The following is a 144,179-nucleotide window of genomic DNA, read 5'->3' on the forward strand; positions in this document are numbered from 1 at the left end:
AGGTCTATAATGGATACCACCCAGATCGCTGGGTTCAACTGTGTTGTTGCCTTTAACCCCTATGTTGGTGGAAGGAAAGTTGATGATGTTCTGGTTGGCTACTTCTGTGAAGAGTTTGGCAAGAAATATAAACTGAATATCAAATCAAATAGTAGGCCTTTACTGCGACTCGCTCAGGAGGGCGAAAAGTTTAAGAAGTTGATGAGTGCAAATGCTTCAGATCTGCCTATGAATATGAAATGTTTGGTGAATGATATTGATGTCTCTGGGAAAAGGAACAGGGGTCACTTTGAAGAAATGTGTGACAGCCTGTTGTCTCAATTGGAAAATCCTCTGCACAGCATCTTAGAGCAAGCAAAGCTCAAGAAGGAAGATCATTCCCTTTTACAACAAAAAGTCAATGATTGTGTACAGCTGTATGGAGAGGCAACTCAAGTCACAGAGGGATGTCAAGAGTCCCTACTTGGAACAAACCTTAGTGAAGCAAAGGTTCTCAAAGTTTTGTGGAAAACATTTATGGATTGCAGAGAGAGGCGTCTTAAGAATGTTGAAGACATTAAGACTAGCCCAATTGAGTTGCCTATGGATCACGGTCCTCCATGGTGGATTGGACAGACGGTTATGAGGGACAAGCTGTCTGACATTTATGAGAAAGCTGTCAATGAAGATGACAGAAATGAGAAGGAGCAAAATGATGCCAAAAATGCAGTTGAAGAATGTGTATATGAGATGAGAGACAAACTGTGTGGCATTTATGAGAAATCCGTCAATGAAGATGACAAAACAGTTTCATCCGGAAGCTTGAGGATAATAGGAGGCTTATCAGTGAGTCAGCAGTGCCTGACACATGCGTGCCTGGAAATATGTGTCCCAACCCGAGGGTTGAAACAAGAGGGGGGGGTATGTGACAGGAAGTCAGGTAAATCTGGGAATGTAGTCACTGAGAGGAGACACATTCCCACCTGCTTTGAAAAGTTCACTAATTATTATAGGGTGTCGGCTGCCAAAGGCAGCAGGAAGGTGTAAAGAAGTTGAAAGGCCTTCAGCTGTTCAGAATGAGGAGATCAAGGCCTCTATAATTTGTCCAGAGAAAATCTATTGAGTGCTGCCTCCTGTCGCCGTGTGGGCTGGGAGAGGAAGGCAGACATACGTGTACCTCCCGACGCCGTGTGGGCATGGGAGAAGGACTGTTGCCTCCTGTCGCCGTGTGGGCTGGGAGAGGGGGACAGTCGGATGTGTGCCTCCCGACAAGCTGGTGAGCATGGGAGAAGACCCCCTAAAGCGATGTGAAGCTAAGGAGGGTAACCAAGAGTGAAGACGTCTCAAAGGTGAGAAGACGAAGTGTTTCTGTGTGAAAGAAAACAAAGGGACATGTTCAATGGACAATGTTTGTGCTGTGTGAAAAGCAAACAAATGGACATTTGAGTGTCTGCTGTAGGATCAGCAGTGTCGGCCCAACAGTAGGTTGGGAAGACTTCTTAGGTAGGTTCCAGCGTGAGAAGGTAGCCGCCCACAGAGGCAAGGATTTATTTTGTCTTTTATTTTATTTTGATGTTTTTGCTGCATGCACTTGTTTGAAGAATAAACCAAAAACTATTGTTTTCAACCTCTGCTCGGCTATCTCTCTGTGAAAACGCACCCCCAAAGGGGTCATCCACGCCTACCACCGAGCTAATCCCTCACAATATATATAGAAAGAAAAATGCACTCACATGATGTACTGACCACAGAAAAAAAAAACCCTTTGCCAAAATAAACAAGGACAAGCTCGCAACTGAAAATGCAGATTATCTGCAGACAAAGGTGGGCATGGAAGGAAATCTATCAGAGACAAAAAGAACAAATTTCCTGGTAAGAAGTGTACTGCATTTCTCAATGAAACCTCACACCGACTAGCACAGCTCCGCTGTTATTAGGACGCTGCAACCTGCGAATAGAGAAGAAATTGGCAACAGTTGGATGTTTCAGGTATGAAATCACATTTTGACGAAAGCATTAAAGGTCAGTGGCCTCGGAAAAGCTGTCCGGGAATCCTCGCGCATTATGGAGCCATTTTACAAGTTTGATCGGCTTCTCTCCACAACTGAAGCCATTAAGCTGTCGGGGCGCATTATTATCCGGCTGATATGACGAGGTCAGCCCGGAGGTCGGGATGGAGATTCTCAAGACACTTGGCGATATTGCAAAACGAGGTGCGGGAAAGATATCAAGGGTGTTATTTTCCACTGGCGGGTTTATTGAGCTGCAAACTGACACAAATAGATCTGAAGAGCTTCCATTACGAGAAAAGTTTCCAGGAATATCTGCCTTCGAAGACAAACTGCGCATTTTAACAGAGAATCGTGGGAGCAAATTGACAAGAGAATAAGACGTTCATGAGGAGGATTTTTTTCCTATTAATAAAAAATTCTGCTCACCAAAATCAGAATATTTTCCAGCAGTTGCAATGGGGGCTGCTCTGCTGTCCTTTATTTTTCTGTGCACCCAATCCTTGCTTGAGGTGTTGGTGTTGGATCTAGATACTGAATAACCACCTACCGACCGCCGTACGACTATATACTGCGGCAGTCTGGCGCTCCTGGGCAAAGCGACGTACCGGTACGTCGCTCGCCCACAAAACCTCTAGGGGGCGAGCACGCACCACCGGAGGCGCGCTCCCACCCCCGCTCGTTCCCTAAAATCCCCACGCGAGTGACCGGCGGCTCCGATGTCCGCCGGCCACTCGCAATCTCCCGCTGGAGAGGGAGAAAGGCAGACGGCTGATGTAAACAAAGCCGCCTGTCATTCTCCCTGGTGTAACTGCAGAGATCATACGATCCTGCTATGTAGGATCATATGTCTCTGTGGTTACATCACAAACCACTCCCCTTGACAGTTTGAATCACGCCCCTAGGGACACACTTGACCCCTTGATCACTAATAAAGTTAACCCCTTCCCTGCCAGTCATTTTTACAGTAACAGTGCATATTTATAGCACTGATTACTGTTGTAATGTCACTGGTACCCCCAAAAGTGTCAAACATGTCAGTTAGGGGTCCGATCTGTCCGCCGCAATGTCACAGTCCCACAAAAAAATCGCAGATCGACGCCATTACTAGTGAAAAAAAAAAACAATAAAAATGACATAAATCTTTCCCGTAGTTAGTAAAAGCAATAACTTTTGCGCAAACCAATCAAAATCTGCTTATTGCGATTTTTTTTACTAAACATATGTAGCAGAAAACAAATTGGCCTAAAATGTTAAAAAATTTTGATTTTTACATTTTTTTTGAGAATTTCATATAAAAAAATGTGAAAATATTGTTATTTTTAAAAAATTGGCGCTATTTTTTGTTTATAGCGCAAAAAGTAAAAATCACACAGGTGATCAAATACCACCAAAAGAAAGCTCTGTTTGTGGGGAAAAAAGTACGTAAATTTAATTTGGGTACAGCGTCGCACGACCGCGCAATTGTCAGTTAAAATCACGCAGTGCCGAATCGCACAATAGGCCCTGGTCTTTGAGCAGCCAAATCCTCCGGGGCTTAAGTGGTTAAAGAAATGATGTGTCGTGGGACAGCCACATGCTGCATGGCTGCATTTCCTCATGACACATATAGCATAGATATCCACCAGCACTAACCCCAGCCTGCTAGACCATCCACTCCAACCCTACTTATACCATAAAAGACCCAACAAACTTTTGGAGTATGTACAACCATCTAACTGGTGGCAATACGCATAGAAAATAGATTTAGATCACCTGAATGGCATCTGTCCCAAAATGTTATTGCACAACATACCACAAGGGTCAAAAGGGGAAAGAGGCGGGACTCTCAGTGAAGCCAGGGAAATCAAACAATTAACACAAAAAGTGTTTAAATTTTACAAATTTATTGACATAGCAAGTTAAAAGAATTCCAACAAAGGGAGTATACAAACATAACCAAACCCATATAGTACAGGATAGCATGAACTTTAGATTGCTGACTCTCATAGAAAAAGACAATTCCAAAGCTTATCGTCCAAAACCTCAGACTCGTTTTGACTGGTTCAGACTTATTCAGGGGATTAGTGGACTTACAATGCAAGTTGGGTTTTAAAGCAGGCTGCAAACTTATGTTGGGGTCCATTCACCGGATGAAACCAGATGTAATTAACCTTTGCCCATAGTGCTGAGTAGGGATCGACCGATTATCGGTTTGGCTGATAATCGGAGGCTGATATTCACTTATTCAGTATTGGCCACAAACTTGGCCAATATGAGCGATATTTTCTTAAGGTAGGGCCTATTGGGCTGCCTCTGGAGGGGAAGGGGGGGGGGATGGGGATTAGAGCACCGCCTGATTACACAGAGCAGGATTCTTCTGCTTAAATGGCACGGGCGCTGTCATACGAAGTCCCGCCTCCTGGAATAGGAGCCGGTCTAGGAGTCGGGACTTCGTATGACAGCGCCCACCCCGGGAAAGCAGAAGAACCCTGCTCTATGTAATCAGGCGGTGCACTAATCCCCATGCACTGGTCACTCTGCATTGGATAGGGGCACTGGTCACTCTGCATTAGATGGGGGCACTGGTCACTCTGCATTGTTGGGGGCACTGGTCACTCTGCATTGTTGGGGGCACTGGTCACTCTGCATTGGATGGGGCACTGGTCACTCTGCATTGGATGGGGGCACTGGTCACTCTACATTGTTGGGGGCACTGGTCACTCTGCATTGGATGGGGGCACTGATCACTCTGCATTGGATGGGGGCACTGGCCACTCTGCATTGTTGGGGGCACTGGTCACTCTGCATTGATGGGGGCACTGGTCACTCTGCATTGATGGGGGCACTGGTCACTCTGCATTGTTGGGGACACTGGTCACTCTGCATTGGATGGGGACACTGGTCACTCTGCATTGGATGGGGACACTGGTCATTCTGCATTGGATGGGGGCACTGGTCACTCTGCATTGTTGGGGGCACTGGTCACTCTGCATTGTTTGGGGCACTGGTCACTCTGCATTGATGGGGGCACTGGTCACTCTGCATTGGATGGGGGCAGTGGTCACTCTGCATTGGATGGGGGCACTGGCCACTCTGCATTGTTGGGGGCACTGGTCACTCTGCATTGATGGGGGCACTGGTCACTCTGCATTGATGGGGGCACTGGTCACTCTGCATTGTTGGGGACACTGGTCACTCTGCATTGGATGGGGACACTGGTCACTCTGCATTGGATGGGGACACTGGTCATTCTGCATTGGATGGGGGCACTGGTCACTCTGCATTGTTGGGGGCACTGGTCACTCTGCATTGTTTGGGGCACTGGTCACTCTGCATTGATGGGGGCACTGGTCACTCTGCATTGGATGGGGGCAGTGGTCACTCTGCATTGGATGGGGGCACTGGTCACTCTGCATTGGATGGGGGCACTGGTCACTCTGCATTGGATAGGGGCACTGGTCACTCTGCATTGGATGGGGGCACTGGTCACTCTGCATTGGATGGGGGCACTGGTCACTCTGCATTGGATGGGGGCACTGGTCACTCTGCATTGGATGGGGGCACTGGTCACTCTGCATTGGATGGGGGCACTGGTCACTTTGCAATGTTGGGGGCACTAGTCACTCTGCATTGGATAGGGGCACTGGTCACTTTGCATTGGATGGGGGAACTGGTCACTCTGCATTGGATGTGTGATTGAATGTGCAGACTATTAGCCCATATCAGCCTATGCCGATACTTTGGGCTATACAAGAGTCTGCAAAGCAGGCTAGATAGAAAAGAAGCCTCTCTAGAGGCATTGAAAAAGCGACATCAAGTGGCCAATTTCGGGAACTACACCAGGCACTCCTGTGTCCCTTCCCTACACTAATACTTTAAGTCTAAGGCAAATTCTTGAACGAAAAGCTTGGTCCAAGCCTAAAATTTGTGCTGCTGGGGTGTAGTCAGCCTGAGCATTTATTGACAGGTTCTGCTTTCCTCAGATATCCCCCAAGTTCAGGTTATTGTTTACTTCTGCCTTCTGCTGCGGAGTACCCCTGGCATTAGAGTAAGCCGATCTATTAGTCTGAAATATGAGTATTTATATTCCCCTGTCCAACCATTAAGAGCTTTATTGCCAGTGTTGCATGCTGGGAAGGCATATAAACATTTATCTCCTAGGTTTTGCCCGGGAAGGACATGCTTGTAGCTGTTCTCATACTTCCCAGGCTTTCTGCCTAAGGAGAACACATGTGCTTGAATAAGAACCACTCTTGTTTTTACGTGAACTGTTAAACAGGGTCAATTCAGTTTGTTGCAGGCTGGCTGGAGAATGAACTGGGAACTTTTCTTTTTTTTTTACATGTGTCACTCTTCCATGTACTCCTTGCTGCAAAGGCCAGTTATAGGTTGGGGTGGTTGCCATTTGTTTGTACTGTTGGTGAATTGGTTAGGGGACACACTGGATACCTTCACTGCCATTGTGCTATGGCTGGGTGTCCAGTGCGCCCTTGTGCCTTTAAGGAGGGGTGAGCTCCCTCCAGGCATAGCTGCCCTAATCTATCAATTATTATATATGTGCTCCAACTTTGGAGACTCTCAAAACTCTAGAGATAGGAATGCAGTATATTGGGGTGCCATGACATGGCTTCTGCCGCTTATGCATATATTTGCAAATGTGTGCAAACTAAACCTCTTATTTTTAATGTCAACTATTAGACAGGACAATTAGGCTTGTTGCAGACTGACTGGTAAGTGAACTGGGAATTTGTGTTTTTTGTTTTTTGGCTTGAAGAAGGAAGCCTTGAGTTTGGGGCATGTAAGCTTGCACTGCCTGGCAGAAGGATTTACCCAGGAGGAAAGAAGCTGGAACTTGGATAGGAGCAATAGAATTGAGCTTCAACTGTAGAGGGAGTGTCCAGAGAAGCTAGGTACAAGCTTAGACCTTGCAGGAACTCTGCTGGCTCATTCAGAAAGTTTGTGAGATGATACAGAATTAGGCTTGGAGCTTTAGTAAAAGCATAATTGAAAGGCCGACATGACTGAACTTGCAGGAGAGGCTGGGTCATTGCAGGGTTGCAACCTTGCAATGATCCAGCTTCTCCTGCAAGTTCAGTCACGTGGGCCTTCCAATTATGCTTCTCCAAAGTGTTGTTATGAGAAAAAATAAAAAGCTCTTTCTTAATTTGGGAGGTCGGGGTGGGGTCTTGGTAGGCTGATAAGAGGGAGATCCTTGGCTCCAGGGTCATTCAGAGCAGTGCCCATGTTGGACAAGCTTCTCCCACCTTCCTTTGCCTAAACCCTTACTGTGTTCTTACTGTGTGTGTGTGAAACACGCATCCAATTGGCAATAGTATGAACCAAGCCTTAAACTGTTAAATTGATGGGTTTACTTCCACTTTAAGCTCACACCGCGATATTGCAAACTCAGGGTTGTGGCCATATTCTAGCCTTACTGCACACCCGTGGACTCGCGTTGGTCCTGCCTTACATTGGATAGAGCTGCACCTCTTAGTGCTTGCAGGGAACAAGACTATCTCTAGCGCACCAACAGTCATTTAAGGGCCCCATCGTTAGCCAGCAGAAGACTCACCTTACAGACTTCCCATTTCACTGATCTTACCAGTCCCCTTCCTTCTATTCTTCTACACCAGGGATCCTCAAACTACGGCCCTCCAGCTGTTGCTGAACTACACAATCCATGAGGCATTGTAAAACTCTTGATATTCACAGACATGACTAGGATATGATGGGAATTGTAGTTCCTGAACAACTGGAGGGCCATAGTTCGAAGACCCCTGTTCTACACTGTTTATGCTGTGTAATGCTGTCTGTTTTTACCCAGCCAGTCTTGGCCTTGCACAGCCACTATTAGAGTTCCTGTATTGTTCAATCAAATTCTGTTCACTGCCTGTTTTGTATTCTGAGAGGCACTTCTACTGTTTATGCTGACCTGGGAATATTATGCTGTAGGGTCATCCCCGAAGGAGCCGCTTGAATATGTTTGGTTCTGTACTCTGCCTCTAAACCCCAAGAACAGCCCCAGCCCCTCTGGCACATCTAGCAAACAGTGTAAATGCAAGTTAGAGCTGCACGATTCTGGATAAAATGAGAATCACAATTTTTTTTGCTTAGAATAAAGATCACGATTCTCTCACAATTCTCTCACAATTCTCGGTGTAACATCATCTTTTACATTATACAAAAAAATTGGGCTAACTTTATTGTTTATTTTTATTTTTGATTCATTAAATTGTATTTTTTCCCCAAAAAACTGTGTTTGAAAGACTTCTGTGCAAGTACAGTGTGACATAAAAGATTGCAACGATCACCATTTTTATTCTTTATGGTCTCTGCTAAAAAAAAAAAAAAAAAATATATATATATATATATATATATATATATATATATATTGTGGGGATTAGCTCGGTGGTGGGTATGGATGACCCCTTGGGGGGGGTGCGTTTACACAGGGAGATAGCCGAGAAGTGTTTGCAAACAACAGTTTGGTTTATTCTTGCAATTTACTTCACACAAGTGCAAGCCTCAAAAACATCAAAATAAAAATAAAACACAAAATAAATCCTTGCCACTGTGGGTGGCTACCTTCTCACATACAGGAACCTACCTACGGAGTCTGTCTCCAACCTACTGTTGGGCAAACTTTGCTGATCCTACAGCAGTCACTCCATAGTCCATGTTTTTTCTTCACACAACAAATGCCCATTGAACATGTCCCTTTTCCTCTTCACATTGAACATGTCCCTTTGCTTCTTCACATTGAACATGTCCCTTTGTTTGTCTCTTCACATAGCAACCATTCCTTTGCTTGTCTCTTCACATAGCAAACAGTTCATTTATTTCTTTCCACATAGAAATAGTCCAAGACCTCACCTTGAGTAGTCTTCACACTTTTTACCCTCCTCAGCGCACATCGCTCCAGGAGGTCTTCTCCCATGCTCACACAGCGTCGGGAGGCACACATCTGACTGTCCCCAGCTTCACACAGCCTCAGGAGGCAGCAATCCTTCTCCTAGGCTTCACACAGCGTCGGGAGGCACACATCTGACTGTCCTCCTCTCCACAGCTCACACAGCGTCAGGAGGCAGCAATCCTTAGACTTCCTTTGGACAAATTATAGAGGCCTTAACTTCCTCATTCCGAACAGCTGAAGGCCTTTCAACTTCCTTAAGCCGTCCTGGCTACCTTTTCAGCCGACACCCTATAGTAATTGGTGAATTGTCTAACCCAAGCAGAAGTGTATCTCCTGTCTGTGACAACATCCACAGATTTACCTGACTTCCTGTCACAATATAAATATATATATATATATATAATGTTTGGGGGTTCTAAGTAATTTTCTAGCAAACAATACTAATTTTAACTTGTTAGCAACAAGTGTCTGAAAAAGGCTTACCCGTCTTTATGAGGTTAACCAGTTCTGGACTGGCAGGTTTTCCCCCTTAATGACCAGGCCATTTTTTCCGTTAATTTAATGGACAATTGCGCAGTCGTGCGACGCTGTAGCCAAAAAAAAGAAAAATGGATGTTCTTTTTTTCCCAAAAATGTAGCTTTCTTTTGGTGCTATTTGATCACCTGTGCGATTATTATTTTTTGCGCTATAAACAAAAAAAAAGAAGCTGAAAAAAAAAAAAAACAATATTTTTCACTTTCTGCTATATAACATCACCCCCCCCCCCCCCCAAAAAAAAAATAAAAAATCTATTTTTTTCATCATTTTAGGCCAATTTGTTTTCCGCTACATATTTTTAGTAAAAAAAAAAATCCCAATAAGCGTATTTTGATTGATTTGCGCAAAAGTTATCACGTCTACAAACTACGGGAAAGATTTATATATTTTTTTTTTTTACTAGTAATGGCGGTGATCAGCAATTCTTAGCAGGAATGCGAAAATGCGGCAGACAGATCGGACCCCTAACTGACATTTTTGACACTTTTGGGGGGACCAGTGACATTACTACAGTAATCAGTGCTAAAAAAAAATGCACTGTTACTGTATTAATGACACTGGCAGGGGTTAACCCAGGAGCGATCAAAGGCTTAAATGTGAGCCTAGGGGGTGTTTCCTAACTGTATTGGGAATGGGCTTGTTAAATCAATACAGAGACCTGTGTTCCTCAATAGGAGGAACACAGGAGCACTGCATTGATACCAGAGAGAAAAACGGTCTGCTGTGTTTACAACAATCATGGCCGCTGGCTCATGGATCGGCTATCCCGCTGGCAAATGGGCACGCCCCCAGGTTTGCTCCCACCGACTGCCATATAACTGTAGCAGCTGGTCGGCAAGTGGTTAAACAGCTCTCACTTACAGACAGAAGTTCATTCCTTTGATCTATAAGAAGGAAATGATACATTGTAAAACATTGTGTTTATAGTGATCTCACAGCCTTAGCAATGTTGATAAACATTTGCCGGAGGCTCTTTTTTTTATTTCTTATTTTTTGACAGTAGTGAGTGAGCAGAGAACAGCTCTGTATATCGAGGACATGCCGTTTTTAAGATCGTGAGGGGGGTAAATCGAGATCGCGATTTTACAACGATTATTCATGCAGCTCTAATACAAGTACAGTAATAACAAACACAAACTGTGGTGACGTTTGCTTACTGGGAAACTTTCCACAATCAGCAAACAATAATTGGATAAACTCAGTAGTCAAGAATGGTAAAACTCTGATTTAGGACAATATAGCACAGGGCTACGAGCAAATCTCAAATAGAACAGTTAGACAACGCAAAAAGTAACGATGGACTTTCTATTGATACCACGTCCCTAAATTAGATGCAAATTGCTGATCATAATGAGTGGGACTTTAACCAGTTCCGGACCGCCCACCGCCAATTTACTGCGGCAGGCAGCCCCTCCTACGCAAACCAACGTAGACCTACGTCGGTCGTGTGCCAGCAGCTATATATTTAATATAATATATAATATATATACAATATAATAATACCATAGCTACATAAAAATACCACTAAACGCCCTTTTGTAAACCCGTGCTGATAACTGCTGATGATGTTGTTGAATTTACTTAATGTAGGGGGGGATGTCACAATGTAGATAGGGATGTCACAATGTAGGGGGGCGAATTTACAATGTAGCAGGTAATGTCACAATGTAGGGGGGGCGGGATTCACAATGTAGGGGAGATGTCACAATGTAGGGGGGATGTCACAATGTAGGGGAGATGTCACAATGTAGGGGGGATGTCACAATATAGGGGGGAAGTCACAATATAGGGGGGATGTCACAATGTAGGGGAGATGTCAAAATGTAGGGGGGGGGAAAGTCACAATGTAGGGAAGATGTCACAAATGTAGAAGGGAATGTCACAATGTAGGGGGGATGTCACAATGTAGGGGTGGATGTCACAATGTAGGGGGGATATCATAATGTAGGGGGGAATTCACAATGTGGCGGGGGATGTCACAATGTAAGGGGGATATCACAATGTAGTGGGGGATGTCACAATGTAGGGGGATGTCACAATGTAGCGGGGGATGTCACAATGTAGGGGAGATGTCACAATGTAGGGGGGGGGGTGTTACAATGTAGAAGGGAGATGTCACAATGTAGGGAAGATGTCACAAATGTAGAAGGGGATGTCACAATGTAGGGGAGATGTCACAATATAGGGGGGATGTCACAATGTAGGGGAGATGTCACAATTAAGGGAGGGATGTCACAATGTAGGGGGGATGTCACAATGTAGGGGGGGGATTTCACAATGTAGGGGGGGATGTCACAATGTAAGGGGGATGTCATAATGTAGTGGGGATGTCACATTGTAGTGGGGGATGTCACAATATAGGGGGGTATGTAACAATATAGGGCGATGTCACAATGTAACGGGGGATGTCACAATGTAGGGGAGATGTCACAATGTAGGGAAGATGTCACAAATGTAGAAGGGGATGTCTAAGTGTAGGGGGGGTGTCACAATATAGGGGGATGTCACAATGTAGCGGGGGATGTCACAATATAGAGGGGAGATGTCACAATGTAGGGGGGAGATATCACAATGTAGGAGGGATTTTACAATGTAGGGGAGACGTCACAATGTAGGGGGATGTCGCAATGTAGCAGAGGATGTCACAATGCAGAGAAGGATGTCACAATGTAGGGATTGATGTCACAATATAGGGCGGGGATGTCACAATGTAGGGGGAATGTCACAATGTAGGGGGGGATGTCACAATGTTGAGGTGGATCTCACAATGTAGCGGGGGATGTCACAATGTAGAGGGATATGTCACAATGTAGGGGGGGATGTCACAATGTAGGGGGATATGTCACAATGTAGGGAGGGATGTCACAATGTAGAGGGGGGTGTCACAATGTAGGAGGATGTCACAATGTAGGGGTGGATGTCACAATGTAGGGGTGGATCTCACAAAGTAGGGGGGGGTGTCACAATGTAGGGGGGGATGTCACAATGTAGGGGGGTATGTCACAATGTAGGCAGGGATGTCACAATGTAGGGGGATGTCACAATGTAGAGGGGGATGTCACAATGTAGGGGTGGATGTCACAATGTAGGGGTGGATCTCACAATGTAGGGGGGGTGTCACAATGTAGGGGGGATGTCACAATGTAGGGGGGGTGTCACAATGTAGGGGGTATGTCACAATGTAGGGAGGGATGTCACAATGTAGGGGGATGTCACAATGTAGGGGGGGATGTCACAATGTAGGGGGGGATGTCACAATGTAGGGGGATATGTCACAATGTAGAGGGGGATGTCACAATGTAGGAGGATGTCACAATGTAGGGGTGGATCTCACAATGTAGGGGTGGATCTCACAATGTAGGGGGGGTGTCACAATGTAGGGGGGGATGTCACAATATAGGGGGGTATGTCACAATATAGGGGGGGGGTGTCACAATGTAGGGGGGGGGTGTCACAATGTAGGGAGGGATGTCACAATGTAGGGGGGGTGTCACAATGTAGGGGGGGGGTCACAATGTAGGGGGGATGTCACAATGTAGGGAGGGATGTCACAATGTAGGGGAGGGTGTCACAATGTAATGGGGGAAGTCAAAATGTAGGGAGGGATGTCACAATGTAGAGGGGATGTCACAATGTAGCGGGGATTTCACAATGTGGGAGAGATGTCAAAATGTAGGGGGGGGTGTCACAATGTAGGGGGATGTCAAAATGTAGCGGGGGATGTCACAATGTAGGGGTAGATGTCGCAATGTAGCGGGGGATATCACAATGTAAGGGGTGGATGTCACAATGTAGGGGTAGATGTCACAATGTAGCGCAGCGCCCGTGTTTTATTTTTATCCTCGCTGTAGGCTCAGCAGACGTGTACGCAGAGCAGGTGTGCGGAGCGTTCAGGGAGAAGAATAGAAGTGCAGACAGAGCGTATATCACACATGTCAGCACATCGCTGGCCCAGCTGCTCACGTGCCGCCTCCTCGCCATCGCTGTGCAGAGAGAGAATCAGGCCAGAGTGATGAGAAGAGTCATTTGCTCCTCTATTTTTTCATCAAAGCTCAGACAGCCGCATGCAGAGACCACCGGAATGTACTAAACAGGATGAAAGTGCCGCTACAATCAGGACATAAGCTGGATACACACTATACAATTTTACTTAGAATTTTTTCCTTTAGATTTGCCAAAACCATATAATATGAGGTCAAACCTAAACACTTTCAATTTGTATGCAATCTGGCCGGCCCTTCACTACATAGTTGGAGGTAAACCTAAAGGAATTCTACCTACAAAAGTTGTATAGTGTGTATCCAGCTTTAGGCGAGGGTTAGATGTGCGCCTGAACCCGCCGCTCCTCTGAAAAGCTGTCTGAGTTGAGATCACTTTTCAGAGGCATTTGACAGGACGTGAGGATGGGATGCCCTGGCTCCTTATTGCCTGTTTTACCCCATTTTTGGCAAACACACCACAACCACATGCACTGCACTGGACACGGTTGTGGGGCATTTTCGGCACTCCCCTATTCTCTTTAGTGATGAGCCGAACACCCCCCGGTTTGGTTCGCACCAGAACACCGCAAACAGAGGAAAAGTTTGTTCGAACAAACGAACCCCATTGAAGTCTATGGGACTCGAACCTCAAAAATCAAACGGCCTCATTTTGAAGGCTTAAATGCAAGTTATTGCCCCAAAAAAGTGTATGGGGGGGTCCGGGGTCCTGACCTGGGGAACATGTAGCAATGAAAAAAAAGTTTTTAAAAATGATCGTTTTTAAAGGAGCAGTGATTTACTGATTTTAATGAGGCTTAAAGTGAAACTATAAAAATGAAAAATTCCTTCAAATATTGTGCCTGGGGGGTCCCCTGAATGTGCCTGTAAAGTAGCGCATCTCTACGATGTATGTAGCCTGCTGCAGCTATACTGACATTTCTAAAGCAAAAAATGTCATATACAAATAAACATACACATTTCGAATTGCATGTACTTGTCAGAAAAATTGCGCCTTGCTTGTTGATGGTGCCTGAACACCGTAACCCCTCGGAGTTACTCTTGCTGGGTGCAGGAACGGGCCCTGCTGCTAAAAAATCCATACAAATATGAAATTGCATGTACAGGTGCCAAAAATTGGGCCTTTGGTGTCGGTGGTGCCTGAACACCGTAACCAACCCCTCACAGTTACTCTTGCTGGGTGCAGGAATGGGACCTGCTGGTAAGAATTCCATGCAAATTTGAAATCGCATGTGCTATACAAGTGCCAAAAATTGGGCCTTTGCTGTATGTGGTGGCTAAACACCATAACCAAGACCTCGTAGTTACTCTTGCTGGGTGCAGGAACGGGATCTGCTGGTAAGAATTCCATGCAAATTTGAAATGTCCATGCAAATTTGAAACCTCTATAGAAAAAACCACAACTGAGCGCAAAGGTTACTGTGGCTGATATTTGCAGTGATCTCTATTCCCCCAGCTATGTGACCCCTATAGAAAAAAACCACAACTGAGCGCAAAGGTTACTGTGGCGGATATTTGCAGTGATGTCTATAAAGATTTTAGAACGTTGCAGAAACTGACCAATGAACAATACTGGTACTGGTATCTGATGTAAAGAAATTAATCTGTCCCTCACACAGGAACCTTGGCCCTCCCTGCACTGTTTGATACGATGTAAAGAAATGAATCCATCCCTACCTCACACAGGAACCTCGCCCTCCCTGCACTGTCTGATACGATGTAAAGAAATTAATCCATCCCTACCTCACACAGGAACCTCGCCCTCCCTGCACTGTCTGATATGACGTAAAGAAATTAATCCATCCCTACCTCACACAGGAACCTCGCCCTCCCGACACTGCTACAAATGTGTCTCTGCACTGTCTGACTCCAAAAAAACGACTCTGTCCTTGCCTGAATCGCGTGCCTGTCCCTGCCTGATCGCCGCACAATGACACTACACGCTGCAGCTGCGCGAGCAGCCCTTTATGTAGTGTGGGGCGTGTACTTGGCCCCTGAGCCATGATTGGATAAAGGCAGCCTGCCTTTAGTCCAATCATGGCAGAAATCATTTGATTGGCCAAAGCATGAGGTCAGGGTGCATGCTTTGGCCAATCACATAATGCGCTGTACCTGACCTGTGAAAATTTTTACCTACCTGTACCTGATCTGTGGAACAACATACCCGCCCTGTACCTGACCTTTAACACTAAATTCCTAGCTTTTACCTGATCTGTGATATTTTGTACCTGTGGCACTATGTAACCAACCTGTATCTGACTTGTAACTAACCTGTTATACTATCTACCTGACCTGCACCTAACCTGCGGTACTACATACATGACTTGGACATGGCTTGTGGTACTATGTACCTGGCCAGTTTCTGACCTGTTACCCTACGTATTTTAGTAACGCAGTCCACTTTTCATTTCCCTTTCTGAGGTGACAGAGGACTCGGGGTCAGTCAGGTCACGCAGTGAGAGGGTGACAGAGGACTAGGGGTCGGGTCACACAGTGAGGGAAGGAGGAGGACTCAGGATCGGGTCATACAGTGAGGGAAGGAGGAGGACTCAGGATCGGGTCATACAGTGAGGGGGTGACAGAGGACTCAGGGTCGGGTCGCACAGTGAGGGGGGGGAGGACTCAGGATCGGGTCATACAGTGAGGGGGGGGAGGACTTAGGATCGGGTCATACAGTGAGGGGGGGGAGGACTCAGGATCGGGTCATACAGTAAGGGGGTGACAGAGGACTCGGGTCGGGTCACACAGTGAGGGGGTGACAGAGAACTCGGGTCGGGTCGCACAGTGAGGGGTGACAGAGGACTCGGGGTCGGGTCACACAGTGAGAGGGTGACAGAGGACTAGGGGTCGGGTCACACAGTGAGGGAAGGAGGAGGACTCAGGATAGGGTCATACAGTGAGGGGGGGAAGAGGACTCAGGATCGGGTCATACAGTGAGGGGGTGACAGAGGACTCAGGGTCGGGTCGCACAGTGAGGGGGGGAGGACTCAGGATCGGGTCATACAGTGAGGGGGTGACAGAGGACTCGGGGTTGGGTCACACAGTGAGGGGGTGACAGAGGACTCGGGTCGGGTCACACAGTGAGGGGGTGACAGAGGACTCGGGGTCGGGTCACACAATGAGGGGTTGACAGAGGACTCGGGGTCGGGTCACACAGTGATGGGTTGACAGAGGACTCGGGGTTGGGTCAAACAGTGAGGGGGGACCGGGAACTCGGGGTCGGGTCAAAAAGTGAGGGGGTGACAGAGGACTCGGGGTCGGGTCACACAGTAAGGGAGTTACAGAGGACTCGGGGTCGGGTCACACAGTGAGGGGGTGACCGAAGACTAGGGTCGGATCACGCAGTGAGGGGGTGACAGAGGACTCGGGGTCGGGTCACACAGTGAGGGGGTGACCGAGGACTCGGGTCGGGTCGCAGAGTGAGGGGGTGACAGAGGACTCGAGGCCGGGTCACACAGTGAGGGGGTGACCGAGGACTCGGGTCGGGTCGCAGAGTGAGGGGGTGACAGAGGACTCGAGGCCGGGTCACACAGTGAGGGGGTGACGGAGGATTCGGGGTAGGGTCACACAGGGAGGGAGTGACAGAGGACCTGTTATACTATCTACCTGACCTGCACCTAACCTGCGGTACTACATACATGACTTGGACATGGCTTGTGGTACTATGTACCTGGCCAGTTTCTGACCTGTGACCCTATGTATTTTAGTAACGCAGTCCACTTTTCATTTCCCTTTCTGAGTGGCTAAAATTCTGAGATAGAATATCTCAATGTTATGTCTTTGCTTAAGAAATGAACATCCTGGAGGTGACAGAGGACTCGGGGTCGGGTCACACAGTGAGGGGGTGACAGAGGACTCTGGGTCGGGTCAGTGAGGGGGGAAAGACTCAGGATCGGGTCATACAGTGAGGGGGTGACAGAGGACTCGGGTCAGGTCACACAGTGAGGGGGTGACAGAGGACTCGGGTCGGGTCACACAGTGAGGGGGTGACAGAGGACTCTATATGCTTTGATTGCTCAGCCTACCTTAAAGAAGCTCTATACATCCCAAATGCCCACCCCAGCTCCATCCACTCCCCCAGCTCTATACACCCCAAATGCCCATCCCAGCTCCATCCACCCCCCCAGCTACATCCACCCCAAATGCCTACCCCAGCTCCATCCACCCCCACCAGCTCTATCCACCCTAAATGCCCACCCCAGCTCCATCCACCTCCCAGCTCTATACACCCCAAATGCCCACCCCAGCTCCATCCACCCCCTCACCGGCTCTATACACCCAAAATGCCCACCCCAGCTCCATAACCCCCCCAGCTCCATACACCCCAAATGCCCACCCTAGCTCCATACACCCCCCTAGCTCCATCCCTCCCCCAGCTCCACCCCCCCCCCTCAGCTACATTCACCCCCTTCCCAGCCTCCCATCCCAACTCTATCCATCCTAAACACCCACCCCAGCTCCATATGCCCCAAATGCCCAACAAAGCTCCATCTACCCCCCAGCTCCATACACACCAAATGCCCCCCCAGCTCCCTACACCCCCCCCAGCTCCATCCACCCTAAATGCCCACCCCAGCTCCATACACCCCTCCCCCAGCTCCATCCACCCCCCAGCTCCATCCACCCCAAATGCCCACCCCAATTCCATCCATCCCTCCCCAAGCTCCATCCATCCCCCCTCAGCTACATTCACCCCCTTACCAACCTCCTGTCCCAGCTCTATCCATCCCAAACACCCTGCCCAGCTTCATATACCGCAAATGCCTAACAAAGCTCCATCTGCCCCTAGCTCCATACACCACAAATGCCCACCCCAGTTCCATCCACCCCCCTAGCTCCATCCCTCCCCCAGCTCCATCCACCCCCCCCAGCTTCATACACCCCAAATGCCCACCCCAGCTCCATACACCCCTCCCTAGCTATATCCCTCCCTCAGCTCCATCCAACCCCCAGCTACATTCACCCCCTTCCCAACCTCCCATCCCAGCTCTATCCATCCCAAACACCCACCCCAGCTCCATATACCCCAAATACCCAACAAAGCTCCATCTACCCCCCAGCTCCATACACCCCCCCAAGCTCCATCCACCCCAAATGCCCACCCCAGCTCCATACACCCCCCTCTGGCTAAATACCTCCCCCAGGTCCATCCACCCCCCCAGCTACATCCCTCCCCCAGCTCTATCCACCCCAAATGCCCACCCCAGCTTCATACACCCCCCCGGTCCATCCACCCCCCCAGCTACATCCCTCCCCAGCTCAATCCACCCCAAATGCCCACCCCAGCTCCATACACCCCCCCGGCTAAATCCCTCCCCCAGGTCCATCAGCCACCCCCCAGCTCCATACACCCCCCCAGCTACATCCCTCCCCCAGCTACATCCCTCCCCCAGCTCCATCCACCCCAAATGCACACCCCAGCTCCATACACCCCCCGCTAAATCCCTCCCTCAGCTCCATCCACCCCCACAGCTCTATACACCCCAAATGCCCATCCCAGCTCCATCCACCCCCCCACCAGCTCTATCCATCCCAAATGCCCACCCCAGCTCCATCCACCCCCCAGCTCTATACACCCCAAATGCCCACCCCAGCTCCATAACCCCCCCAGCTCCATAACCCCCCAACTCCATACACCCCAAATGCCCACCCTAGCTCCATACACCCCCCTAGCTCCATCCCTCCCCCAGCTCCACCCCCCCCCCCCTCAGCTACATTCACCCCCTTCCCAGCCTCCCATCCCAACTCTATCCATCCTAAACATCCACCCCAGCTCCATATACCCCAAATGCCCAACAAAGCTCCATCTACCCCCCAGCTCCATACACACCAAATGCCCACCCCAGCTCCCTACACCCCCCCAGCTCCATCCACCCTAAATGCCCACCCCAGCTCCATACACCCCTCCCCCAGCTCCATCCACCCCAAATGCCCGCCCCAATTCCATCCATCCCTCCCCAAGCTCCATCCATCCCCCCTCAGCTACATTCACCCCCTTACCAACCTCCTGTCCCAGCTCTATCCATCCCAAACACCCTGCCCAGCTCCATATACCGCAAATGCCTAACAAAGCTCCATCTGCCCCTAGCTCCATACACCACAAATGCCCACCCCAGCTCCATCCACCCCCCTAGCTCCATCCCTCCCCCAGCTCCATCCACCCCCCCAGCTTCATACACCCCAAATGCCCACCCCAGCTCCATACATCCCTCCCTAGCTATATCCCTCCCTCAGCTCCATCCAACCCCCAGCTACATTCACCCCCTTCCCAACCTCCCATCCCAGCTCTATCCATCCCAAACACCCACCCCAGCTCCATATACCCCAAATACCCAACAAAGCTCCATCTACCCCCCAGCTCCATACACCCCCCCCCCAAGCTCCATCCACCCCAAATGCCCACCTCAGCTCCATACACCCCCCTCTGGCTAAATACCTCCCCCAGGTCCATCCACCCCCCCAGCTACATCCCTCCCCCAGCTCTATCCACCCCAAATGCCCACCCCAGCTTCATACACCCCCCTGGTCCATCCACCCCCCCATCTACATCCCTCCCCCAGCTCAATCCACCCCAAATGCCCACCCCAGCTCCATACACCCCCCCCCCGGCTAAATCCCTCCCCCAGGTCCATCAGCCACCCCCCAGCTCCATACACCCCCCAGCTACATCCCTCCCCCAGCTACATCCCTCCCCCAGCTCCATACACCCCAAATGCACACCCCAGCTCCATACACCCCCCCCGCTAAATCCCTCCCCCAGCTCCATCCACCCTCACAGCTCTATACACCCCAAATGCCCATCCCAGCTCCATCCACCCCCCACCAGCTCTATCCATCCCAAATGCCCACCCCAGTTCCATCCACCCCCCCAGCTCTATACACCCCAAATGCCCACCCCAGCTCCATCCACCCCCTCACCGGCTCTATACACCCCAAATGCCCACCCCAGCTCCATAACCCCCCAGCTCCATAACCCCCCCAGCTCCATACACCCCAAATGCCCACCCTAGCTCCATACACCCCCCTAGCTCCATCCCTCCCCCAGCCCCACCCCCCCCCTCAGCTACTTTCACCCCCTTCCCAGCCTCACCATCCCAACTCTATCCATCCTAAACACCCACCCCAGCTCCATATACCCCAAATGCCCAACAGAGCTCCATCTACCCCCCAGCTCCATACACACAAAATGCCCTCCCCAGCTCCCTACACCCCCCTCAGCTACATCCACCCCCTTACCAACCTCCTGTCCCAGCTCTATCCATCCCAAACACCCTGCCCAACTCCATATACCCCAAATGCCTAACAAAGCTCCATCTGCCCCCCAGCTCCATACACCACAAATGCCCCCCCCCCAGCTACATTCACCCCTTCCCAGCCTCCCATCCCAGCTCTATCCATCCCAAACACCCACCCCAGCTCCATATACCCAAAATACCCAACAAAGCTCCATCTACCCCCCAGCTCCATACACCCCCCAAGCTCCATCCCCCCCAAATGCCCACCCCAGCTCCATACACCCACCCCCTGGCTAAATACCTCCCTCAGGTCCATCCATCCCCCCAGCTACATCCCTCCCCCAGCTCTATCCCCCCCAGCTACATCCACCCCAGCCCCATACAACCCCCCCGGCTAAATCCCTCCCCCAGCTAAATCCCTCCCCCAGGTCCATCCCCCAGGTCCATCCATCCCCCCAGGTCCATCCATCCCCCCCAGCTCCATACAACCCCCCCGGCTAAATCTCTCCCCCAGGTCCATCAATCCCCCCAGGTCCATCCACCAGGTCCATCCATCCCTCCCAGGTCCATCCACCCCAGCTCCATACAACCCCCCTCTGGCTAAATCCCTCCCCCAGGTCCATCCATCCCCCCAGGTCCATCCATCCCCCCAGCTACATCCACCCCAGCTCCATACAACCCCCCCTCCCCACTGGGCTAAATCCCTCCCCCAGGTCCATCCATCCCCCCAGCTACATCCACCCCAGCTCCATACAACCCCCCGGCTAAATCCCTCCCCCAGGTCCATCCACCCCCCCTAGCTACATTCACCCTCTTCCCATGCTTGAAATGTCAGACCTCAGATCAGAGGACCGTTGTGGCAGCTCGCTCCCCGGCTCCTCCTCTGTGTACAGGAAAACACAGGAAGGAGGAGGGGCGGGCTCAGTGCGCTCCGCTCTCTCTCTCTGCATGTTACAGGCAGCTGAGAAGAGAGAGCGGCTGCTATATTGCTCACGGCGGTGTGGGAACTAAGCCGCACCGTACCGCCATTCCGGGACTCAGCCCTGATTCGCTGTGACCCCGGGACACGGACCATTTTCCGGGACAATCCCGGCGAATCAGGGACAGTTGGGGGGTATGATTTCCTGTTACCCCGGTTATCCTGGGTTCTATATGTGTGGTTTGTGTTGAAAGAGTGAAGGGGCCTCTTTCACTTGGGGCAATAATATTTCTGAACAATATCACTTTGGAAATATATAAAGATAAACAATTTGACTTTTCAGATTTCTAGAATATTCCAGGAAAGTCTCATAGACCCTTGCTAGATAGTAAGGTGGGGTGGGGTTTGTTATCGTTAAGTACCTGTATCCCATTGTTCTATTGTTTCTGTTTGCCTAAGATCAACCTATTATGGGATGTATATGTGCATGTGGATTGGCTGCTAAGGGGGAGGGGGGGGGTTGTCCCATAGTGTATATCTCTTTGTGCCTGTGTTTGAATAAACAGTTTATTTTCTGGTTCACTCCAAAACTGGTACTGCTTAGTTCTTGGGGTAACTATAGCCAGATTCACGGGTCTCGTGTTCCAGAGCTTAGGAAGCAGCTTCTTGGCGGAGATACCCAGTCAGGGTGTCCGGAGTCCGTCACATTTGTTCATTGTGCAGTTGATCATTGTACTTGTCATCTCTCTGTGTTGTATAGTAAACATTCTTCTTTATACATGTGAAGTGATAACGTCTGAAGGAGAATATTACAATATGTAGGACGACAGTGTGTTGGGTCAGCAGCTCTGCACAAGATAATTTGGACTTTACAAAGTGAAAGCATTTAAACCCTCGAAGGGTAAATATACAAAACACAATGACCGTACACGCAATATACAGTACAATACAGGCTTTTTGTTGTTAAGCTGTCCTTCATTCTACTCTATATGTCATCTACATAGCTGAAGACTTAATAAGGTTAAAAGAAGGCTGAAATGCCAATGTTGTCATAGCAAAAATAATAATTTATGAATCCCAGGATCAGTCAATTCCCAGGTTATCCTTTGTTATAGAAAAGAACCCCGATGTGAGTGTATGGCGAAATCTTCTTCCTGCCACAGTTGATGTCCAGAGTGTCACCATTGGTGTGCTGGTGTGCGCTGGTGCACACACTGTCATATACTGCAATGCATTTTTAACCACTTAAGCCCCAGAAGATTTTACCCCCTTCCTGACCAGGGCCTATTTTGCGATTCGGCACTGTGTGACTTTAACGGACAATTGCGTGGTCGTGCAATGCTGTACCCAAATGAAATTGATGTCCTTTTTTTCCCACAAACAGAGCTTTCTTTTGGTGGTATTTAATCACCTGTGTGATTTTTTGATCATGCGCTATAAACAAAAAAAAGCGTCAATTTTGCAAAAATAACAATATTTTTCACATTTTTTTATATGAAATTCCCCCCCAAAAAAATGTAAAAATCTAATTTTTTTAACATTTTCGGCCAATTTGTTTTATGCTACATATGTTTGGTAAAAGCAATCGCAATAAGCGTATTTTGATTGGTTTGCGCAAAAGTTATTGCGTTTACTAACAAAGGGAAAGATTTTTGTCATTTTTGTTGTTTTTTTTTTAACGCATAATGGCGGCGATCTGCGATTTTTTTTGCGGTACTGCGACATTGCGGCGGACAGATCAGACCCTTGACTGACATTTTTGACACTTTTGGGGTTACCAGTGACATTACTACAGTAATCAGTGCTAAACATGTGCACTGTTACTGTAAAATTACACTGGCAATGAAGGGGTTAACTTTTTTTGAGAGGGAGGGGTTATGTGTGTCCCTAGGGGCGTGATTCTAACTGTGATTGGCTGTGGCTTAAAGTGTATGAACAGTGATCAACGGTCCTACATAGTAGAACCGTATGATCACTATGCCTACACAGGGGAGAATGACAGGCGGCTTGTTTACATTAGCCGCCTGCCTTTCTCCCTCTGCACCGACGATCGCCGAGTGACCGGCGGACATCGGGTCCGCCGGTCACACGCGCGGGGAGGGGGGGGGGGCCGTGACCACGCGGGAGCGCGCCTCCGGGGCGCGCGCTCGCTCCCTAGACCCTCACAGGCTAGCGACGTAGTACTACGTCGCTCTGCCTGTGAGGGGCTGACTGCTGACGTAAATAGTCGCGCGGCGGTCGGCAAGTGGTTTTTAAAAAGAATTGCGATTTTTTATTCATTACTTCTTATTTTAAAACATCTAATGTCTTGCATTGCAATGTATTTTTGTGCTCTGCTCTGTAGTATGTCTCCATTTTCCCTAACACACATCTGCACGATGCTTCGGTGTGAACCGGCCACATAGACAACGATAGCATTTGCTGCGTCCTTGCGCTGAGCCTGCGTTTATCATCTCCAATCAGCACGCCATTTGTGAACGAGTTTGATGTGCTGAAAGCCGGACTAACCAGCAGCAGGCTGGACCCCCCTCTGAGAGATATCCGTTACATGAAGATCTCTGTAATCCCCCAGAATTACACCCTTCAGAGACAATGAAAGCCAACCCTTCATTATCTGTCATTTGGAGAGTGTGGCCAGGCGTAGGGGTCACGTACCTCCTCTGGGGGTCATGTGCTGGAAATTAACTGGGAATGTCACTCCAATCATATGAGTCCCACAAATAGAAAGTGTTTTACAACCCCGATGATGGAAGCTGTCCAAACTCGGCACATGGGAGCCGGCGGTGAGCATACACCGGGCAGGAGGGACATTCCCGGAATACAATGGACATAACCCAGGAGACTCCGACAGAGGTGAGAATTAGGAGACAAGAATCCAAATTATACAATTAGGAGGAAGTCATAATAGGAGCGACCCGGGATTATATCTAATATACGGCAATGGTAATCTGCTGAACATCAGCAACTCAACACTGGAGAAGGAAAAACACTTCCTTTTATTCTATAGAGAGAAATAATAACTAACTCTCCTCTCCTGAAATACTCTGCTCTGCTGCAGGACTCTGCTCCTTCCTCTATAACTCTCCTCTCCTGAAATACTCTGCTCTGCTGCAGGACTCTGCTCCTTCCTCTATAACTCTCCTCTCCTGAAATACTCTGCACTGCTGGAGGACTCTGCTCCTTCCTCTATAACTCTCCTCTACTGAAATACTCTGCTCTGCTGGAAGACTCTGCTCCTTCCTCTATAACTCTCCTCTCCTGAAATACTCTGCACTGCTGGAGGACTCTGCTCCTTCCTCTATAACTCTCCTCTCCTGAAATACTCTGCACTGCTGGAGGACTCTGCTCCTTCCTCTATAACTCTCCTCTCCTGAAATACTCTCCACTGCTGGAGGACTCTGCTCCTTCCTCTATAACTCTCCTCTCCCGAAATACTCTGCACTGCTGGAGGACTCTGCTCCTTCCTCTATAACTCTCCTCTCCTAAAATACTCTTCACTGCTGGAGGACTCTGCTCCTTCCTCTATAACTCTCCTCTCCTGAAATTCTCTGCTCTGCTGGAGGACTCTGCCCCTTCCTCTATAACTCTCCTCTCCTAAAGTACTCTGCTCTGCTGGAGGACTCTGATCCTTCCTCTATAACTCTCCTCTCCTAAAATACTCTGCTCTGCTGGAGGACTCTGCTCCTTCCTCTATAACTCTCCTCTCCTAAAGTACTCTGCTCTGCTGCAGGACTCTGATCCTTCCTCTATAACTCTCCTCTCCTAAAATACTCTGCTCTGCTGGAGGACTCTGCTCCCTCCTCTAGAACTCTCCTCTCCTAAAGTACTCTGCTCTGCTGGAGGACTCTGCTCCTTCCTCTATAACTCTCCTCTCCTAAAGTACTCTGCTCTGCTGGAGGACTCTGCTCCTTCCTCTAAATAACTCTCCTCTCCTGAAATACTCTGCTCTGCTGGAGGACTCTGCTCCTTCCTCTATTAATCTCCTCTCCTTAAATACTCTGCACTGCTGGATGACTCTATTCCTTCCTCTATAACTCTCCTCTCCTGAAATACTCTGCTCTGCTGGAGGACTCTGCTCCTTCCTCTATAACTCTCCTCTCCTGAAATACTCTGCACTGCTGAAAGATTTTGCTCCTTGCACTATAACTCTTTTCCTGAAATACTCTGCTCTGCAAAATCCATTCACCCAAAGAAAGTGTATGTACATTTATTCTGTTTAAATGGGGGACAAACACATGCAGATAGGTTATATTCTGTGTTGTTTAAATGTAAATCATAGATAAAAAAAAAAAAAAAAGATACTGCATTTGGCCACTGGATGGAGCTAAGTATGATGTAGGATTCTTATCATACTTAGACCCATCTTGTGGCAAAATGTTGTATTTTCCTTTTTAAATCTATTATTTACATTTGAACAGCACATTTTTGCTTCATTGAGCTCTCGGGGGCTATCTGTTCGGACGAAACGCGTAGGACAGAGCTACAGCAGGACATACATTTTATTTGGGTACAGCGTTGCATGACCGCGCAATTGTCAGTTAACCAAAAATATGTAGCAGAACACATATTGGCCTAAATTGATGAAGAAATTTGATTTTTAAATCTTTTTTATTGGATATATTTTATAGCAGAAAGTAAAAAAATATAATTTTTTTTTAAAAGCGCAGTGATCTTATTTTTATTATTATTATTATTTATTTTTTTTTTTTAAAACACAGTGGTGATCTAATACAACCAAAAGGAAAAAAAAAAGGACAAACATTTTATTTGGGTACAGCGTTGCACGACCGCGCAATTGTCAATTAACCAAAAATATGTAGCAGAACACATATTGGCCTAAATTGATGAAGAAATTTTTTTTCATTTTTTTTTTTTTTATTATTGGATGTGTCTTATAGCAGAAATTAAAAAAAAATTTTTCTTTAAAAAAATGCAGAGATGATCTTACTATTATTATTATTATTATTTTTTTTTTTTTTAATGCAGTGGTGATCTAATACAACCAAAAGGAAAAAAAAAGGACTTACATTTTATTTGGGTACAGAATCGCAAGACCGCGCAATTGTCAGTTAAAGTAATGCAGTGCCGTATTACAAAAACTAACCTGGTCATGAAGGAGCTGAAATGGTTAAATTAAAAAAAAAAAAAAAATTGCATATAAATTGTCAGTTAACCAAAAATATGTAGCAGAACACATATTGGCCTAAATTAATGAAGAAATTAGATTTTTTACATTTTTTTTTATTGGATATGTTTTATAGCAGAAAGTAAAAAAAAAAAAAATAATAATTTTTCAAAATTGGCGGTCTTTTTTTGTTTATAGCGCAAAAAATAAAAAAATGCACAGGTGATCAAATACCACAAAAAGAAAGCTCTGTTTGTGGGAAAAAAGGACATCGATTTAATTTGGAAAAAAGAAATACATTTTATCTGGGTACAGCATCGCGCGACCGCGCAATTGTCAGTTAATGTAATGCAGTGCCGTATTACAAAAAAATAACCTGGTCATGAAGGGGGTTTAACCTTCTGGAGCTTAAATGGTTAAATTAAAAAAAATGCATATAAATATATGAATATATAATATATATAAAAAATTGCATATAAATATATGAATATATAATATATTATATATATATATATATATATATATATATATATATATATTTTGGCAGTTGAAGAAATTGCACGTCCACGGTTCTGGTTTTGGTACAAATGTACACATTGAGGTAATAATTCAGCCCATAAAAAATCAATACCCGCGGACCTTTTCTCCAAACTAAAACTATTGCAATTTAAAGATTTTTTTTTATTAATGGTTTAAAAAAAAAAAAACGGTTGGGTTTTCCTGTCCTGTTTTCTCTGCAGTGATTTAGCGTCTATAGAAAGCTCGGATGGCGGCGATTGTTCTATTTTTCTATTTTATAGCGTTATGGTTATAGTTATGCCGCACCGTAATTCACTTTTATGACGGGGAGATCGGAGCAGCAGAAAAATATTCCCATTACCAGTCTTTAATTTTATCAGGCCACATTTTCAATCATTTGGACCCGTTCACATATTGTGTAGCGAGAATGAGCGTTCCCGCGCGCAATCTTTTTTTTTTTTTTTTTTTTGCAATTTTCCCGCACTTTCAGGTGACGCGCATTCATTTCAATGAGCTGCACTACGTGCCTAAGGCTCCGTTCACATGTCAGCGTATGGATCACGGGCAGAACCGCCGCGGTTCCGCCCGCGATCCGGAGATTATTGCAAATCGCGGGACGCCTGTGCGTTGCCCGTTGATTTGCAATAGACCCCCAAACGCTGAGCGATGTTGCAGCGATTTCCGCCTGCCGAATCTCAGTAACTTCGCGCAAAAAAAAAATAGCGGGACGCATTACGACCAAAAAAGTACAAGAGCTTCTTTGGAGCGTATTGCGTCCCGCGATTTTTTTTGCGCGATGTTACCGTTATGACGATTGGTTCTAGTTATGACGAGCAGGGATTGCCTAACTGTATATAATCTGGGAAGACCCCCCTTTTTCTTCTCTTTCTCATGCTTGTATAATCCGTATAAAACTCAATAAAAAAACATATTAAATAAAATCTCCGGATCGCGGGCGGAACCGCGGCGGTTCTGCCCGTGATCCATACGCTGACATGTGAACGGAGCCTTAGTCGCTGTTCTGGACATTTTATAGATAGGCAACTCCCAACCTCATATTGATTAGTGGTTCCAAATTAATAATAACTACTGCAGTAGGGAGCAGACACAAAAAGATACACTCTGCATCTTTACAAAATAACTGTTCTGTTTTATTTGGCGCAATTTAAGGTTTTATACACATGATTACGTAGGCATCACATTAATATTACAATTGTACTTTTATGGTAACAAGGGGCGTAACATAGGGGGGCTAATTCTTATCAGGACTCAAAAGAATGCAAAACATGTAATGAAAACAATATTAGTGCCGCGTGCAATACGTACAAAATACAATACAAAAATATACAGGATGTACAAATTTCCTTTAGACCGCATTCACACTAGTCCGACTTGGACCGCGACTTGTAAGTCGCGGTCCGTCACGCTCCCATTGTGCGGTACAGGAGCCGTTCTAATAGGAGCGACACAAGTCGCTCCGACTTAGAAAAAGGGTCCTGTACTACTTCGGGACGACCTGGAGGCGACTTGCATAGACATTCATTTTATGAAGTCCGTGCAAGTCGCGCCGAAGTCGCGCTGCACGCGACTTCACAGGTCGCCCCCTAAGTCGGAGCGACGTAGTGTGAACCGAACCTTAGAGTCACCCAGAAGAAGCGCTCGCTTAGCGCAATTTTTAAACACGCCATGACTGCCGTGATTTTTGCGCGACAATCGTGGCAGGATCATGCATTTTCGGTGCCTGCGATTCCAAGTTGCATCATGTGAGCGGGGTGCAGCTGCGTTCACATTTTGGCGATTTGGAATCGATGTGGTTCTGCCCGCGATTCCAAATCACGGCAGAACGCATATTTATAAAGATCGCCCCAAAAGGTGCATGAGCTTCTCTTGCACGTGGAACGTGCATAGGACTATGTACAAGGTTATGGGCGCCACTCCAAGCAATTATCCAATGGGACTCCGGTGACTCACAGTAACCACTTGACCTCCAGAAGATTTACACACCCCTTCGTGTGACCGTGACACCCCTTTGCGTGACCCAAATAAAATATATGTCCTTTTTTTTCCTTTTGGTTGTATTAGATCACCACTGCATCTTCAAAAATAAAAATAATAATAATAAGTTCACCTCTGCATTTAAAAAATAATAACAATAATAATAAGATCACCTCTGCATTTAAAAAATAATAACAATAATAATAAGATCATCTCTGCATTTAAAAAATAATAACAATAATAATAAGATCACCTCTGCATTTAAAAAATAATAACAATAATAATAAGATCATCTCTGCATTTAAAAAATAATAACAATAATAATAACATCACCTCTGCATTTAAAAAATAATAATAATAATAATAAGATCACCTCTGCGTTTTAAAAATAACAATAATAATAAGATCACCTCTGCGTTTAAAAAATAATAATAATAATAATAAGATCACCTCTGCGTTTAAAAAAATAAAATAAAATTACTTTCTGCTATAAAACATATCCAATAAAAAATAAAAAATAAAAATCCAATATCTTCCTCAATTTAGGCCAATATGTGTTCTACTTCATATTTTTGGTTAACTGACAATTGCGCGGTCGTGCGATGCTGTACCCAAATAAAATGTATGTCATTTTTTTTCCTTTTGGTTGTTTCTAGATCACCACTGCATTTAAAAAAAAAATAATAATAATAGTCAGATCACTGCGTTTAAAAAAAAAAAAAATTATATTTTTTTTTACTTTCTGCTATAAAACATATCCAATAGAAAAATTTAAAAAACACATTTCTTCATCAATTTAGGTGAATATGTGATCTGCTACATATTTTTGGTTAACTGACAATTGCGCGGTCGTGCAACACTGTACCCAAATAAAATTGATGTCCTTTTGTTTCCTTTTGGTTGTATTAGATCACCACTGCATCTTTAAAAATAATAATAATAATATTAAGATCACCTCTGCGTTTAAAAAACAATAATAATAATAAGATCACCTCTGCGTTTAAAAAAATAAAATAAAATTACTTTCTGCTATAAAACATATCCAATAAAAAAAAAAAAATTAAAAATCCAATTTCTTCATCAATTTAGGCCAATATGTGTTCTGCTTCATATTTTTGGTTAACTGACAATTGCGCGGTCGTGCGATGATGTACCCAAATAAAATGTATGTCATTTTTTTTTCCTTTTGGTTGTTTCTAGATCACCACTGCATTTAATAATAATAATAATAATAATATTAATAATAATAATATCACTGCGTTTTAAAAAAAAAATTAATATTTTTACTTTCTGCTATAAAACATATCCAATAGAAAAATTAAAAAAACAAATTTCTTCATCAATTTAGGCCAATATGTGTTCTGCTACATTGGTTAACTGACAATTGCGCGCTCGTGCGACACTGTACCCAAATAAAATTGATTTCCTTTTTTTTCCTTTTGGTTGTATTAGATCACTAGATAAAAATAATAATAATAATAAAAAAAATAATAATAATAAGATCACCTCTGCGTTTTAAAAAAAAAAAAGTACTTTCTGCTATAAAACATATCCAATAAAAAAAAAAAATTAAAAATCCAATTTCTTCATCAATTTAGGCCAATATGTGTTCTGCTACATATTTCTGGTTAACTGACAATTGCGCGGTCGTGCGATGCTGTACCCAAATAAAATGTATGTTTTTTTTTCCTTTTGGTTGTTTCTAGATCACCACTGCATTTGAAAAATAATAATAATAATCACTGTGTTTAATAATAAATAATAAAACATATCGAATAAAAAAAAAAAAAAAAAAAAAATCCAATTTCTTCATCAATTTAGGCAAATATGTGTACTGCTCCCTATTTTTGGTTAACTGACAATTGTGCAATTTATACGCAATATTTAATTTTTTGATTTTACCCACTTCAGCTCCAGAAGGTGTACCCCCCTTCACGACCAGGCCATTTTTTTTGCGATACGGCACTGCGTTACTTTTTACTGACAATTGCGCGGTCGTGCGACGCTGTACCCAGATAAAATGTATTTATTTTTTCCCCACAAATAGAGATTTCTTTTGGTGGTATTTGATCACCTGTGCGTTTTTTTTTTTATTTTTTGCGCTATAAACAAAAAAAGAGCGACAATTCTGAAAAAAAAAAAAAAAAAGAAATCAACATTTTTTACTTTCTGCTATAAAACATATCCAATAAAAAAAAAAATGACAAAATCTAATTTCTTCATCAATTTAGGGCCATATTTGTTCTGCTACATATTTTTGGTTAACTGACAATTGCGCGGTCGTGCGACGCTGTACCCAAATAAAATTGACAAGTTTATTTTGACATTTGAAAACAGCACAATAATGCTATGAAATGTAGCCAAATAAAATTCCCATTAACCACTTCTGGACCGGAAGGATTTGCCCCCTTCCTGACCAGGCCATTTTTTTGTGACTCGGCACTGCGTTACTTTAACAGAAAATTGCGCTGTCGTGAGACGCTGTACCCAAATGTTAGAGCAAGAGTAATAATTCTAGCACTGGATCTTCTCTGTAACTCTAAACAGGTGACCTGTAAAAAATGTTAAAGTGTCGCCAATAAATATTTTTAAGTGCTGCAGTTTGTCGCCATTCCACGAGCATCAGCAATTTTAACCAGTTCTGGACCGTAAGGATTTACCCCATTAATGACCAGGCCATTTTTTTTTGCGATTCGGCACTGCGTTATTTTAACAGAAAATTGTGCTGTCGTGCAACACTGTACTCAAATAAGATTGATGTCCTTTTTTATCCCCGCAAATAGAGCTTTCTTTTGGTGGTATTTGATCACCTGTGTGATTTTTATTTTTTGTGGCCTGGTCCTGAAAGGTGGGTACGCTTTCTAGAGCTGAAGTGGTTAAAATAAAAAAAAAAAATAAAAAATTGCATAGAAATATTTTGGCAGAAAAAAAGAGCAACAATTCTAAAAAAAAAAAAAAAAAAAACAATATTTTTCACTTTCTGCTATATAACATTCCCAATAAAAAAAAAATAAATAAATAAAAATCTAAATTTTTCATAATTTTAGGCCAATTTGTATTCTGCTACATATTTTTGGTAAAAACAAATCACATTAAGGCTCCGTTCACATGTGAGCGTATGGATCGAGGGCTGAACCGCCGCGGTTCCGCCCGCGATCCGGAGATTATTGCAAATCGCGGGACGCCTAGCGTTGCCCGTTGATTTGCAATAGCCCCCCAAACGCCGAGCGAAGTTGCCGCGATTTCCGCCTGCCGAATCGCGGCAACATCGCGCAAACAAAATCGCGGGACGCAATACGCTCCAAAGAAGTACAAGAGCTTCTTTGGAACGTATTGCGTCCCGCGATTTTGTTTGTGCGATGTTGCCGCGATTCGGCAGTCGGAAATCGCGGCAACATCGCTCGGCGTTTGGGGGGCTATTGCAAATCAACGGGCAACGCTAGGCGTCCCGCGATTTGCAATAATCTCCGGATCGCGGGCGGAACTGCGGCGGTTCTGCCCGCGATCCATACGCTCACATGTGAACGGAGCCTAAGTGTATTTTGATTTTTTTTTTGCGCAAAAGTTATCGCATCTACAAACTAGGGGAAAGATTTATGTCATTTTTATTTATTTATATATTTTTACTTGTAAAAGTGGCAATCTGTGATTTTTAGCAGGACTGCGACATTGCGGCGGACAGATCGGACCCCTGACTGACATTTTTGACACTTTTGGGGGGGACCAGTGACATTACTACAGTAATCAGTGCTAAAAATATGCACTGTCACTGTAATAATGACACTGGCAGGGAAAGGGGCGATCAAAGGGTTAAATGTGTTCATAGGAGTGTTTTCTAACTGTTTGGGGATGGGCTTGTGGAATCAACAGGTGTTCCTATATAGGAGGATCCCTGTGTTGATTGCTGACAGAACAGCGGTCTGCTGTGTTTACAGGGGAGTGATCGCGGGTGCCCGGTGGCAATCGTGGCCACTGGGGGGGCTCCCTTAATGTGCCTGTAAAGTGGTGCATCTGTACAATGTATGGAGCCTGCTGCAGCAATACTGACATTTCTAAAGGAAAAAATGTCATTTAAACTTGCTCGCGGCTGTAATGTATTGCCAGCTCCCAGCAATACAGATACAAACTGAGGTGCCTATATATATATATATATATATATATATATATATATATATATATATATATATATATATATATATATAAACTTTGTGGTATACACTGCTCTATAACTTTGTGGTATACACTGCACTATCTGATCTCAACAAACTGTAAAAAGCCTAACTAACTAACTTCTATCGCTAGAAGTTAATTAGTTAGGCAAGGAGAGTGTGTTCAGCCTAAGCAGGCTTGACGGTGGCGTAGGTGGTAGAATATCAGGCTTGCAATTGAGAGGCTGTGGGTTTGATTCCCTTGGTCTGCGGGTGATTTATAAGTGGAATTCCTTCAGGGAGAGTGTGGTGAGTTTAACAGCCGCCCCTGAGCCTTGATTGGCTAAAGGCACCTGCCTTTGGCCAATCATGGCACAGATGATTTGACTAACCAAAGCTTGGACGGCAGAGTCCATTCTTTGGGCAATCGCATAATGCACTGCCAGTGCGCAGTGCAATGATGGATGCGGGAACTCAAAATTCCCACGAAGAAGCTCATTTGTTCGCCATTCCGCGAATGGGCTGTGTTCGAGTTGACGTAGGTTCGACTCAAACATGAAACCCATCCCTATAGCATAAGATTGGACAAGGTAAATTGCAGGTAACCCTTACACTGCTAGCGTATCATCACATGGATTCATGTTCTTTTCAGCTTCAAGAAAATTAGACTTTAACAACATTTTACGTTTTAGGAGAGTGCTGCAAACACCTATCTGTAATATGCCATGTACTATGTCTCCAGTCTCTCACAGTCTTTTGTATACTACTGAAGCATGTCTGCAGTCTCTAACAACCCCTGTATCATGTCCACAGTCTCTAACAACCCTTGTATCATGTCCACAGTCTCTAACAACCCTTGTATCATGTCCGCAGTCTCTAACAACCCTTGTATCATGTCCGCAGTCTCTAGCAACCCTTGTATCATGACCGCAGTCTCTAACAGTCTCTTGTATCATGTCCATAGTCTCCAACAAACCTTGTATAATGCCCGCAGTCTCTGACAGTCTCTTGTATCATGTCCATAGTCTCCAACAAACCTTGTATCATGCCCGCAGTCTCCAACAACCCTTGTATCATGTCCGCAGTCTCCAACAACCCCTGTATCATGTCTGCAGTCTCTGACAGTCACTTGTATCATGTCCGCAGTCTCTGACAGTTAGTTGTATCATGTCAGCAGTCTCCAACAACCCCTGTATCATGTCCACAGTCTCTGACAGTCGCTTGTATCATGTCTGCATTTACCAACAACCCCTGTATCATGTCTGCAGTCTTTGACAGTCACTTGTATCATGTCTGCAGTCTCCAACAACCCCTGTATCATGTCCGCAGTCTCTGATAGTCGCTTGTATCATGTCCGCAGTCTCCTTCAATCTCTTTTATCATGCCTGCAGTCTCTGACAGTCTCTTGTATCATGTCCACAGTCTCTGACAGTCTCTTGTATCATTTCCGCAGTCTCCAACAACCCCTGTATCATGTCCGTAGTCTCTGACAGTCACTTGTATCATGTCTGCATTTACCAACAACCCCTGTATCATGTCCGCAGTCTCTGACAGTCACTTGTATCATGTCCGCATTTACCAACAACCCCTGTATCATGTCCACAGTCTCTGACAGTCTCTTGTATCATGTCCGCAGTCTCCAACAACCCCTGTATCATGTCCGCAGTCTCAAACAACCCCTGTATCATGTCCGTAGTCTCTGACAGTCACTTGTATCATGTCCGCATTTACCAACAACCCCTGTATCATGTCTGCAGTCTCTGACAGTCGCTTGTATCATGTCCGCAGTCTCCTTCAACCTCTGTATCATGACTGCAGTCTCTGACAGTCGCTTGTATCATGTCCGCAGTCTCCTTCAACCTCTGTATCATGACTGCAGTCTCTGACCAGTCTCTTGTGTCATGTCTGCAGTCATTGACAATCTCTTGTATCATGTCCACAGTCCTTGACAGTCTCTTGTATCAGGTCGGCAGTCTCTAAAAGTGACTTGGATTCTGATTCTTGAACACATTGCATTACACACCCTGGACCCCTGCAGCCTGCGTTATGTCTCCTAAACCCATCACTGACTGCAGCACTCCCCAACCCCTGTGCTCTGCTTTACATAATCCCGCACTATATACACAATACTGTACATTATATACTTCTCACCAAAGTCTTCATTGTCTCAACAGTAGCTGGTTGCTATGCAGTCCCTCACTATTTTATTGAATTTATTCTTTAACGTAGGCTCAGACAAAGCAATCAAAGCATATTTTATAGGTACAAGGAAGCCGGGGTTTTGTTTAAACATATCCCTTAAGCTCCTCCCACTGCTAGGCGCTTGACCACGCCCACAATTTACCACGACCTAGTGTGCCACAGGTCTTTTTACTCCTCCAGTGTCCCTCATTCTGAAGTTCAAAAGTTGGAAGGTATGGGTAAAGATTATAGCCTTTTAGGAGGGAAGAGCTCTTTCAGGGGTGTCTATCTTTATAGTGCAGCTTATTTATATAAGTAAAGAAAAATATTCAGTCTAGGGCAGCCTTGGTACTAGATGTAAATTATAATAAAAGAGTATAACTTACTGAGGATGAATATATGTAATGCATATCTGTCATCACATGTTCCATTTGTTAGAATAGGTATACTTAGAAGCCGTGGGACCTCAAACGCTGTCCTGTTGCCCAAGCAAGTACCCCAGATAGTGCCTGGCTACAAATATAAAGGCCGCAATATATTAGATAACTAATAATGTTTGTAGGTATAAAATAATTAATAAAGCTTATTTGTCCCCCATATATACAAGGCCAATTCTTATCCTCTTGTACTGTATATTCAGTTAGTTTGGTTGTCCCTGATCTGTGTGGCCATGATCAACCCTCCCTATTTGTAGCCCCCTCTGTTCAATAACGGCGTCCAGTTGTATGAAACATATGATAAAATCATTTTTTTGACATTTCCGTTAATTGTTGACCATCCAGTAAGAATTGGCCTCTTCAACAGTTATAACCATGAAAAAAGTGTCTCTGTATAAGAGACAAGGAGATGATGAAAGAGAAGAATAAATGAGGGGTAAAAGAAGAGTAGCACCCTCCTAGGTAGGTGCTAGGTTGGTAAAAGCTTAGCAGTTCCATCTGCTTATCAGGGGAGCATGATTGTTAGTTCTGCCTGTTGCATGTGTCCAGGGTGGGATTCATCTGGCCTGAAGGAGTGTCCCCACTTTATCCAATGGGAGAGCCTGTTGGACAGTGGAGGAAACCCAGCCAGTGACACACAGGCTTTTGTGGCTGTCCCAGTGGGAGGGCACAACGGTGGTGCATCCTGGGATAGATCATAAAAGCCGAGGGCACATGTGACAGGGTGTCTTTGGGCGGGAAGCCAGGTCCCAGGAGGAGGGTGACAGCTGTCTCTCCTCCTGTCAGCAAGGAAGGTGGTCATAGGCGGTCGGCCTAGTGGACCAAGTGTGTGATGCTGAGCCAGGAGGTCCAGGATGCTGACGAGTGGAGCTTAAGGCAGAGCAACCCAGGGAAAAACAGTTTCTGTGAGTACCGGAAAGCTTGCCAGGGGTCTGCCCAGGAAGGGGATCACTCCAATGGAGAGTCAGTGGACAAGGGCTAGCATGCACTGGAAATGAGAAAGGGGGTGCCAAGTGAGAAGGTGGTCACAGGCGGTCGGCCTAGTGGACCAAGTGTGTGATGCTGAGCCAGGAGGTCCAGGATACTGACGAGTGGAGCTGAAGGCAGAGCAACTCAGGAAACAACAGTGTTCGTGCGTACCGGGAAGCTTGCAAGGGGTCTGCCCAGGAAGGGGACCACTCCAGTGGAGAGTCAGCGGACAAGGGCTAGCATGCATTGGAAATGAGAAAGGGGGTGCCAAGTTAGAAGGTGGTCACTGGCGGTCGGCCTAGTGGACCAAGTGTGTGATGCTGAGCCAGGAGGTCCAGGATACTGACGAGTGGAGCTGAAGGCAGAGCAACTCAGGGAAAAACAGTGTCCGTGCGTCCTAGGAAGCTTGCCAGGGGTTCTGCCCAGGAAAGGGACCACTCCAGTTGAGAGTCAGTGGACAAGGGCTAGTATGCACTGGAAGTGAAAAAGGGGGTGCCAAGTGAGAAGGTGGTCACAGGTGGTCGGCCTAGTGGACCAAGTGTGTGATGCTGAGCCAGGAGGTCCAGGATACTGACGAGTGGAGCTGGAGGCAGAGCAACTCAGGAAACAACAGTGTCTGTGAGTACCGGGAAGCTTGCCAGGGGTCTGCCCAGGAAGGGGACCACTCCAATGGAGAGTCAGTGGACAAGGGCTAGCATGCACTGTAAGTGAGAAAGGGGGTGCCAGGTTAGGACCCTGAAGAGGAATTCATTCAGGAACATATCTTTTACTTCACTACAGTGGCAAGGTGAAGCAGCGGCCTTGCCGCACACACTACAGTCAGTTGTCCTCAGAAATTGTGCATAGTTGGAGTATCCCACTCATCCCTTTTCCTATCCAAGTTCTGAAATAAAAAAAGCCAAATCCGCTGGACTGTTCATTGTCTGAGCCAAGTCTTAAAGTGATACGTTTTACGGACCGTTGCTATGGGTAACCCAGGGGGATCCACACTCAGCAGTTCCCTAGGGGGCAGTGCTACAGAAAGAAGACAAAGAGGAAAAGAAATATGGTCTTCCATCATCTTGCCTCTTCTAGCATGTCTTCCCGTCTGGAGGCCATTCTGTGGATTTTATATACAATGTTTCATTATGAGACATTAAGAGGAGATGTATAAAAAAATAAATTTTAGTTACGATATCAAACTTTCCCCTCTACAAGGTACCACTCTCCCCCGTCCTGTGCTTTATTTCATGACAATGCAATGCCCACCTGCTCGAAAATAGCCCAGAGAATGTGTTCTCCTTATATAGCTGTCCCTCTATTGTTCGGGGAAGAGGGAGGGATGCTGTGGAAGGCATTTAAGGGCTGAGACCATAAAGGTCACTCTGTCCAGATCACACCGTGCTGCCATCCCGTCCTTTGTGACCTCGTTCTCTACCTGTCACCTTCTACGATGCCTCCTAAGAAGCCGGAACCAAAGAAAGAGGAGCCCAAGCCCGAGCCGACGCCTGTCCTGCCTGAACCCCCTAAGGAACCATCCTTTGACCCGTCCTCAATCACGGTAAGTTTACAGAGACTTAGAATGTGGTATAAAGCGCCCAATCAGGAATAGGGAACAGGCATTGGCCAAGATTTTGATTGGATATCATTCGCTTTGGTCTGCAGTGGCCATTGTGAAGACGTCCCTTTACCAACTCAGCCCCTAAATGTAGAGAAGATGAGAGTGATTGGGTTGGGGTCATCCCTGGCCTGGTTGGGGTATAATGCTGCTTGTTAACCACTTGCCCACTGGCCACTTTCACCCCCTTCCTGCCCAGGCTAAATTTCAGATTTCACACTTTGAATGACAATTGCGCGGTTATGCAACACTGCACCCGTATGACATTTTTATCATTTTTTTGAGACAGAGCTTTTGTTTTGGTGGTATTTAATTGTCACTGAGTTTTTTTATTTTTTGCTAAACAAATGAAAAAAGACTGAAAATTTTGAAAAAAACAAAAACATTTTTCTTAGTTTCTGTTATATAATTTTGCAAATAAGTAATTTTACTCCTTCACTGATGTGCGCTGATGAAGCCGCACTGATAAGCACTGATATGCAGCAATGATGGGCACTGACAAGCTGCACTAATAGGCTGCACTGGTGGGCACTGATAGGCGACACTAATGGGCACTGATTGGCAGCACTGATGGGCACTGATAGGCGGCACTGATGGCACTAATAGGCGGCACTGATAGGCAGCACTGATGGGCGACACTGATTGGCAGCACTGATGGGCACTGATAGGTGGAATGGGTGGCACTAATAGGCAGCACTAATGGGCACTGACAGGAGGCACTAATGGGCACTGATATGTTGCACTTATGGGCACTGATAGGTGGCACTGATGACACTAATAGGTGGCACTGATAGACAGCACTGATGGCCACTGATGGGCGACCCTAATGGCAGCACTAATGGGCACTGATAGGTGGCACTGATAGGCAGCACTGATGGGCACAGATAGGTAGCACTGATGGGCACTGATTGGTGGCACTGATAGGCAGAACTAATGGGCACTGATAGGTGGCACTGATGGGCACTGATTGGCATCACTGATAGGCACTGATAGGCGGCACTTATGGCACTAATAGGTGGCACTGATAGGCAGCACTGATGGGCGACACTGATTGGCATAACTGATGGGCACTGACAGACGGCACTGATGGGCACTGATATGTGGCACTAATGGGCACTGATAGGTGCCACTGATGCCTCTAATAGGCGGCACTGATAGACGGCACTGATGGCCACTGATGGGCGACCCTAATGGCAACACTGATGGGCACTAATAGGCGACACTGATGGCACTGATAGGCAGCACTGATGGGCACATATAGGCAGCACTGATGGGCACTGATAGGTGGCACTGGTGGGCTCTGATAGGTTGAACTGAAGGGCACTGATAGGTGACATTAATGGGCACTGATTGGCAGCACTGATGGTCACTGTTGGAGCTGCACTGATCACCAAGATCCTAATGATCAGTGCCCTGATTATCAGTGTAGGTGTCCCCATGTGGATTTGCTGGTTATCGTGAGGAGAGGGTGGCCGATAACCAGTAAATCCTGTTTACACTGTGATCAGCTGTGATTGGACACAGAGCGGGGACAAGGGGTGGGCAGGAGGGACTGCTACCCTGGGCGCTGTTGTTTATTGCATGGATGGGAGCAACTTGATCCTAACTAACCCTAAGGGAAGAGGGGGGCGCAGTTTGGCATCTTTATCCTGGGCGCTGGATGACTTTGTCCCGGCACTGATTGGACACAGCTACAGTAACGTGTATGTCGAGGCTATGGGCTTATCAAAAGCTATACACTGTGAGGGTCTCCTTGGTTGGATATCAGTGGAATAAATTAGGGTTGCATTGATACCCCTTTTTATCGGCATGTACAAATACTGATACCTTCGGTCAAATACTCACCGATACCGAGTACCGATACTTTGCGGTGTGCCGCACAGCACGCTCCAAGCACAGAGATCGGGGTCTCACCATGATCCCCGGGCCCCGTACTAACGATCGGGACCCAGAACTCCCAGGTTCAGGTCACCTGATCAGGGCCGCTGATAGGGGGAATCAGTGCAGCCGGGCAGAGGGGCAATTACAGAAGGAAGCCCTGTGCGGCTCCCTGCAGCAGCTGAAAGCCAGTTTCTCCCCCTCCTGTGAGCTTTCAGCTGCTGCAGGGAGAGACACAGACACAGGCCATCGTTCCTGTAATTACTTCTCCGACACCGATCCCCATCCCTGTTCTGCCTGCTTCTGATCTCCCCTCCCCATGTGCACTTCTATCACTGTGCAGCCCCTCGTGTGCCCCCCCTATTACTGTGCCGACCCCCGTGTGCCCCCCTTTTACTGGGCTGCCCCCCTCGTGTGCCCCCTTTACTGTACCGTGCCCCTGTGTTCCCCCTTTCACTGTGCAGCCCCCCATCATGTGCCCCCCTTTCACTGTACTGCCCCCCCCTCGTGTGCCCCCCTTTCACTGTACCACCCTCCTCGTGTGCCCCCCTTTCACTGTTCAGCCCCTCGTGTGCCCCCCTATTACTGTGCTGCCCCCCGTGTGCCCCCCTCTTCCTGTGCTGTCCCCCCTCGTGTGCCCGTCTTCACTGTACCGCCCCCCCTGTGTGCTCCCCTTTCAGTGTGCAGCCCCCCCTGTGTGCCCCCCATTTCACTGTACCGCCCCCCTGTGTGCCCCCCTTTAACTGTGCCACCCCTCTTTGTGTGCCCCCCTTTCACTGTGCCACCCCCCCCCACACACACACACACACACAGCGCTGCAGGCTGCCCTGTGCTGTAGAAAAAAAGATAATTAAACGTTGTAATAAATCATTTTAAAATACTGCAAACTAAAATTGTAAAAAATGTTAACGTTTTAAAAAAAAAATTGAATCTTGGAATATTCGAGAGGGGGGCCCTACCAGGTCAGCTGTATGGGGCCACGTGATTTCTAACAGCAGCCCTGCACCCGATTGCTGTGATAGCCTCTGATTGGCTATCACAGTGATCAGTCCCTGGGAAGCCCGCCCCTGTGTTCTCTTTCTCTGTGAATAGAGCAATTAGATACATCGTATCTCTCCTTGCAGAGGAAAAAAAAAAAAGTGTGTGTAAAAAAAAAAAAACATGAACGACATAAAAATAATAAAATAAAAAATATATAAAAAAAAGGTTAGTGTTTGGGTCAAGGCCAAGGTCAAAATTCAAGGTCATGGTAATTTTTTTTTTTTTTTTTTGGGGGGGGGGGTTATTTATTTATTTATTTTTTAATTAGTATCCGTGTCATTTAGTGTGAGTGTGTTTTAACCCCTGTTCACATCGGCGCAATTTGACATGCGACTTGAGTGATCAGTCCCTGTGAAGCCCACCCCTGTGTTCTCTTTCTCTGTGTATAGAGCAATGAGATACATTGTATCTCTCTCTCTCTCCTTGCAGAGGGGGAAAAAAAAGTGAGTGTAAAAAAAAAAAAAAAGATAAATTACATAAAAATAATAAAAAAAATAAATAACATTTTTTTTTTAAAAAATACCTAGACCAAGGTTTGATCTAGGTCAGTGCCAGGGTTAGTGTTTGGGTCAAGGCCAAGGTCAAAAGTCAAGGTCAAGGTCAGGGTCATTTTTTGGGGGGTTTATTTATTTATTTTTTTAATTAGTATCCGTGTCGTTTAGCGTGAGTGTGTTTTAACCCCTGTTCACATCGGCGCAATTTGACATGCAATTTGACCCGTCAAATCGCATGTCAAATCACAGCCTTTTGCTGGCAATGGGAGGTTCCGAATCGGTGCGACGCCGACTTTGCGATTTCCAACAGTAGTTCCTGCACTACTTTTGGTGACTTCGGTGAAGCTGCACAGATGTCTTTGAAGTCGCCCCAGGAAATGCGGCTTTGAAATCTGAACTCGCACGATTTCAAAGCCGCAGTTCAGTGTGAACCAGGGCTTAGGTAGGATAAAACAAAAAAGCAAAATTCGCACTATTGTTTTTTGGCCTGCACTACGGGTACAAACAACTAACATACACATACGTGGTATCGCTGAGATCGTCAGGAGTGGGAGAATTTATTTTGGGTTGTTCCTTGGTGGAAGGTTATGGTAGTAACAAGAAATATACAACTACATTTAACCACTTCTGGACCGGAAGGATTTGCCCCCTTAATGACCAGGCCTTTTTTTTGCGATTTGGCACTGCGTTACTTTAACTGACAATTGCGCGGTCGTGCAATGCTGTACCCAAATAAAATTGATGTCCTTTTATTCCCACAAATAGAGCTTTCTTTTGGTGGTATTTGATCACCTGTGTGATTTTTATTTTTTGCGCTATAAACAAAAAAATAGCATAAATTCAGATTAAAAAAAACAATATTTTTCACATTCTGCTATTTAACATCCCCCCCCCAAAAAAAATGAAATTCAAAATCAATTTTTTTTTAACATTTTAGGCCAATTTGTTTTCTGCTACATATTTTTGGTAAAAAAAAATAGCAATAAGCGTATTTTGATTGGTTTGCGCAAAAGTTATCGCGTCTACAAACTAGGGGAAAGATTTATGTAATTTTTATTGTTTATTTTTTTACTAGTAATGGCGGCGATCTGCGATTTTTAGTGGGACTGCGACATTGCGGCGGACAGATCGGACCCCTGACTGACATTTTTGACACTTTTGGGGTTACCAGTGACATTACTACAGTAATCAGTGCTATACATATGCACTGTTACTGTACTAATGACACTGGCAGGGAAGGGGTTAACGCTGTGGGTGATTAAGGGTTAAATGTGAGCCTGGGGGAGTGATTCTAACTGTATGGGGGCGGGGCTTGTGAAATGATCATAGAGACATGTGATCCTATATAGAAGGATCACAGGCGCTCTGTGATCATTCCAGGGAGAAGAACGGTCTGCTGTGTTTACAACATCCGACCGTTCTTCTCTCTCAGCGGGGAACGATCGCGGGTGTCAGGCGGCAATCAGAGCCACCAGCCCCGTGCATCAGCTTCCCCGCTAACGAGTGGGGGCGGCAACGCGCGCTCGCCCCCTAGCTACAGACGCGCGACTGACGTATACCTACGGCGGTTCGCGCAGGAGGGCCAGCCTGCCGCAGTATTTCTGTGGCGGGCGGTCCGGAAGTGGTTAAAAAAAAATGTTTTTTTGGGGTTTTTTTTTTTTTTAACTATCTTTTTTTTTACTATTTCGGGCCAGTTTTCCTTAGATAATAAAAAAAAATAAAAAAATCAGAAGATAACCATTACCATTTACCATCAAATGAAAGGCCCAAGTAGTTGTGATATGTACGGATTTACTAACACACCTCAAAGTTGCAAAATTGTGCTTAGGCATTAACATTTGTTTTACCCTTAGGGGTTAAAGACCTTGTTTGCTATGCATGGTTTGTAATCCTATATATATATATATATATATATATATATATATATATATATATATATATATATATACATACATACATACAATGTTACATTTCCTACATTTCCACATCTGCTTCCCATTCCCCATTACTGCATAGTGATTGGGCTTTGCTGTTCCTCTGTCTCACTGCAAGTCTACCAGCCATTGAAAGCAATCACTCCTCCTTTGGGGCCAAGATATAGGGGTTGATAGGGGTTGAGTAAAGGAGCAGAGGATGTTCGGTTACTTTAGTAAATAAAGTGACGCTTTAAAGGGTAACTCCACTTTCATGGGGGGGAAAAAATTGCAAACAAAGAAAAAAACAATATAGCGTATACAATTACAACACAAATCATATTGTAATTGAATGTTATTAAAAATTCCCTTTCCTTTTCAATCTGAAGCTGTTGTCATTTTCTGAAAACGCAATGCAATATGGCCGCCTGGAGCTGTTCTGTACACAGAATGTATACTGACCACGCCCCCAGAAACATCATTTCCTCCTTGTGTGATTGGCTCACCAATTTTCCCAGAAGTCTGCACTAAGATACAAGTCAGATTTCTGGCATCCCCTGCAACACAAATGTCATTTTTGGTGAGATCCTCCCAATAGGAACACGTCTAAAGGGACGCAGGCCCAGCAGATTTCCTCATTAGAGCCCTGCAGCTGCCACAGCTGATAGATAATGATGAAACCACTCCCATTAGACCCACTCAGCACAGAGGAACAAACAATGATTTCTTCAGAATAACAAAAGGAAGGAATCTGCAACAAAGTTTGTTACAATCCCTGCAATGTACAGAGATCACCCGGAGAGGAATGTTTTTATCTCAACAAAAGTGGAGTTACGCTTTAATTTGAATATCCAATCATATGCAAAGGAATTAAAAAAAAAAAATAAAAAACAGGATTGCTTGAACACAACTAGATGATTAACCACTTCCAGCCAGCCCGCCGCAGTTATACGCCGTTATATTTTTTTTAAAGGGAGGGCGGTCCACTTTCTCATAAAAGTGGTCCCAGTGGTGGATTTGCCGCGGAATGACTTTTATGGGCGGCAGGAGAGTACCAATAATTGGCACCATTCCATGAGCATGCGAAATTTTGAAGCATGACATTTTGGGTATCTATTTACTATTTAAAGAAAAATGTGAATGCTTGGAAAATCAGTATGAGAAAGTTCTCCTTTTTTTTATTTTTCAAAAGCAGATTTCACCAATTTTTTTTTTTCATCCTTTTTTAAATTTTTTTTTTGTTTTCCAGAAAAAACGAATAACAGTATTGTTTTTTGCACTGGCTGTTTTTAGCGTCAGACATTTTTTTCTGCAGACAGTAAACTCCCCAGCATGTTATCCTATGTCTCCATGCACACACAGGCTGTTATCAGCAGTTATTGGCAGGGGGGTTTACTGGCTGGAAAAAAATCCCACCACTTGTGCGTTTTAAGAGGCGTTTTTCAGCTGAAAAAACGCACTAACTCTGATGCAAGCTTAAAAGCGCTGAAAAATGCCAAAAAACACCGGAAAACGCAGCTATTCTGCGTTTATCAACATTTTTAAGCCATAAGATTTTAGTATAGTTTTGCTTAAAAAAAAGCGAAGAAACGCTACAGCTGAAAAATATGGAAGAGCCCTGGGGGCCATCATAACATTTTTTTTTCAAATATTTTTGAGCTTGAAATTTCTTTTTTTTTTTACAGAATTTCTGAGTTTGAAAGTCAGAATTCTAGGTTTGAAAGTCAGAATTCTGAGATTACAAGTTTGGACCATGCTAAAATTTAATAAACACATTTCTGAATTTCAAAGTCAGAATTCTGAGTTTCAAAGTCAGAATTCTGCAAAAAAAAAAAAAAAAGAATTTCAAGCTCAGAAACCTTTGAAAAAAAAAATGTTATGATGGCCCCAGGGCTCTTCCATAGAAAAAAGCTAAAAACGCTGAAAAATGCTACTGCAGAAAAAAAAAAATTCAGTCCTTTCCCCTCCTAGGCAGGAAGTTGAGTGAGGACTAGCTGGCCCCCACTCCACTTTATGGCCTTGGAGGACCGGAGCGGCGTATGACTAGTGATGTCGCGAACATAAAATTCGCTGTTCGCGAACGCGAACATCGGCGAATGTTCGCGAACCGGCGAACATTGCGAACCGCCATAGACTTTAATAGGCAGGCGAATTTTAAAACCCACAGGGACTCTTTCTGGCCACAATAGTAATTGAAAAGTTGTTTCAAGGGGACTAACACCTGGACTGTGGCATGCCGGAGAGGGATCACACAAAAAAAAGTTCTTAAAAATTGTAATTTTTTGATAGAGAGCCAATTATTGGAAAAATTAAAAAAATAAATAAAAATAAAAAATTTCTTTGGATTTAGCATCTGGGGGGTCTAAAAAGTGTACCAGTGAAGTTTCAGCTCTGTAGCATGTCCAGAACCAGAAAAAAATTACGAATTAGGGTTAGGGCTAGGGTTAGGGTTAGGGTTAGGTTTAGGGTTAGGGTTATTTTTATGGCTAGGCTTAGAGGGTTAGGGTTAAGGTTAGAGGGTTAGGGTTTTGGTTAGTGTTAGGGGCTAGGGTTAGGGTTATGGTGAGATACTTAGGGTTAGAGTTAGTAGCCCTAACCCTACCCCTCTAACTCTAACCCTCTAACCCTAAGCACTAAAATAACCCTAACCTTAGCCCTGACCCTAACCCTAGCCCTAACCCTAACCCTAACCCTAGCCCTAACCCTGATTCTATTTTTTTTTCTGGTTCTGGACATGCTACAGAGCTGAAACTTCACAGGTACACTTTTTAGACCCCCCAGACAATAAATCCAAAGAAATTTTTTTTTTTAAGTTTTTTTTTTTTTTTTTTAAGATCAAAAATGACAATTTTTAAGAACTTTTTTTGTGTGATTTAGTGTCTAGGGGGGTCTAAAAAGTGTACTTGTGAAGTTTCAGCTCTGTAGCGTGTCCAGAACCAGAAAAAAAGATAATTTTTCAGTAGAGCAGGGATGGTGGGAACCCCTTTTTTTTCCTGGTTCTGGACATGCTACATATATATATATATATATATATATATATATATATATATATATATATAAAAAATACTCAAATACCAGCCCTCAAAGGGGCTTTTGGGGACAATATATATATATATATATATATATATATATATATCCAAAAAAAAACTCAAATACCAGCCATAGGAAGGGCTTTTTGGGGTGCTGTCCTTACAGCAGGAGTGTACCAAGAACACTGACTAACAAGACCGGGAACACTGACTAACTGTCCCTAGCTATAACAGCAGCAGCAGCACTTTCCCTGCTCTCAGTAACACAGAAATGATCTAAGATGGATGCTGCCCTTGCTTATTTATAGGAGGTGGGACGGTGTGGGAGGGAGGTATGCTGATTGGCCTGGAATGTGTCTGCTGACTGTGATGTTCAGGGTCAAAGTTTGCCTCAATGATGATGTATAGGAGGCGGACCGAACATCGCATATGTTCGCCTGCAGCGGCGAACGCGAACGTTCGAAGTTCGCCGGGAACCGTTCGCCGGCGAACCGTTCGGTACATCTCTACGTATGACGTGGCGGCTGGTGCTCCATGGGCCAGGGAAGCTCCAGCCCAGCCCAGCCCACACACCATACCCCCCTGTCGCCAGCTCACTCACCCTGGACTGCCATGTGGAGGGCAGGGAGTGGTGGCGGCGGCTTCCCCTGCGTCTCCTCCATCCTCCTCTGCCTTTTCCAATAGAATGGCTTCTCTTTTGGACTACACCATACCCCCCCTCCGGGACCACACCAGCTCCAGCCCACACACCATACCCCCCATCGCTGGTTCACTCACCCTGGTCTGACATGTGGAGGGCAGGCAGAGGCAGGGGTGGCTTCCCCCTCAGGTCTCAGGACCCACTTTCTAATTGGCCAGGAGGAGAATCCATGTGACAATAGTGAATATTCATTCGCTACTGTCACACAACTGAGTGGGCTCAGGGTGCAGTGCTCTGCATCCCGAGCCCACCCTTTTTTGAAGCCTATTAGAGCCTCGGGCTCTAATCACGTGCTTCAAAAAAAAAAAAAAAAAACACCCCATTGGAATCCATGCATCCAGGTGCCCTGCATGTAGATTAGGGGGCCGGATGCATGGATAGGGGGGGCGGCGCCCCTGCTCCCCCAATGGACTGGCCACCACTGCTCTTAGATCAGGGTTTCTCAACCAGGGTTCCATGGAACCCTAAGGTTCCTCCTCGGGTTGCTAGGGGTTCCTTGAGCAATGGGCAATTTCTGCCTCTAAGATAAGTTTCCAATGACACCATTATTCCTTTTAGCTATCAGCAGAGTTGTATAAAGTACTCGAAACCTATACTTGAGTAAAAGTACAAGTGCTTGATCAAAAAGTGACTTGAGTAGAAGTGGAAGTGCTCGATCAAAAAGTGACTTAAGTAGAAGTACTAAAGTATTCAAAATTTTTTTGTACTTAAGTATTGCAAGTAGTTTTTTTAAAAATTTTGCTACTCAAGTACTGAAAGTAAAAGTACAAGTACTGTGTTATGTAGTTATTAAAGAAAGAAGTCAAAAGTTTGAACATCATATTGTTTTTTATTATTTCAAATGCAGCTTTTATTTATACATTCAGTAGCATTTATTTTCGTATGCTCTGATAATACACAATGTTTTGAGCTTCATGAAACCTGCCATCTACTGTTCTGGCAGTGGTAATTTTTATAATTGTAACGAGTAACTATGCAGCACAAAAAAAAAATATCGGAGTAGAAGTATTGAAATCATTGAAAAAATGTAGTGAAGTAAAAGTGGAAGTAGGAGAAAAAAATTCTACTCTAGGAAAGTACAGATACCGCCTTTCCGTACTTAAGTACAGTAGTGAAGTAGTTCTACTTAGTTACTATACATCTCTGCACTAATGTGTCATGACACGAGTTGTAGATTTTTAATTTTTAGCAGAGGTTCCTCGAGACCAGGAATGTATCTCAAGGGTTCCTCTCTGTTGAAAAGGTTGAGAAAGTCTGTCTTAGATGTTCTACTGGAAGACAAACCATCCTACTGGTCACAGGAGAAGTTTCCTTTGGGAATTTTGTTGATAATGAATGACAAACATTGTAGCAAAGAACATAACTACAGAACAGAGTGAAGCAGAATAAAAGAAGTCATTGTTTCCTTTCATCACATCTTTCCACCAACAAAATGATGTCTCTGTCAGTCCTGACACGTCTGTAAAGCTGGGAAATTGACAGCTGAATGATAGCAATAATTGGAGGTATAAAGCCAGCCGCCTGAAGCTATAACCTGCCTATTAGGAGGTGACTTTGTTTCCTTCCCTCTACGCCCGGCCTGTGTTGTAATATTTAATATACGCTTCCAGGCGACTCAGGTCTGCGGGATCATACGGGGAGCCAAGATTAAAGTCTTCCACCAGAAGAAGGCGCCTGGATGGAAGTGTTGGTGATGGAACCCTGTGTAGCTCTCTGGAGATGCAATCATGAAGAAGGATCTATGGGACTTTTCCCGTCTACAAAGTGATGAAACTTTCTTCAATCGCCAACTTTATTCAGAGCGACAGTTATGGTGAACATGATGTGAAATAACTAAACTAAGACACATCTAGGGTAATAGCTAATACTAGGCTTTATTACTGCGTAAACTGGCACCAATACTAGGGACTATTACTGCGTAAACTGGCACTAATACTAGGCTTTAATATTGTGTAACCTGGCACCAATACTAGGCTTTATTACTGCGTAAACTAGCACCAATACTAGGGGTTAATACTACATAAACTGCCATCAATACTAGGCTTTATTACTGCATAAACTAGCACCAATACTAGGGGTTATTACTACATAAACTCCCATCAATACTAGGCTTTATTACTGCATAAACTGACATCAATACTAGGCTTTATTACTACATAAACTCCCATCAATACTAGGCTTTATTACTACGTAAACTGCCATCAATACTAGGCTTTATTACTACGTAAACTGCCATCAATACTAGGCTTTATTACTGCATAAACTGCCATCAATACTAGACTTTATTACTGCGTAAACTGCCATCAATACTAGGCTTTATTACTACGTAAACTGCCATCAATACTAGACTTTTTTACTGCGTAAACTGCCATCAATACTAGGCTTTATTACTACATAAACTGCCCTCAATACTAGACTTTATTACTGCGTAAACTAGCATCAATACTAGGCTTTATAACTGCATAAACTGGCATCAATACTAGGCTTTATTACTACATAAACTGCCATCAATACTAGGCTTTATTACTACATAAACTGCCATCAATACTAGACTTTATTACTACATAAACTGCCATCAAAACTAGGCTTTATTACTGCGTAAACTGGCACCAATACTAGGCTTTATTACTGCGTAAACTAGCACCAATACTAGGGGTTATTACTATATAAACTGCCATCAATACTAGGCTTTATTACTACGTAAACTGCCATCAATACTAGACTTTATTACTACGTAAACTGCCATCAATACTAGGCTTTATTACTGCATAAACTGCCATCAATACTAGGCTTTATTATTGCATAAACTGCCATCAATACTAAGCTTTATTACTGCGTAAACTGCCATCAATACTAGGCGTTATTACTACATAAACTGCCATCAATACTAGACTTTATTACTGCGTAAACTGGCATCAATACTAGGCTTTATTACTACGTAAACTGCCATCAATACTAGGCTTTATTACTGCGTAAACTGCCATCAATACTAGGCTTTATTACTGCGTAAACTGCCATCAATACTAGGCTTTATTACTGCGTAAACTGCCATCAATACTAGGCTTTATTACTGCGTAAACTGCCATCAATACTAGGCGTTATTACTACATAAACTGCCATCAATACTAGGCTTTATAACTACGTAAACTGCCATCAATACTAGGCTTTATTACTGCGTAAACTAGCATCAATACTAGGCTTTATAACTGCTTAAACTGCCATCAATACTAGGCTTTATTACTGCGTAAACTAGCATCAATACTAGGCTTTATTACTACATAAACTCCCATCAATACTAGGCTTTATTACTACATAAACTGCCATCAATACTAGGCTTTATTACTACATAAACTCCCATCAATACTAGGCTTTATTACTACGTAAACTGCCATCAATACTAGGCTTTATTACTACATAAACTGCCATCAATACTAGACTTTATTACTGCTGAACACTTGGCAAGGAGGAGGAGCCAAAGCACCGGTTGGGGACCCAAGAAGGGGAGGATTGAGCCTGCTCTGTGCAAAACAATTACAGAGAGCAGGTAAGTATGACATATTTGTATTTGTTTTTGTTTTTTTTTATCTTTAAAAAAGTGTTTTCCAGTTCTAAAACTTTCACCCAATTTCTAAATCGTTGCATTTGTAAATTTCAAAACCTAATATAAAGGAATAGCAGTGGTAAAATAAAAGCACTTGTGTGTTTAACTAATATTTTTTTGGTATAATTCTCCTTTAGAGGGGCGTAGCAAGGTGTGTGTCCTATGCCTACATACCTTTGCTAATACTGTAGATGTCCCTCACTCCCATCTCAAAAAGTTGGGAGGTATGCAGATACAACACACAGCACAGAGAATGAAGAGAGCTGCAAGCTATGATATCACAGTGCTTCCTGACCCCCCCCCCCCCCCAGCTAAGTGCAGAAGGAGAAGAGGTTGTTAACGCTATACACTTTCTGCTCATGTAGTGTAATCACTGCACGGGCAGAGAAAGGAATGTGAGGAATGTGTGCTCACATACTGTAGGACGGGGGCACACATGGCAGGAATCTATGGCAGTTTTCTATATGGAGAACTGCCGCATCCCCTCTGTTAATTAGGTGCAGACCAGTGCTAGTTTCTATTTCACTCTGAAAGAGAAACTGACACAGGTTCCCCCACAGCTCCCCCATTATGTTTTCTGGGCCCTGCTGTCCCACCAGTCCATTGGGAGAGAAAGAGAAGGGAGTGTATGTCTCTCTCCAAGTTCCAAAGAATCCAAAAGCAATGTGCATAACTTCACTTATGATTTAAGGTGTCATTTTCCCTGGCACCGTGGCAAAAAGCTAATGGAGCTTGATCTGCGCTCTACCTGAATGTAAAAGCACACGTCAGTAGGGCCTACTATGAAAACTTGACATTGCGTTACACATGTTACACATCGCTGCACATGCCGGAGGGAGAGCTAGAATGTTTAGGCCCATAATTTACAATTATATACAGTATTTTCTGAAAGCACACACCCTAGAGTAGTTATCCAGGCCTTTGCACACAGCTCCTCTCACTGATACAAGACACTATTCTGCCAACTGCCACCAACAATGGGGCACAATATCTCCCACTGCCACCAAAAATTGGGCACTATTCCCCCCAATGATGGGACAATGCTCCTCCCCAAATACCAAACGGGGCAATGTTTACTACCAGTGATGCCAGGAAAATGTCCACTCCCGCTGGCCATAGCCTGGCCCTCCTAAAGTCTGAAGGACAATAAACTGACCCTTTATTTTGAAAGTTTGCAGACCTCTGCCCTATAGAATAGAATAGTTTCAATATTTTTATGTAATGCGTAGTGATATGTAATGTATAGCACAATGGATGTTGTCTTCCCCAGCCAGTATGTAAAGTGACACCAGGGCACGGAAGTAATGTTTTCACATCACTTCCAGGTCAGTAACAGGAAGGGGAGATCAGCGAACAAACGCTTGCTGGTCTCCCTCCCCTATACTCGACAACACCTGCCATGCTGTTTCCAGGTCCACCGCGGGCATCTGAATCCCAGGAAACATTCACTGGTGTAACAGAACCACGACCCCCACTGTGTTTGTGGGCTTCCGTCAGAATACCGCTTCCTTTAGTCTTGAACATAGATATCAGATATTACAGTGCTCCCGTACGAAACTAGCAGAGAATAGCTTGTATAGAACTGGAACCTTTATTGAACAATCTCACACTGAATACTGAATATACATACACAGGATATATATATATATATATATACACATATACATATATACAGGATATATAGGTGTAGCATCCTACAGGTAGGTGCTAGGTATTGTGGGCATTGTCTGCCTAACAGCAGGGCTGTGATTTATTTAGTTAGGGTGTCAGGGCTTCCAGATGTGCCAGCTGAAGAGAGAAGTATGCCCACTGGCTCCTGTGAGAGGCTTCTCATAGGGAAGTGTGGGAAGCCCAATCAGGGGACACATCCAAGCTTGTAACTACCCCAGAAGGCAGATTATGCTGCAAAGGATTCTGGGAGCTGGTATAGGTTTGGGGGAAGTGCGTGGCACGGTGTCTTTGGTGGGAGCAGAGTCCCAGGAGGGAGAGTACGGCTGTCTCTCCTCCTGTATGAAGAAGCGGATGTCTTGGGGTGTCACCTGAGAATCCAGAGAGTGCTGAGCTGAGCTAAGGGGATCCAGTGTGCCGAGAGCCTGCGGAGCGTGAGAGGGGTCCAGTCCCAGGAAAGCCTACACAGGTCGTGAGTACTGCGGATTGCCCCTGGGGGTCTGCCAGAGTCAGAGGGGACCACTCCAGAAGAGGTTCTGGGATCCAGTGCCAGCTAGCTGAAAGGGGGTACCTAGGTTGAGGACCCTGAAGTTACAGAGGGGGGTACATAGTCAGAGTGTGTCAGTTAACAGTTGCAGCTTTACAGAAATCGACATTGTACTACCTCAAGCCAGTGCAAGATGGGAGGGGAGTATTCAGTGACTTTGCAGTGCAGCAGTGTCAGTAATTCTACAATTCACAGTCCTGGGTATTCTATACTTATTGTTGAGGATCCAGCACTTCTATCAAGCCACAGTGTTTTCTCAGTGTTAGTGAGCGTTGCCTGGCGTCGGCTGGCGTCAAGAAAGCGCTAACGGGCATTTTTCCAGGATTAAGTCCCAAGTGTAATTAGTTAAGCCTAAAGGAGTATCCCACTCATTCCCTTCACCCATCCCCCTTTTCTACAATAAAAACCACAAAACCAAGATGCCGGAGTCGTCAATGTCTCAGTTCTCACACCCAGGGTAGCAGCTCACATGGGCTGGAGAGGTAACCGGTAACAATGGCAGACCCACATCAGGCCACAGGCCTGGAAAACCTGCTACATACAGAATATATACATATATACAGGATGGACATCCCCCTCCTCATCAGGTTACCCCACCAGATCAAGTGCCTAATTACATTATCATATGCAGGTGAAATTGTATACAGAAATAGAATTAACCTGAACTAATTATCTAGCCATCTGGACAGAAACAATATGTGAGTTCAATAACATCTAACAATGGGACAGACAGGCTTAACCACTTGCCGACCGCTGCCCGACTACATATGGCGGCGGTCAGCCCCTAACAGGCAAAGTGACGTACCGGTACGCCACTAGCCTGTGAGCCAATAGGGGGCTCCCGCCTGCCGCCGGAAGCGCGCTCCCGCCCCCGCTCGTTCCCTAAGCAGCCTGCGTGTGTGACCGGCAGACCCGATGTCCGTCGGTCACTCGCGATCGTCGGCTACAGCGGGAGAAAGGCAGGCGGCTAATGTAAACAAAGCCGCCTGTCTTTCTCCCCTGTGTAACAGCAGAGATCATACGGTCCTGCTATGTAGGACCGTTGATCTCTGCTGTTACATGAAAAGCAACAGTGCATATGTATAGCACTTATTACTGTAGTAATGTCACTGGTACCCCCAAAAGTGTAAAAAATGTCAGTCAAGGGTCCGATCTGCCCGCCGCAATGTCGCAGTCCCGCAAAAAAAAAAAAAAATCGCAGATCGCCGCCATTACTCGTTAAAAAAAAAAAAAACAATAAAAATCACAAAAATCTTTCCCTTAGTAAGTAAACGCAATAACTTTTGCGCAAACCAATCAAAATACGCTTTTTGCTATTTTTTTTTACCAAACATATGTAGCAGAAAACAAATTGGCCTAAAATGTTAAAAAATTTTGATTTTTACATTTTTTTTGGGGGGGGGGGAATTTCATATAAAAAAATGTGAAAAATATTGTTATTTTTGCAAAATTGTCGCTATTTTTTTGTTTATAGCGCATGATCAAAAAATCGCACAGGTGATCAAATACCACCAAAAGAAAGCTCTGTTTGTGGGAAAAAAAGGATGTCACTTTCATTTGGGTACAGCGTCACACGACCGCGCAATTGTCCGTTAAAGTCACACAGTGCCGAATAGCAAAATAGGCCCTGGTCAGGAAGGGGGTAAAATCTTCCGGGGCTTAAGTGGTTAAAGGCATCATCCATACAGAAATCCATTCAGTCATGGTGATATATATGAATTATGCAAACAATAATAAAAATAATACTAATAGTAATCTTGATACATTGTAATCTGTCACTCACTCTCCATTATCTATAGGTTGTAGTTCCTCTCCTACACCAAGGCTGCACCTTTGAGCCCTTATTGCGGTCCTAACCCTGTACAACCATACCCCCCCCCCCCCCCCCCCACCGCTTGCGTCTTATTTTCTATAACGCGGGCTGAGCTGTGAATTTGGCCTGTTTTGTTTCTGCACTCTATATTCTTGCCGTATTACGGGATTGATTGTCACATCTATTAGTAATTCATTCTTCTTGGGCAAAGCTCCATGCGCTCCAGTTCGATTTTTCTGAGAAAAGAAATCTGTGGCCAGACTATCCTACATAAAATACAGAAATTTTCAGATCCAATTTTTTTTTCTTTTTTTAACGAACGCTGTAGATGGAGCTCAGCCTTCAGGATCCCGGTCTAAGTTTATAGAATGAAATATCCTTTCTGATAGAAATCAGGAGGCATAAAAAGAGAAGAGGGTTTCCCCAATCACTTCAATTTACTTCTCATCTGTAGCATGCGTCATCAGTATGCAGCATTATATCGAATAAATCTCATCATACATATCGAGGAATAGCATCTATCTATCTATCTATCTATCTATCTATCTATCTATCTATCTATCTATCTATCTATCTATCTATCTATCTATCTATCTATCTATCTATCTATCTATCTATCTATCTATCTATCTATCTATCTATCTATCTATCTATCTATCTATCTATCTATCTATCTATCTATCTATCTATCTATCGTATTTCTTTCTCCCACTCCTTGTCTCCATCTTTCTTCCTCGCTCTTCTCTCTCCATCCTGCTCTCTACCTTCTTTCTCCTGTCTCTCTCTATTGCTCACTTCTCCCCCTCTCCCATCTCCTCTACCTTCTCTCTGTTCTTCTTCTCTTGCCTTCTTTCCTTCCTTCCTTCCTTTCTTCCTTCCTTTCTTCTCTCTTCTCCTCCTTCCATCCCTTCTTTCCTTCTTTGTTTTCTTTTTCTGCTTTATTTCCCTTCCCTTTTCCACTCCCCCTTACATTTCCTCCTTCTCTCCTTCCCTCCCTTCCCCTCTCCTCTCCTCCCCTCTCTTCCTTTCCCTTCCACATTTTTCTTCCCTCCTCTTCTCTCCTCTCCTCCTTCATCCCTTCTTTCCCTCTTTATTTTCTTTTTCTCTCCTTGCTTTCCTTTCCTTCCCTTCTCCGCCCCTTCCTTTTCCTTCTCCTCCCCTTCCCTCCCTTCCCTCTCCTCTGTCCCCTTCTCCTCTCCTATCTATCCTCTCCTCCCTTCCCCCTTCTCTCCTCTCCTCTTCCCTTCCTTCCTCTCCATTCCCCCTCCTTTTCCTTCCCTTTTATACTCTTCTTTTCTTCACTTTCTTACACTCTCTCAGCCCTCCTCTCTTCCTTCTCCATCTCTTCCCTTCCCTCCCTCCTCTCCTCTCTTTCCCTTTTCCACTTCCTCCTTTTCATCTCCCCTTCCTCCATTTTCATTCCTGTTCTATTCCCTTCCCCTCTCCTCTCCCCTTCCTTCATCCCTGTTCCTCTTCTCTTCCCTTCCTCCCTCCCTGTTCCTCTTCTCTTCCCTTTCCTTCTCCTCTAATTCTCTCTTTTCCCTCTCCTCCCTTCCCCCTTCTCTCCTCTCCTCTCCCCTTCCCTTCCTTCCTCACCATTCCCCTTTCCTTCCCTTTCTTCTCCTCTCCTCTCCTCTCCTCTCTATCCTCTCCTCTCTATCCTCTCCTCTCTATCCTCTCCCCTTCCTTCCTTTCCATTCCTCTTCCCTTCTCTTTCTTCTCCTCTCCTCTCCTCCTCTCTCCTCTCTTCTCATGCCTTCCTTCCTCTCCTCTCCTCTCCTCTCCCCTTTCCTCTCCTCTCCTCTCCTCTCTATCCTTTCCTCCCTCCCTTCCCTTCTCCTCTCCCCTTCCTCCCTCCCCGTTCCTCTTCTCTTCCCTTCCCTTCCCTTCCCTTCTACTATAATTCTCTCTTTTCCCTCTCCTCCCTTCCCCCTTCTCTCCTCTCCTCTGCCCTTCCTTTCCTTCCCTTTCTTCTCCTCACCTCTCCTCTCTATCCTCTCCTCTCTATCCTCTCCTCTCTATCCTCTCCTCTCTATCCTCTCCTCTCCTCTCCTTCCTTCCTTCCTTCCTTCCTTCCTTCCTTCCTTCCTCCCCTCTCCTCTCCCATTCCTTCCTTTCCTTTCCTCTTCCCTTCTCTTTCTTCTCCTCTCCTCCCCTCTCCTCTCCTCTCTTCTCCTCCCTTCCTTCCTCTCCTCTCCTCTTCCCTTCCCTTCCCTTCCCTTCCCCTCCCCTCTCCTCTCTATCCTTTCCTCCCTTCCTTCCTTCCTCTCCTCTCCCCTTCCTTCATTCCTTTCCATTCTTCTTCCCTTCCCTTCCCTTCCATTCCCCTCCCCTCCCCTCCCCTCTGTATCCTTTCCTCCCTTCCTTCCTCTCCACTCCCCTTCCTTCCTTCCTTCCTTTCCATTCCTCTTCCCTTCTCCTCTCCTCTCCCCTTCCTTCCTCTCCTCTTCCCTTCCCTTCTCCTCTCCTCTCTTTTTCTCTTCTCTTTCTTACACTCTCTCAGTCCCTCTCTCTTCCTTCCCCATCTGTTTTCAGTATAAGCATGGGCTGAATGATGAAGTTCATACACTGATACTTTGTTCAGGGAACATTTGTTTTCAGTTTGACAATAACATGACTTCTCTCTATAAAATATAATATAAAAATTGCAACACTCAGCCTGATAAAGAATACAATGAGACCAGTGTTGTACTTTGTGTGTCTTACATAATTCCCCTCCCCCTCCTTCCCCATATTATTACACTCGGTACTCCAGCACCGCCTCTCCACCGAGTCCATTATCACTTCTCTCCTATTTTCATCATTTTCTTCCATCCAATAAGGAAAGAACACCGCAACCCCCAGCAGAGTGCAATATCAAAGAGTAGAATTCATTGATTTAAGTATGGACTCAGATTCAGATAAAGTTCATATTCTGGAACAGAAGGTTGGGTTTATCAGAGTAAATCGCTCATATTGAATTATTGTATGGGAAAGGCACAGCATGTATTATAAAGACCACCAGCAGGGTCCCCCTCGTCCCACCGCCCCCCCCCCCCCCCATCCCCCCGTCCCTCTCAGAGTGAAAATGTTTAACAGCCAAAGACAAATTACTTTATACATGCAACAATTTTTTCAATTCCATTGTGTACTGGAAATTTTTGGCAAGAAATTCTAACTTCTTGTTAAGTTTTCAGTAACTTTCAGGATTTTCCCTTTCTGTACATTTTTTCCTTCCCCTAGCGATGCCAACTTCTGCAGCAGACACAGATCAGCCCCCTGCTGCAGCCTCTCACCTTGTGACTGGCTACAAAGTTACAATCTGATCGCTGGGGGGGGGGGGCAGGGTCATCTTTAATATCGATTGGACCCTGGGCAAACATTTTCCTGCCCCCCCCCCCCCTCTGAATCCACCTTTGCAGGCAGTGTGGGCCCTGGGCAACAATGACTGGGCCCAGGGCAGCTGCCCTTTTTGCCCTGCATTAAAGATGGCTCTGCTGGGGAGGGGGGGGGGGGGACCATCTCTCTAATTGTCATGATCACCGGTGTCACCAAGAGTGAAAGTGATAGTAAATCCCAAATTTTGGGTTGCCACTAGATCAAAAATAAGGAGGAAATTTTAAAATGAGTACACTCGTTCCCATGTCTGTGTTTCCATGTCTGTGTTCCCATGTCTGTGTTCCCATGTCTGTGTCATCAGAAAGATCCTCAGACTTTCTGTTGGGTCTATAAGTTTCGATTTATATACAATTAAATGTTTTAAATTTAGCGCAGTTGCCGCGTTTACTGGATAGAATATCAAATTACTTTTTGTTATTGGATTTGAAAGTTAAGTCCTCGGCCATTTTGAGCTTTCAAAAATCAAGCCGTTATGAGTAAAGTAAAAACTGTTTCAGAGGGGTGCACAAAGATAAGAAAGATTATAGCAGGAATTTTGTGGTGCAGAATTTTTACAGTTTTTAAACTGAAATTTTACAAATTTACTGTAAAAATGTGCCCCATTGAATGACCTATGTAGCACTTGCCCAAATAACAACTTATTGAAGTGATCCCTGTGTGTTCCCCTGCCTCCAGTGACTCCTGGGCACTCCTCTGCCTCCAGTGACTCCTGGGCACTCCTCTGCCTCCAGTGACTCCTGTGCACTCCCCTGTCTCCAGTGACTCCTGGGCACTCCTCTATCTCCGGTGACTCCTGGGCACTCCTCTATCTCCGGTGACTCCTGGGCACTCCTCTATCTCCGGTGACTCCTGGGCACTCCTCTATCTCCGGTGACTCCTGGGCACTCCCCTGTCTCCAATGACTCCTGGGCACTCCCCTATCTCCAGTGACTCCTGGGCACTCCTCTGCCTCCAGTGACTCCTGGGCACTCTATCTCCAGTAACTCCTGGGCACTCCCCTGTCTCCAGTGACTCCTGGGCACTCCCCTGTCTCCAGTGACTCCTGGGCACTCCTCTGTCTCCAGTGACTCCTGGGCACTCCTCTGTCTCCAGTGACTCCTGGGCACTCCTCTGTCTCCAGTAACTCCTGGGAACTCCTCTGTCTCCGGTGACTCCTTGGCACTCCCCTGTCTCCAGTGACTCCTGGCACTCCCCTGTCTCCAGTGACTCCTGGGCACTCCCCTGTCTCCAGTGACTCCTGGGCACTCCCCTGTCTCCAGTGACTCCTGGGCACTCCTCTGTCTCCAGTGACTCCTAGGCACTCCTCTGTCTCCAGTGACTCCTGGGCACTCCTCTGTCTCCAGTGACTCCTGGGCACTCCTCTGTCTCCAGTGACTCCTGGGCACTCCTTTGTCTCTGTCTACTTCATCAGGCGTCCCTATCAAAGTGCCACCTTACTTAAGATGTCTCCATCACAGTGTCCCCATCCATCAGGTGCCCCTATATATCAGGTGCCCCCATCCATCAGGTTTCCCTATTTATCAGGTGTCCCCATCACAGTGCCCCCATTCATCAGGTGTCCCTATCACAGTGTTCCCATCACTGTGTCCCCTTACATCAGGTGTCCTCATCACAGTGTCCCCATACATCAGGTATCCCCATCCATCAGGTGTCCTTATCACATCATTCCCATACATCAGTTGTGCCCCACCCTTCCCCATTATACTCACAGATCCCCCATGCAATGAAGTAAGAAAAACAGAGATAATGGTCTAGTACCTTCCCAAACATACCTCCATCCCAATATATGCGAAACAAAAAAGAGAAGTAGACCCGCGGGACTTTGAGTGAGGTAAATGTAAGGGGCTGGAAATAAAATACTGGGATGCAAGAATAAAAGACATACTTTATTACGCCAAAATAAAAAGTATACAAGTGATGAGTGTAATCATGCACTAGTTTGCATATTGAAAAAGCCCCATGGCTAAATATAAACAATATACAGTAAAAATGGAATACATAGCATAAAGATGTAAATCTTGCATTACAGCATGGTTTCAGAATAACCTTAGTGGCATATAAATTCATATTAATAGTACAGTAATCTTCATCTTAGACTTTTAATGACATGTTGATTCATAGTACAGTAAACTGCATCCTGAACTGACGCGTTTCGTGAGCTTTACTCGCTTCTTCAGAGATAGATGCACTCAAAGTAAATCTATGGAAGAACACATATCAGAGTAAAAAATGTGTAATTTGATGAAAAAGCCAAAAAGGTTGAATGTGATAGTGGACATTCAAAAAAAGTAAAAATACTCACAGGTCGATAAAAATTAGAATGGGGAGATATATGTTTTCTCTGTGTGACAACAGTGGTATTTGTCTGACCCGCGTGCAATGAAGTAAGCTCCTCCCTCAGCATCAGCTCCAGCTCTCTTCCACCCCCTGCAGGAGGGAGGAGAATGCTTATTCCTTTCTCCTGCAGAAGCCGGCCACTTAACCTTCTGACAAGAGTGACATTGCAAGTTCTCCTGTCAAAGAATAGTGGAAGGAGCGGCCAAATTGCCAGTGCCAACCCAACACAGCATCTGGCCCCCCCTTGTTCTGGCTCTGATCATGGGGCCCCCCATGCATCTGTGGCCCCTAGGCAGTGCCCAGATGTGCCCATTCACTAAGTCGGCCTTGTTCTATAGTCTATTCAAAAATAATTAAAAAAAAAGTTTTGTCTTGAAATTTCCTTTCCATCCAATGCAGAGCTTCTAGCAGGAAAATAAGAAGCTTAAACTTCGCCGTGTGTCAATGCTTGCTAGATTCGCAGTCTAATGTATGGCCCTTCGTCTAGCGGCAGGTAACAAAGTCCCACGCGTTTCAATCCATCACCCCTTTGTTATTCTCTGGAGCGGAAAATCCTCATTGTTTCTGGAAGTCGGCAGCCAGGCAAAGATAATAAAAAAGGGAAAAAATGGAACACAAATCATCATTTCTACCCCGAGATTAATGGAACTTCATGATAAATTTCATAATTCATTATTACCTTTCTGCCCGAGTCAGATATATTTCCTCAGCAGAACAAATTTCTCTCGTTGTAAAACTTTTTTATTTTTATTTTGCCGGGAATATTGTACCTTGCCTAATCCTAATCATTTATATTCTGTGCGTGTCATATGGAGATTGCATGGAGATACGCTTCCCATGATTTAAAATCAAAAACAAAAATGTAATACATTCCAACTTAGAAATCCTCAGATGTGGTGACTGCATTTGTTTCTTTTTCTTTATTTTCACCTATTGATCCAGCCAATAACACAGTAGGGGGTCAATACTAGGGATCGACCAATTATCGGCAACACCGATATATCGAGGGCCGATATGCACTTTCCTAGATATATCGGAATCGGCCCCTGAGGTTACCGATATTGCCGATATTTCGGGAAAGTGCTTGTACCGGAGTGATGCCTGCAGCTAGAGGCATCACCCCGATACCGGTGTCCATAGCTGACGGTTGGCTGTCTTGTAGTGACAACCAATGCGGCTGAGAAGCTGCTTGGCTGTCATTACAAGGAGCGGGAAGGGATGCCCCCCCCCACGTCCCGCCGGAAGGGGACGTCCCCCCCCCCCTCCCGCCGCCTTTCGCGGCTCACCTGGGTCTCCCGTCCTACCGGGAGACCCGGGCATCCTACCTGCACGGCCGCCGAAGAGAAGACCCGATCAAAGCCGCCATCGGCTCTGATTGGGTCTCTATGTAAAAAACCTGGAAGTGACGTCATGACATCACTTCCGGGTACTCAGCGCCAGCATTCAAAACAGCCAAACTTGGCGTTTTGAATGCTTTTAAGTGCAGAGGAGGAGTTTGGGGGCTTTTAGACCCCCAGATCCCTCCACAAGACTACCTATGAAAAAAAAAAAGAAAATTGTAAATGTCCGAAAATATCAGCCCATATCGGCCGATACCAATATCCGATGACCAAAATATCGGTATCGGCATTAAAAAACCGATATCGGCCGATCACTAGTCAATTCACTAAGAGGTAAAGAATGGCAAATAAAATGCGGTAAAATAACACATGAGATAAATCAGTTGTGAAAGTTCAATTCACTAAGAATTTAGCATTAAATAACGAATGCGGTATTTTTTTGATTGTTCGGTAACTACCGCGTTTTCTCATGCGGTAATTTATCGCACGTGTCGGTGGTTAAGGGTTGTTTAACCACTTCTGAACCAGAAGATTTTCTCCCTTAATGACCTGGCCAATTTTTGCGATTCGGCCCTACGTTAATTTAATGGAAAATTGCACGGTCATGCAACGCTGTACCAAAATAAAATTGATGTCCTTTTTTCCCCACATAGAGCTTTCTTTTGGTGGTATTTGATCACCTCTGCGATTTTTATTTATTGCTCTATAAACAAAAAAAAGAGCCACAATTCTGAAAAAAAAAAAAAACAATATTTTTCACTTTCTGCTATATAACATTCTCAAAAAATAAAAAATAAAAATTTGAATTTTTTAACACTTTCTGCTATGTAACATTCCCCCACAAAAAAAAAAAATCAAAAAGAGAGCGACAATTCTGAAAAAAATATATATATTTTGTACTTTCTGCTCTAAAATTTAAATACTTATTTAACAATACTTATAACAATATTTAAAAAGGGGCCGAGGTGTATCCTGGGTAACTATAGGCCGGTCAGCCTAACATCTGTAGTCTGCAAGATTTTGGAGGGGATGTTAAGGGACCACATACAAGACTTTAGTAATGAAAACGGTATTATAAGTAGTAATCAGCATGGATTCATGAAAAATCATTCATGCCAAACCAATCTATTAACCTTCTACGATGAAGTGAGCTGCCACCTAGATAAAGGTAAGCCTGTGGATGTGGTGTATCTGGACTTTGCAAAGGCCTTTGACACCGTTCCCCACAAACGCTTACTGTACAAACTAAGGAAGATAGGTATGGACCATAAGGTGAGTACCTGGATAGAGAACTGGCTCCAGGGGAGAGTCCAGAGGGTGGTGATTAATGGGGAGTACTCGGATTGGGCGGCTGTGGAAAGCGGGGTCCCCCAGGGTTCTGTTCTGGGACCAATCCTGTTTAATTTATTCATAAATGATCTAGAGGAGGGGATATCTAGTACAATCTCAGTATTTGCGGATGATACTAAACTAAGCATGCCAATATCTTCTATGCAGGATGTGGAAACCTTACAAGCGGACCTGAACAAAATAATGGGGGGGGCAACTACATGGCAGATGAGGTTTAATGTTGAAAAATGTAAAGTAATGCACTTGGGTGCCAGAAACCAGAAAGCAAGCTACTCACAAGGGGGGGAACCTCTGGGTGAGTCTAGGATGGAAAAGGACTTGGGGGTACTGGTAGACAACAGGCTTGGCAGTGGCATGCAATGCCAAGCCGCTGCAAGCAAAGCCAACAGAATACTGGGATGTATAAAAAAGGGGATTCACTCCAGAAATAAAGAGATTATTCTCCCTCTCTACAAGACTCTGGTCCGGCCACATCTGGAGTATGCTGTCCAGTTCTGGGCACCGGTCCTCAGGAAGGATGTGCTGGAAGTGGAGAGAGTCCAGAGAAGGGCAACAAAAATAATTAGGGGAATGGAGGACATCAGCTATGAGGAAAGACTACAAGCACTGAACTTATTCTCTCTGGAGAAGAGACGATTGAGGGGGGATATGATATCAATGTACAAATACTGTACTGGCAACCCTAGCATAAGGAAAAACCTATTCAGAGAAAGGGAATACAATAAGACACGTGGCCACTCACTAAAACTAGAGGAAAGGCGGTTTAACCTTAAAATATGCAGGGGGTTCTTCAATGTAAGAGCAGTAAGGATGTGGAATTCTCTTCCGCAAACAGTCGTATCAGCAGGGAGCATCGATAGTTTCAAAAAACTATTGGATGGGCACCTTAAAGACCACAACATACAGGGGTATACAATGTACAACATAGAGGGGTATACAATGTACAACATACAGGGGTATATAATGTACAACATACAGGGGTATACAATGTACAACATACAGGGGTATATAATGTACAACATACAGGGGTATACAATGTACAACATACAGGGGTATACAATGTACAACATACAGGGGTATACGATGTGCGGTTAGCAGCAAACACACAAACACATCATAGGTTGAACTGGATGGACTGATGTCTTTTTTCAACCTCACAAACTATGTAAAACATCCAATAAAAAAAATTTAAATCAAATTATTTTCATCCTTTTTGGCCAATTTTTATGCTGCTACAAATGTTTGATTACAAAAAATCCCAATAAGTGTATTTTGATTGGTTTGCACAAAAGTTATTGTGTCTACAAACTCGGGGAAAGATTTTTGTCATTTCTATTTATTTAATGTTTTTATTAGTAATGCCGGCGATTACCGATTTTTAGTGGGACTGTGACATTGGACATTGGAGGACAGATCGGACCCCTAACTGACATTTTTGACACTTTTGGGGGGGGACCAGTGACCTTACTACAGTAATCAGTGCTAAAAATATGCACTGGTACTGTAATAATGACACTGGCAGGGAAGGGGTTAACCCAGGGGCGATCAAAGATTTAAATGTGAGCCTATGGGGTGTTTTCTAACTGTGGGGGGAGGGGCGTGTGAAATCTCTGTGTTCCTAAATAGTAGGATCACAGGAGCTCTGTATTGATTCCGCTGCTGTGTTTATAACAGAGACTGCCGTTCTCTATTCACGGGGAGCGATTGTGGATGCCCAGCAGCAGCAATTGCGGCTGTCCGCCCCGTGGATCGGCTTCCCCACTGGAAAGTGGGCGCATGCATATGCGCCCCTAGGATCGCTCCCAGGAACCGCCGTACAGGTATGGCGATTCGTGGGAATATAGCCGGCGGCTGCTCGGCATCTGGTTAAGGTAATTTCCTTTAAATATTTTATATTTTAACATGTTTGTTATTTTTCTTTTGCAAACAAAACACATTTTTAATCAGACAATTTTTTACAGTAATCTGTATTTGAAGGCAGAACTGCCTTCTCAAATCTCACCTGATGTTTGGTAATCAGCGTTCTTCTGTTCGTGTGTTTATTGATGAAGGGGGGTAAACCTTCCAGAAGTCAAGTGGTTATATTTTAGGACAAATTTGAAATTTATATTTACATTAATATGATGAAATCTTAATAGGTGTTGAAGAATTCCTTACAATAGGCTACAATGTGTCGGCCTTACAATGTATCTAAAGGCAGAACTTTGGAGAAGACACTTGGGACTCGGCAGAGATGTAACTAGAACCTTCAGGGCCCCAGTGCAAGAAACCATGAAGGGCCCCCTGGACCCCTGGCCGGGGCCCTTCCCTTCAAGCCTGGGGCTCTTCCCACTGATCCTGAGGCTCTTTACCCTCATTGCGGGGCCCTTTATTATGGTCCTGCAGCGGGACCCTTTCACAAGTTCTGCAGTGGGCCCTCTTCCTGCCATCTTGGGGCCTCCCCACAGTGGTGGAATGCCAGGGTCCGGTCGCAAGTGTAACCTTTGCGATCCTGGAAGTTCAGCCACTGGTGTCAGTAGTTTTTATTTTTTGGTATTTTAATTGTATTATTTTTTATTATTTTATTTTATTTTTTTACAATGTGACTGACTATGACTCTGTCCATTCAGAAAAGGAAGGAGCTGGTAAATTACATATTTACCGACCCCTTCCTGGTTCTCTATTGTGACACACCCCCTGCAGCAGTCGGCAGGAGAGGGGAGGGAGCACAGTGGGGGAGGGGAGCACACAGGGGCCCAGAGACAGCGGAACACAGGTGAACTGGATAGGAGGAGGGGGAGGGAGCACAGTGGGGGGGGGGGGGCAGGGGAGCACACAGGGGCCCAGAAACAGCAGAACACAAGTGAAGTGGATAGGAGGTGGGGGGGGGGGCAGCACAGTGGGGGGGGGGGCACACAGGGGCCCAGAGGCAGCAGAACACAAGTGAACTGGATAGGAGGAGGGGGGGCAGCACAGTGGGGGGAGGATCAGGGGAGCACACAGGGGCCCAGAGACAGCGGAACACAAGTGAACTGGATAGGAGGAGGGGGAGGGAGCACAGTGGGGGGAGGGGAACCAGGGGAGCACACAGGGGCCCAGAGACAGCAGAACACAAGTGAACTGGATATGAGGAGGGGGCGCAACACAGTGGGGGGGGGGAGGGGAGCACACAGGGGCCCAGAGGCAGCAGAACACAAGTGAAGTGGATAGGAGGTGGGGGGGGGGCAGCACAGTGGGGGGCACACAGGGGCCCAGAGGCAGCAGAACACAAGTGAACTGGATAGGAGGTGGGGGGGCAGCACAGTAGGGGGGGGCAGGGGAGCACACAGGGGCCCAGAGACAGCAGAACACAAGTGAACTGGATAGGAGGAGTTGGTGGGGGCAGCATACAGAGGAACCAATCTCCTCCATTTTCCTCCTGCAACTACAGGAGGAAAAAGGAGGACAGTGATTTACATGCTGCCCCCTGCCGCCCCTCCTATCAAGGTGTACAGGGGAGCCGCACAGGCCCCCTGGAGCATGGGGCCCGGTTGCAATTGCAACCCCTGTAGTTACGCCCCCTGGGACTCGGTTGAACTGGACGAACGTGTTGTTTTTCATCCAATGTTACCGCCATTGCCAGCTCCCTGCCCCATTATACTTCTCCCTCCAGATTCTTGGATACGGTAATGAATGACCGCTCATGCTTGAGGTTTGGAAGCCATCTGCTCCCCTCCTCTCCTGGCAGGGTGTGCTAAAGCGCATAAGTTGCGGTTACCCCATGAAAAAGGAGAGGAGCAGGGTGCAAACATTTGCTCTATAAAACACACAAAGTATACATTTCCCGCCTATATGGAAACATTTTTTCATTTTCTCCCTAATTGGGAACTTTCATATCTTTCCTTCACAATGGGTGAATGAGTAGGATGTGGTCGTATATTCCTCCGCGGTCTCAAACATAATACGTCTGCTCAGTGTAGTGATTCATTTTGAGGGAATCTGCTATCCTGGGTCACCACGGTGTAATGACTTTCCTTCTGTTACATGGGGGGTGAGGGGAAGCCAAACTTTTAGAGGTCTTGTTAGGAACGCAGAATGTCTCCTCCGGAACACCTGGCCGCACTCCCAGCATTTGAGGTCGGCAGGATTGTTCCTCGGGCACTGAAAATGCAGACCTACACCCCTTGACTTTGTGGGAAATTAGCTTGTAAAAAAGAAAAATAAAAAAATTGAGGGTCACGCCGTAAATTCCAGCAAGCCCCTCAAGAATGCTGGAGAATGGATTTAGATCCAAATTTGAGTATTTGTTATTTTTTGGGATTGCTTTTATTACGCTTTTTTTGGCAGATATTGTTATAGGAGCTGTGAAAGTATTCTGCCGCTGCATAGGTAATAATGCGCGGGCCTCTGAGCAGCGCAAGCCATGTACCAAGAAAAGGAGTCGGGGGTAAAGGGAAATTGCACCATCACTGTAACAATACAACTGAACTGGTATACTGCTCCTCATGTTATGGAAAATGCACGCTTCCATTAGTCTAAGCTAGATATGGTAGCTATGCAATAAAGTCCATATCTGGAGCTCAGCTTTAACGCATTGCAGGGGCGGCTGGTGCTCCATGGGCCAAGGAGGGGCGGCAGACGAATCACCCCATACTCCAACCCCCGGATCACACCAGCTCGCACAAATATTCATTTGCTATTGTCACACAACTGGGTGGGCTCACACCAGCTCCAGCCCGCACACCTAACCCCTCCATGGTCGCCGGCTCACTCACCCTAGGCAGGAAGCGGCGGTGGCTTCCCCTGTGTCTCCTCCCTCTTCCTCTTCTTTGGCCAATAGCATGGCTTCTCCTTTCGGCCAATTGGGAAACAGGTCTCAGGATCCGCTTCCTGATTGGCCAGGAGGAGAATCAGTGTGGCAATAACGAATATTCATTGGCTATTGTCACACAACTGGGTGGGCTCGGGGCGAAGTGCTCTGCGCCCCGAGCCCACCCTTTATTGAAGCCTATTAGAGCCTCTGGCTCTAACCACGTGCTTCCAAAAAAAAACCCTATTGGAATCCATGCGTCCGGCGCCCTGCATGTAGATTAGGGGGGCGGACGCATGGACGGGGGGGCAGCGCCCCTGCACCCCCAATGCACCAGCCGCCACTGACGCATTGTCTACCAAGGTATATTTATAAATGTCTTGGTATTCAAGGAGTTAGAACCATGCGTGGTGTGCCAGGTGGGAACACTATAACAGAAGATGAGCGGGGACTGGAGAGAGAGGACTGAGGGACCAGAGCAGGAGAAACTAGCAATGTCACATGTCATGTGCAGTGTGGGTGCAATATAGTGGGAGGCAAGCAAGGACCAGAGAGAGAGAAGGATCAGCAAACCAGCTGGGGGTTACTACTGAGTGGGGGATCAGCAGAACTGGGGGTTACTACTGAGTGGGGGATCAGCAAAGCTGGGGATTACTATTGGATGGAAGATTAGCAGAGCTGGGGGTTGCTACTGAGTGGGGGATCAAGAGAGCTGGGGGTACTACTGTGTGCGGCATCAGCAGAGCTGGGGGTTTCAAGTGAGCGGGAGATCAGCAGAGCTGGCGGTTACTACTGAGTGAGGGATCAGCAGAGCTGGGAGTTACTACTGAGTGGGAGATCAGCAGAGCTAGGGGTTACTATTGAGTGGGGGATCAGCAGAGCTGGGGGCTACTATTGAGCAGAGGATCAGCAGAGCTAGGGGTTATTACTGAGTGGGGGATCAACAGAGTTGGGGATTACTACTGAGCAGGGGATCAACAGAGCTGGGGGTTGGCACTGAACGGGGCAACAGCAGACCTAGGGGTTACTACTCAGTAGGAAATCAGCCAAGCTGGGGGTCTCTGAGTGGGGGGATCAAAAGAGCTGGGGATTACCACTGAATGGGGGATCGGCAGAGCTAGGGGTTTCCACTGAGTGGGGGGTCAGCAGAGCTAGAGGTTACCACTGAGTGGGGGATCAGCAGAGCTGGGGGTTACTACTGAGTGGGGGATCAGGAGAGATGGGTTTTACTACTGAGTGGGGCATCAGCAGACCTAGGGGTTACTACTGAGTGGGAAATCAGCAAAGCTGGGGATTACCACTGAGTGGGGGATCAAAAGAGCTGGGGATTACCACTGAATGAGGGATCGGCAGAGCTAGGGGTTTCCACTGAGTGGGGGGTCAGCAGAGCTAGAGGTTACCACTGAGTGGGGGATCAGCAGAGCTGGGGGTTACTACTGAGTGGGGGATCAGGAGAGGTGGGTTTTACTACTGAGTGGGAGATCAGCAGAGCTGAGGGTTACTACTGAGCAGAGGATCAGCAGAGCTAGGGGTTATTACTGAGTGGGGAAATCAACCGAGCTGGGGATTACTACTGAGCGGGGGATCAACGGAGCTGGGGGTTGCCAATGAATGGGGCATCAGCAGACCTAGGGGTTACTACTGAGTGGGAAATCAGCAAAGCTGGGGATTACCACTGAGTGGAGGATCAGCAGAGCCAGGGGTTACCACTGAGTGGGGGATGAGCAGAGCTCCTAAACCTTGTGGCCAGCCAGGCCTTCCCAGAAGAGTTGAAGCTTTTATAGCTGCAAAGGGTGGAGCCAACTCAATATTGAACCCTACAGACTAAGACTGGGATGCCATTAAAGTTCATGTGTGTGTAAAGACAGGCGTCCCAATACTTTTGGTAATATAGTGTGTGTGGGAATGCATGTAGGATGCGCAAGTGAATGTAAATAGCAATTTTACCCCACATGTGAGGAATTAATTCTAGGACTATAAATGGGTCACTTACAGAATTTTTCTTTCATCTTTTTTTCAGATTGAGTTCACAGCAGACCAGATAGAAGGTAAGAGGCAACAAAGTTACCAGAATGTTTCACTTATTTATATTCTTTTTATATCCTACTCTAAGGGCCCGTTCAAAAGTCTCATTAAAAAGCAACCAAGTACAAGGAGTTCAGCTGCAAATATCAGAGGTCAGTACTTCAGTCTACGCATTTCGACCCAAGTATCGACCTCTTCATATTTGCAACTGAACTTGGTTGCTTTTTAACGACACCTTTGATATGAGTTATTGGTAAAAAAAAGGAAGAAAACCTTTTTAGATGAAATTGTAAAAAAACATTGCTAAAATTTTTATGTCATACAGTATAATGTGTGAAGTTTATATACAGTATATACATACACTAAAAATGACCAAAAGTATTGGGACGCCTGCCTTTGCACGCACATGAACTTTACCACTTTACCCCCAGCCCTATTTCGGACACTTTTTGTTCACAAGTTAAAACCAGTATTTTTTCCTAGAAAACTACTTAGAACCCCCAAACATTATATATATTTTTTTAGCAAAGACTCTGGAGAATAAAATGTCGGTCATTGCAAAATTTTTTGTCACGCGGTATTTGCGCAGCGGTCTTTAAAACGCCATTTTTTTGGAAAAAAATTGAAAAATCACATTTCACTGCATTTAAAAAATACTAAACAGTAAAGTTAGCCCATTTTTTTTGTATATTATGAAAGATGATGTCACACAGAGTAAATAGATACCAAACATGTTACGGTTTAAAATTGCGCCCCCCGTGGGATGGCGACAAACTACGGTCAATAGAGATCTCAATCTGCGACGCTTTAAATTTATTTAACGGTTACCAGTTTAGAGTTAGAGTGTAGCTCTTTTTTTTAAATTATTGCCCACGCTCTGGCGATTGCGGCGATACCTCACATGTGTGGTTTGAACAGCGATTTCATTTGCGGCTCGACTTGCGTATACGTTTTTTTTTTGTGCGCGAGCTAACGGTGACGGGGTGGCTAAATTTTTTTTTTTCCTATTTATTTTTTCTTTTTTTTTAACTTTATTACAGGTTTTTTAAAAAAAAAAAAAACCTGATCACTTTTATTGCTGTCACAAGCAATGTAAACATCCCTTGTGACACCAATATGTAGTGACAGGTACACTTTATGGAGGGATCGAGGGTCTAAAAGACCCTAGACCCCTCCACTACACTTCCCTGTATGCAAAACGCCGAAAACGGCATTTTTGCATACAGCCGTTTTTTAAATCTGCCGCCTTTTGCAGCACAGTAACCCGGATGTGACGTCATGGACGCCGCCTCCGGGTTACGTCATCGGAGACCCGATCAATGCCGTTTCCGGCATTCATCGGGACTCCATCCAGCCGGCGGATGCGCCGGCTGGGTGCTCGGGGCTCCCGGTGGGACGGGAGCCCCGAGCAAAGCCGCGGAAGGCGGCGGGAGGGGGGGGGACGTCCCCTCCCGCCCCCCCGGGTAACGATCGAGCGGCTCCCGAGCCGCATTGATCGTTACCGACGGAAAGCCGACCGCCGGCTTCAAACAACGGTACCGGGATGATGCCTCTAGCTAGAGGCATCATCCCGGTATAACCACTCAAAGTCAGCCGACGTAGATCTACGTGGCTGGTCGTTAAGTGGTTAATGGCATCCCAGTCTTAGTCTGTAGGGTTCAATATTGAGTTGGCCCACCCTTTGCAGCTATAACAGCTTCAACTCTTCTGGGAAGGCTGTCCACAAGGTTTAGGAGTGTGTCTATGGGAATGTTTGACCATTCTTCCAGAAGCGCATTTGTGAGGTCAGGCACTGATGTTGAACGAGAAGGCCTGACTCGCAAATCTCCACTCTAATTTATCCCAAAGGTGTTCTATCAGGATGAGGCCAGGATTGTGCAGGCCAGTCAAGTTCCTCTACCCCAAATTCACTCATCCATGTCTGTAAGGAATAGAAATGGGCAGGTGTCAGTGGTGAGTAGACAAAAGAAATGCCCTGACATTGGTGTCAGTGGTGAGTAGACAGAAGAAATGTTCCGGTATTGGTGTCAGTGGTCAGTAGGAGGAAGAAATTCATCAACATTGGTGTCCATGGTGAGTAAAAGGGAAGAAAACCCTGACATTGGTGTAAGTGGTCAGTAGGAGGAAGAGATATCCTGGCATTGGTGTCAATAGTCAGGAGGAGGAAGAAATGCCCTAACATTGGTGTCTGTGGTCAGTAGGATCAATACTTCCCCAACATTGGTGTCAATGTCCAGTAGGAGGAAGAAATGCCCCCATATAAGTGTCAGTGGTCAGTAGGAGAAATAAATACCTCGACATTGGTGTCAGTGGTCAGTAGGAGGTAGAAATACCTCGACATTGGTGTAAGTGGTCAGTAGGAGGTAGAAATACCCCGACATTAGTGTCAGTGGTCAGTAGGAGGAAGGAATGCCCCCACATTGGTGTCATTTGGAGAAAGAAATTCACCAACATTGATGTCAGTGGTCAGTAGGAGGAAGATATTCACCAACATTGGTGTCAATAGTCAGTGGGTGGAAAAAATGCCCTGACATTGGTGTCAGTGCTTAGTAGGAGGAAGAAATGCCCCGACATTAGTGTCAGTGGTCAGTAGGAGAAAGAAATATCCTGATTTTGGTGTCAATAGTCAGTAGGTGGAAAAAATGCCCTGACATTGGTGTCAGTGCTTAGTAGGAGGAAGAAATTCCCCCACATTGGTGTCAGTGGTCAGTAGGAGGAATAAATACCTCAACATTGGTGTCAGTGGTCAGTAGAAGGAAGAAATGCCCCCACATTGGTGTCAGTGGGAGAAAGAAATTCACCAACATTGGTGTCAGTGGTCAGTAGGAGAAAGAAATATCCCGACTTTGGTGTCAATAGTGGTAGGAAAAAATGCCCTGACATTGGTGTCAGTGCTTAGTAGGAGGAAGAAATGCCCCGACATTGGTGTCAGTGGTCAGTAGGAGGAAGAAACACCCAGACATTGGTGTCAGTGGTCAGTAGGAGGAAGAAATATTCAGACTTTGGTGTCAATAGTCAATGGGAGGAAAAAATGCCTTGACATTGGTGTCAGTGGTCAGTGGAAGGAAGAATCTTCCCAACATTGATGTCAGTGGTCAGTAAGAGGAAGAAATGCCCCCACATTGGTGTCAGAGTGACACACATCTACCTGGCTATCCACACGATGTAAAAGGAAATGTGATTCATCAGACCAGGCCACCTTCTTGCTCCGTGGTCCAGCGCTGATGCTTGCCCATTGTAGGCTCTTTTGGCTGTGGACACAGGTCAGCATGAACACCCTTACTGGTCTCTTTCTATTAGAACCAGTATTCACTTTTTCAACAAATTGAGCTCAAGTAGCTCTTTTATTGGATTAGACTACATGGGCCTGCATTCCCTCCCCACCTCCATCAATTAACCTTCCCTCCCCACCTCTATCAATGAGCCTTCCCTCTGTACCTCCATCAATTAACCTTCCCTCCCCACCTCCATCAATGAGCCTTTCCTCCCCACCTCCATCAATGAGCCCTCCCTCCCCACCTCCATCAATGAGCCTTCCCTCCCCACCTCCATCAATGAGCCTTCCCTCCCCACCTCCATCAATGAGCATTCCCTCCCCACCTCCATCAATTAACCTTCCCTCCCCACCTCCATCAATGAGCCTTCCCTCCCCACCTCCATCAATGAGCCTTCCCTCCCCACCTCCATCAATGAGCCTTCCCTCCCCACCTCTATCAATGAGCCTTCCCTTCCCACCTCCATCAATGAGCCTTCCCTCCCCACCTCCATCAATGAGCCTTCCCTCCCCACCTCCATCAATGAGCCTTCCCTCCCCAACTCCATCAATGAGCCTTCCCTCCCCACCTCTATCAATGAGCCTTCCCTCCCCACCTCCATCAATGAGCCTTCCCTCCCCACCTCCATCAATGAGCCTTCCCTCCCCACCTCCATCATTGAGCCTTCCCTTCTCACCTCCATCAATGAGCCTTCCCTCCCCACCTCCATCAATGATCTGTCCCTCCCCACCTCCATCAATTAACCTTCCCTCCCCACCTCTATCAATGAGCCTACCCTCCCCACCTCCATCAATTAACCTTCCCTCTCCTCCTCTATCAATGAGCCTTCCCTCCCCACCTCTATCAATGAGCCTTCCCTCCCCACCTCCATCAATTAACCTTCCCTCTCCACCTCCATCAATGAGCCTTCCCTCCCCACCTCCATCAATGAGCCTTCCCTCTGTACCTCCATCAATGAGCCTTACCTCTCCACCTCTATCAATGAGCCTTCCCTCCCCACCTCTATCAATGAGCCTTCCCTCCCCACCTCCATCAATGAGCCTTCCCTTCTCACCTCCATCAATGAGCCTTCCCTACTCACCTCCATCAATGAGCCTTTCCTCACCACCTCAATCAATGCTCTTTCCCTCCCCACCTCCATCAATGATATTTCCCTCCCCACCTCCATCAATGAGCCTTCCCTCCTCACCTCCATCAATAGGCCTTCCCTCCCCACCTCCATCAATGATCTTTCCCTCCCCACCTCCATCAATGAGCCTTCCCTCTCCACGTGCCATAATGAGCCTTCCCTCCTCACCTCCATCAATGAGCCTTCCCTCCTCACCTCCAATAATGAGCCTTCCTTCCCCAGCTTCCATCAATGAGCCTTCCCTCCCCACCTCCATCAATGAGTCTTCCCTCCCCACCTCCATTTATGAGTCTTCCCTCCCCACCTCCATTTATGAGTTTTCCCTCCCCACCTCCATCAATGAGCTTTCCCTCCCCACCTCCATCTATGAGTTTTCCCTCTCCACCTCTATCAATGAGTCTTCCCTCCCCACGTCCATCAATGAGCCTTCCCTCCCCACCTCCATCAATGAGCTTTCCCTTCCCACCTCCATCAACGAGCCTTCCCTTCCCACCTCCATCAATAATCCTTCCCTCCCCACCTCCATCAATGAGCATTCCCCTCCACCTCCATCAATGAGTAGGGATGAGCTTTGAGTTTGAGTCAAACCCAAGTTCAACTCGAACATCAGCTGTTCGTGTGTTCGCTGAACACACAAACAAATGGGGCACTCGACGGGAAGTTTGCCCGCTGATGAGCGTCCCATAATGCACTGCGCTGTTGCAGTGAATAAATTACTGATAATCTGATAATCATGACCTGTATGCTTTGGCCAATCACAGCACAGTGTCCTGTCATAGGCATGATTGCCCAAAGGCAGGCTGCCTTTAGCCAATCATGGCTCAGGGGCTAAGTCCACGCCCACACTAATATAAGGCTGCTGCTTACACGGCAGTCATGTATAGTGTATGATAATAGAGGTTAGGCAGGTAATTAGTGGATAGTGTGTTGAGTTAGATTAGTGCAGTCAGTGTAGTGAACAGCCATACCCCACTTTTATAATGTATAGATATGTTGTAGTCCTGGATCCCCTCTTGGTGCTCCCCAAGTTTTGTGTCCCTGTCACTCATAGTTCGTGTGCAGTGCCATGCCAAGCTGACCAAGATTTCCCATAGATGTCAATGTTAGACAGGGAGCAGTGCCATGCCAAGCTGACCGAGATTTCCCATAGGTGCCAATGAATACTTTTTTGGTGAATGGGTAGGGGTATGATGTACCCAATAGCCATCCACATAGGGGGGCGGGATCTGGGGCTCCCTTGTTAAAGGGGGCTTCCAGATTCTGATAAGCCCCCCACCCGCAGACCCCCACAACCACAGCCCAGGGTTGCCGAGAAGAGACCCTTGTCCCCATCAACATGGCCCCCTCCCCTATCCTGGCCAGTCAGGCTGCTTGCTCAGATAAGGATCTGGTATGGATTTTGAGGGGGGGGGGGGGGTCCACACCATTTTTTTTATTTTTTTTTATTTGTATTGCCGGGAGCCGAAAATAAATTGAAGTGGCGAGCAAGTTTAAATGACATTTTTTCTTTAGAAATGTCAATATTGCTGCAGCAGGCTCCATACATTGTACAGATGCGCCAATTTACAGGAACATTAGGGGACGAAATTTAAAGGAATTTTTAATTTTTATTGTTTCACTTTAAGCATTATTAAAATCACTGCTCCTGTAAAAACGATTGTTTTAAAAAAAATTTTTTTTGCATTGATACATGTCCCCCAGGGCAGTCCCCATACACTTTTTATGGCAATAACTTGCATATAAGCCTTTAAAATGAGGACTTTTGATTTTTCATGTTCATGCCCCATAGACTTTAATAGAGTTCGCATGTTCACTAGAACTTTTTCCCTGTTGGAAAATGTTCTGGTGCGAACGGGGGGGGGGGGGGGGAGGGGGTTGTTGTTCGGCCCATCACTAATCACTATGATGGCAGCTTCAATATAAACCGTCATGCTGGAAAATATTTACTAATGTGTGATTGCTGGTTTATAATCTGACCAGCTCTCTGATGAGTCAAATCTGGTGGAAACGGTGGAGCACAATTGCTGTTATTTCTTCACTTGAGTGATTACTGAGCATTGTTTATCGACTGAATTTATCAGATCATATTTCTGCACTTTTTTCACTTGGGACTTTGTTGATGGACTATTTACTGATTTATTGATTTATTTAATTATTTATTAAACAATGTATTTATTTAGTGTTGTTCAATTAAATATTCTTGTATTTATTGTGATTTTCTGCGTCTGCACTTTTTGGATTTTAGTTGCTTATTACACTTTTAGGAATTTATTATCTTGAGGCACTTTTTTTTTAATGTAATTTTTTTCTTTATAAATAATTGGATATTGGTATTCACATGATTATACATATATATTTTTAATACAATAATTATTTTACACTAGCCACATTTGGACTTGTTATGATTAACTATTTACCTTATTTTTATTTTTTTTCACATATTTTAGCCTTTTCTCATTACAACCAGTTTTATACGTTTATTTTTATTCGCACATTAGCCACTTTGGGAATAATAAAAATTTGCGCTGGTCACCTTACCTTTCCATTAACATGTAGGACACCTGCAGTTAATTAGCAGCATTTTTTGTCTCCCTTTGGCTAATTGAACCTCAAATTATCTTGGCGCCTGATCTCCTTTTTTTTACATAAATCCTTAGGTCCCTTTCACACATACGGTCCGTTCAGTTCATCAGTACAGTCATGTCAAAATGTATCAGTTTTTCATTCGTTTATCATCCGTTTATCATCCATTTATCATCCATTTTTCATCCATTTTTCATCTGTTTTTCATCTGTTTTTCATCCATTTTTTGTCCGTTTTTCATCCATTTCTCATCTATTTTTCATCAATTTTTCATCTGTTTTTCATCTGTTTTTCATCAGTTTTTCATCCGCTATTCATCCGTTTTTCATCCGCTTTTCATCCGTTTTTCATCCGTTTTTCATCCATTTCTCATCTGTTTTTCATCTTTTTTTCATCTGTTTTTCATCCGTTTTTCATCCATTTTTCATCCGTTTTTCATCCGTTTTTCATCCGTTTTTCATCCGTTTTTCATCTTTTTTTCATCTGTTTTTCATCCATTTCTCATCTATTTTTCATCAATTTTTCATCTGTTTTTCATCTGTTTTTCATCCATTTTCGTCCGTTTTTCATCCATTTCTCATCTATTTTTCATCAATTTTTCATCTGTTTTTCATCCATTTTTCATCTGTTTTTCATCCATTTTCGTCCGTTTTTCATCCATTTTTCATCTGTTTTTCATCTGTTTTTCATCCATTTCTCATCTGTTTTTCATCCATTTCTCATCTGTTTTTCATCTGTTTTTCATCTGTTTTTCATCTGTTTTTCATCTGTTTTTCATCCGTTTTTCATCCGTTTTTCATCCGTTTTTCATCTGTTTTTCATCCATTTTTCGTCCGTTTTTCATCCATTTCTCATCTATTTTTCATCAATTTTTCATCTGTTTTTCATCCATTTTTCGTCTGTTTTTCATCCATTTTTCGTCCGTTTTTCATCCATTTCTCATCTATTTTTCATCCAATTTTCATCTGTTTTTCATCCATTTCTCATCTGTTTTTCATCCATTTCTCATCTGTTTTTCATCCATTTCTCATCTATTTTTCATCAATTTTTCATCTGTTTTTCATCGATTTTTCATCTGTTTTTCATCCATTTTCGTCCGTTTTTCATCCATTTCTCATCAATTTTTCATTAATTTTTCATCTGTTTTTCATCTGTTTTTCATCTGTTTTTCATCCGCTTTTCATCCATTTTTCATCTGTTTTTTGTCCATTTTTCATCCGTTTTTCATCAATTTTTCGTCTGTTTTTTATCCATTTCTCATCTATTTTTCATCAATATTTCATCCGTTTTTCATCCATTATTCATCTGTTTTTTCCACTACCAATGCAAAAACAGATTAAAAAAATGGACCGTTTGTCCGTTTACATCCTTTTTTCGTCCGATCCGTTTTTTTGATGGATGAAAAATAGGGCTTTCATCCATTCCAAAAAACGGACATTGACGGAAGTGGATGAAAATGGATGTTAACGGATGATCATCCGTTGTCATCCGTTTTTACATAGAGATGCATTGATGTCCATTTTTCATCCGTCAACGGATGAATGAAATACGGACAAACGTGTGAAAGGGGCCTTACACTTGACCATTTTTTTCTTCATTCAACTTCAGGGACAACATGTTCACTTGCTGCTTAATATATTTTCCACCCACTTTCAGATGCCATTGTAATGAGATAATCAATATTATTCATTTTACTGTGTCCCTAATGTTATGGATAATCGGTGTAATCGTTGCCTGCCTCCAAAAACTAAAAATGATTGTCAAAATCAGAAACAAAATAATAATTTGTGAAATAAAAACCTTTACAAAAGAGAGACAAATTCTAAAACGCAATCCAATTATTCGATATAGAGGGTGAAGCTTCTTATCTGCTGCAGGCTTCCCCATCACAGTTATGTTTCTACTACAGTATTTGTATTCAAATGTAAAACTTATGAGCTTTTCTTTAAGCACAGTGCTCAGTATTCCTGCATAGATCGCATATGTCACCGCTTAACTGATGTTACGTAGAATGAATAAGTGCTCAAAATATCTCTATGGGTATAAATGCTCAAAATGAATACTAATTATTGGAGGGTTGTATGATGATAGATCAAATCCACCTCATCGGAGTATAATAGTCAATAACTTGGTGGGTAAGCTACATATCTCTATGCTGATGACAAAAACGTATGCAATATTGTTAATATTCATGGAGTTGTTTGAAACATGGAACATGATTTGGCATTCCCAGAACATTTGTCAAAGTAGTAGAAGCTGCCGTTCAACATATCTAAATGCAAATGAAGGCACCTAGAGAAAAATAATCCTGATTATTCTATATAGATCTTTAGTTATCATTAGAGGGGTCACCAGCAGGAGGAAGAAGGTCCTGATTCTTCTAAATAGATCTTTATGTCACTAGAGGGCATTGGCGTAGCGTGGGTTGTCAGCGACCGGGGCAAGCTAAGTAATTTGCGCCCCCTACACAAACCTACAAGACCATTACACAGACCACTACACTGACACCTACACTGACCTAGCTGACCACTACACAGACCTACCTTATTCCTACACTGACCTACCTGATTACTATACTGACACCTACACAGACCTACCTGACCACTACACAGACCTACCTTATACCTACACTGACACCTACACTGACCTAGCTGACCAATACACAGACACCTACACTGACCAACCTGATCACTACACTGAGCACCCTAATTGCTATACTGACACCTACACTGACCTACCTGACCACTACACTGACCTACCTGACCACTACACTGACCTACCTGACCACTACACTGACCACTACACTGGCTTACCTGATTCCTGCACTAACCGACCTGATCACTACACTGACCTACCTAATTACTATACTGACCCCTCCACTGAACCCTACACTGACATTCCTGAATTCTACACTGACTTACCTGACACCTTCACTGACACTTTCACCGACCCCCTTACACTGACACCCCCTACACTGACACCCCCTACACTGACACCCCCATACACTGACACCCCCCATACACTGACACCTACACTGACCCCCCTACACTGACCCATCTACACTGATCCCCCCTACACTGACCCCCCCTTACACTGACAACTACACTGACCCCCCCCTACACTGACCCCCCTATACTGATCCCCCTTCACTGACACCTACACTGACCCCCCTACACTAACCACCCCTACATTCCCACATACACTGGGACCTACACTGACCCCACAAACTGACAACTATACTGACACCACACACTGACTCCCCTACACTAACCCCCCTACACTGACACCTACAATGACCCCCTACACTAACAACTACGCTGACGCCCCTACACTGACCCCCTCTTCACTGACCCCCCTACACTGACACCTATTCTGCCCCCCTATATTGACCTCCCTACACTGACCCCCCATACACTGACCCCCCCATACACTGACACCTACACTGACCCCCTACACTGACCCCCCCTCTTGCACTGACCCCCCCCCATACACTGACACCTACACTGACACCCCTACACTGACCCCCTACACTGACAACTACACTGACACCTACACTGACCTATCTCCCCCCTCCCATGTCCACTTCCCTGGGCCCCCGGGGCAGGCAGCACATCACTCACCTCTTTCTGTGTCCAGACACTGGCGACTTGAGGAGACAATCTGGAGCGGAGGAGAAACACAGCTTGTCAGCAGCAGCAGCCAGCGTGTCAGAGTCAGCAGCCAGCATGGAGGCAGCCGGCCCGGACAGCAGGGAGAGACTCCAAGAGCGGTGCTGCACATTCACCGAGCCACCGGCTACCATCTTCACCCACGACCAAAGCTGCCTCCAGGCCGCACATGACACCTTCAGCGTCCATCGCTCGTCCTGCACAAAGAGGCAGTAAAGGAGCCAAACACAGGAAAGAGCGGGCGGGCAGGCCGCCAGATGGGGCATTGTCACAATAAAGGGATGGGGGACACTATGATTTTGCGGATGGCGGGCATGGGATGCGCCCCCCTAAATGTTGCGCCCCGGTGCCAGTGGCCCCCTCCACACCCCCCACGCTACACCACTGCTAGAGGGGTCCCCAGCAGGAGGAAAGAGGGCCTGATTCCTCTATAGATCTTTATTATTACTGAAGGGGTCACCAGCAGGAGGAGGGGGGGGGGGCTTATTCCTCTATATAGATCTTTATTTCATTAGAGAGGTCATCAGCAGGAAGAAGGAGGTCCTGATTCCTCTATATAATTATTTATATTACTAAAGGTATCTTCAGCAGGAGGAAGGAGGTCCTCCTTCCTCTATATAGATCTTTAAATAACTAGAGGGGTCAACAGTAGGATGAAAAAGGTTCTGATTCTTCAGTTTAGACCTTTATATCACTAGAGGGGTCACCAGAAGGAGGAAGGAGGTCCTGAGTCCTCTATATAATTATTTCTATTACTAAAGGGATTTTCAGCAGGAGGAAGGAGGTCCTGATTCCTCTATATAGATCTTTATATTACTAGAGGGTCACCAGCAGGTGGAAGGAGGTCCTGAGTCCTCTATATAGATCTTTATATCACTAGATGGGTCTCTAGCAGGAGGAAGGAGGTCCTGATTCCTCTATATAGATCTTTATATCACTAGATGGGTCACTAGCAGAAGGAAGGAGGTCCTGCATCTGCTACATAGATCTTTAGTTGGACTTCATTTGGAATACTGTATCCAGAGATCTCACTTACAAAAAGATATTGAAAAGATAAAACAGGTCCAGAGACAGGCAACAAAAGTGGTGAAAGTCAATAAGGTATATATAGTCCTTTCTCTGTGTGGGGTGGAGGGAAGGCTGGCCCTCTCAAGCAGGCTGTATGGGGCTCCACAATTTCTAATGGAGGCCCAGTAAATATGTATAGTTGCATAGTTACCTGGAGTGGAGTTCTTCTTAAAGATTGTTCTTTAAGAGCAATTCAAACCCAGCAGGGGTTCTAATATTTCCCCCATTCCATCTAAAACTGCAGAATGTTTTCGCTTTAATTACACTATGACAGTATGTATGTGTAGTACTGCTTTTTTTTTTTTAAATTTCGCATTTTCGAAACCACTGTAATCAACAGTGATTTACTGAGCTGATTGTTACGGTCATCAGCCATAAAACGATAAATGGGATGTTTGGTTTGCACCCCACAAATCTCAGCAGACTATTATCGTCCACTCATTCATGCAGAGATAATGATTTGCAGTGCTGGGGAGAGAAGTCCCTGGCAGTGGTTTGTGGAGGGAATACCATGTTTCATTCCCAAGCCTCCCACAGAAACCCAGGGAAATGAGAGGGAAACAAAAGACGAGTCTTAAATGGAGACAGATGGCAGAGGATGCCACACATGGGGCTGGCAGAGCTGCCGCATTCCTCACCCTCCCCCGCTTGTGGAAGTGTTTGAAGGAGCGGCTGGATGTAAAGAAAGAGTATGAAGTGAGCTGACAGTTGCGTCACAATGCTGACCACAACACGAGGCCCGAAAATGAGGACCTCAAATCTGTCCTTCCAGAATATAGACCTAAAATCTGTCCTTCTAAATTGACGACCCAACATCTGTCCTTCCAGAATAAAGACCCAAAATCTGTCCGTCCAGAATGAAGATCCAAAATCTGTCCTTCCAGGATGAAGATCCAACATCTGTCCTTCCAGAATGAAGATCCAAAATCTGTCCTTCCAGAATGAAGACCCTAAATCTGTCCTTCTAGTATGAACATCCAAAATCTGTCCTTCCAGAATGAAGACCCAACATCGGTCATTCCAGAATGAAGACCCAACATCTGTCCTTCAAGAATGAAGACCCAAAATCTGTCCTTCCAGAATAAAGAGCCATCTGTCCTTTCAGAATGAAGACCCAAAATTTGTCCTTCCAGAATGAAGACCCAACATCTGTCCTTCCAGAATGAAGATCCACCATCCGTCTTTCCAGAATGAAGACCCAACATCTGTCCTTCCAGAATAAAGACCCAAAATCTGTCCTTCAAGAATGAAGATCCAACATCCATCTTTCCAGAATGAAGACCCAACATCTGTCCTTCCAGAATGAAGACCCAAAATCTCTCCTTCCAGAATAAAGAGCCAACATCTGTACTTTCAGAATGAAGACCCAAAATTTGTCCTTCCAGAATGAAGACCCAACATCTGTCCATCCAGAATGAAGATCCAAAATCTGATCCAGAGGAGAAAGTTAACACCATACCAAACCACCTACAAAGTGATACAGTACATTCTACCTATTCACCAAATGATCAGTGACACTTGGATTGTTGTGGTGGTGGTGATCAGGGACACTATAACTGGTGTGATGGTGATAAGGGACAATACAACTTCATCACATCTAATAAAATGAAGGGTCATTCACACCAGCAGCTGTGTCAAACATGCTGGGAGATGCGCACTAGTAAACTGGTTCAAACTTTACTGAATCAAAAAATAAAGTTTCTTAAATCTAACCTCCATCCTTCCCTTCAGTCTTGCACAGTTGTACCTTCTCCTCAATGAAATGGCTTCCTCTGATTTCTCTGCACACTGTGAGCTTCTCACAATGTGTATTACAAGCTGCAGCAAGTCAGATAGAGCCCGACTCATTTCCTGGCTGGAGGAGATCCAGTTTTATCTAGCTCTTTCCTCCCCAGTCTGACTGTCCCTTGCTTGCCCCTTTCATTCATTGGATTTCAGTTCTTTTAATCATAGAGGCTCAGCATCACATGTGGGTATTACCAGCCAGTACCTAGTAACACCCATTCCTTTAGACTGACATCCACCCATCAAGGGATTTTTGATAGTTGCATAACTCCTCCCAAGAGCAAGTCCACTGCTTGCATAAGGGCTGGATGCTCTTGAGAGGAGTACTGAGGCAGGGTGCTGTGATGTTTTTAAGAAGCTTTAAACAGCCCCCTGCTGCAACACCTACCCCCCCCCCCCCCACCAGCCATTATCTGTCGGCACTGCATTGAGAAGCATAGAGATCCAGGGATGGCAAAATTTAAGAAGATTAAAGTGGTTCTAAATTCAAACCTTTTTTGCCTTAATGCATTCTCTGCATTAAGGTTAAAAAATGCCCCTCTATTTGTTCTTTCCACACCCATCCCTCACTTTCTAGTCTCACAGGAGAAAATAAGCTCCTATTGCTGTCAGTCAAACTCATGTGAGGAGGGAGCAGGGGCATGGCTTATTGGCCCTTATGTGTCTGTGGATGCACACAACCTGGCTTGGGAGCACAAACGCATCGGTGCCCCCTGGCTTGCTAAGGAAGCATTAAGAGGAGGGAGGAGTGGGCAGCATGGATGGGAGATGGCAAAGAGGCAGTAATGGACCTCTCTGTGCAATATCGTAGCACACAGAAGGTAAGTGTAGCACCCTCCTAGGTAGGTGCTAGGAAAAAGCATATAATTGCTCCTCCTGCTTATCAGGGGAGCCTGATCTATTAGGGTGCCTGTCATGTGTTTCCAGGTGTGATTCACTGGGTCTGAGGGAGTGTCCCCACTGCATCCAATGAGGGAGCTTGTTGGACAACGGAGGAAACCTAGCCAGTGACACATCATGTTTTATGGAAGTCCCAGTGGGAGGGCATTCTCGCAATGCATCCCGGGATTGACCATAAATACTGAGGGGACACGAGACAGGGCATCTTTGGGCAGGAAGCCAGGTCCCAGGAAGAGGTGGACGGCTGTCTCTCCTCCTGGAAGGTGGTTCAGGCAGTTGGCCTAGGAACCAAGTGTGGAGCTGAGCTGCAGAGGATCCAGAGTGCTGACAGTGGAGCTGCTGGCAGAGTCTCTTGAGAAAAACAGTGTCCGTGAGTACCAGGGGATTTGCCAAAGGGTCTGCCCAGGAAGGGGGACCACTCCAATGAAGTCAGGGGATCAAGGAGCTAGCTCACACAGGGAGTGTTACAGTAAAGGGGGTGCCGTGTAGAGAACCCTGAAGAATAGGAACAAAGGGGGTGCCAGGAAGGTCCCTGAAGATTGTTCTGCAGTACAGTACAGTTTACATCAGACAGTTCACTTACTATTACTTCACTGCTATTGACAAAGTGAAGCAGCGGCCTTGCCGCACTCAGCATTATTCAGTCGCCCTAGCCAATTGTGCATAGTTATAAAAGTTGGAGTATCCCACTCATTCCCTTCTCCTACCCAAGTTCTCAATAAAAACACAAAAAAACAAAACTACTGGACTGTTTCCTGACTGAGCTAAAACACTTGGGAAAATGTTGAACTGTCATGATGTTGCTAATGGTAACCCAGGGGAACCCCTAACCAGCAGCTCCCAAGGGAGGAGTGCCACATAAGGATAAGAACCTTTTTTATTCATTTTTTAGAAACAGTTTAGGCTTCAGCTTTAACCACTTGCCAACCGCTCACTGAGCTGGTACTGCGGCAAAGTGGCTCGTTATCGTCCAGCGACGTAGACCTACATCGCTGGATCCTGCCCCCTCTTGGCGGCGCGCGCGCGCCGCCGGAGGCCCCCCCCTGCTGTACTCAGACACAGCGGGAGTCGGGTCAGAGGAGGAGAGGCGGTGATCCTCGCCGCTCTTCCCCGTTGTGTAAACAAAGCGGGCGGATCTCCTCTGTGGCAGGCAGGGACAGATTACAGGATTCAGCATAGCTGAACCTGCGATCTGTGTCTGTGTCACACAATCCCCTCCCCCCACACACCTCAGTAAGCATGAGGCATACATTTAACCCCTTGATCACCAATAAAGTTAACCCCTTCCCTGCCAGTGTTATTATTACAGTAATAGTGCATATGTATAGCACTGATTACTGTAATAATGTCACTGGTACCCCTAAAAGTGTCAAAAATGTCAGTTAGGGGTCCGATCTGTCCGCCGCAATGTCGCAGTCCCGCAAAAAAAAAAATCGCAGATCGAAGCCATTACTAGTAAAAAAAAATAAACAATAAAAATGACAAAAATCTTTCCCGTAGTTAGTAAACGCGATAACTTTAGCACAAACCAATCAATATACGCTTATTGCAATTTTTTTACCAAAAATATGTAGCAGAAAACAAATTGGCCTAAAATGTTAAAAAAAATTGGATTTTTAAATTTTTTTTCGGGGAATGTTATATATCAGAATGTAAAAAATATTGTTTTGTTTTTTTTCAAAATTGTCGCTCTTTTTTTCAAAAAGTAAAAATCGCACAGGTGATCAAATACCACCAAAAGAAAGCTCTATTTGTGGGGAAAAAAATTGTCCGTTAAAGTAACGCAGTGCCGAATCGCAAAATATAGCCTGGTCAGGAATGGGGTAAAATCTTCCGGTCTTAAAGCGGTTAAAAATACGCTCATTGAGGATTTTTTTGTCAAAGACATGTAGCTAAATACATTTTGGCCTAAATATATGACAAAAATTGAATATATTGGATATTTTTTAACTGTCAAAGTAGAAAATGTCAATTTTTTCGCAAAATTTTCGCTCTTTTTTTATTAATATCGCAAAAAATGAAAAGCGCAGAGGGGATCAAATACCACCAAAAGAAAGCTCTGTTTGTGGGGAAAAAAGGACGTAAATTTTCGTTTGGGTACGGCGTTGCATGACCGCGCAATTGTCAGTTAAAGTCGCGCAGTGCCAAGTTGCAAAAAGTGGCCTGGACGTAAAGCAGGAAAATCCTGCTTTAGAGCCGGTTCACACTAATCTGACTTGTCAGGCGACTTGGTCAGCCTGACAAGTCACGCACCGTCGCGGTCCATTGACTGCTACAGGAACCATTCTAATAGGAGCGACACAAGTCGCTCTGATTTAGAAAAAGGGTCCCGTATGACTTCGGGGCGACCTGGAGCGACTTGCATGGACATTCATTTAATGAAGTCCGAGCGAGTCGCGCCGAAGTCGCGCTGCACGCGACTTCACAGGTCGCCCCCGAAGTCGGAGAGACCAAGTGTGAACCGGCACTTAAAGTGGTTAACAATGTTGCATTGCTATGTGTATTTTCTACAGGAATGGGGTAACTCATATCCTCCAAAGGTGGAAAAACCCTTTTAAGCTCCGCACTAAAAGATATTTTAGAATACGGCAGTTAACACGTGAAGCTTTCCAGAGCGGAGACAAAATTATTTTCTGAAATAATGTTCCCCCAGCAGGTGACTTATGTTTTTTTTTTTGTAAGCTTTTCGTTGGCGCTGTCATACTGCAATCATTCGTTTGCCTTCCTTCCAAAACCAATCGTCATGCCGGGTTTGGCCTCCAACACAAGTCTCCTGTCATCTGACACTGCGGACGGCTAGCCACACAAGCGTTGGGAGCACGGTTCCAGGAAATCGACCTAATCATAAAAAACTATGTGGTTGATCGTAATGCGCTCCACAAAATCAAATATTTGCTGAGATTTAGAAAAATAACCAAAAAAAAAAAGAAAAAGTAACCATTTCACAAATCGGTAAAAGTCATAGAAATAATTTTTTTCTCTCTTTTCATGTCTTTGGCAGAATTCAAAGAAGCCTTTTCGCTCTTTGATCGAACCCCTAACGGCGAGATGAAAATCACCTACGGACAATGCGGGGACGTTCTGAGGTCGCTGGGGCAGAACCCGACCAATGCTGAAGTCATGAAAGTCCTCGGACGGCCAAAACCAGAAGGTTAGCCAGTGTTTGTCATGTCTGCTTGCCAGAAAAATTAATGTTTTGCAAACAGGCTGTGTTTTTCCAGAGTTCTGTCAATTCAACTTTCTCCGGCTGAAAAAGAAAACGCGAGAGAGCGGAGAAAGAAATTTGGTAGCGAGCAAACTGGCACATGCCGACATTTTATTACATAATGCAAAACAGCTTTGCGGTTCTTTATTATTATTCATTCTCAAATTATTGCAAGCTAGAAAGGTTAAAGACTAACTCTGAGCTCATTTTTTTTTTTTTACGTGTGGAGCAATGACCCCCAAAGGAGCTGTTGGATTTATAATGAGCTCTCGTACCTTCCTTATGGTGACCTGCCCATTAGGTTCACCCAAACAATTAATTACCAACCAGTAGCAATCAGACAGACTTCATAGCCTCCAATCTTCTTTTGCACAATTTATTGGCTCAGTTGTCTTGGGAAAGGGTTAGAGGTACAAGATACTCTACAACCAGGGGAGGACTGGGCCCCCTGGTACAGGATACTCTACAACCAGGGGAAATTGCCCCCTGGGCCACTCTTATTCTCCGTTAAAAGGCTGCACCGCTTCTGCCACAGACATGCCTAAATGATTCCAGGTAAAGAGAAGTAAAAAGTCCCTGCCGCTGACCAACTGAGTGCGGGATGAAGACCAGGACAGAGCACAGCCCCCCCCACAGCATCAATGGTGTAAACTGTGTCTGAGCAGAGGCCGGTTCTATGCCCCACTGGAGACTCTCCTCCCCTAGGCAGCCCCGATTGAGCTGTCCTAGCTCCCTCCAACTACCCCGTGCTGACCAGGTCGGGAAACCGGATTCGTCTTGGGAGTAGAGAGTACCTGGAGCAAAGCTTCAGCCTGGAATGGTGGTCAGAAGGAGGCCAGGAAGAGGGAGAGTGGGAGGGGGGCCGAGTCACTGCACCAGTGGCCTCTGGATTGTACTTGCCCCCTGGGCCGAAAGTTGCCAGTCAGCCCCTGTCTACAACAGAGGCAAAAATTCCCTCCACTCAGTAGACCTCTCACAAACATTTTCAGGTCCGGATGGGTTTCTGTCTTCAACTATCTTTTGTTCTCTTCCTCAGGTCAGCAGTAGGACTTTCTAGGCTTCTGCCACAGGTGTAGTCTCTTTAACCTCTGCCACAGGCTAGTGCAGATTCTATAGGCCCAGATGTGCGGTTCCCTATAGTTTCTTCAGCCTCTGCCACAGGCTAGTGCAGATTCTGTAAACCCAGATGTGTGGCTACCTTATAGTTTCTTCAGCCTCTGCCACAGGCTAGTGTAGATTCTGTAGGCTCAAATGGGTGGCTACCTTATAGTTTCTTCAGCCTCTGCCACAGGCTAGTGTAGATTCTCTAAACCCAGATGGGGGGCTACCTTATAGTTTCTTCAGCCTCTGCCACAGGCTAGTGCAGATTCTGTAGGCTCAAATGGGTGGCTACTTTATAGTATCTTCAGCCTCTGCCACAGGCTAGTGCAGATTCCGTAAGCCCAGGTGGGTGGCTACCTTATAGTTTCTTCAGCCTCTGCCATTGTGCAGATTCTGTAGGCCCAGATGGGTGGCTACCTTATAGTTTCTTCAGCCTCTGCAACAGGCTAGTGCAGATTCTATAGGCCTAGATGTGTGGTTCCCTATAGTTTCTTCAGCCTCTGCCATGGGCTAGTGTAGATTCTGTAGGCCCAAATGAGGGGCTACCTTATAGTTTCTTCAGCCTCTGCCACAGGCTAGTGCAGATTCTGTAGGCCCAAATGGGTGGCTACTTTATAGTATCTTCAGCCTCTGCCATGGGCTAGTGTAGATTCTGTAGGCCCAAATGGGTGGCTACCTTATAGTTTCTTCAGTCTCTGCCACAGGCTAGTGCAGATTCTATAGGCCCAGATGTGTGGTTCCCTATAGTTTCTTCAGCCTCTGCCACAGGCTAGTGCAGATTCGGTAAACCCAGATGGGTGGCTACCTTATAGTTTCTTAAGCCTCTGCCACAGGCTAGTGTAGATTCTGTAAGCCCAGATGGCTGGCTACCTTATAGTTTCTTCAGCCTCTGCCACAGGCTAGTGCAGGTTTTATAGGCCCCGATGTGTGGTTACCTTATAGTTTCTTCAGCCTCTGCCACAGACTATTGCAGAATCTATAGGCCCATACTGGTGGCTACCTTATAGTTTCTTCAACCTCTGCCACAGGCTAGTGCAGATGCTATAGGCCCATACGGGTGGCTACCCCAGCCTCTGCCACAGGCTAGTATAGATTCTGTAAACCCAGATATTTGCTACCTTTCAGTTACTTCAGCCTCTGCCACAGGCTAGTGTAGATTCTGGTGGCCCAGATGGTTGGCTAAGTTTCAATTTCTTCAGCCTGTCACAGGCCAGCTTAGAACAGGCTAGGCCCAGATGGGCAGCTACGAGAACATACATCCCTTCTTCTGGCTACCTTCTCAAGACCAAGAGCATGTGGTCAAAGACTGAACCTCACAGGAGCTACACCCTTCCCAAGCAGCATCCCAGGAGGGAAGGACCCCTGGACTCACATCCTCTCTAGGCAAAGCCTCAGAGGCAAAGAACTCTTTTGATTTACGTCCCCTTCAGGCAAAGCCTGGGAGGCAAAGGGTCCTTTGGAATTACATCCTTTTCAGGCAAACCTTGTAAAGCTGGCTATAGATGGATCAAAATTTGGCCAATTCAGCAGGGACTGGCCAAATTTTGATCCATCTATGGGCGTTCCCCTTTGAGAGGCGTCAACCTAGTGATCCTTGAACAGGACTGTTGGAAAATTTGTATTCGATCTGTGCACGCAACCAATTGGCTGCAGCACCGATCAGTGTTTCTACAGCAGAGGAGTCCTGCTGTCAAAATACAAGGCAGAGGATTCGTTTATCCACCTCGGTAGTGTGGGTGGGAGAACCCATTCAATTTATTTTTTTCTTGATCAGCTGGCTGGCTAACCATAAAAGAACAAATTCTCTATGGCCAGCTTAGGGCAAGGACCCTTCTAGAAGGTCTCTTCAACTCTTTGCTATGCAGAGATCATGGCTCCACCCCCTGAGAAGGCGCCCTACACTGACAGTGTAGTGGTGCAAAGTAAGTGTAAGGGTACCATATTGGGCTGCTATTCCTGCCAAGCTGATTCGGGACCCACTACACTTCTTCTTGGATGAGATAAGTATCTACCTGTGATTTTGGAGATACTTCACCATATTGTGTCACACTTCTCCTGGTCTGAGGCCCACCTACTCACATAGGCATGTTACACAGAATAAAGAATGTCCAGCCCAAAAGCATTTTCAATGCTTTATTGCAAACCGTTCAGATAATCACACTGGCACCATGACATGTTTTCTTCACATCACAACAGTCATTATCATGACTTTCTGGTCTCTGGTGAAAAACATCATACCTCCCTTATATGCAGTGGTGTATTTTGGTTTTGTGCTGCCCTAGGCAAGACTAAAATTGGGCGACCCCCCCCACCCCACCCACACCTATATAAATTTGCCCCACTCCTTTTTTAATGGATGTGACTCCCTCCAAAATTGAAGGACTACAAGTCCCATCATGAACCCCTGAGATCTCACGAGAGGGGGGGGGGGGGTGAGAGGAGGTGGGTGAGAGATAGAAGGGTGGATCAAATAGTGATAGAGGGGAGATGAGAGAGGGGAGATGAGAGAGAGGGGGTGGAGAGAGGGGGGATGAGAGAGGGAGGAGTGAGAGAGAGGGGGATGAGAGAGAAAGAGAGAGGGAGTGGGAGAGAGAGGAGGTGGTGAGAGAGAGAGAGGGGGATTAGAGAGAGGGGGTGAGTGAGAGGGGGGTGAGAGAGGCGGCTCTAGCAACCAGTGGCCAATGGAGTCTCAGGTGGAGGGGGGGTGGCTTTTTTGCTGCCCCCCTGCAAAGTGCCGCCCTAGGCCTGGGCCTTGTTTGCCTAGGCCAAAATACAGCACTGCTTATATGACTTCCTGTTAGAAGACTCTTTAGTGCAGAACACTGGCAATAGTCACAAAACCGTTGCAGCCATCTTCCCAGGTGTTTCCAGGCTCTTCAGACAGGTCCTATCTCACACTTAGGGTGTTCTTTCTTCACACATAGGGTGCTTCTCCTTAGGACCCACAGCCATACTAAACAAATCCACAGGAATCCATAGGTGGCAAGGTTTCTCCATCTTTCCCCAATGTCTTCATCTGGTTACCCCGCAAGTTCATACATATGGAGCGCTCTCTCTCCTCTTCGAAAAGTACTACATCTTGCTGATCAGGGGTGTAAGAGGGGCTTTGCTATTGGCTAATAATCGTGCCAAGAGCACAAGTTACTGTTCCTGTCTATCCCTCCTGCTGAGGCTGAACCCTCTGCCCTATTGTGCCCCACTCCATGCCAAAGACCTTTCCATGACATTCATGGCGTTGACCTTTATATCCCAAGGAAGGAATGTCCACACATGAATAGGGTTGCTGTTGTTTACTGATAGAACTCAGCAAATGGCATAACAGTAACAACTAATTGACGTACATGCCAGAGTCACTTGACAATACATTGTCAATCATATTTAATGAACAGTCCACAGCAGTCAAATGTGAAAACATATGCAGCACTTTAAGCAGCCATCTCCCTCGAACAGTCTCTCCTTCCAACCGGGGTCATTAGTAATCACAGGACTGAGATCTCTGTAGGCACCCCCTCCATGGGTACACCTCTCCTGGGACCCTCTAGGGCACATGTGTCAAACACAAGGCCCGCGGGCCAAATCTGGCCCTCCAGTCCATTTCATGTGGCCCTCACACCTCTTCTGGAGCTGCAGTAGAGCTCCAGCCCTCCTTTGGGCTTCCTGCAGATGCTGCACTTTCTGCTGCCCAGCTCTGCCACCAACTTCTTCCCAGCAGCAACACAAGGTAAGGGGGTGCACTTTGATGTAAGGGAGGGTGGGGGTGGACTCTTAACATCTAAGGTAAGGTGTTTGGGATACTCTGGACATCTAGTATTACAGATGCAACCGGCACTTTGAGGGCAATCATAATGCTGATGCGGCCCTCAATTAAGTTGAGTTTGACACCCCTGCTCTAGGGGAATAGGCTTACTCAGAGAATTCTTGGCCTGGCCTGAAAGGCCTTTTGCAACCCGCCCTAACCATCACCTCCATAAGGATCAGGAAGTCTACAACTGGTTCTTCTGGGTGCAGGTCTACTCTTTCCAAGCCTCCAGCTCTGTCCAGAGCCTCCATGTGCTGGTTACATCTGTATTGCTAGGGGTGTTTGGCTGCCATGCCCCAACTGTCATAGGGCTCCTACCAACCTAGCTCATATGTGGGAACTGACTCATACATGACATCACTGCAAGAGGGCTCTATTTATTTATTTATTTATTTTTAAGCCCACAGCACCTGGTATTCCCAAGTGGTCTCCCATCCAAGTACTAATCAAGTCTAAACCCTGCTTAGCCTCTGAAATCTCAGAGAGCTCTTATTGAAAGGGGCCTAGCCCCTGATGACACTGTTTGCTGTAACCAGACACCATTCTAGCACAGAGCCACCTAGTGGCAGACCAGCTAGCTGCACCTGCCTACATGAGTGTCACGCTGTGTTGATGTCATTGTGTCAGTCCCACTCTGTGCATCATCCAGGACCGTCCACTACCAGGAGAACACCAAGGAGGAAGATGACACTTCATGCCATGTGACCAACAGGAACACATCAGAAAAAGATCATAAAAAAAAACATAAAATACTACATAAAAAGAGGAAGAGGACCTTGGGGGGTTAGAATGGAGCTGGCCTTTATTCAACTAACCTATAGGCAGCCATATTGTATGTAGGCAGTTTGCTGCCTGTCTGTCAATGTAATCCTGCAGCTTCAACAATTTCTCAGTCATTGATTCAAAACGAGCTGGAGGCAAGTGAAGGAGGAACTCTTAAGCTGCAAAAATGTTTTGAGTCAATGTCTCAGAATGTATTGGATTAACCAGGCAACTATTATAATTTAGATCAGGGGTGGGGAACCTATGGCCGGGGGCCGTATGCGGCCCACTAAGTCATCTGGTCCGGCCCCCCGTGCAGCTGAGTCTGTGTCTCTCAGCCGTACCCACAACAAAACCAGCCAGCAGTACCCACAGCAGTACCAGCCTGAGCCAGCAGTACTAGCCAGTAGTACCAGCCTGAGCCAGCAGTACCAGCCAGCAGTACCCACAGCAGTACCAGCCAGCAGTACCTACAGCAAAGTACCAGCCTGAGTCAGCAGTACCCACAACAGTAATAGCCTGAGCCAGCAGTACCAGTTAGCAGTACCCACAGCAGTACCAGCCAGCAGTACCCACACCACAGTACAAGCCCAGCAGTACCAGCTAGCAGTACCAGCCAGCTGTACCCACCAGCAGTACCAACCAGCAGTACCCATCAGCAGTTTTTTTTCAAAACTTACCACCACAAAGGCTCGACTGCGCTCCAGACTGACCAACGCAAACCTGGAAAGCCAGTTGTGAATAGCAACCTCATCAATACCAGCTAACATCACACACCTCACCAAAGGGAAGCAGTTGCAGACATCACATTAGGTGTGAGTTAAATAAATGTTTGACCAAATATAACAGGCACATTTTTAAGTTGATAATTTTGTACGGCCCCCAAAGGATTTTATAAATACCCAAATGGCCCTTGGCAGAAAAAAGGTTCCCCACCCCTGATTTAGATGGTGGCCAGTGGGTACCGTTATGATAGGTTTCCTTTAAAAGGAATTGTTTGTGACATTGTGGCATACACAGACCAAAAAATGTAGCTACAGTGTAGATCACAGCATCTGCAGCAAGAAAGCAATGCATACTGGGAGGTTTGAGTATTTTGCTTATGTTGATCTCCATCCACTTGTCACCCAAAAAAAAAAATTGAACTAAAAACAAAGGAACACAGCAGACATAAATACGAGAAATAATGATATTTTCTGTATTTCACAGAACTGCACACCAAACTGATGGACTTTGATACCTTCCTGCCCATGCTGCAGCACATCTCCAGGTCTAAAGAGAAGGGAACGTATGAGGACTTTGTAGAAGGACTGCGTGTTTTTGACAAAGAAGGCAACGGCACCGTCATGGGCGCTGAGATTCGGCACGTCCTGGCAACTTTAGGTAGGGAGGCAAATTTTTTAAATTTGACTTTTCAATAACTTTACAAGTCTTTATGAATACATCCCTGACATACGACAATATACAGTCACAATTTTCAGAAAAGATCAAACTTTTACCATTAAAAAGCCGTACTTCAGCTCCAATCAGTGACTTTGCCTAGGCTGAACCAAACATACCTGGGTTCGGTTTGCAGGTGGTGCATCAAACAGCTTACAAGTTTGGACTTTAACCCAAACCCCATTGAAGTTAAAGTGAGCCACAATTTTACAAACATTTTTACAATCATCAGAGCCTAAGTAGGGAATCCGCTCTGATGAAGAGGGTTCGCCTTTGAAACATGTCAGCCATTATGGACACCCCCTGGTCTTCCCACACTTTTGGTGGACTACAGCAGACCTCAAGGCGATTAGTCTCAGTTGCTATGATATGTGTACACAGTCTATGTCACATGTGTCAAACACAAGGCCCACGGGCCGAATTCAGCCCTCCAAGCCCTTTCATGTGGCCCTCCCACCTCTCATGCAGCTGCTCTGGTCCTTCTCTAGACCCTATACTTTTTGCTTTCCAGCAATGCCTACAGCTTCTTCCCAGCAGCAGCATAAGATAAGGGGTGATGTAAGGGAGGGTGAGGGACTCAACTTCTGATGGGGAGAGGCTCTTGACATCTTATCTAAGGGTAAAGGATGCTCTTGACATCTAGTCTTACAGATACAACCGGCCCTTTTGAGGGCAATCATAACGCTGATGCGGCCCACAATTGAATTGAGTTTTACACCCCTGGTCTATGTGTTTGTGAGTAGAACAATTGTTGTTTTTATTCTCCAATAAAATTCATTGTGAAAATGTACTAGGTCGGTGTGCCCTTCCCTCGTTGTAGTTTTGCAGTCCATAAGGATACCCATTGTCTTGAGGGGGCAGCAAGGCCACTGGTGCTGTGGAAGAATCCTTATACCTTACACCTCTCAGTTCACCATCTGAGCGAAGGAGAGTAGCTTGGACGTTTATATGGGCCAGACGCTTGGGAGGCAACTGAAGGGTGTGAGAGAGCAGAGAGACCGCAGAATGAACTGGGCTGTGACGTTTGTGCTTGGACCATCAGGATGAGCTCCCTATGAGGCAGGCTGCCAGTTCAATCATGAGATGGGCTGGTAAAGAAGATCAACACTTTTAGAAAGTTTTACATATTGTGGGAAATGGTCAGATCCATTATTTGGTTTTTCTTGCTGCATGTGTTGTTTTGGGTAGATTTCCCATCAGTTCCTGTTATGTTCTACTCACTTTCGACAGGAGACTTACCTTTTTCAAAGCTGCCATCAGAACAAGCGCCCCCATTGGTACCCACTGTTCTGGTGACAACTGTAAAGTTTTGGATCCCCATCACTTTCTGTCTTGGTCACAGCAGGACAAAAAGAGAGGGTGAAGCTCCCCAGGGGGGTCACAGGCAGCAATGAAAACCTGGCACCTCATTACATTATACAAAACTAAGAAAAAACATTTGGGCTGTACAGCCGTGGCCAAAAGTTTTGAGAATGACACAAATATTAATTTTCATAAAGTCTGCTGCCTCAGTTTTTATGATGGCAATTTGCATATACTCCAGAATGTTATGAAGGGTGATCAAATGAATTGCAATTAATTGGAAAGTCCCTCTTTGCCATGAAAATGAACTGCATTTGAAGGCTTCAGGACACTCTAGAAAGTCCAGCAAGTCCCAGGACTGTCTCCTACAGTATATTTAGCTGCAGGATCGGGGTACCACCAGTGCAGGGCTTGCTCAGGAATGGCAGCAGGCAGGTGTAAGGGCATCCACACACACACAGTAAGGCAAAGACTTTTGGAGGATGGCCTGGTGTCAAAAATGGCGGCAAAGGAGCCACTTCTCTCCAGGAAAAACATCAGGGACAGACTGATATTCTGCAAAAGGTACAGGGATTGGATTGCTGATGACTGAGGGAAAGTCATTTTCTCTGATGAATCCCCTTTCCGATTGTTTGGGGAATTCGGAAAAAAACCTTGGCCGGAAAGAAAAGGCGCTACCATTAGTCCTGTGTCATGCATCTTGAGACCATTCATGTGTTGGGCTGCTTCTCAGCCAGGGGAGGACTGGGCCAGGGGGCAGGGGGGCAATTGCCCTCTTGGCTGCTCTCATGTCCTGTAAAAAGGCTGCACCACTTCTGCCACAGACATGGCTAAAGGATCCCTGGTGAAGAGAAGCAAAAAGTCTCTGCCATTGACCTACTGAGTGCGGGATGAAGACAAGGACAGAGCGCAGGCCTCCCTCCCCAGCATGGGTGGTGTAAACTGTGTCTGAGCAGAGGCCGGTTCCATGCCCCACTTGAGACTCTCCTCCCCTGGCCAGCCCCAACCAAGCTGTCCCAGCCCCCCCCCCAACCACCCCCTGCTGGCCAGGTTGGGAACCTGGATTCAGCCGGTGAATAGAGAGTACCTGAAGCAGGACTTCAGCCTGGAATGGGGGTCAGGAGGAGGACGGGAAGCGGGAGAGTGGGAGGGGGCAGAGTCGCTGCACCATGGGCCTCTGGTTTGTACTTGCCCCCTGGGCTTAAAGTTGCCAGTCAGCCCCTGTTCTCAGCCAAGGGAGTGGGCTCACTCACAATTTCGCCTAAGAACAAAGCAATGAATAAAGAATGGTACAAAAACATCCTCCGAGAGCAACTTCTCCCAACTATCCAAGAACAGTTTGATGAAGAACAATGCCTTTTCCCGCATGATGGAGCACCTTGCCATAAGGCAAAAGTGATAACTAAGCGGCTTGGGAAACATTTGAGTCTATGGCCAGGAAATTCCCCAGACCCATATCCCATTGAGAACTTGTGGTCAATCCTCAAGAGGCAGGTGAACAAAAAAACCCTACAAATTCTGACAAACTCCAAGCATTGATTATGCCAGAATGGGGGGGGGGATGTCCATCAGTCAGGATGTGGCCCAGAAGTGGATTGACAGCATGCCAGGGAGAATTGCAGAGGTCTTGAAAAAGAAGTGTCAACTGCAAATATGGACTCTTTGCATAAACTTAATGTAATTGTCGAGAAGTTGAGTTGAGGCGCTAAGGACTTTCATGGTACATGGTTAATGTAATTGTCAATAAAAGCCTTTGACACTTATGAAATGCTTATAATTTTACTTCAGTATACCATAGTAACATCTGACAAAAAGATCTAAAAACACTGAAGCAGCAGACTTTGTAAAAATTTATATTTGTGTCATTCTCAAAACTTTCGGCTATGGCTTGTAGATACACTTTGATGGAAATGCTGTGTTACGTTCCCCTCTGCTTCAGTCACATTCAAACTTCCATGGGATAGAATCTGATGGGTGGTTGTGAATAGGAATGATCGCACGGTTCGGGCCGACCATCGGTTCGACCCGAACATTGGGTGTTTTTTGCGGTAAAAGTTCGGAATTCGGCCACCAGAGCCGCCCAAAATGCGATGGGACAGGAACTGGGCTTTAAAAGCCCGTGATTGGCCCAGAAACATCAGTAAAATGTGATTGGAGTGACTACGGGGTCCAGAGACCAATGAGGAGTGAGTATGCCCCCCATACGCCCCCCAGTATATAAGATAGCCCCGCCAAAACTCTAGCACTGTAATACAGGGGCTGTGGAAGAGAGTTGAAGCATTTGTGTTGCTCCAGTGTCATTTTGCAATTATTAGTGTGAGGAAAGGGATATGCAGTGTAGTTAGGGTACTATATACCACTATAGTTAGATTCAAAAATCTAGTTTTTGTAGGGAAAGTTTTAAGTGTCAGGGTGACCGTAGTGTAGTTTAGGGTGAACTGACTCTGCTATGCCAGGGTGACCGAACTCTTCCATGTCAGGGTGACCGTAGTGTAGTTTAGGATGAACTGACTCTACTATGTCAGGGTGACCCCACTATGCAGATTCTGGGTTAGGGGTATACATATATACATATATATATATATATACACACACAAATATATATATATATATATACAGTATATATTTATATACCCCTATACAGAAGTTCAGATGTCATACCTGCCTCCAAAGACGCCCAAAAAACGCCCAATAAACGCCTGAAACAAAAACGCCCAGGTGTGAAAGGAGGGTAACACCATCCCTGCACTACTGAAATTCTAAGAAAAATAATTGTTTTTTTTTTTCTGGTTCTGGACATGCTACAGAACTGAAACTTCACAGGTACACTTTTTAGACCCCCAGACACTAAATCCAAAGAAATCTCATTTTTTTTTTCAATAATTTTTTCAATAATTGGCTCTCTATCAAAAACGACAATTTTTAAGAACTTTTTTTGTGTGATTCATAGTCCCTGGGCCATGACCCAGAACCCTAGGCACTTTTTAGGGGCATTTATTGGGTTTTAGGGCTTCAAAATGGTGTTTTTTGATTCCAGAAGTTCGGGTCCCATTGATTTCAATGGGGTTCTGGAATCCGAACCGAACTTTCGGGAAATTCGGGTGTTCTGGCTGAACCAAACTTTTCAAAAGTTTGATCATCCCTAGTTGTGAAGAACATCTTAGTTCTGACAGGACAGGATGGAATCTGATTGGTGGTTGTGAATAGTGATGAACTGAAAAGCCTTTGGTTTGGTTCAAGCAAGGTTGACGCATGCTAAACTCGAACCCCATTGAAATCAAAGGCAGCTGAATCTCTTGAATTAAAAATGCCCATTTTCTAGACCAATAGGTAAGGGGGTGTCAACAAAAATATGGGATTTGGACACATAGTGGGTGGGTACAGCTCTTGGGAACATACCTTTGCAAAATAATAAAAAACAGCACAAAGACCCCTCCAAGGGTATGCTATGTATTTTTAAGGGGTTTGTCTTCTGTTTAAAAAAGAAACTGGCAATGAATGTGATTGGCCGGCTTTTTAAACTGTACCACTTTTCTCTTTGTAAATTTTGTTTTGTTGTAGAACATCCTAGTGCAAAAAAAAAAGATTGCATAGAGTCCAACCCCCCCCCCCCCCCCGAAAAAAAAAATACATACCAGGCCCTTTGAGACTAGTTTGGATTTTGTAAGGGGGTACCTCGTGCAAAAAAAATGAATGAAGCCTCCAGGAAATCTATCTTTAGGTCTGGAATGGATTTTAATGGAGACCCTTAAACCTGAGCACGCGGCTTGGCTGAGAATGTCTTGCTAGGGGGCATCCCCTTTTCCCCAGTTTTTATTCCTGTGTTTGTCCCCCTTTTGGAAATTCGGCCTCTTTAATTGCCCTGGCTGTCAGAAAGACACAAAGGGATGGGAAATTTCACAGCAGGACTGAGACAGTTGGAATTTTCTATTCCATCCAAAACTGAAAAAAGTTTTGACTTTCAATATATTTTAAATCTGACCTCCAGCCAGGGGCGTAACTACAGGGGTTGCAATTGCAACCGGGCCCCATGCTCCAGGGGGCCTGTGCGGCTCCCCTGTACACCTGGATAGGAGGGGCGGCAGGGGCAGCATGTAGAGAAATCACTGTCCTCCTTTTTCCTCCTGTAGCTACAGGAGGAAAATGGAGGAGATTGGTTCCTCTGTATGCTGCCCCCGCCACTGCCCCTATCCAGTTCACTTGTGTTCTGCTGTCTCTGGGCCCCTGTGTGCTCCCCTGGTCTCCCCCTCCCCCCTACTGTGCTCCCTTTCCTCTCCTGCCGGCTGCTGCAGGGGATGTGTCACAATAGAGAACCAGGAAGGGGTCGGTAAATATGTAATTTACCCACTCCTTCCTTTTCTGAATGGACAGAGTCATAGTCAGTGACATTGTAAAAAAATAAAATAAAATGATAAAAAATAATACAATTAAAATACCAAAAAATAAAAACTACTGACACCAGTGGGTGAACTTCCAGGATCGCAAAGGTCACACTTGCAACCGGGCCCTGGCATTCCACCACCGTGGGGAGGCCCCAAGATGGCAGGAAGGGGGCCCACTGCAGAACTTGTGAAAGGGTCCCGCTGCAGGACCGTAATAAAGGGCCCCGCAATGAGAGTAAAAGGCCCTGATCAGTGGGAAGAGCCCCAGGCTTGAAGGGAAGGACACCGGCCAGGGGTTTGGGGGGGGGGCCCTTTATGGTTCCATGGTGCCCTGAAGGTTCTAGTTACGCCTCTGCCTCCAGCCTTCCTTTCAGTCTTGCACAGATGTACCGGCTCCTCTCCTGGACTGAAATGGCTTTCTCTGATTTCACTGCACACTGTGAGCTTCTCATAATGTGTATAGAAGCTGCAGCAAGTCAGATAGAGCCCCACCTCATTCCCTGGCCGGAGGATGTCCAATATTATCCATCGGTGCTCAACCTGTGGTCCCCCAGCTGTTGCAGAACTACAAGTTCCTATCATGCCTTAGCCTTTGGCAGTCATGCTTGTAACTATCAGCCTTGCAATGCCCCATGGGACTTGTAGACCTGCAACAACTGGAGGGCCACAGGTTGAGCACCCATTTCCTCACCAGCCTAACTGTCCCTGGCCCACCCCTTACATTTATTCTATTTCAGTTTTCTCAATCATGAAGGCTCAGCATCACATGTGGGCATTACCTAGGGCAGTCTGCATGCAAATACAGAACGCCCACTCCTCCAGACTGACATCCTCCTTCCAAGAGCCAGCCCACCACTTGCAACCGGACTGAAGGCCCTGGAGAGGAGTACTGAGGCAGGGAGCTGTGAAGTTTTCAGGAAGTTATGTACAGTCCCCTACTGCCCCCTCCCACCAGCCATGATCTGCCGGCATTGCATAGGGAGTTAGTGTGTTAATGAAAGTAGAATGGAGGAACCTCAGTTTTAAGGGACACCTGCATTGCTTTTTAGTAGAAACCCTTTGTGGTCCTCATTTCCTTCTATTGACTTCAGTTGACTTTTTCAAGGTAAGATGCCACATTTATTACCAGCATTATATATTTTATGGTCACTTTTATGTCTAGAAGCTTGCCAGTATTGATTGTTCATTTGTCATGATGTGTCTGTCACTTAGGTGAAAAACTGACAGAAGAAGAAGTGGACAGGCTGATGTCTGGCCAGGAAGACGCCAATGGCTTGATTAACTATGAAGGTAATTAGAAGATTACATAATGGTAAAGATAATTGTAGTAATAGGTGGCTACAGTCCTCTTTGCTTTAGTTAAAAGGAATGTGCATTGTTCATGTTTGGGATGGGCAAACGATTCGGCCCGAGAATGAGTTCAGGCTGAGCAGTTGCCTGTTCCGCCATTCGCCAAACACCCAAATTTGCAGGGTGTTCACAGAGTGTTCACCCTGAAACCCTGCAATGCACTGAGCACTGCACAGTGCATTCTGCGCCCTGATTGGGCAAAGCTTTGCTCAATCAGGGCGCAGTGTAAGCCAGTTGTTAAGGAGCAGAGCCAGGAAGCTTTCCGCAGCATCCTTAACAACCGCTGAGTCATCAGCTGTCAATGCGTTTCCTTGTTGACAGCTGAACAATAATAAAGTGGCGGTAAAAAAAATAAAGTAAAGAAAAAAACTGTGGGCCCCTCCTTTGGGTCTGATATAGATTTGGAGGGAAACCCCACGCCAAACTTAAAAAAAATAAATAAAATGGCATGGGTCCCCTCCCCCAAATCCAGACCAGACCCTTATCCGGGCATGCAGCCTGGCAGGTCAGGAAAGGGGGGGGGAGACAAGCAAGCGCCCCTTCCCTCCTGAACCATACCAGGCTACATGCCCTCATCATGGGGGGGTTACTTTGGGCCACCACAAAGCACCTTGTCCCCATGTTGATGGGTACAAAGGCCTCTTCCCGACAACCCTGGGCTGTGGTTTTCAGAGTCTGCAGGCTTTTAACAAGGGGGACCCCAGATCCAGCCCCCCCCCCCATGTGAATTGGTATCGGGTACATAGTACCTGTACCCATTCACCAAAAACGTGTCAAAAATTAATAAACACAAGAGACAGTTTTTGACAAATCCTTTATTAAAAAAGGGTCCCTCAATGTAAATCTATTATCAATCACTCTGCCAGCGAGACCCGAAAAATAAAAAAAAGAGAAAAACGCTCTCACCTCCTGGGTGGCCTCCCGTCATAGGCTCGCTCTGCGCTTTGACATTTCTTATATAGGCAAGGGGCGCGGGCCACCTGGCTACATCACCTGGTGGCACCGAACCTTTCTGAAGTTACAAACTGTTGCATGCTGGGCATGTGATGTCGGAAGGGAGCGGTGCCACTGGGTGACATAGCAAGCGAGGATTAAAACAACCTTTGTTGCAGATTCCTACTCTTTGTTATTCTGAAGAAATCACTGTTTATTATTCGGTGCCCCTATGCTAAGTGTGTCTAATGGGAGTGATTTCATAATTATCAATCAGCTGTGCAGCTGCAGAGCACTAATAAAAAAATCTGCTGGGTCTGCATCCCTTTGGTCGTGTTCCTATTAGGAGTATCTCACCAAAAATGACGTTTTTGTTGCAAGGGATGCCAGAAATCTGACTTGTATCTTAGTGCAAACTTCTGGGAAAATTGGTAAGCCAATCACACAAGCAGGAAATTATGTTTCTGGGGGTGTGGTCCGTATACATTCTGTGTACAGAACAGCTCCAGGCGGCCATATTGCATTTTCAGAAAATTACAGCGGCTGCATGCATAATACGCTATATTATTTTTTTCCCCACGAAAGTGGAGTTACCCTTTAAAGAAAGTAATTTGCTTCCACCAAGAAAATCTATCAACAGGTCTCCGTGATAGGGGATGGTGAATAACCTCCAGTGGGTGGCAACAAGTCTAAACTTCTCTGACTTCCACACAGCCTCCGAAAAATTGTTAACACTCAACGCTTCTGTGAGTGTTGGATGCCAGCGCCCCCCCCCCCTTCCCCGTCCCGCCACACTATGGGAGCATTGGATGCCTGCGTCCCCTGCTATGGGCTGTGGTTACTTCCTCCAACCCCTACCTTACTATAGGAGGGTTGGATGCCTGTGTCCCCCACTGTGGTCTGTAGTTCCTTCCTCAGACCCCTACCTCACTATGTTGGATGCCTGTGTCCCCTATTGCAGGTTGTAGGTCCTTCCTCTGATACCTACCTTATTATGGGAGTTTTAGATACCTGCACCCCCCGCTCTTGGCTGTAGTTCCTTCCTTTAACCTCTACCTCACTATGGGAGGGTTGGATGCCTGTGTACTCTGTTATGGGCTGTAGTTCTTTCCTCTAACCCTTACTTCACTATAGGAGGGTTGGATGCCTGTGTGTCCCCTGCCATGGGTTGTAGTTTCTTCCTCTGACCTCTAATTCACTATGGGAGGGTTGGATGCCTGTGTTCCTCGCCATAGGCTGTAGTTCTTTCCTCCGATCCCTACCTTACTATTGGAGTGTTGGATGCCTGCATCCCCCTCTGTGAGCTGTAGTTCCTTCCTCTAACTCTTACCCCACTATGGCAATATTGGATGCCTGTGTCCTCCGCTATGGGTTGTAGTTCCTTCCTCCAACATCTACCTCACTATGGGAGGATTGGATGCCTGCGTCCTCGACACGGGTTGTAGTTCCTTCCTCTGACCCCTACCTTACTATGGGAGTGTTGGATGCCTGCGTACCCCGCCGTGGGCTGTAGTTCTTTCCTCCACCCTCTACCTCACTATAGGAGTGTTGGATGTCTACGTCCCTGCTCTTGGCCGTAGTTCCTTCTTCCAACCCCTACCTCACTATGTGAGGGCTGGATGCCTGTGTCCCCAGTTGTGGGCTCTAGTTCTTTGCTGCAATCCCTACTTTACTATGGGATTTGTGACGAGACCAATCTCGCCCCATTGCATTGGAGGAGCCTGGTTGCCCGCCTGCTGCCTTTGGACTATGGACCAGACTTTAAAAGACTTTGACTCCATGGCGATTAAACTGTATTCGTGGGGTCTGAGTGCCATTCACCTAATAATGTGCACTCAGACCTGAGCTATCTGGGGATATGTAACATGTCTATGTTTAATGTATAAAAAGTAACTTTATATATTTTAAAGCATAATACTGCATTTGAGTCCCCATGTGTGTAATGGAGCCTCGCTGTCAAAACTAGTTTTAGCTGCAGAGAGAGGGGGGGGGGATTGTTTCCAGCAGCCCCCTCCTAAAGAATGTCTACTGATTAACTCAGTGCTTTTGTCTAAAATAGGACAGTATGTTAATAGAGTCTGAGACTATTGATAAGCATGTTAATGAGCTCACCTGGCTATAATTACACAGTCATTGTTCATGTGGTATTCTCAAAGTATATATAAGTGTGTGTTTCTTGCAATAAAAGAGAAGAGAGTTACTCTTGATCGAACCTCACTACAGAGCCTTGTCTCGTACTTGGGGGGGAATTATTGATGTGCTTCATGTATGGCGGATTGGAGTGGTCGATAGCTGTCCGGGTGTTCGGGAGTGGATTATCCTAGACGACTGTAACCCCTTTCATACTTTGGGGTGTCGTAACAGGATTGTTGGATGCATGTGTCCCCCGTCATGTTATGTTGTTCTTTCCTCCAACCCCTACTTCACTATGAGAGTGTTGGATGCCTATGTCCCCCGCCATTGGCTATAGTTCCTTCCTCCAATCCCTACCTCACTATGGGAGTGTTGGATGCCTGCATCCCCCACCATGGGCTATAGTTTCTTCCTCCGACCCTTACCTCACTTCGGGAGGATTGGACGCCTGTGTCCCCCACTATGAGCTGTAGTTTCTTCCTCCGACCCCTACCACACTTAGGGAGTGTTCAACACCTGCATCCCCCACCGTGGGCTATAGTTCCTTACCTCACTATGGGAGCTTTGAATGCCTACATCCCCCACCGTGGGCTATAGTTCCTTCCTCCGACCCCTACCTCACTATGGGAGGCTGAATGCCTGTGTCCCCCACTGGGTGTTGTAGTACCTTCCTCTGACCCCTACCTCACTATGGGAGCTTTGAATGCCTACATCCCCCACCGTGGGCTATAGTTCCTTCCTCCAACCCCTTTCTCACTATGGGAGGCTGGATGCCTGAGTCCCCCACTGGGGGCTGTAGTTCCTTCCTCCAACCCCTACTTCGCTATGGGAACGTTGGATGCCTGTGTCCCCTGTCGTGGGCTGTAGTTCTTTTCTCCAATCCCTACTTTACTATGGGAGGGTTGGATGCCTGTGTCCCCTGTCTTGGGCTGTAGTTCCTTCTTCCGACCCCTATCACTCTCGACGGAGGGGTAAATATTCACAGTCTCCTATTAAAGGAACCAATTTAAGCACATAGATAAAGTTCACAAGATGTAAGTAAAACGTCTTGGGGCATTTGGTGCTTAGTCATGAGTCTTATGACCACAACGTGAAACCATCAAGGCTAATATGCTGCTGTGAAGTGCTTATATTGAATAAAGCCTCCTAGAACTCAATGCCAACTCATGAATTCTATCTGTGTACCTGTACTGGTGTTCAACTGGGCAAAGAAAAGCGCTCTAAGTGCAGACAACATTTATTTGAATGTATAAAACATCAACTGCAGCAACTCACAGGAAGCCACGATATAAGAGCTTTAACATCAATTGGATAGATATCGCTCCTCTAGGTGGTGCCATCCATCCACACATTGGACAATGCAAAGTTCAGCCGTCCGTCACAGGAGGAAGGGTGCCGGCTATCTCCCGTGTTCATCGGTGTCCCGAACAATGCCTGCGATGTGGAGGTGAAGGAGGAGATGCGGCAATGTCACCAGGGAGCTTGAGGTGCACGACGCGTTTCTGAGCATGCGCCAAGTCCCGAACAAACATGTGCGCTCTTTTATCAGGTGCCTGATTCAAGCCCATCCCTTGAGTGGGGATTCAGGCCCATCCCTTGGCAGCAGTAATGCTTGTTTATGCACATTGCAGAAACCAATTGTTTGGATGCTTTGGGGAAAGTTGCTTTAAATGATAAATAAAGCCCTTATTTTGGGGATTTAAATTTCGATATCCAGATATCTTCTGTCTTAAGAAGGCTGTATTGGGCTTCCCATTGGTTCAGTGAAAACTTTCTGGCTGCTTCTAGCCCACCTCACCATAACCTGTCTGGTTATTCTTTTTCTAGGTTGAGGACTAAAATACTGTATTTGGCTAGCTTTGTATTGATTTTTGGGGGTGGGGAGGGGTTAAACCCCTCTTCCTATCTCCAACGTCTGTCATTCTTAGCTACACAGTGGCAGCCAACAAGCAGGCAGTGAACTGTTTGAAAGCAGTACATGTTGCTCTTTGGTCACAGGCAACTTTGGGCATGTGTGTGAAACCTCTCTATTTATTGCCCACGTGTATGGGGCCTAAGACATTAAAGGGCCATACACACTATAAGATTTTCTGAAGACTTTTTCCTTTAGACTTACCAAAACCATATAATATGAGGTCAAACCTAAACACTTTCAATTTGTATGCAATCTGGCAGGCCCTTGCACTACATAGAAAAGGTAAATCTGAAGGAAATCTAACCACAAAAGTTGGATAGTGTGTATCCAGCTTAAGTGTTCAGATGCAGTATACAAATACTTTACAACTACAGAGAGGCTTCTGGGGGTAAGTTGGGAGAATGAAAGTACTCGAGGCCCAGCGTAGTTTTGGAGCCACTTAACTTGATTAAATGGTCAGTCTAGTCATTACGAATGTTTTCATTGTTGATGTAGGAGTGGATGGGTGGATGATTAGATTTATGGATGAATGGTTGGATGGGTAAATGACTGGAAATGTGGATGGATATATGGATGGATGGATTGATTAGTTGGTTGGATGGATGGATGGATGGATGGATGGATGGATATTTTGATATGATGGACTGGATTTGGATGGATGAATGGAAGGATTCATGGATGGATGGATAGATGAAAGAAAAGATGGATGGATGATTGGATGGATGGCTGTGTGGTTGGATGGACTAGATATGTGGATATGGATATGATGGCCTGGATGGAAGAATGGATGATTGGATGGGTGGATGATTGGATGGTTGGAGAGATGGGGATGGATGCTTGGATGGATGGAAGAATGGTTGGATGGATAATTGGATGGCTCAATGGATTAATGGATGGATTAATGGATGGAAGAATGGATGGGTAGTTTGTTGCATTGGGAGGGCCCGTGGAACACAGCCTACCTTAGAGAGGCTGGAAAGTTCCTCTCTCAGCCTACTAAGCTCCTCTTATGTCAAAGTCACCCTGTGTCTCTTAGGGACACAGGGTGCCCAAGAAGCCCAGTTTGGCCTTCCCAAACCAGACTTTCACAGACTGATCGGCTATGAGAGCTCCATGCGCCCTGCCAAGACAAACTTACAAACTATGTGGAACTTTATCAAGGAAGCTGCCATGATGGATGGACTCTTTGGGACATGTTATCCGACTAACTCAGGCACAGACTGATTGGAGGTCTGGTGCCTGGTTCGTCTACCTTTGGGCGGAAGATATGTGACAGTATTCACCGTCACTGGAAGTTAAAGACATAAAAGTAATGGTTTGAATTACTTCAGATGGGACGGTCATATTTGCCGGCAATATCTCCATATATCTCCATATAGCAATATAAAGATTTATTCCCATTTGCCATGAAATCTGTTCTTCCTAAATGCTGTGTATATTACATATCTTTCAATGTCAGACAGATTTTCCTTTTGTTGTGTATTGGGAGAGAATGTGGATTGCCCTGTCTCATTGTTAAGTGTTAATGACCTCACATTGTTCTGTCTGACTGCCTTAAGATAAACTTATTATGGGATGTATATAGGTATGTGGATTGGATGCTAAAGGGGAGGGGGGATTGTCCCACATTGTATATTTTTGTGTACACTGTATGAGAGTGTAAAACTCTTTTCCTATTGGATTGTGAATGTCTTGTCCAGTCTTCAACAAGGTCCACCTAGGCGGTAACCTTGTGGGTGAAAACTGTATATAAGTCTGTTTCTTGTTCAAATAAAGTTGTTCTAGAATTAGTTCACCCTCAATCTAGAGTCCTGTCTCTTATTGGGGGAATATGTTATAAGGGATTGCTATGGTCTTCCATACTCCCTTGGATAATCACTAAGCTCTTGTAAGAGCTTTTTCTGCTGCACTATCTGGGGAAAGAGAGGTTCACCCACGGGAACCTGGAGCCAGAGTCGGAGATGGCGAGACCCTAACCAAGCTGCGGCGGTTTGTGGGGTCTGAAGTGGTTACGGTGTCTGGTGGAGTGCTTGGAGCCCTCGGGAAGCACAAGAAGCATCTGTCAACGGAGATACCTGGTTGGGGTGCTGGTTGATCCGTTACAGTTGGGTGGCTAGATTGATGGATATGTGAATATGGAGATGATGTACTGGATATATGGATGGAAGGATGGATGAATGAATAGACTGATGGATGGATGGATGGATCAATAGATTGATGGATATGGAAATAATTTATGGATGGATATATGGATGGCAGGATGAATGACTGGAAGGATGGATATGATGGATTGGATATATATAGCTAAATAGATGGAAGTTGCTTTTTCATCTTTCCATGGGAGGATTGCCTCAGTGTTTACTTTTGACTTTCTTTATCCAAAAATAGTTACGTTTTGGACAAAGTTTCCCATGGAAAAGGTTATTTAACTAATCTGACTAAATCTGATATTTCATCACCTCATTGTTGTCCATCTAGGAGGAGGCAGAACACTGAGCCAGTAATAAATCCATCATCCAAAGGGAACCAACTCTCTAAACTTCACGTATTTCAATAATTCTGCTTTATAATCCTTCTTATTCTCATAACATTGAGTGCCCCCTACTGTTACCCAGCCCCCCCAGTTTGAGGTAGAATAGCCTATAAAGGAACCAGGCCTCTCCCACGGCGGGGATGTAATTGCTACTTGTTTTTATATACGGCTTCCAGTTGAACAATGTTCCCTCATATTTTCCTTGGCCGCCAGTTTCTGTTTTTTACCAGAATACAAAGTTCAGGTTCCGAATTTTCCTTTTGTTCAAGTCGTTGGATGTTTTTTTTTTTTTTTTTTCTGCTCCAAAATGAGAACGTCATTAAGGGAAGGGAAACATTCTCATAGCTGCAGGGAAAAAAAAAAAAAAAAACTCGCAGTCGAGTCTAAAAACACGTTACGACATCTGAAAAAAGTTGGACGTTTTTGGGAGATTTTCGCAAGCTAAATTGGCAGGAAGGTTTGCTGTAAGATTCCTGTCATCGGCCGTGTTCTCTCTAATGCTTGTTTACAACGTTGTTTGATATGGAAGCCAAGGGTCCAGCTGAGAACTCCGAGAGGAAAAATGTTAGTCATCTGTGGACAGCGTTTGGGGAGAAAGACAAAAATGTGATGTTTTGGTAACAGATCCGACTAATATTGAGAGGGAAGACCAAGCCAAGATGGCTGATTTAATCCCAAGAGATGGTGGAGGAGTTCTGCCAGGTTAGGGCGCTTAGTCTGCAATCACAGGGGATTATGGTTAAGAGGAGAGAAGTGGCAGCCATTATGGTTTAACAATTTTATCCTCCTGGAGGAAAATCATGTGACTGCACGGCTTCATGTTTCCAGTAACAGGCTAATATGGAGAAGAATGCAGAGGTAATGGGAAGTCTACTCCTTGGAGGATAGTCATGGCTCCAATACTAACAATTGTTCTCTTCTTTTCTTTCAGCCTTTGTGAAGCACATCCTGGATGGCTAAACAGGTAAGATGAACGCTGCTGACTGTAATAGTGAACACCCAGCAAATGTCATTTTCTTTTGACCGACTCCAACAGCAATACACTCTTTGCCTGTAACATCATTTAGTACATTCAGATTTCATGATGTCAATTTACCATAATCACAAAAATGGAAAATAATTTCTAGCTGGTTGGTAAAGATTAATGCACACTGAACAGTACTCTTTTCCTTGTTAAAGAGAAGTGAATATTTGCAATCTCCTCTCCTCCTCCCCTTTTTCCCTTTCCCTTCTCATTGTCCTCTCTTCTCTTTTTCCCCTCTCTTTGTCCCCTCCCCTATCCATCCCCTCTCTTTGTCCCCTCCCCTATCCTCCCCCTCTCTTTGCCCCCTCTCCTCTCCTTCCCCTTTCTTTGTCCCCTCTCCACCCTTCCCCCTCTCTTTGTCCCCTCTCCTTCCTCTCTCTTTGTCCCCTCTCCTCTCCTTCCCCTTTCTTTGTCCCCTCCCCTATCCATCCCCTCTCTTTGTCCCCTCCCCTATCCTCCCCCTCTCTTTTCCCCCTCCCCTATTCTCCCCCTCTCTTTGCCCCCTCTCCTCTCCTTCCCCTTTCTTTGCCCCCTCTCCTCACCCTCCCCCTCTCTTTGTCCCCTCTCCTTCCCCTCTCTTTGTCCCCTCTCCTTACCTTCCCCCTCTCTTTGTCCCCTCTCCTTTCCCTCTCTTTGTCCCCTCTCCTTCCCCTCTCTTTGTCCCCTCTCCTTCCCCTCTCTTTGTCCCCTCTCCTTCCTCTCTCTTTGTCCCCTCTCCTCTCCTTCCCCTCTCGTTGCCCCTTCTCCTCTCCTTCCCCTCTCTTTGCCCCCTCTCCTCTCCTTCCCCTCAATTTTTCCCCTCTCCTTACCTTCGCCCTCTCTTTGTCCCCTCTCCTTCCCCTCTCTTTGTCCCCTCTCCTTCCCCTCTCTTTGTCCCCTCTCCTTACCTTCCCCCTCTCTTTGTCCCCTCTCCTTCCCCTCTTCTTGTCCCCTCTCCTCACCTTCCCCCTCTCTTTGTCCCCTCTCCTTTCCCTCTATTTGTCCCCTCTCTTTTCCTTCCCCTCTCTTTGTCCCCTCTCCTCTCCTTCCCCTCTCTTTGTCCCCTCTCCTTCCCCTCTCTTTGTCCCCTCTCCTTCCTCTCTCTTTGTCCCCTCTCCTCTCCTTCCCCTCTCGTTGCCCCTTCTCCTCTCCTTCCCCTCTCTTTGCCCCCTCTCTTCTCCTTCCCCTCGATTTGTCCCCTCTCCTTACCTTCGCCCTCTCTTTGTCCCCTCTCCTTCCCCTCTCTTTGTCCCCTCTCCTTACCTTCCCCCTCTCTTTGTCCCCTCTCCTCTCCTTCCCCTCTCTTTGTCCCCTCTCCTTCCCCTCTCTTTGTCCCCTCTCCAGGGCCAGATTAACGTAGGGGCTATTGGAGCTGCAGCTCCAGGCCCCTACCTTTATATAGGCCCCGGGTTGGCCATATTCACTGTTACCGCTCTTCTGTCACTTGTAAACACAGAAGTCTGGCTTCTATGCTCGCTTCCCCAGGCAGCTCCCTCAGAACCTCCCCACACAGCACGAAGGCTGGACAAGGAGGGACAGTTGCCGATGCATGGATGTGTTTATGGGCTTCAGAGACAGCATCCCATGTGGAATTATGCATGCATGGCTGCACCCTTCCTCCTCTGGGTGCATGCCAAGGCACGGCCCTTAAGGCCCTTCAAAATCCTCAGCACCAAGCCCATGATGCTCTTAATCCGGCCCTGCCCCTCTCCTCTCCTTCCCCTCTCTTTGTCCCCTCTCCTCTCCTTCCCCTCTGTTCGTCCCCTCTCCTCTCCTTCCCCTCTCCTCTTCATTCCTCCTCTCCTTTCCTTTCCTCCACTATACTTCATTCTCCTGCCCTCTCCTCTCCTTCCCCTCTCTCCTTCCCCTCTCTCCTATCCCTGTCCTCTCCTTTCCTCATCAGTCCTCTCCCTCTCTTTTCTTTTTTTTTTCCCTTGCCTTGATGAGGATTTCAAAGATTGGGCAGAAGACGTGTCAGTACGTGTCTAAAAATATATCTTTTTCCAGTTTAAAAAGGATCTTGGTTACAGAATTCTGTTTTTTTTTCTTCTCTTTCCTCAGCATAATAAAAATAGTTACATAACTAACCATAACAGAAATACTTTAACCACAGAAAGCTCATTTATAATGTTTTAAACATCAATTAAAGAAGCAAAAAGCAGAAATCAGAGTGAGCCTTGGTGCTGACATGTGAGGAATATTTTAAACTCGATAATATAAAATTATGAAATTTCTGACTGAGAGCTGTCCATTATCTCATAGCATCCAATCAGATACTCCGAAGTTTTATCCAAATTACCCAGAAAATACTGTAACATAATTTCATACATTTACCTGAAAATATAGAACGATTTTCAATATTGACATACTGTAGGTCAGTAGGGATGTGAGGCGGGATTTAGGCAGAAATTCTAAATTTTGCTTGTTGATCGAAATTTGTTTACAGTCTACCCGTGACCACGGGTAGATGTGAGGTGTGAGGTCTTTTGTACCCCAGTTCTCACATTAAAGAGGACCTGTCCTGCTTATTTCTATTACAAGGGATGTTTACATTCCTTGTTATAGGAATAAAAGTGATCAATTTATTTATTTATTTTTTTAAAGGCACAGTGTAAAAATAAAAAAGAAAAGGTAAAATAAATAAGAAAAAAAAATCAAAGCATCTCGTCCCTCCGAGGTCTCACACAGAAGCGAATGCATACGCAAGTCGCGCCCACATATGTAAACGGTGTTTAAACCGTACATGTGAAGTATCGCTGTAATCGTTAGGTTGAGAGAAATAATTTAAGCCCTAGACCTCCTCTGTAACTCTTATCAGGCGTCAGCTGGGACCGGAGCACGTGTCTTTAAAGGATAATGCACTATTGGCACCTTATATTTTTTTCCACCATTGGGGAGCTACACTAGAGAATATTATTACCAGTCACATTTGTGAGTTGGATAAAGTGTAGTGGAGAAATCCCTAAGTCCACGTATTGGAGCCGCCATTGGACACCTTTCACCGGGCGCATCCATACATCAACATTGGAACAGGAAGGGAACATCCCCAAACTGTTCCCACAAAGTTGAGAGCATTAAATTGTCCAAAATGTCTTGATATGGTGACGCTTTAAGAGTTCCCTTCACTGGAACTAAGGGGCCAAGCCTAACCCCTGAAAGACAACCCCACACCATAATCCCCCCTCCAACAAATGATTTGGACCAGTGCACAAAGCAAGGTCCACAAAGACATGAATGAGTGAGTTTGGGGCGGAGGAACTTGACTGGCCTGCACAGAGTCTTGACCTCAACCCGACAGAACATCTTTGGGATGAGTTAGAAAAGAGACTGCGAGCCAGGCCTTTTATCCAACATCAGTGCCTGACCTCACAAATGGAAGAATGGTCAAACATACCCATAGACACACTCCTAAACCTTGTGGACAGCCTTCCCAGAAAAGTTGAAGCTGTTTTAGTTGCAAAGGGTGGGCCAACTCAATGTTGAACCCTACGGACTAAGACTAGGATGCCATTAAAGGTCATGTGGGTAAAAGGCAGGTGTCCCAATACTTTTGGTAATATAGTCTATCTATCTATCTATCTATCTATCTATCTATCTATCTATCTATCTATCTATCTATCTATCTATCTATCTATCTATCTATCTATCTATCTATCTATCTATCTATCTATCTATCTATCTAATAAAAAAAAAATGTTTTTATACTTTTAGGTTCTCCTGCAATACTTCATCACAAAATCATCAAATGACAGCCTTCATCTCCAAACTGGATCTTTCAATCAAAATCCTCCTAAATGTGCAATGTTTCCATCTCAGAGTGACAACTCCCCATCAAAAAGTCTATATTTCGAGACTCATGGTTTCACCTTACTCAAGCAAGACTGTTAATTGCCCATATATTTTTGTTATAATTAACAACATAGAACTTTGTACAAAGTGTAGTCAATAAAGCTCTTCTGATGGCCTTTGATGTAACAAGTAGTCTTCATTGTCAAACATCTCTCTTCCAGATAGCTTTGTTTTTGAGTTTTCCATGTTGTATTATCTGCCTGATGCTGTTGAGTTATTAAGAAGGTTAAATTAGATATAGGGATGAAACAATAAGACCTGGGTTCAGTTTGAGCCGGTTCAGACAAAATGAGCAAAGTTCACGTGCCAAATCCAAACCCTTCTAAAAATCATTATTAAAAAAAAGTTCTGGCACATTCTCCAGATCAGGTATAATTAAGGGAATGGCGCTGTCTACTAAAAATATATATATATATAAAGTGATGTAAGTGATAATAAATAGGGATGATCGAACTTTTCAAAAGTTCGGTTCGACCAGAACACCCGAACTTCCCAAAAGTTCGACCCGGATTTCAGAACCCCATTGAAATCAATGGTACCCGAACTGCGGTAATCAAAAAACCCCATTTTGAAGCCCTAAAACCCAATAAATGCCCCTAAAAAGTGCCTAGGGTTCTGGGTCATGCCCCAGAGACTATTAATCACACAAAAAAAAGTTCTTAAAAATTGTCATTTTTGATAGAGACCCAATTATTGAAAAAATTATTGAAAAAAAAATGAGATTTCTTTGGATTTAGTGTCTGGGGGGTCTAAAAAGTGTACCTGTGAAGTTTCAGCTCTGTAGCATGTCCAGAACCAGAAAAAAAAGATTGTTTGTATTAGAATTAATATAGAGCAGGGATATGGCTCCGCTATTTTCACATCTTGCCGGTTTTGTAGCAAGCTTTTTTTTGGGCATTTTTGGGGGGTTATTGGAGGCAGGCATAACATCATAACTTCTGTGTAGGGGTATATATATACACACACACTTATATGCATATATACACATACACATATATAGGTGTGAAAGTAGCAGAACACTATGCTTGCGCTAATGAAATAATTAACACCCATATGGCTTCTCTCCTTTCACACCTATATGTGTGTATGTGTATAAATACATATAAGTGTGTGTGTGTATATATACCCCTATACACAAGTTCAGATGTTTTGCCTGCCTCCAAAGACCCCAAAAAAATGCCCAAAATAAACGCCTGCAATAACACACCTGGGCGTTTTTTTTGGCCATTTTTTGTGGGTCTTTGGAGGCAGGCAAAACATCTGAACTTCTGTATAGGGGTGTATATACACACACACTTATATGTATTTATACACATACACACATATAGGTGTGATAGGAGCAGAGCCATATGCCTGTTAATTATTTCATTAGCGCAAGCATAGTGTTCTGCTACTTTCACACCTATATATGTGTATGTGTATATATACATACATGTGTGTGTATATATACCCCTATACAGAAGTTCAGATGTTTTGCCTGCCTCCAAAGACCCCCAAAAAAAATGCCCAAAAAAACGCCTGCGCCAAAAAAAAAACGTCCAGGTGTGTTATTGCAGGCGGTTTTTTTGGGCATTTTTTGGGGGTCTTTGGAGGCAGGCAAAACATCTGAACTTCTGTGTAGGGGTATATATACACACACATGTATGTATATATACACATACACATATATAGGTGTGAAAGTAGCAGAACACTATGCTTGTGCTAATGAAATAATTAACACCCATATGGCTTCTCTGCTATCACACCTATATGTGTGTATGTGTATAAATACATATAAGTGTGTGTATATATATACCCCTATACAGAAGTTCAGATGTTTTGCCTGCCTCCAAAGACCCCAAAAAAATGCCTGCGCCAAAAAAAAATGCCCAGGTGTGTTATTGCAGGCGGTTTTTTTTTGGGCATTTCTTTGGGGGTCTTTGGAGGCAGGCAAAACATCTGATTTTCTGAAAAAATCTTTCCCTTTGTTAGTAAACGCAATAACTTTTGCGCAAACCAATCAAAATACGCTTTTTGCAATTTTTTTTACCAAAAATATGTAGCATAAAACAAATTGGCCTAAAATGTTAAAAAATTTTGATTTTTACATTTTTTTGGGGGGGAATTTCATATAAAAAAATGTGAAAAATATTGTTATTTTTGCAAAATTGACGCTCTTTTTTTACTTATAGCGCATGATCAAAAAATCGCACAGGTGATCAAATACCACCAAAAGAAAGCTCTGTTTGTGGGAAAAAAAGGAGGTCAAATTCGTTTAGGTACAGCGTCGCACGACCGCGCAATTGTCCGTTAAAGTCACGCAGTGCCGAATCGCAAAATAGGCCCTGGTCAGGAAGGGCGTAAAATCTTCCGGGGCTTAAGTGGTTAAAAACCCCCTTTGGAGGGGAGTAGCGATTTTAGTAATGATTAAAATGAAACATTAAAAATACAAAACTCTATTAAATAACATGCCTGGGGGGATACCTTGAGCCTGCCTGTGAAATGGCGCATCTGTATGATGTATACAACTTATCACAGCAACACTGACATTTATAAAGAAAAAGGGGTTTATAAATGGCTGGCAAAATGACAGTTCCCAGCCACTTCCTCTCTGTGGAAAAAGTGGTTAAGGATTCCATACAGCTATGCTAATGGGGGACCCCCCCACAAAAAAAAAAAAAAAATAAAGAAAACATTATTAAGTTCCTCCTATAATTACTTAACAGACCCTTAACCTTGATGAGAGTCTGGTATGGATATTACGAGTGACCCCTTGCAAAAAAAAAAGAAACAGCATGGATTCCCCCCTTATCTAATAGCAGATCCCACTGGTCTCATCAGAATCCATACCCGACCCTTACCCAAGCATTCAGTTTGGCAGACCAGGAAAGGGGGGGGGGGGGTGAGGGTGAGCATCTGGCCTTCCCCTGCTTAACCACATAACGACCGCCCACCGCAGTTTTACTGCGGCAGGCAGCCGCTCCTGAGCAAAGCGGCGTTATACTACGTTGTTCGCTCAGGAGACTCTAGGGGGCGAGCGCTCGCCCCACCCCCGCTCGTTAGCTGGGGAGCCAGTGCGTGTGGCTCCGATGGCCGCCGGCCACTTATGATCTCCCGCAGCTAAGAAAGAAGGACAGACAGCTGATGTAAACACAGCCGTCTGTCATTCTCCCTGAAGTGATCACAGATGCTATGTGATCTTGCTATATAGGATCGCATGTCTCTGTGATTACGTCACAAACCACGCCCCCCTGACAGTTAGAATCACGCCCCTAGGGACACATTTAACCCCTTGATCACCCACATTGTTAACCCCTTCCCTGCCAGTGTCATTTTTACAGTAACAGTGCATATTTTTAGCTCTGATTACTGTAGTAATATCACTGGTTCCCACAAAAGTGTCAAAAATGTCAGTTAGGGGTCCGATCTGTCCGCCGCAATGTCGCAGTCCTGCAAAAGAATTTCATATAAAAGAATGTGAAAAATATTGTACTTTTTTCAAAATTGTCGCTCTTTTTTTGTTTATAGCTCAAAAAATAAAAATCGCACATGCGATCAAATACCACTAAAAGAAAGCTCTGTTTGTGGGGGGAAAAAGGCCATCAATTTTGTTTGGTTACATCGTCGCACGACCGCGCAATTGTCCGTTAAAGTAACACAATGCCGAATCGCAAAATAGGGCCTGGTCATTAAGCTGGAAAATCTTCCGGTCTTAAAGTGGTTAAATCTGTCCAAACAAGAGTCTAGTAGACATCCCGAATCGCAAAATAGGGCCTGGTCATTGAGCAGCCAAATCCTCCAGGGCTAAAGTGATTAAACCATGCCAAACCACATTCCATCAACATTAGGGGGTACTTTGCCAGGGGAAAGCCCCATTAACAAATAAGGGGGAAGCTAGATACCACTCTCCAAAGGGAATAAACAAGGGACACATAGTACTTCTACTCATTCAAAAATATCTAAATAGTAAATGAAGATAGATGGTTTTTCACTGGTAAAAAAAAAAAAAAAAAAAAAAAAAAGACCCATAAGAAACATCCATTGTCAGTTATGTTTTCCAGTGATGTGAAGCCACGTCAATCATAATGTCTGACACCATGCAAAGAGGTCAAAGGAAAAAAAATGTCAACCAGGACGTGTCTGATCCAATCACTTCCCTTGCACTGAATGATAGCTCCGGTCCCTGGCAGTCTATCCCTAATTAGAGATACAGCACAGGGGTTACTCTGTACGTTTGCTAGCTGGCCGATCTCTGAGGAATTTGTCATAGGTAGACTGGACCATTCTTTAAATAGACCCTGTCAGGGTCAATCCAGCACTATCTTGTAGTTGAAGAGATATTATTTCTACCTCTTCAGTGACACATTTCTTCTACCTCCTCTCAGTTGCTGCTCTAACACTTTTGAACGTGGTGGATGCCTCTGACTCCCATCATGTGCCACGGTTCCTTCTTCTAACACCTACGTCATTGCTGAGTCCTATAGTGATATGAGCGTTGGAAGAAGGAAGCAATGTATGGCAGGGGACACAACCATTCAGCAATGCATGGCAGGGGACACAACAATCCAACGCTTCAGCAAGTGTTGAATGCTGAAGAGGCTCTTGGAGGCTGCAGCACTAGAATGAAGCAATGGTAGAAGGCGCGGCCCACTGTAGGTATGACTATATATATTCTATTTTAATTGCTGTTTTTTAAGGATCAGCCTGCTACAATGTGCATAAAAAGTTGCATGTTGCCAGAATATATAAGGAGGAGCTAACAATCCAGCAGCGGATGTAGATTTGACCTTCTACTGCAACCTATTGGGGGGGGGGGGGGTCATACATACTATACAAGTCTGGTATGTGGTCTAGCCAGGGGCGTAACTACAGCGGTTGCAGGGGTCGCAATTGCAATGGGGCCCGATGCTCCAGCAGGCCTGTGCGGCTCCCCTGTACATCTGGATAGGAGGGGCGGCGGGGGCATCATGTAGAGAAATCACCGTCCTCCTTTTTCCTCGTGTAGCTGCAGGAGGAAAATGGAGGAGATTGGTTCTTTTTTCTTTCTTCCGAAGCCAAATTACATTTAAATTGACTTGCGGTTGCAATTGTGGGACCCTAGCTATAGAAAAAAAAAAAGGAAAAAAACAGAGTGGGGTCTGGTATGGATTTTAAGGGGAACCCCATGCCATAATTAAAAAAATAAAACAAAAAAACTGAGTCCCCCCCCCCTAAAATCAATACCAGACCCTTATCCCAGCACACAGGCAGGTCAGTAAAGGGGAGGGGGAGGGGCGAAACGAGTGCCCCCCCCCCTCCTCAACCATACTAGACCACATGCCCTTAACATGAGGTGGTGCTTTGGGGTAGATGGGACTCTGCCCCCGCCATCCCATGTTGATGGGGACAAGGGTCTCTTGCCCACACCCCTGAGCTGTGGTTGTGGGGATCTGTGGGCGGGGGGCTTTTCAGATTCTTGAAGCCCTTTTTAACAAGGGGACCCCCATGTGAATGAGTATGGGGTACACATTACTCCTACACACTCACCAAAATTGTCAAAAAGTAATAAAAACACAAAGACAGTGTTTGGCAATTCCTTTATTAAAAAATAAAAAAAAACTGTGTCCCCCGATGTAAATCCATTGTCACTCACGATGATGACACACCACCGGAACCCGGAGGAAAAGAAAAACAAAATTGCTGCGCACTCATTGACGGCCGACCACCAAATGCCTCTTCCCCCGCTTGACAGTTCTTATATAGATAATAGCTGGGCCATCTGGGTACGCCACCTGGTGGGATTGCCCCCCTTGTGAGGTCACGGAACTGGTGCATGCTGGGACGGTGACGTCACAAGGGGGGTGTGGAAATGCCAGATTAAGATCATGAGGGCGGTTAAATCGAGATTGGGATTTTTTAACGATTATTCGTGCAGCTCTACCTTCATATCATACCTAGCTGATTATGGATGCATTTTATAATCTCTGATGGATATGTGACATGCGAAGGAAACTGGACAGTTTTATCATTCTTCTTATTTTTTATATTGTCATGAATAAATATAAACATATTTAGACAAATTATATGTTTTTGGCACCTTAACCACTTGCCCACTGCTCACTGTGCTGCTACTGCGGTAAAGTGGCTCGATAATGTCTGGCGACATAGACCTACGTCACCAGGCTCTCCCCTCTCTCGGCGGCGCGTGCGCGCGCTGCCGGAGGCTCCCTCCCACTGTATTCAGAAACAGCGGGGGTCGGGCCAGGGGAGGAGAGGCGGTGATCACTGCCGCTCTTCCCCGATCGTCGGGGATCGAGTGAGGAAATCCGCCCACTTGTGTAAACAAAGCAGGCGGATCTTCTCTGTGACAGGCAGGGACAGATTACAGGATTCAGCATAGCTCAACCTGCGATCTGTGTCTGTGTCACACAGTCCCCTCCCCCCACACACGTCAGTAAGCATGAGGCACGCATTTAACCCCTTGATCACCAACACTGTTAACCCCTTCCCTGCCAGTGTCATTATTACAGTAACAGTGCATATTTATAGCACTGATTACTGTAGTAATGTCACTGCTACCCCCCAAAAGTGTCAAAAATGTCAGTCAGGGGTCTGATCTGTCCGCCGCAATGTCGCAGTCCCGCAAAAAAAATCGCAGATCGCCGCCATTACTAGTAAAAAAAAAATAAACAATAAAAATTACAAATCTTTCCCCTAGTTAGAAAACGCAATAACGTTTGCGCAAACCAATCAAAATACGCTTATTAAGATTTTTTTTACCAAAAATATGTAGCAGAAAACAAATTGGCCTAAAATGTTAAAAAATTTTGATTTATAATTTTTTTTTGGGGAATGTTATATCAGAATGTAAAAAATATTGTTTTTTTTTTCAAAATTGTCGCTCTTTTTTTCAAAAATTAAAAATCGCACAGGTGATCAAATACCACCAAAAGAAAGCTCTGTTTGTGGGAAAAAAAAGGACATCAATTTAATTTCAGTACAGCGTCGCACGACCGCGCAATTGTCCGTTAAAATAACGCAGTGCCGAATTGCAAAATATAGCCTGGTCAGGAATGGGGTAAAATCATCCGGTCTTAAAGCGGTTAAAAATACGCTCATTGAGAATTTTTTTGTCAAAGACATGTAGCTAAATACATTTTGGCCTAAATATATGAAAAAAGTTGAATATATTGGATATTTTTCAACTGTAAAAGTAGAAAATGTCAATTTTTTCGCAAAATTTTTGCATTTTTTATATTAATATCGCAAAAAATGAAAAGCGCAGAGGTGATCAAATACCACCAAAAGAAAGCTCTGTTTGTGGGGAAAAAAAGACGTAAATTTGCATGACCGCGCAATTGTCAGTTAAAGTCGCGCAGTGCCAAATTGCAAAAAGTGGCCTGGACGTTAAGCAGGAAAATCCTCCGTTAAAAATCCCATAAATTATCTTTTTGTATTGTTTGAATACTTTTAATTTTCTTTTCCTTGAATTTCTCTTTCATGGCCCCCCCCAGAGACCACTGCATAGTAGACGTATATTTTACAGCCGGTACATGACTTCATGTGGCCACACACCGCTCTGCGCTCTACATACATCAGCCATGTTTGTGGTTTCTGTGGCTGGACTCTGGACACATCTGTCCACCATATATGACTTCCAGATTAAACAGGAGGGAAGGAGAATAACAGGCTGCGAAGCTGACGTTCATGTCTACTCTTTAATTCCCGTTTTTTTCTTTGTATCCCTGCCATGGCTACATTGCAATTTAGGGATTACATTTCTCTTTGAGAGGCACGACATGAATAAGAAAAATATAAAATTTGCGTTTATATGGTTAAAGTGGGCCTTTCATTAAAGCTCACGTGTCACATCAATCTACAGGGAGAAAAATATCCCATTTCTGTATTCAGTTTGTAGCACTGTCCCCCGTAGGGCTTGCTGTGTGTTGACTTCTTGGGTCTCCCGCTGATTACCTGCAGACAGTCACTAGGGGATTTTTCACTCATCCATCCCTACTCCCGTTTGCTTGTTACCCAATAAACAGTCCAAGGGATTTGGTTTTGCATTTATTGTGGAACTTGGATGGGAGAAGGGAATAGCGGGATACTCCAGCTGAACTATTTACAATAGATAAGGACAACTCTCAGTTGGCCTCACCAGGTTATTTGTGGAAGCAGACACACTGCTTTAACCATACCACCACTTGTATGGAAGAATTAAGTCCTCTTGCCCTCTCTAGCAGCAGACTTGATGCAACTACTTTAGCTTCAGGACACTCTCTAGCATCCCCTTGACTGACACCCGTCCACTGACTCTTCCATTGAAGGGATGGCCCTCACATGACAGGTAGTGATGTCGCGAACCTAAAATTCGCCGTTCGCGAACGGCGAACGCGAACATCGGCAAATGTTCGCGAACCGGCGAACCGGGCGAACCGCCATAGACTTCAATAGGCAGGCGAATTTTAAAACACACAGGGACTCTTTCTGGCCACAATAGTGATGGAAAAGTTGTTTCAAGGGGACTAACACCTGGACTGTGGCATGCCGGAGAGGGATCACGCAAAAAAAAGTTCTTAAAAATTATAATTTTTTGATAGAGAGCCAATTATTGGAAAAATTAAAAAAAAATAAAAATAAAAAATTTCTTTGGATTTAGCATCTGGGGGGTCTAAAAAGTGTACCTGTGAAGTTTCAGCTCTGTAGCATGTCCAGAACCCCTAAAAAACAGCATTTGTCTTATATTTTCAGGAATATGGCTTCTCTGCGGCTGGCTTTTTCTCTTGCAGGCATTTATCGGGTATTTTTTTAGGCAGGCATGTCATTTTTTGTATTTAGTGTCTGGGGGGGTCTAAAAAGTGTACCTGTCAAGTTTCAGCTCTGTAGCATGTCCAGAACCCCTAAAAAACAGCATTTTTCTTATATTTTCAGGAATATGGCTTCTCTGCGGCTGGCTTTTTCTCTTGCAGGCATTTAGCTGGCATTTTTTTAGGCAGGCATGTAATTTTTTGTATTTAGTGTCTGGGGGGTCTAAAAAGTGTACCTGTCAAGTTTCAGCTCTGTAGCATGTCCAGAACCCCTAAAAAACAGCATTTTTCTTATATTTTCAGGAATATGGCTTCTCTGCGGCTGGCTTTTTTTCTTGCAGGCATTTAGCGGACATTTTTTTAGGCAGGCATGTTTTTTTTTGTATTCAGTGTCTGGGGGGTCTAAAAAGTGTACCTGTCAAGTTTCAGCTCTGTAGCATGTCCAGAACCCCTAAAAAACAGCATTTTTATTAGATTTTCAGTAATACGGCTTCTCTGCGGCTGGCTTTTTCTCTTGCAGGCATTTATCGGGCATTTTTTTAGGCAGGCATGTCATTTTTTGTATTTAGTGTCTGGGGGGTCTAAAAAGTGTACCTGTCAAGTTTCAGCTCTGTAGCATGTCCAGAACCCCTAAAAAACAGCATTTTTCTTATATTTTCAGGAATACGGCTTCTCTGCGGCTGGCTTTTTCTCTTGCAGGCATTTAGCGGGCATTTTTTTAGGCAGGCATGTCATTTTTTGTATTTAGTGTCTGGGGGGTCTAAAAAGTGTACCTGTCAAGTTTCAGCTCTGTAGCATGTCCAGAACCCCTAAAAAACAGCATTTTTCTTATATTTTCAGGAATACGGCTTCTCTGCGGCTGGCTTTTTCTCTTGCAGGCATTTAGCGGGCATTTTTTTAGGCAGGCATGTCATTTTTTGTATTCAGTGTCTGGGGGGTCTAAAAAGTGTACCTGTCAAGTTTCAGCTCTGTAGCATGTCCAAAACCCCTAAAAAACAGCATTTTTATTATATTTTCAGGAATACGGCTTCTCTGCGGCTGGCTTTTTCTCTTGCAGGCATTTATCGGGCATTTTTTTAGGCAGGCATGTCATTTTTTGTATTTAGTGTCTGGGGGGTCTAAAAAGTGTACCTGTCAAGTTTCAGCTCTGTAGCATGTCCAGAACCCCTAAAAAACAGCATTTTTCTTATATTTTCAGGAATATGGCTTCTTTGCGGCTGGCTTTTTTTCTTGCAGGCATTTAGCGGGCATTTTTTTAGGCAGGCATGTCATTTTTTGTATTCAGTGTCTGGGGGGTCTAAAAAGTGTACCTGTCAAGTTTCAGCTCTGTAGCATGTCCAGAACCCCTAAAAAACAGCATTTTTCTTATATTTTCAGGAATATGGCTTCTTTGCGGCTGGCTTTTTTTCTTGCAGGCATTTAGCGGGCATTTTTTTAGGCAGGCATGTCATTTTTTGTATTCAGTGTCTGGGGGGTCTAAAAAGTGTACCTGTCAAGTTTCAGCTCTGTAGCATGTCCAGAACCCCTAAAAAACAGCATTTTTCTTATATTTTCAGGAATACGGCTTCTCTGCGGCTGGCTTTTTCTCTTGCAGGCATATATATCAGTGGTGGGTGGGCAGTGGCACAGTACACTCTCTGTGGACCTGACAGCAGTCACTGGCACCCAGGCAACTGCAATTAAAAAATATATATATTTTTTTTTACTTTGCAAGCTGCTGTGCCACCTTATATATCAGTGGTGGGTGGGCACACAGTGGCACTGCAGTGGGCACAGTACACTCTGTGGACCTGACAGTAACTGGCAGCCCAGGCAACTGCAATAATAAAAAATATTTTTTTTTTCAATTTATTGCAACAAGATGCTGTGCCAACGTATATATATCAGTGGTGGGCAGTGCACTGCAGTGGGTACAGTGCACTCTGTGGACCTGACACAGCACTCACTGCAATTATGACAGAGGAAAAAAAAATATTTTTTAAAATGCAAGGTACTGTGCCTGTGCCACCCGAAATGAGTGTGGTGTGCACACAGTACAGTCTGTGGTAGGTCTGTGGCCTCTCACACACAGCGGGCAGGCAACTGCAGTGTACAATAGATATATATATAAAGAAAAAACTCTATTACCTTACCAGCCCTTAAAAGGGCTTTTGGGGACACTATATATATATATATATGTATATATATAAATAAAAAAAATCCTCAATTACCAGCCCTTAAAAGGGCTTTTGGGGACACTATATATATATATATATGTATATATATAAATAAAAAAAATCCTCAATTACCAGCCCTTAAAAGGGCTTTTGGGGACACTAGATAGATATAGATATATATATATATAAGAAGAAACAACTCAATTACCAGCCCTTAAAAGGGCTTTTGGGGACGCTAGGTATATATATATATATATATAAAAAAAAAAAACACAAATACCAGCCCTTAGAAGGGCTTTTTGGGGTGCTGATATTACAGCAGTAGTGGACCAAGAACACTGCAAGACCAGGAACACTGACTAACTGTCCCTAGCTTAACAGCAGCAGCAGCAGCAGCAGCAGCAGCTCTCTCCCTACTCTCACTACACACACTGCTTCAGAATGATCTAAGATGGATGCTGCCCTTGCTTATTTATAGGAGGTGGGAGGGTGTGGGAGGGAGGTATGCTGATTGGCTGGAAATGTGTCTGCTGACTGTAAAGTTCAGGGTCAAAGTTTGCCTCAATGATGTCTTATGGGGGGCGGACCGAACATCGCATATGTTCGCCGGCAGCGGCGAACGCGAACATGCTAAGTTCGCCGGGAACTGTTCGCCGGCGAACAGTTCTATACATCTCTAATGACAGGCCCCATGACACAGATCTGTACTCACTGTAGGCAGAATCAGATCCTTTCCAGTATCTCCCTTCCAGTCAGCTCTGCAGGACCTCTGGGTTCAGATCCTCTCTAACATTTAGGCCCTCAGGTCGACTACCCGAGGCCGCATGGCGGCTTCCTTCCTCCGGGACTCCGCTCTTCAGCCGAAGACCCCGAGCACATGTGCCCTTGGCATTAATACAGTATCCCAGCATGCACCGAGGCACTTTCCTCTGCCAATCCCCAGGGCTGTAACAATGCCTGTGCCCTCACATGTCTGGTTTCCTCCCACTGTCCAATATGCCTCCCTACTGGACCAGTGTGAAACATTGCAGACAAACTGAGCTGCACCTGAGCACCATGAGCAGACCCTTTCAATGGATCCTGCACTCTGGTAGGCAGAGAGCAATATACATTTACGTGGCAATCTCTCTGGTAGGCAGAAAGACCCAAAAAATATACTCTCTCTTCTAGCCCCTACCTAGGAGGGTACTGCAAGTATATATACTGTATATAAAACATGTTTTGGTTTTTCTTATCATGAAAAACACAAAAATTGCAAATCCTAAGCTTCCTCATGTGATCTAGGCATCCTCAATGGTCAAATGGTCACTTACACTGAAAAGGTAGGCACCCTCAATGGTCGCATGGTCACTTACTTTGAAAGCCTAGGCACCCTTGATGGTCACAAGGTCACTTACGTTGACAGCTTAGGGACTCTTGATGGTCTGAAGGACACTTATCTTGAAAGCCTAGGCAGTCTCATTGGTCACATAGTCATTTACCTTGAAAGCCTAGGCACACTCGCCAGTCACATGGTCACTTACATTGACAGCTTAGGGATGCTTGATGGTCAAATAGTCGTTTACCTTGAAAACCTAGGCACCCTCAGTGATCACATGGTCACTTGCCTTGAAAGGCTAGGCACAATCAATTGTCACATGCTCACTTACCTTGAAAGTCTAGGAACCCTTGATAGTCACATGATCAATTACTTTGAAAGCCTAGGCACGATTGATGGTCACATGGAAATTCACATTGAACATCTAGGCACCCTCAGTGGTCACATGGTCATTCGCCTTGAAAGCCTAGGCACCCTTGATGTTCACATGGTCACTTACCTTGAAAACTTAGGTACCCTCAGTGGTCACATTGTCATTTACCTTGAAAGTCTAGCCACTTTTGATGGTGACGTGGTCATTTACCTTAATAACCTAGGCAATCTGTGTGGTCAGTCACATGATCATTTACTGTACCTTGAAAGCCTAGGCACCCTCGATGGTCACATGGCAATTCACTTCGAAAGTCTAAGCACTCTTAATGGTCACATGGTCATTCAGCATGAAAGCCTAGGACCCGCGATGTTTACATGGTTACTAACCTTGAAGGCCTATGTGCCCTTCCTGGTCACAGGGTTACTTACATTGACAGCGTAGGTACTCTTGATGATCACATGGTCATTTAGCTTGAAAGCCTAGACACGATCGATGTTCACATGGTCACTTGCATTGACAGCTTAGGAATGCTTGGTGGTTAGATGGTTGTTTACCTTGAAAAGTCTTGGCACTCTTGATGGTCACATGGTCATTTACCTTGAAAACCTAGGCACCCTCAGTGGTCACATGGTCACTTACCTAGAATGGCTAGGCACCATCAATTGTCACATGCTCACTTACCTTGAAAGTCTAGGCACCCTTGATAGTCACATGATCATTTACCTTGAAAGCCTAGGCACCGTGGATGATCACATGGCAATTCACCTCGAAAGTCTAGGCACCCTCAATGGTCACATGCTCATTCACCTTAAAAGTCTAGGCACCTTCAATGTTTACATGGTTATTAACCTTGAAAGCCTAGGCACCCTTCCTGGTCACAAGGTTACTTACCTTGAAAGCTTAGGTACTCTCGATGGTTACATGGTCATTTACCTTGAAAGCCTAGGCACCCTTGATGGTCACATGGCAATTCACCTAGAAAGTCTAGGCACCCTAAATGATCACATGGTAATTCACCCTGAAAGCCTAGGCACCCTCAATGTTCTTATGGTCAGTTACCTTAAAAAGCCTAGGCACCCTTCCTGGTCACCTCTTTACTTACCTTGACAGCTTAGGTACTCTTGATGGTCACATGGCCATTTACCTTGAAAGGCTAGGCACCATTATTGTCACATGCCCACTTACCTTGAAGGCTTAGGCACCCTTGCTGGTCACAAGGTCACTTATCTTGACAGCTTAAGGACCCTCGATGGTCACATGTTTACTTATAATACCTTGAAAACCTAAGCACCCTTGATGGTCACATCGTCACTTATCTTGACAGCTTAGGGACCCTTGATGGTCACATAGTCTTTTACCTTGAAAATCTAGGCATTCTTGATGGTCACATGGTCATTTACCTTGAAAGTTTAGGCACTCTTGATGGCAACGTGGTTATTTACCTTTTAAGCGGAGATCCACCAAAAAGAAGAAGCTCCACTTGCTTGCTTCCTTCCCCCTCCGCTGCCACATTTGGGGGGGGGGTACCTGTTTTTGACAGATACCCGTCCCAATTCCCGGATGACCTAGCTGCAGCAAGGTTCCCCAGAAGTTCGCCCACCCCCCCTCCTTCCCCGCCGCTGGGTCATTCACAAAGCGCAGCGCGCTTTGTTCATGCACAGTAGGGAACAGACTGTGAAGCCAGAAGGCTTCACTGCAGGTTTCCCTTACAAGGAATGGCAGCGCCTGCACCCAAGAGCCGATTGAAAAATTGGCTGGGGCCGACATTGCGGGATCCCTGGACAAGTAAGTGTCCTAATATTAAAATTCAGCAGCTACAGTATTTGTAGCTGCTGACATTTAATTTTTTGGTGGGGGGGCTGGACCTCCTCTAGGCACCCTCGATGGTCACGTATTTACTTTTCTTGAAAGCCTAAGCACCCTCAATGGTCACATGCTTACTTATCTTGAAGGCCTAGGTACCCTTGTTGATCAGATGGTCATTTACCTTGAAAGCGCCGTCGATCACATGGTCACTCTCCCTGCCAAGAGCCCCATGTATGTTTCACATCACTAGATACAATATTGCAGAGAGTCTACTGCTGTCAATCAGACAGAATCTGTCTAGGAGGCATGCAGTGACATAACACAATCAGAATTAGAGGTGATAAAAAGATTTAGTTCCCTGAAATTTCAGCAAAAATTGGTAGATTTTGGCAAAGTTTCTCCATTTTGGAGAAAATGCATTAGAGGCAATGGAAAACGTTTATATAAACCAAATCAGTAAAGCCAGTGCTTTAAGTGGGCCGGTATGCACCGGTACTCAGTACTGCCACTTCCAAATATGGCTCTTGAGCATACTGCCACCTCTCCATGCGCCTTAGCGTACCAGTACGCTCATTTTGGACATCTGCGCCCTCAATTGCCCCCTCCCAAGAATATTTCCCACTCCAGAGCCAGATCAGTCACCACCAGTGAGTCCCCCTGCTCCCGAGTCCCAGCCCAGGCCAGGAGGGGTGCCCTGTGGTGACCCTGATGTGGGGTGGGGGGACAAAATTTATTGGCTAATATAGAGTACCGGCACCTCTTTTGGGCCTCTTAACCACATAATGACCGCTCACATTGCTGCTACTGCGGCAATGTGGCTCGTTATCGTCCAGCGACGTAGACCTACGTCGCTGGACTCATCCCCTTGTGGGTGGCGCGCGCGCGCCGCCAGAGGCTCGCTCCCGCTGTTTTCAGTCACAGCGGCAGTCGGGTCAGGGGTGGAATGGCGGCGATCGCCGCTGCTCTTCCCCGATCGTCGGGGAATCGAGTCTGGAGATCCGCCCGCTTGTGTAAACAAAGCGGGCGGATCTCCTAAGTGACAGGCAGGGTCAGATTGCAGGGTTCAGCATAGCTTACATTAACCCCTCCCTCTACAATAAAATTAACCCCTTCCCTGCCAGTGTCATTTTTACAGTAACAGTGCATATTTATAGCACTGATTACTGTAGTAATGTCACTGGTACCCCCAAAAGTGTCAAAAATGTCAGTCAAGGGTCCGATCTGTCCACCGCAATGTCGCAGTCCCGCAAAAAAAATCGCAGATCGCCACCATTACTCATTAAAAAAAAAAAAAACACCAAAAATTACAGAAACCTTTCCCTTAGTTAGTAAACGCAATAACTTTTGCTCAAACCAATATAAATACGCTTATTGCGTTTAGATTTTTACATTTTTTGGGGGGAATTTTATATAAAAAAATGTGAAAAATATTGTTATTTTTTCAAAATTTTTGCTCTTTTTTTGTTTATAGCGCAAAAAGTAAAAATCGCACAGGTGATCAAATACCACCAAAAGAAAGCTCTGTTTGTGGGAAAAAAAGGACGTAAATTTTGTTTGGGTACGGCGTTGCATGACCGCACAATTGTCCGTTAAATTCGCACAGTGCCGAATCACAAAAAGTGGCCTGGACGTAAGACAGCAAAATCTTCCGGTGATAAAGTGGTTAAAGCACTGAGATCTCCAGCTTTTAGTGAAGTTTAAATGGATTGTTTGGACGAAGCTGGTGGCGTGAATGGGCTCTAACTGTTGGGTTATTCCACCCTGAAAATTTTCAGTAAGAAAGAATAATGACAGGACCGCTTCATAAACAAAATCGTCTTTTATGATCCATAGTGATTTTCTTCAGCCAAACCAAGGACGGCCCAATCTATCTTCCAATGCCAACGGTAATTATGTCCGGAAAAAAAATTACAATAATGGCATTTTTTCCTTTTTTTGTTGTTTTTTTTTTTTTATTTTGGTGAAATAATAGAGCTAATATATTTAATGTGCCTGAGTTTCATAGATAACTGTGAACAAACTTTAACCATCCGGAGAACGAGGACAAGTACATCACTCAGGATATAAAGGAAGAATTTTGAATTATTGTGTCTGGTGATGCCAAGACAAATTGTAGCCTAAAAAATTTCGTTTTTCAAGCGAAGAACATAAAGGCCGGTCAGACTGTGACGGCGCAGAGGAACAGACCCCTGGGAGAACGTAGACTGATGAAAATTAACTTCAGAAGCTTCACAAGCCATCATTGCCTGACAGCAGAGAGTCACGCCGATAAACAGCTGTCAGAAGCCTTAGATCCAACTCGTACCATGAAAGGGAGCCGCTTTGTAAGTCAGTGAGGAATCCCTTTAAATAGAAACTTTCGTCTCGGAAACAAAACTCCTGTTCGAGTTTGAGCAAAAATATTTTTGGCCAGTCCCCGCTTCCTTATCCACCCTGAATATACTGTATGTACTCTGCCCTAGATCAGGGGCCTCCAAATTGCAGCATGTGGCCCTTTGCTTGCATTTTTCTGCCCCTTGGGCACCATTCCTTCCACTGATACGAGGCACTATTTTTTCTCACTGGTGCCAATGATGGGGTACTATTCCTCCCGCTGACATCAGAGATGGGGAACTAATTCTCCCAATGACACCATTAGTGGGGCACTAATCTTCTCACTGGCCCCAATGATGGGGTACTATTCCTCCCACTGACATCAGAGATGGGGCACTATTCTTCTCACTGGGGCCAATGATGGGGTACTATTCCTCCCACTGACATCAGAGATGGGAAACTAATTCTCCCACTGACACTAATGATGGGGCACTATTCTTCTCACTGGGGCCAATGATGGGGTACTATTCCTCCCACTGACATCAGAGATGGGGAACTAATTCTCCCAATGACACCATTAGTGGGGCACTATTCTTCTCAATGGGGCCAATGATGGGGTACTATTCCTCCCACTGACATCAGAGATGGGGAAATAATTCTCCCACTGACACCATTGATGGGGCACTATTCTTCTCACTGGCCCCAATGATAGGGTACTATTACTCCCACTGACATTAGAGATGGGGAACTAGTTCTCCCACTGACACCAATGATGGGGCACTATTCTTCTCACTGACATCAGAGATGGGGAACTAATTTTCCCACTGACACTATTGATGGGGCACTATTCTTCTCACTGGCGCCAATGATGGGGTACTATTCCTCCCACTGACATAAGAGATGGGAAACTAATTCTCCCACTGACACTAATGATGGGGCACTATTCTTCTCACTGGGGCCAATGATGGGGTACTATTCCTCCCACTGACATCAGAGATGGGGAACTAATTCTCCCAATGACACCATTAGTGGGGCACTATTCTTCTCAATGGGGCCAATGATGGGGTACTATTCCTCCCACTGACATCAGAGATGGGGAAATAATTCTCCCACTGACACCATTGATGGGGCACTATTCTTCTCACTGGCCCCAATGATAGGGTACTATTACTCCCACTGACATTAGAGATGGGGAACTAGTTCTCCCACTGACACCAATGATGGGGCACTATTCTTCTCACTGGGGCCAATGATGGGGTACTATTCCTCCCACTGACATCAGAGATGGGGAAATAATTCTCCCACTGACACCATTGATGGGGCACTATTCTTCTCACTGGCCCCAATGATAGGGTACTATTACTCCCACTGACATTAGAGATGGGGAACTAGTTCTCCAACTGACACCAATGATGGGGCACTATTCTTCTCACTGACATCAGAGATGGGGAACTCATTTTCCCACTGACACTATTGATGGGGCACTATTCTTCTCACTGGCGCCAATGATGGGGTACTATTCCTCCCACTGACATCAGAGATGGGAAACTAATTCTCCCCCTGACACTAATGATGGGGCACTATTCTTCTCACTGGGGCCAATGATGGGGCACTATTCCTCACACTGACACCAGAGATGGGGAACAAATCCTCCCACTGACACCATTAGTGGGGCACTATTCTTCTCACTTGCCCCAATGATGGGGTACTATTTTTCCCACTGACATTATAGATGGGGAACTAGTTCTCCCACTGACACCATTAATGGGGCACTATTCTTCTCACTGGGGCCAATGATGGGGTACTATTCCTCCCACTGACACCAGAGATGGGGAACTAATTCTCCCACTGACACCATTAATGAGGCACTATTCTTCTCACTGGCCCCAATGATGGGGTACTATTCCTCCCACTGACACCAGAGATGGGGGAACAAATTCTCCCACTAACACCAATGATAGGACACTGTTGTTCTATTATGCTTGATCCGCATGATTGAAATACTGCTGCTATTTTCCTTTGCAGATATAGTCTCATTTACTGGAACAGTAGCATAATCACTATCAAATATGTTTTTTATGAACTATATTATATAGGATTCACTCTCACAGGTTATGACTAGGGTTGAGCGGACACCTAGATGTCCGTGTTCGACGGGTTCGGCCGAACTTTAAAAAAAAGTCCGGGTCCGTGTCCCGGACTTTTACCGAACTTTTCCCGGACACCGAACCCCATTGAAGTCAATGGGGACCCGAACTTTAAGGCACTAAAATGGCTCTAAAACACCAAAGGAAAGGGCTAGAGTGCTGCAAATGGCAGCAAAACGTAATTAAGAGCATGGCAAGTGCTCTGCAAACAAATGTGGATAGGGAAATAACTTAAAACAACAAAAAAAAAACAGAAAAATAAAACAATGTTCTTCTTCATCTCTGAAGGACGAGGCCCATATGGAGTAGGAGGGAGGTTGAGGTGGTGGTGGATGTGGCGGTGACATAGGCGTGCGCACAGGGTGTGCTGGGTGTGCCTGGGCACACCCTAATCACCTAGGGCACATAGCATTGCCAGTGAGGAGATGGGAAAGATCTCCCTGGGACCTGCTCTGCTCTATTTCTCCTTGCCTACAGGTACATGGCCCCGATACATTACTCTCCCTGCTGGCAAACACATGCATGTGTATTTCAACTTTGGGGTGCACACCTTAATGCAATAGGCTGCGCACACCTATGGGCGGTGTAGGTGGAAGCGGCGGTGGAGGAGGACCAGGGCCGGATTAACAGCATCATGGGCTTGGTGCTGAGGATTTTGAAGGGCCTTAAGGGCCGTGCCTTGCCATGCACCCAGAGGAGGAAGGGTGCAGCCATGCATGCCTAATTCAACATGGGATGCTGTCTCTGAAGCCCATAAACACATCCATGCATCGCCAACTGTCCCTCCTTGTCCGGCCTTCACGCTGTGTGGGGAGGTTCTGAGGGTGCTGCCTGGGGAAGCGAGCATAGAAGCCAGACTTCTGTGTTTACAAGTGACAGAAGAGCGGTAACAGTGAATATGGCCAACCCGGGGCCTATATAAAAGGTAGGGGCCTGGAGCTGCAGCTCCAATAGCCCCTACATTAATCTGGCCCTGAGGAGGAGGACGAGGTAGCCAACACTGCTTCTTTTCAAAAATTTTAAATGAGGGTACACCCCAAAAGAGTGAGAAAGAGCAAAAATGGAACAATGGGTGGGTAAGGTCGGTATCCATTGCTATTCTGCATAAGGTACGGAAAAGTCCCGTGGGATCCATGCCTGGTTCATTTTAATGAACGTGAGCTTGTCCACATTGTCTCTGGACAGGCGGCTGCGCTTGTCTGTTATAACGCCCCCAGCCGTGCTAAATACCCGTTCAGATAATACACTGGCTGCAGGGCACGCCAGCACCTCCAAGGCGTAAAGGGCAAGCTCAGGCCATGTGCCCAATTTGGAGACCCAGAAGTTGAAGGGGGCAGACCCGTCATTCACTACATGTAGGCGTGTGCACACATACTGCTCCACCATGTTGGTAAAATGCTGCCTCCTGCTAAGACGTTCCATCTGAGCTGCTGGTGCTGCTGTTTGTTGTGGCGTGCTGACAAAGCTTTTCCACATTTCGGCCATGCTAACCCTGCCTTCTGAGGTGCTGGCGGTGCCCTGGTTGCGTTGGCGACCTCCTCCTCCTCCTCCTCTGCCTTGTGCTTCCACTGTGGCCCCGCTGTCAGATGGGAATGCCAGCAGCATGGCGTCTACCAGCGTGCGCTTGTACTCGCGCATCTTGCGATCGCGCTCCAGTGAGTGAATTAAGGACGGTACGTTGTCCTTGTAACGGGGATCCAGCAGCGTGGCCACCCAGTAATCAGCACAAGTTAGAATGTGGGCAACTCGGCGGTCATTGTGGAGACACTGCAGCATGTAATCGCTCATGTGTGCCAGGCTGCCCAGAGGCAACGAAAGGCTGTCCTCTGTGGGAGGTGTATCGTCCGTGTCCTCTGTATCCCCCCAGCCACGCACCAGTGATGGCCATGAGCTGGCCTGGGTGCCACCCTGCTGTGAACATGGTTCCATCTCCTCCTCCAGCTCCTCCTCCTCCTCATCCTCCAGAACTGTGCCCCTGCTGGACAATTGCGTCCCTGGCGTTTGCGTGTGCAGGAACCCACCCTCGGAGCCCCTTGCGAATGACTGCCCTGAAAGCCTTGGAAATGTTACCTCTTCATCCTCCTCCTCCTCCTCATCCTGTGCCACATCCTCTTCCATCATCGCCCGAATTGTTTTTTCAAGGAGGCATAGAAGTGGGATAGTTAAGCTGAGAACGGCGTCATTGCCACTGGCCATGTTGGTGGAGTACTCAAAACAGCGCAACAAGGCACACAGGTCTCGCATGGAGGCCCAGTTAAATTAAATAGCGGAATAGAAAATATGATCCAAAAAAAGTGTATGTATATCACACGTACACAACCACACTGGGCCCCAATTACTATTGTTTGTACCCCTAAAAGGCTAGGAGTAGGGGGAGTATGGAACAGGCAGCACCCTCAAACCTTCAGAAGTATGAGATGAACCCCAACAACTTGGAAAGGTGGATCTCTCTCACACGTACCAACACAGACTATCCCCCAATTTAACTGATCCCCAAAGGTTTTTGATTAAATAGCGGAATAGAAAATATGATCCAAAAAAAGTGTATGTATATCACACGTACACAACCACACTAGGCCCCAATTACTATTGTTTGTACCCCTAAAAGGCTAGATGAGGAGTAGGGGGGGTATGGAACAGGCAGCACCCTCAAACCTTCAGAAGTATGAGATGAACCCCAACAACTTGGAAAGGTGGATCTCTCTCACACGTACCAACACAGACTATCCCCCAATTTAACTGATCCCCAAAGGTTTTTGATTAAATAGCGGAATAGAAAATATGATCCAAAAAAAGTGTATGTATATCACACGTACACAACCACACTAGGCCCCAATTACTATTGTTTGTACCCCTAAAAGGCTAGGAGTAGGGGGAGTATGGAACAGGCAGCACCCTCAAACCTTCAGAAGTATGAGATGAACCCCAACAACTTGGAAAGGTGGATCTCTCTCACACGTACCAACACAGACTATCCCCCAATTTAACTGATCCCCAAAGGTTTTTGATTAAATAGCGGAATAGAAAATATGATCCAAAAAAAGTGTATGTATATCACACGTACACAACCACACTAGGCCCCAATTACTATTGTTTGTACCCCTAAAAGGCTAGATGAGGAGTAGGGGGAGTATGGAACAGGCAGCACCCTCAAACCTTCAGAAGTATGAGATGAACCCCAACAACTTGGAAAGGTGGATCTCTCTCACACGTACCAACACAGACTATCCCCCAATTTAACTGATCCCCAAAGGTTTTTGATTAAATAGCGGAATAGAAAATATGATCCAAAAAAAGTGTATGTATATCACACGTACACAACCACACTAGGCCCCAATTACTATTGTTTGTACCCCTAAAAGGCTAGATGAGGAGTAGGGGGAGTATGGAACAGGCAGCACCCTCAAACCTTCAGAAGTATGAGATGAACCCCAACAACTTGGAAAGGTGGATCTCTCTCACACGTACCAACACAGACTATCCCCCAATTTAACTGATCCCCAAAGGTTTTTGATTAAATAGCGGAATAGAAAATATGATCCAAAAAAAGTGTATGTATATCACACGTACACAACCACACTAGGCCCCAATTACTATTGTTTGTACCCCTAAAAGGCTAGATGAGGAGTAGGGGGGGTATGGAACAGGCAGCACCCTCAAACCTTCAGAAGTATGAGATGAACCCCAACAACTTGGAAAGGTGGATCTCTCTCACACGTACCAACACAGACTATCCCCCAATTTAACTGATCCCCAAAGGTTTTTGATTAAATAGCGGAATAGAAAATATGATCCAAAAAAAGTGTATGTATATCACACATACACAACCACACTAGGCCCCAATTACTATTGTTTGTACCCCTAAAAGGCTAGATGAGGAGTAGGGGGAGTATGGAACAGGCAGCACCCTCAAACCTTCAGAAGTATGAGATGAACCCCAACAACTTGGAAAGGTGGATCTCTCTCACACGTACCAACACAGACTATCCCCCAATTTAACTGATCCCCAAAGGTTTTTGATTAAATAGCGGAATAGAAAATATGATCCAAAAAAAGTGTATGTATATCACACGTACACAACCACACTAGGCCCCAATTACTATTGTTTGTACCCCTAAAAGGCTAGGAGTAGGGGGAGTATGGAACAGGCAGCACCCTCAAACCTTCAGAAGTATGAGATGAACCCCAACAACTTGGAAAGGTGGATCTCTCTCACACGTACCAACACAGACTATCCCCCAATTTAACTGATCCCCAAAGGTTTTTGATTAAATAGCGGAATAGAAAATATGATCCAAAAAAAGTGTATGTATATCACACGTACACAACCACACTAGGCCCCAATTACTATTGTTTGTACCCCTAAAAGGCTAGATGAGGAGTAGGGGGAGTATGGAACAGGCAGCACCCTCAAACCTTCAGAAGTATGAGATGAACCCCAACAACTTGGAAAGGTGGATCTCTCTCACACGTACCAACACAGACTATCCCCCAATTTAACTGATCCCCAAAGGTTTTTGATTAAATAGCGGAATAGAAAATATGATCCAAAAAAAGTGTATGTATATCACACGTACACAACCACACTAGGCCCCAATTACTATTGTTTGTACCCCTAAAAGGCTAGATGAGGAGTAGGGGGAGTATGGAACAGGCAGCACCCTCAAACCTTCAGAAGTATGAGATGAACCCCAACAACTTGGAAAGGTGGATCTCTCTCACACGTACCAACACAGACTATCCCCCAATTTAACTGATCCCCAAAGGTTTTTGATTAAATAGCGGAATAGAAAATATGATCCAAAAAAAGTGTATGTATATCACACGTACACAACCACACTAGGCCCCAATTACTATTGTTTGTACCCCTAAAAGGCTAGATGAGGAGTAGGGGGAGTATGGAACAGGCAGCACCCTCAAACCTTCAGAAGTATGAGATGAACCCCAACAACTTGGAAAGGTGGATCTCTCTCACACGTACCAACACAGACTATCCCCCAATTTAACTGATCCCCAAAGGTTTTTGATTAAATAGCGGAATAGAAAATATGATCCAAAAAAAGTGTATGTATATCACACGTACACAACCACACTAGGCCCCAATTACTATTGTTTGTACCCCTAAAAGGCTAGATGAGGAGTAGGGGGAGTATGGAACAGGCAGCACCCTCAAATCTTCAGAAGTATGAGATTGTGTTCACTGTACCCCACAAAGATTGAGTTCACTGCACCCCACAATGATTGTGTTCACTGCACCCCACAAAGATTGTGTTCACTGCACCTCACAAAGATTGTGTTCACTGTACCCCCCAAAGATTGTGTTCACTGCACCCCACAAAGATTCTGTTCACTGTACCCCACAAAGATTGTGTTCACTGCACCCTAAAAGGATGTTGTTCACTGCACCCCACAAAGATTGTGTTCACTGCACCCTAAAAGGATGTTGTTCACTGCACCCCAAAAAGATTGTGTTCACTGTACCCCCCCAAAGATTGTGTTCACTGCACCCCACAAAGATTGTGTTCACTGCACCCCAAAAAGATTGTGTTCACTGTACCCCCCAAAGATTGTGTTCACTGCACCCCAAAAAGATTGTGTTCACTGTACCCCCCAAAGATTGTGTTCACTGCACCCCACAAAGATTCTGTTCACTGTACCCCACAAAGATTGTGTTCACTGCACCCCAAAAAGATTGTGTTCACTGTACCCCCCCAAAGATTGTGTTCACTGCACCCCACAAAGATTCTGTTCACTGCACCCCACAAAGGATTTTGTTCACTGCACCCCAAAAAGATTGTGTTCACTGCACCCCAAAAAGGATTTTGATCACTGCACCCCAAAAAGGATGTTGTTCACTGCACCCCAAAAATGATTTTGTTCACTCCACCCCAAAAAGATTGTGTTCACTGCACCCCACAAAGATTGTGTTCACTGCACCCCAAAAAGATTGTGTTCACTGTACCCCCCAAAGATTGTGTTCACTGCACCCCACAAAGATTCTGTTCACTGTACCCCACAAAGATTGTGTTCACTGCACCCCAAAAAGATTGTGTTCACTGCACCCCAAAAAGGATGTTGTTCACTGCACCCCAAAAAGGATGTTGTTCACTCCACCCCAAAAAGATTGTGTTCACTGCACCCCACAAAGATTGTGTTCACTGCACCCCAAAAAGATTGTGTTCACTGCACCCCAAAAATGATTTTGTTCACTGCACCCCAAAAAGGATTTTGTTCACTGCACCCCAAAAAGGATGTTGTTCACTCCACCCCAAAAAGATTGTGTTCACTGCACCCCAAAAAGATTGTGTTCACTGCACCCCACAAAGGATTTTGTTCACTGCACCCCAAAAAGATTGTGTTCACTGCACCCCAAAAAGGATGTTGTTCACTGCACCCCAAAAAGGATTTTGTTCACTACACCCCAAAAAGATTGTGTTCACTGCACCCCACAAAGGATTTTGTTCACTGCACCCCAAAAAGATTTTGTTCACTGCACCCCAAAAAGATTGTGTTCACTGCAGCCCAAAAAGATTGTGTTCACTGCAGCCCAAAAAGATTGTGTTCACTGCAGCCCAAAAAGATTGTGTTCACTGCAGCCCAAAAAGATTGTGTTCACTGCAGCCCAAAAAGATTGTGTTCACTGCAGCTCACACACAGAAAAATGGATGTGGATCACTGACACCTGCCTATCTCCAATCCCACACCACACAGCAATATCGATTGTAGTTTGTAGAACACAGTTTCCCTAAAATTCAGCAGACTCTGTCCCTAACAGGATTGAGAAGAGATCGTAGATCAGGATTGAGTGCAGATTCACCCCACCCCCCACACAGCAATATCGATTGTAGTTTGTAGAAGACACTGACCCTATAATTCAGCAGACTCTATCCCTAAAATGCCTACAACTCGCCCTGCCTAAACACTCCGACCTGTCCCTCAATTCTATCCGGACACAAATGGTTTTTTCCTGCCTATCTTTCCCTAATCAGCAGCCAGCACGTTGATGTGTGCTCTGTCCCTTAGCTAAGCAGCAGAATGACGCTGCTGCGGCGGCTGCCTCGAACTTATAAAGACTTGGTCACATGCTTCAGACGGCCAATCACAGCTACTGAGACATTTGCAGGCATGGCTGGGATGGCTTAAGGCACACCAGTTAAACGATTGTTGATTGGCTGTTGAAAGCCCGCCATGAAAAGAGCGCCAAAGCATGCAAAACCCGGAAATAAAACGACCGAACACGGATTTTTACCCGAACATACAGTAAAGTGTCCGTGTCCGTGTTCGGGTAAAAAAAATCAAATTATTCGGTACGAACACGAATAATACAGTCCGTGTTCGCTCAACACTAGTTATGACAAGAATGCATGCATATTCACTAGCCTGGCCGCATTCGTGAGAATCCACACTAGTTCCATTGCATAGTATTTGACAGTCATTTTCCTATACGTGGGTCCCATTGTTAGCAATAGTGCATGGTTCCTTTTGCACTCAACAGCTGGAGACTCTTGCACACGGCTCAGTTTGTCCAATAACATACGCTCCCATTACTATTGTACTTTTGAAAATATACATGTCTGTGATTGGTTGTATAGTCGCCACCTCCCATTGTTTCCTGACTATAAATAAAAAAGAGCCCTGTGTTGGAACAGGACGTATTCTGTTAACAATGACCACAACACAGCTTTTTGCCTGTTTCTCTCTTTGTTGCAGAGCGCGCTAGGATTCTTTTATACAAAAGAGCTGTACATTGTACTTTTAAGTACAAGGGATTAATAGCGCTTAGCGCGTATTAAGATCCTCAAGTAGGCTTTTCAGTTCCCCGCACACCGAGAAAATTTCTATGTGCCAGACCCCATTAACTTCCACCACAATGACACAGGTAGTAATATTGCTATTATACATAAAACATTGCTTCTGAACCTTAAGGTCATCCCTAGCGCAGACTACTACAGTGATTGTCAGCTTCTCTGGTCCCATCAGTCCATTTTCCTGCACCCCAATTTCTGTGTTTTCTTGCATAGAATATGGGAACAGGAAAACATAGTAACTGGGGTGCAGAAAAAGCAGCAGATGCTCTGGACAGGCAGTTTGTTGGCAAAGGGCTTGAAAGCGGTACAATAATGAGTGTCTGCAGCCAACTGTGAAGCATGGTGGAGGTTCCTTGCAAGTTTGGGCCTGGAAATCTGCCAATGGAGTTGGAGATTTGGTCAAGATCATTGGTGTCAATAATACAGGCAGATAGTTCTCCGTCATGCCATACCATCAGGAAGGCGTGTCAGTGGCCCCAAATTTATTCTGCAGCAGGACAACCACCCCAAACATACAGCCAATGCCAATAAGAACTATCTTCAGTGTAAAGAAGAACAAGGAGTCCTGGAAGTGGTTTGGCCCCCACAAAGCCCTGATCTCAACATCATGGAGTCTGTCTGTGATGACATGAAGAGACAGAAGGATATGGGGCAGCCGACATCCACAGAAGATCTGTGCTTAGTTCTCCAAGATGTTTGGAACAACCTGTCTGCTGAGTTCCTTCAACAACTGTGTGCAAGTGTACCTAGAAATTGATGTTGATTTGAAGGCAAAGGGGGGGTCAAACCAAATATTGGTTGGATTTGGATTTCTCTTCTGTTCTCTTCTACTATCATGTCCCCCTGAGAGGGGGGACATGATAGCAATTTATAAATAACTCAATGATGATCTCAGCATAGAAGAAAAGCTATTCAGTCAAAAGGATTGTGTGAGGACACGAGGGCATACAATTCGATTAGAGGAGAAGCGTTTTAACCTCAGGCAACATGGGGGGTTCTTTACTGTTAGGGCTACAAGATTGTGGAATTCTCTACCACAAGAGGTGGTTTCTGCGGGTAGTATGGAGGCTTTCAAAAGACTCTTAGACTTACATCTCAAGGATCAGAACATTCAGGGCTATGTGAGATGATTACAGCCACACACACCTACACAGGTTGAACTGGATGGACTATTGTCTTTATTCAACCTCAACTACTATGTAACTATGAAAAGTGAAGGAAAATCTGAAAGATTTGCACAGGAAGTTATAAGCTCACTGGATTTCTGGCAGGACCAACAGGTATGTTTTGTGCTTATTGACCTGAGCATTCCATCTGGCCAGCCGGGAATGGTGGAGATTGAGCATGCTGAGCTTTCTGAATCATACCAGACCACATGCCCTCAACCCAGGGAGACTACCTTGCCAGGAAGACAAAAAAATAAGAAAAGTGTGCCCCCCCCCCCCCCAATATTCACAAAGACCTACAGGTCAGGTATGGATTATAAGGGGGACTCTTATAAAAAGGAAAAAAAATGGCTTGGGGTACCCCTCAGTTTCCAAGTGGGTACACCATGCAAAAAACAAAAAAAAAAAAGGAAAAATTTGGGGTCATCCCCAACATTCACAACATTTCTGAGCATGCATCCTGGCTGGCCAGAAAAAAGAAGGTGTTGAGCTTGTATCCACCCTCTTGAACCATACCAGGTCACATGCCCTCAACATCAGGGGGTACCTTGCCAGAGCATCTTGTCCCCATGTTAATGAGGACAAGGGTCTCTGCCCCACAACCCTGGCCTGATAATTGTAGGGGTCTTCACAGAGGGGGATTTTTGCAATCTGGAATTCTGTTTGTTTTCTTTCCATTTTGTTAATTTGTAAAAAAAAATAAACCTTTAACCACTTGCCGACCGCCGCACGACTATTTACTGCGGCAGTCAGCCCCGCACAGGCAAAGTGACGTAGTACTATGTCGCTCGCCTGCAAAACTCTAGGGGGCGAGCGCATGCCGCCGGAGGCACGCTCCCATCCCTGTTCGTTCACGGACATTCCAGCGCGAGTGATCGGCGGTACCGATGTCCGCCGGTCACTCGCGATCTCCCGGTGGAGAGGGAGAAAGGCAGGCGGCTGATTTAAACAAAGCTGCCTGTCATTCTCCCTGGTGTAACTGCAGAGATCATATGATCCTGCTATGTAGGATCGTATGTCTCTGTGGTTACATGAAAAACCACACCTCTTTACAGTTAGAATCACGCCCCTAGGGACACATTTAAACCCTGCATCTCTAATAAAGTTAACCCCTTCCCTGCCAGTGTCATTTTTACAGTAACAGTGCATATTTATAGCACTGATTACTGTAGTAATGTCACTGGTACCCCCAAAAGTGTCAAAAATGTCAGTCAAGGGTCCGATCTGTCCGCCGCAATGTCACAGTCCCGCAAAAAAAAAATCGCAGATCGCCGCCATTACTAGTTTAAAAAAAAACAATAAAAATGACATAAATTTCCCGTAGTTAGTTGCTGCGATAACTTTTGTGCAAGCCAATCAAAATACGCTTATTGCGATTTTTTTTACCAAAAATATGTAGCAGAAAACAAATTGGCCTAAAATGTTAAAAAATTTAGATTTTTACATTTTTTTGGGGGAGGAATTTCATATAAAAAAATTTGAAAAATATTGTTATTTTTTCAAAATTGTCGCTCTTTTTTTGTTTATAGCGCAAAAAGTAAAAATCGCACAGGTGATCAAATACCACCAAAAGAAAGCTCTATTTGTGGGCAAAAAAAAAAGGACATCAATTTAATTTGGGTACAGCATCGCACGACCGCGCAATTGTCCGTTAAATTAACGCAGTGCCGAATCGCAAAATATGGCCTGGTCAGGAATGGGGTAAAATCTTCCGGTCTTAAAGCGGTTAAAAATACGCTCATTGAGAATTTTTTTGTCAAAGACACGTAGCTAAATACATTTTGGC

The 144,179-nt window shown here is 45.3% G+C and overlaps 1 protein-coding gene across 1 annotated transcript; it reads left to right on the top strand.

Moving 5' to 3' along the window:
- The first annotated feature begins 38,358 nt into the window (after positions 1-38,358).
- Positions 38,359-114,584, top strand: MYL3 (myosin light chain 3). Its single transcript, XM_082257297.1, has 7 exons — positions 38,359-38,487; positions 70,422-70,449; positions 87,836-87,985; positions 94,911-95,084; positions 102,038-102,115; positions 110,621-110,653; positions 114,445-114,584. Exons 1-6 carry the CDS (start codon positions 38,380-38,382, stop codon positions 110,647-110,649), a joined length of 567 nt encoding a protein of 188 aa, XP_082113423.1. The 5' UTR covers positions 38,359-38,379; the 3' UTR covers positions 110,650-110,653; positions 114,445-114,584.
- The last annotated feature ends 29,595 nt before the right edge of the window (positions 114,585-144,179 follow it).

The sequence above is a fragment of the Pelophylax lessonae genome (assembly GCF_965119305.1).
Source record: "Pelophylax lessonae genome assembly, chromosome: 5".
Taxonomy (NCBI): Eukaryota; Metazoa; Chordata; class Amphibia; order Anura; family Ranidae; genus Pelophylax; species Pelophylax lessonae.

Coding starts and splice junctions, on each gene's coding strand:
- MYL3 (XM_082257297.1), top strand. CDS start 38,380: ATGCCTCCTAAGAAGCCGGAACCAAAGAAAGAGGAGCCCAAGCCCGAG. Junction 38,488..70,421: donor TTGACCCGTCCTCAATCACG/GTAAGTTTACAG, acceptor TCTTTTTTTCAG/ATTGAGTTCACAGCAGACCA. Junction 95,085..102,037: donor GCACGTCCTGGCAACTTTAG/GTAGGGAGGCAA, acceptor TCTGTCACTTAG/GTGAAAAACTGACAGAAGAA.